Source organism: Anguilla anguilla, chromosome 7 (assembly GCF_013347855.1).
Source record: "Anguilla anguilla isolate fAngAng1 chromosome 7, fAngAng1.pri, whole genome shotgun sequence".
Taxonomy (NCBI): Eukaryota; Metazoa; Chordata; class Actinopteri; order Anguilliformes; family Anguillidae; genus Anguilla; species Anguilla anguilla.
In genome coordinates this window covers 36962594-37063872 of record NC_049207.1, presented here as the reverse complement: position 1 = coordinate 37063872, position 101279 = coordinate 36962594, and the positions used below count along the sequence as shown (strand labels likewise).

The 101279-nt window shown below is 38.9% G+C and overlaps 3 protein-coding genes across 8 annotated transcripts; 2 read left to right on the top strand and 1 right to left on the bottom strand.

The window, feature by feature from the left end:
- Positions 1 to 8505: 8505 nt before the first annotated feature.
- LOC118232478 (dentin sialophosphoprotein-like) lies at positions 8506 to 23572 on the bottom strand. Of its 5 annotated transcripts, XM_035427507.1 has the most exons (7): positions 21932 to 22416; positions 21273 to 21333; positions 18249 to 18314; positions 18050 to 18178; positions 17275 to 17455; positions 16025 to 16386; positions 8506 to 14188 (listed from the first exon to the last, which is right to left on the bottom strand). In XM_035427507.1, the coding sequence occupies exons 4-7, from the start codon at positions 18170 to 18172 to the stop codon at positions 11279 to 11281; spliced, it is 3576 nt and encodes a 1191-aa protein (XP_035283398.1). In that variant the 5' UTR covers positions 18173 to 18178; positions 18249 to 18314; positions 21273 to 21333; positions 21932 to 22416; the 3' UTR covers positions 8506 to 11278. The 5 variants fall into 5 exon arrangements, with proteins under 5 accessions (XP_035283398.1, XP_035283399.1, XP_035283397.1 ...); XM_035427508.1 differs by lacking the exons at positions 21273 to 21333; positions 21932 to 22416 and adding an exon at positions 23442 to 23460; XM_035427506.1 differs by lacking the exons at positions 18249 to 18314; positions 21273 to 21333; positions 21932 to 22416 and adding an exon at positions 23442 to 23572.
- Positions 23573 to 27777: 4205 nt separating this feature from the next.
- LOC118231113 (anionic trypsin-2-like) lies at positions 27778 to 38894 on the top strand. The gene is made up of 5 exons (XM_035424602.1): positions 27778 to 28000; positions 31693 to 31879; positions 35850 to 36118; positions 37352 to 37494; positions 37999 to 38894. The coding sequence occupies exons 1-5, from the start codon at positions 27937 to 27939 to the stop codon at positions 38158 to 38160; spliced, it is 825 nt and encodes a 274-aa protein (XP_035280493.1). The 5' UTR covers positions 27778 to 27936; the 3' UTR covers positions 38161 to 38894.
- Positions 38895 to 39156: 262 nt separating this feature from the next.
- Positions 39157 to 83661, top strand: LOC118231111 (osteoclast stimulatory transmembrane protein-like). Of its 2 annotated transcripts, none has more exons than XM_035424601.1 (4): positions 39157 to 39839; positions 75166 to 75222; positions 75735 to 76743; positions 82854 to 83661. In XM_035424601.1, exons 2-4 carry the CDS (start codon positions 75206 to 75208, stop codon positions 83166 to 83168), a joined length of 1341 nt encoding a protein of 446 aa, XP_035280492.1. In that variant the 5' UTR covers positions 39157 to 39839; positions 75166 to 75205; the 3' UTR covers positions 83169 to 83661. The 2 variants fall into 2 exon arrangements, with proteins under 2 accessions (XP_035280492.1, XP_035280491.1); XM_035424600.1 differs by having other exon boundaries at positions 75166 to 75231.
- Positions 83662 to 101279: the final 17618 nt, after the last annotated feature.

The window sequence follows — 101279 nt, the reverse complement described above, 5'->3', positions numbered from 1 at the left end:
GCTTTTGCAGTATAGACCAAACATTGTATAATTGAAACCCCAAAAATAAAAGGTCACTACAATGGTTTGATTTTTATCATTTATTTACAGATTAACTCCTGCTGAGGCAACCACCCTCTGAGGCGGAACCTGGCACCTTAATGCTTTGTAAAATAATGAAAATAATTATTAAAAAATATTATAAATTATAAAAATATGATTGTAATTTAAATCCTATATTATACAACTGTGAAGAAAACGCAATAACCAATTATTTTGCACAAACATGTCAGCACTCAAATGTGCGTAAGTGTGCTCTTCAGTGTGCGTAGATTCTGTTCTTACCTAAGAACAAATCCCAAATAAGAAAACATTGGTGAATGTCAAAATCTTCGTGAAAATTGCATAAGTGGGTTTTAAGAAGAAAATTCTTCTTAAGAATGGTTGGTGAATGATGCCCATTGTGTTGAAATGGTAAGATTAAGAAAACACTGGGTGAAATTACTTGAAAGAATTTAGGAAACATTGGCAGCATCGCTGTGGAATACAGCTTGTTTAATGTTTGTGAGCTAAAATAGCCAATATTGTTTCATGTAACCTGGCACAATTTTGATATCAAAACTTTTAATGGCAGGCCTAGATTTGAAGTAATGACTTATAGATAGTGGTTTGTCTGTGTTAGTAACTTGGCATTTTTATACGTGGAAAACGTACTCGGCTGCGGCTCTGGTTTTACAAAGGTAAATCATGATCATCAATGATGATGTCACAGAGGGGACAGGCCTCAAGAATGACATCACAGAGGAGTGGGTCTCCCTGCTGTCATAGCCCTGTACAATGCTGCTTGATATGGATTCTACAAGGCAGCACCGTAAAGAGGCTGAAAGCAAAGAGCAAGTAAATTGCTTTGTGGTGGGTTATATTCTGAGATGCTTTCTATAAAATAGTGGACAGGTTGTCCTGAGGCCTACATCTGCGCTGTGTTGTGTGGCACTGTACTCCACCTGGTAGGAACTGTCATTCTATGCTCAAACTCTTATAGAACCAGGTTGTTGGTGTCAGAGAACTTCTCTAGGTGGATAATGTGCCTTCTTGCTCACCCAGTTTTCAAAGTCAACAAGACAAAAAAAAAAAAAAAAAAATGTTAGTTCAACATGACATGAAGGCAAATGTGTTAAATGTATTACAAATAGGTCAATATTTTTGAAACAAACAAACAAACAAAAAAACAGGAACTCAATTCAGGACAGGATATGACAGAAGCTGTCTTGTAATTTTACCATTTAAAAAAAAAAAATCTTTTGAAGAGCCTAACGTTGAAAGCCTGTTACCAAAATGCTAATCATACAGGATGAATTAGCCAAACTGTTTAAACCAGGTATACATTATAGTGTGTCCCAGTTAATACGAAATATTTTAATTGTGTCATTCGTTTCAAATGTTATTAATTTTGCTAAGCCTACCTGCTGTTTCTTGCCGAGAAACTAGCCCCCCCCCCCCCCTTCCCCTTCGGTGGACATCAACAAAAAGGGGGGAAACACCTGAACAATACAACCCAATCTACTTGACAAACATTTTAGCGCTACTGGAACTTACCATAATAAATAGAATTTTTGTTCTAAACTCATCTTAAAACAGTAAACTACGTGTCTTTGTATTATTAGCTAACTACCTAAAAAATAAAAGGAATGACGCATTCGCAAACAATATAGCCTACGGCTCGTGTAAATTGACATGCTAACTCGTAAGCTAACGTTAGACTATGCCAAATATTCATAATTTAAATGCCCAACCCGCAAAATGACATTTGTTTACTGATTTTTGCTGTTATCTGCAACAACGAACTGTGTCTAATTATTTTGTGCAAAAATGGAAGACACAGACTGTAAAATCGGGCTGTGTGATTTAGCTCGGTCGTACTAGCCATCTCGTACAGCCTATGTTATGAACACAAACAGTAAAAGCTCGGTTTCTGTCATTGATGTTCCAAATGTCAATCTGAATGACAATATCGTGATTTTTATTATTACTATTATTATTTGCAAAAAAATAAACAATCTGTCTTCATCTGTTTAGAATCATGATTCATTTTCCAGGTCACGTAGCTCGGATTTAAATAGCAAGCTAGCGCATCTTGGTATGAACGGTTCGGCCGCGGCACTCCGTACTTGTCCCTCATCTCCCATCTCGGTGGCTTCATCATCGTAATGACCATCGTTAAACTCCATAGTGGAAAAAAATAACGCTAGATGTGAATCCAAGGCAAACAAATTTGTCTCCAACATCCTGTTCCTAAACGATTTGCTTTGACCAAAGCAAAGGCGTGTTTCTAAGCCTTTCTGTTTACAAGACTACCAAGATGGAACCTCATTTGCCACAGTTTGCGCAGTAAGCTTTCATTGAAGGCGATATGAACCAATCCCCTTTCAGGTTCTGGACGTTTTCTACACCAATGAACGCACTCCATTTACAGGAACACCTTTCATGACAAGATGGAAAAGTTAGCTAAAACGATGATAAAAGTGAATGCTGTTTCGTAAATCCATGGAAATAAGTGTCTGAAAGTTGGTCAGATAGCAGTGTTTCTGGGTATTTGCTTCTATGAATTTAGTTGGGTAGGTGTAGAATTAAGCGGTTGAGTGATTTTTAGAGCTGTATTTGGTGGTCACATCCGGCAAAATGACAGCATGAACAAATTGATTATTATTAAGTCCAGAAAGGAAACTTCCTTAGGAAATACTAAGCTCACATAGGACTATGCATGAAAAAGTAGCGTTTAATACAGGGATGCACTGCTCCCGCCCTGGAGGGCAGGTCTAAATACTGTTTTTTTGTTCCGACCTTTACCTTAGTTTTCGTTTTATGACATCACTGTAAACTACTCTGGCACTGTACTGTGATTGAGCAAATTAAATGATTAAAAGCAGAAGTTGGCACAAAATCCTGAAATGCATTGGGCCTTGTTGTGCACCCCTGGTACAGAACCCTGGTTTTCAAACTTGGTCCTCGTCCAAGTTTGCCTCGATCTTATTTTCTCAGTCATTCGAACCATTTAAAAAATTTTTTTTTTTTTTTTACCTCAGATACACACATTTCAGTGATCAAGTGACTATCATTTAGAACCCAGTTGATTTCACTGCCAGTTAATAATTAAATCAATTGAAATGTAACATCTTTCTAAAGCAATCAATATAGTACAGCGCAATGCAGAAAGTTTGTTGCCCTGACTGGCTGAAAGTCCTGGATGTGAATGTGGAATATTGATATTTCATGTCATACACTGCTATTTGTGACGAAAGGAGGAACAAGCATCCTTCAGTAGACTTAAGGAATAATTAAGGACAATTAACTGCTCATTGTTATTCAGCAGCTGAAATTATGAAAGTGATGAAAACCAATGGGTCCAAGGATCAAATTTGAAAATCTCTGGTTTAGAAGGTCAGTCAGGTGAAATTATTTTTCACAAAAATGACGCAGTATCATCTGTATTTTCATCATAATGAAAAGGTTTGGTCTGAACTTTGACTAACAGCTAAAAGGAAGTATTACTTAATATACTCAAAAAAAGGGAGTTTATGAATAAAAAGTCTTAACAATTGCATTTACTTCTCAAAGTCAGGTACTGTAAATGTGCTGGAAGGCTAGTTAAAGATTGCTTTAAAGTATTGCTATATAAAAATTAGATGGATTTTAACAGCCTGGGGATCCCACATCTCTCATTGCCCTTATCCATGATGGAATACATAGTATTTTATACATATTTTTCAGTTGGATATATGCAGAAACAGGTATACATACACCCATGGCCACTTTATTTGGTACATCTGCTCATTAATGGTAATGTGTCCAAACAGGGAATCATGTGGCCACAAGTCCCATTACTTTTTCTCTCCTAAAATGGGGGGACTATGGATAAAAAGATAATTCCTATATGGATCACCCAATATGAATGTAAATACCCTCCAATTAAAGTGGACAGTCTGCACTTTAACCTCACATTCATTGTTTTATTTCAAATCCAATGTGCTGGAGTACAGAGCGAAAACAACAGAAATGTGCCACTGTCTCTGCATTTACAGTAAAGGTATATAACCATGCAGACATGGTGTAGAGCTTTAGTGGTTGTTTTACCGAACATTAGAATGGGTCATGTAAGCGTGGTCTAAGTGACTTTGTCCATTGTATGATTGTTGGTGCCAGATTTGGTGGTTCCAATGTCTGAGAAACAGCTGACCTCCTTTCATTTTCAAGCACTACAGGCTCTAGAGTTACAGTTAATGGTGTGATAAAAAAAATCTAGTGAGCAGCAGTTCTTTGTAATGTGCCAGGTCACAAAGTTACACCTATCTAGTACCAGGTAGGACCCACTTTTGACTCCAGGACAGCCTGAATTATTCACAGCATGGGTTCAAAAAGGTGCACTGAGTACACTGACATCACTGTCATGTCCATGGAACCCGATTGAGATGATACATGCTTTGTGACATGATGCATTATCCTGCAGGAAGTATCTAGCTGAAAAAGGGTAGACTGTGGCCATAAAAGGGATGCACATTCTCAGCAACAACGTTCAGGTATCCTGTAGCATTCAAATGATGCTTAATTGGCATTGAGGGGCCTAATGTGCACACCATTATACCACCATCACCAAACTGAACCGTTGAATGGATGGATCCATGGATTCACCTGTTTACACCAAATTCTGACCTTACCATCTGCTTGTCACACCAAAACTTGTGACTTGTCAGACCATGCAGTGTTTTTTCAATCTTTAATCATCCACTTGGTGCTCATGTGCCCACTGTAGCCACATCTTCTTCCTGTTCTTAGTTTACAGGACTGGAACCGGGTGTGGTCTTCCGCTGCTGCAGTTAATCTGCTTCAAGATTTGACCATCAGAGATGCCCTTTGCACACCACTGTTGTAAACAGCTGTTATTTGAGAATTTGTGGCCTTTCTGTTGGCTTGAACGAGTCTGCCCATTCTCCTCGTTAAGGTGTTTCCGCAAAATATGTAATTTCTACATGGTGAAGCCAAAGTGTGTAAAAATGCCCTTAAATGAAGGCTGAGAATGTGCACATAACCACATGAGAATTGTTTGATTACAAATAAAAAATTATGCAGGAAAAGTTTCTCCCATCAGTGTCTTCTTGGCAAGAAACAATAGCAGGTAACAGTCTGGAATGACAGTCTGGAGGACTACATATCCCTGAGAGATGACATCAAACATCTTACAATTTATTAGGGAAAAACAGCAGACTAATGCATCCATCCCAGTTTTAGGACATAATACATTACATTACAATAATTTAGCAGACGTTGTTACCCAGAGCGACCTACATACACAACCTTAGTGTTAGTTTCAGGAACCCAAAAGTGTTATTTCACCAAGATGGCATAGAAGGCCCCTTTGTAATCAATACGTGTACAATTAACCACACAAACCAACAATTAGTACTGTAAACAAAGTAAATACTGCAATAAAGATAAATCTTTATACTGTTGTACCTATAACATTATACAAGATGAAAGGGGATAGCTAAAGAGGGGAGCCATTATGCAGTCTGAAGTGTTGGGTCTTCAGTATGCATTGGAAGATGGGCAGGGTTTCTGCTGTCCTGACCACAGTGGGAGGCTTATTCCATCACTGGGGACCAGAACAGATAAGAGCCATGACCTGCAAGTCAGAACAGCAGAGACCCTGGCCGTCTTCAAACGTAGACTGAAGACTCACCTCTTCAAGCTACATCTCACCTCATCACCCCCCACTACCCTCTAACATTTTTTTTTCTAAAAAAAAAAAAAAAAAAAAAAAAAAAAAAAAAAATAGGGTGTACAATTCACACTTATACCTAAGCAAAGTTATACCTATTGTAGCTCTCTTGCAGGAATGTTGTAAAGCGCTTGTCTCTGAGTTTTGTAATGCACTTGTTGTAAGTCGCTCTGGATAAGAGCGTCTGCTAAGAACCTATAATGTAATGTAATGTAAATGGAAGTGCAAGCATGCAGGAGAGGAGGCACCAGTTGCACAGAGGTTGCAGAACGAAGACGCCTGGCTGGTTTATGTATATGGTTGGATGAACTTTTGAATATATAACAGAGTAGTCCCTTTAGTGGCCCAATAAAAAACACTAAGTCTTTGAATTTGATGCAAGCTAATATAGATAGCAGTTGGAGGGAGATGAAAAGGGAAGTGACATGGCTGAGTCTGAGGAGGCTGCACAGCTGGCAAACAGCAGCATTGTGGTTAGGCTGCAGAGGTCTGATGGTAGAGGCAATGAGACCAGTAATGAGGGAGTTACAGTAGTCCAGGTGGGAAACTGATCAGTGCCTGGACTAAGAGCCTGGTAGATTAGGTGTTAAGCCTTCAGGGCAATGAGTACGTCACCCAACTCCAAAGTGAAAACTTGTGAAAACAGACATTTTTTAAATTTTTGTCCACCAGCAAGGAAACCACAGGGAGTCCATGAGAAGAGGAAGTGGCCCTGATGGTCCCTAGGAGAGTATCCTAACCCACCCCACCCCACCCCTCTTCACAGATGCTCCAGCCAAGAGAACTACAGCTTTGGATATCAGGTTACACATTGCAGCTACATGTTTGTCTGCCAGCAGAGCAAATACCCCAGGCCTTATTATGTTATCATTTTTACAAGCACAAACCCCCCACTCTCCCTCAAAATAGAGTGAAAATCATGCACTGCCTCTGCCCTACAGCATAAACAAGACCATTCGTGAGCAGGCTGTGTCTATTGCACACAGCCCTCCCACCACTGTCTGCGTATCAGCAGAGCAAGGAGGGGTGGGGCTACTTGTCCTTCACCAGGCTGTAGTCTCTGTCTGTGCATTGAATACACTGGCATTGGGAGATCTGACAGGAGTTTAGTAAATAAATATAAGAAGTCACACTGCCAGTGCTCTCCTTGACTTCAATGGCCTTCCAGGTCAGCCTGCCTGTATCTGTTTAAGGAGATGACAGCTGGGTTGTGTTGACACTAAATCTCCCCTTCACTCCTATATTGTTATTCCAGTCACAGTTTAATTGACATACAGGCATTAAAGCCCCGTCCCTTGTGCCTTTTTCCACTTCTACTTTACTGATATCATAGACATTACATTTCCATCCTGAGTTATGCCAGAGTGTGCTGATATGTACACTTAGTTTAGTATACACTGTCCCAGCAGTAGGACATTGACTATAGCAGGGGTGTGCAATTCCAGTCCTGGAGGGCTGGTGCGTATGCAGGTTTTTGTTTCTACCATTTACCCTGGCTAAGGGAGCTAATTGGTTATATACACTGGTTCACTCGTAGATTAGATCACAGTAAAGAGCTTCATACAGGGACATAGGAAAAATCTTTGTCTGTGATGCATGCAATTATCATGAAATATAGCTGAAATTTACGATGGTGTAGATATTAGGGCTAATTAAGTAATTAAGGCCAGGGGTTGGCATGAAAACCAGAAGCGGAAACAGCCCTTGCTGTCCCACCTCTGAACTATAGTGTCCCAGTGCCCTCTGGTGGCCCCCTCTGCACACTACGCTGTGTTCAGAGGCAAAGCATGCTATTGGGTATTAATATAAAGCTCTAGTTCTACTGAAAACATTCAGACAGATCTTAGCATGGTCTTAATACACTGAAATTAGTATTGCTACCTGTGATGCTTGTTAATCTGGGTATTATCTCCTCAGTCATGCTGTTAGGTTGCACTCTTTTGGTCTCACAGTATCGTTCACAAATGTCAGTTGTCATGATCATGAAATATATGTGAGACATTACATTACATTTATTTGGCAGACACTTTTATCCAAAGCGATGTACAACAAGTGCATACCGTGTTGTGTTCTTTAAATGTGTTCTTTTTCACAACATGTGTACCTCAGTTTTAGTTTATGGTCACTACATACAATGTATGAAAATCTGTGGTCCGATGGGCTGGAACATATAAAGGTATTATTTTTTTTAAATAGATATTTCTTACATGTATTATCCCAGACAAATTATGACCCTAACAGCCTTCCATTGACAAACATGTTACTGCCAACTAAATAATTTTATGCCTTCTACAGTCGGCCTTGTTGGGATCAACATATTATTGAGAAGAGTGATTTAACCCAAAAGTGCTGTGGGAAAAACCCCAGATGAACAAGTACTAAAAGTATTTTATCGACACACTGCATCAGTTAAATGGGCATAGCAGAATGGGGCACCTTTGTAGTGGAAGGCCATTGTATTTTGTAAGATATACAGTACTTTATTGTATTCTTAAATAAACAACGACATTTTTGTGGTGTAGTTAAATTTGGAAAACTGAACACTTCACAGGATCACAGCTTAATTTTATGTCAGTGAGCAGTTCCATGTATTTGCCTGCATATTGGCCTTAGTTGCTTGGAATTACACATTGGATGTGTTATGCCAAAGAAGATTTGTGCTGAATATCTCAAGGTTATAGGTCTGCAAAAGAAACTGATACAACACAGACACAAATGACACAAAAACAAGAATAGCATACAACAGTCGGAACTCATTCAGAACATGTGGATTTTATTTTTGATGTGTTTTGATCTCATCATTGAAGTTATTTCAGAAGCAAATTATTGATAGTACATTATAAAATAAGGAAGGTGGCAGGACTATGGACACAGAAAATAAATGCAGAGGAACTATCAGAAATTAAAGGTCAAGGTTGCCCAAGGGATGTAGGGACTGGTACAAAGACTCCTTGACAACATATGAAATGTCCCTCGTGTTTACACTAATGCCACAGCAACAGTGGATTATCCGTTCTGTTTGGTCATTAACCCTTCACACTGTGTATGTTGCTGTACCCCTATATATGATTATACATTCCATGAGACAGTTTGTAAGGAAAAATACTAAGTACTATACATTTTTAAAAATATGTACAAGTAGATATAGAATATATCTGTCTTTGCTTCTATACACTACGTTAAACTAATCCTAGAGGGGATTTTCTTAATTTGTCAGTCATTTTCATAAAAGATTTAATTAAAAGTACACAAACATGACAGAATTTCATTTCTCACTGATATATGCACACTACAATTTATTGATTTTTTAAATAAGTAAAACAAGTAACAAGATAAACCACTAGGCCAGTCTTAAACTACATTTACCCTGTAGATATTCTGTGTTACTATTGATTCTATTCATATTCCATTAGTTTAATACCATTTTCTTTTTACATAATCACAAATGATTTTAAGGTCTAACATGCAATAGTTTAAAAGTTTAATATGTACATATGATCACAAAAAACTGCTTAATAATTAATTGTGATATTTATCATCATCACAATCGATCACTGAGTAAATTATAAGTAACAATGTAATCAACAACTATAGCAGTATTGACCAAATGAACTGCCAATATGCTTTCCATGATTGCAATTACAGGAAGGTTTTTACAGCTACATTCAAAATTAATAAGTGGAAGACATTCTGATATTGCAGTGTTGGAATCCAATGTATTACTGGGCTTATTGAGACGTGATAAGCATTCAAAGTCTACATAATTCTGAAATTGCAAACCATAATAGTTTAAGCACATTCAGAGTTTTGTGCTTAAAGGGAGCTTGTGAGGAGAGCAGAATGCACACATGGAGAGGAGCATGAGCATGTGTGTCATTGAAGACTGAGATATGCACATTCAGACCGACTTGGAAAGTGCACTTTTCTCCGGGTCAATTTACTCACAAAGAGGTAAAAAATCTAGACTGGTACCATCAGGAAATGTTTTGTAACTACAAATGGGTTCAATCAAATGTTTGTATTTTATATAGAATGATTCATCAGTGATATCACAATTATATATGTATATATGTATAATCAAAATGAGACTATATTGTCATTGTTTGATTCCAGGTTCCAGGGTAATTCAAGGAAACAATCAATTTGCCTGCACAAAAGCCTTCTATGGGTAAAGCCAGAAATATACATTCTCATTACAATGGTCAAATAGAAACTAAATATGGGTGATAAGTACAGATATGTACATCATGGGGGACCACTTCCTGCTCAATAGACTAGTTTCTAATGGGCCAATTATAATTAACAATTTAGTTGTTTAGCAGATACTTTTAACTAATGCAACTTACAAAAGTGGACCACTCTGGAAGTGGACTCACTTTTACCCTGGAAGTTTTATTTTCTATTGTATTACTGTAAAGACTTTTAGTGTTTTCCAGTGTAAGCATTTCTTTTCTCACCTATTATGTTCTCCGACACTGTGTCATACGTATTTAAAAAACGTATGATTAAATAGCATGCACATTAGATGTTGGCAGAATTATGCAATAAACCCTACCCTTACTCAACTGCAATATATCCACATAAAAAGTAAATGGCTAGTTAATTCTGCAGTAAGCACAATATATGGTGTCAAAGAGGGAAAAGAGGTAATAGCCACAAAAGGGCTATTTGGTACTAGTTGGTGACATTAAAATTATTTATTAAAATGTGTATGTCATTATGAACTTATCTTAATATTAGTAATTTGAACATAAAAGTTTCAATAAAATGGCACGACTTGAATCTTTTTGTCTGAATTGTATGTAAAACCATTGTTGCCTATATGGAAAAAAACCACGGAGCTGTAATTTCACATGTTAGTTGATAGATTGCACCAATTGCATCTTTTCCTGTGTGCAAAGAGTGTTTAGATAAAACCAGATAAAAGTCATGCTAATCTCAAGCCAGGATTCACTTGAGTTAATGTCAATGGGACAGCTTCTTTTCAGTGAGTCTCCACCTCACGTGTGCATCAGTCGTGTCCCCACTGAAGTCACACAAGCCAGAATGTGTAGGGAATAACACACTTGAAATATCAGTTGACTGTGTGTATATCAAACCAGGATCAGGCCCCATGCAAAAAGTTTCTGTGACTGCATCCCAGGGGGTCCAGCTCCTATGGGGACTGGCTGAAGGGTGGGAATGCTAACTGTATTCAGAGGTATTCAGTTCAGCTCATGACTTGCAGGACTGCATCCCAGCAGGCTTTCCAACTCTACTTAAAACAGCTAAACCAGAGTACTGGGGAGGGAAACTAAGCCAAGCAATTAATTAGATCAGGGAGGAATTATGCCTGGCTGGAATCGCAGCCTGTACACTATGGCCCTCTAGGAGTTGCCCTATGCTAGGTGTTTTAGGCCATTTTGTGCACATGGCCTCACTTGAGTTTGAGTTTGGTCCCAGTCCTTCTTGAAGTTACTCTTTTAGCTGGTTCTGAAGTGCTTTATAGAGAATAGAGAATAAGCATGTGTTTAACAGCAGTTACCACTACTTCTTCAGTTGCCACAGCATGGCTGCGGCAACCACTCCAACCACAGCAGCAGGGACATAGTAGTTTCCCAGTGGGCTGCGTTGGTTTAGCTGACCCTGCTCTGGAAAAGCCTCTAGCTTCTTCTCTGTGATAACACCCACTGCTGTTTCACCAGACACAGTGTGATTCTGGGGAGCCAGATCTTCAGACATGCAGAGCTTCTTCTTGTCCACATCTTGCTCATCAGTGATGTCACAGCAGGGAGCACTGCAGTGGTTCTTTGTTGGCTTGTGGATGTGTGATTCCATATCAACGTAGGCAGCACTGTCTGGCTTTTTGTTCAGTGAGGCAGGAGAGGTCAAATTGATGGTCAAGTGAGTGGAGCTGCGGTGGTTCTCTACTGTCTCCTTGTTGGAGGTTGTGTCACCAGGGCTCTGGCTACCCATGTTGTTGGGGGATGCACTGTCTGCATTGGGGAAGAATGATTCTTCAGAACTCAATCCAATCTTAAGGTGGAAGGCGTCACAGTGGTTTTCCTCTGTCTCAAGGTGGAGTGGCTCTGTATTTCCAGAAATTCTACCTTCTACGTCTTTGGAGCTAAATGTCTCTGGGCTGTAGTTGGACAAAGCAGAGGTGGGTAAGCTGATCTCAAGGTGAGTAGAGTTATACGGATTATCCGTCAGCTCTTTGTGTGTTGACTCAGTTGCACTCTCCACATCGCTGGGAACAATGCTCTTTGGGATGTGGTTGGACAAGGAGGCAGGCAAATTAGCCTCAAGATGGTTGGAGTCCTGATTCCCTTCTGTATTATTTTCAGGCAGCTCTGTACAGCTGGGGACTACAATGCACACCTCATTAGGAACCCTACTGACTATGCCACCTGGTGTGTCACTGTCTCCCCCAGCAGGTCCCCCAATTTCTCCTTCTCCAGGGCCCCGAATGTTTCTCACTTCTGGTTCCCTACTTTCTCCTTCTCCAGGGATCACATTGTCACCTTCTCCAGGTCCCCCACTTTTTCCTTCACCTGGAATCATGCTGTCACTTGTTCCTGGGACTCCACTGTCTCTATTTGCAGATTCTCCATTGTCTTCCCCTTGAGGTCCACCACTGTCAGCTTCTCTAGTAGTGTAACTACCTCCATCCCCAGGGGCCCCATTATCTTTCTCTCCAGGGTCACCACTGTCTCCCTTCTTAGAGGACCCACTGTCTCCCTCCCCAGATGTCCCACTATCTCCATTTCCAGGGGCCCCACAGTCTGTACCTCCTGGTGGCCCACTACCTCCAGAGGCCCCACCGTCTTTGTCACCCGAGGCCCCGTTGTCCCTACCACCAGGGGCCCCATCATCTACATTACCTGAGGCCCCATTGTCCTCCTCACCAGGGGCCTCACTCTCTGTGTCACCATTGTCCTCATCACAAGAGGCTTCACTGTGTCCTTCAGCAGGGCCCCCACTCTCTGAATCAACCTGGTCCACACTGTCTCTCCCATCAGGGGCCCCGCTATCCCCCTCACCAGACACCCCATTATCTGCCTCACCAGGGAAAAAGCTCTCTGAGTTGTGGTTGGAGGAGGGGGCATCGGGTGAGCTGATCTCCTGTTGGGCTATGCCACAGTCATTCTCCTTCAACACATTTTGGGGTAGGTGGGGATCTGTGGGCTCCAGGGCTATGAAGGGAGCACTCTCTATGCTATCGGGGGCAGTATTCTCCATGATGTCTGCAGCTCTATTCTGTGTGTTGCTGGGTCCTACAATGTCATGGATCACACTCTCTGGATTGTGGCTGGATGTGGTGATGTCAGGGTGGGCAGAGTAACAATAATTTTTTTCAGCTCTGCTCTCTGGGTGTTCAAGGGAACTGCCCTCTAATTTATCACAAGGAACAGCTTCTGCGTTTTCACTTACTAAGCTCTCTGCATTAACAATGACAACTTTGTCCTTGTCAGAGACAACATTCTGTCGATTTTCAGGGGTAGTGCTGTCAGCGTCACCAATGCCATCTTCATTACTAGGGATAACAGTGTTCTTATTCTCAGGCTGAAAACTTTCTACAGCAGTTCCAGTTGCACTTTTCTCACCAGAAAATACACCCTCTACATCATGAGGGGTAACAATCTCTTTTTCACTGAAAGTTACACCTTTTGCATAGCCGGGGGCAACTCTCTCTGCATCAGAGAGGGCTTCACTTTCTACATCACCAGGGGCAACCCTCTCTGGATCACAGAGTGCTACATTCTTAAATTCCTCAGGGGCAACTCTTGCTGCATTAATCTCGCTGAAGGGTTCACTTTCTGCATCACCTTGGGCAACGTTCTGTGTGTCACCAGGGACCACCATCTCTGTGTCACTAAGCGTTACACCACTTGGCTGACTAAGGCCAACCTTTTCTGCATCACTGAGGACTATACTCTCTGCATCACCAGGGGCCACATTCTCCGCTTCACTGAGGACTAAGCTCTCTGCATCACCAGAAGCCCCCTTCTCTGTATCACTAAGGGCTATGCTGCTTTCCTCACCAGTGTCTACTTTCCTTGCATCACAGAGGGTTACGTTCTCTGCATCACCAGGAGAAACCTTCTTTGCATCACTGAGGGCTATATTCTCTGTATTGACACTTTCAGAAGTGTGGTGTGACAAGCTGGAGCTACACTCCAGGTTGACAGTGTCATCAGAGTATGCACCCTGATCTGGGATAGGTGGAAAGGTAGACGGGCTGTCGAAGGGCTGGTGCACCTGGACACTGTGGATGGAGGTCAGCAGCACTGGCTTGTTGGAGCACACTTCTTCACCTGCTGAGGCTCTTCCCACACAGGACGGAGAGATGAGGCCATCTGTGACATCTTGTTCAGTCAAAGAAGCCATGACTCCAGCTACTTCCTCAGTTGGACTCCCCAACACTGGACTTAAATGCAGACCTTGTGCCAAAACCTTTAAGAGTATAGATGCAAAGTTATGGATTAATGACAGTTCATTTTTGAATGCACTACTTGGTTGTACAGTACACTATTTTACAAGGGAACTTGTTTTTGACATTAATTCAGTATGTCCAATGATAATATGGTGAAAAATCATTTTAAACAAACATTTTAAACACTAAGTTTTGAGATATCTGTCTATATATGCACCACTGGGGCAACCACACCAACTCTGAAGAGCCAGTAAATTCCTAAAAAGCAACGTGCATTTAGAGCATGAAATGGGTAAATAATTCAAATGTTTTCCTTCAGGCACATACCCCTACTCTCTGAGGAAGAATAGGATTTAATATATGATTTCGATGAGGACATAAGTCCCCTAGGCCAGAGTGCATTGGTAGGAAAGTGTAAGAGTGTGAAAGACAATAAAAATTCACAGTGGCTTCAGATAGCACTGACACCTTCGTTTATGTGGAAAATCTGAAGTCATGGCAACACAAGAAGAGATGAGGGTGCTGCTATGATTGGCCCTGAGAGCAGCAGCTTCTTGGAGTCAGAAAACAAACCATATATCACCAGTCTTAAAATATTTGGGAAACTTTCTAACAAGTATATAACTTTTTGTAAGTAGTTATGTAACAATCTAACCAGTCACTAGCTAGCTTGATAGACGGTTATCTGTCCAGATCAGTGGCGTAGGAGGACTGTGAAAAAGGGGGTAGGCTGACTAGGTAGGTTTTTCAGGAATACATTTTCCACACGCACTACGCCCCGCTCTAGCACTCCTTGGAGCTATCCTATGACATTACTGCACTCCTAATTACAATACAGGCATCGTCTGAACTATTACAACTCCACCGCCTTATAAGTCCAAAAAATTAAAAAAACAGAATTATGAAAAGGTGTTTTTCTTTTTTAAATCAATATCACAGCAAGACTAAGTACATAACAAAGAGAGCACAGGCTTCACATAAAGCCAAACCAACAATGCAACACCCCTCCCTATAAAGTGTGCATATGCTTGTGACAGGCAGAACTCATTAGCCCTAATTAAGAGGAAATAACTGAATTCAAATTGTACGGCCGAGATGTACACAACAAAGTTGAGGGAAAAACAAGACCAGACCTTAAAATCCCATGCCAACAAGCATCCTACAATATAGCATTCCCTTGCACAGGCAGAAAATAATCAGCTATAAAATTTTAAAAGACCAACGATTTTTGGTAAACAAACTCAATTTTTTACACAGGACATCTCTCGTGACAAACAACTTGTTACAGTACAAGACAGCACCTTCAGTGACCACGTTATGGTAACATGTCAAGCATAAAAAATATATATGATTCTAGCTTAATATTCTAGCTTGTTGCAGAGAAGGTAACATAGGACAAACCAATTTGTAATATAATTTATACAGATACTACTAAAACAAAAATGTAATAAATCTACAGTTACTTTAAAGTTCATTTTTATTTCAAGGAATGGTCAACTGCTTTAATAATACAATCTTTAATGGCACATGCTAGCATCATGCATCGCATGTTTATAACCCTTCAGTAATACAGAAATAAAGAAAATTCAAAGATATTAAATTTAGGAGAAATTTTCCTTGAAACGATCATGCAGTATGAGACTACTGATGATTCGTTAAATTTTGCTTGATGATTTGCCTATGATTATTGTTATTACTGCATCCTTTCTTGCTTTCTTGCCATTCAAGATTTTTTGATCTAGAGTAATTTACATGTTTTGAAGTTTGGATTTATTTCTTTCATTCAGTTACTTTCCAAAACTACCCAACTGGACCACAAACATTATGATTTTTGAAAAGGAAAGGAATAAGCTTGCCTGACCAACACTTGACTTGGAGGTGTCAGCGGATTTATCAGAGGCACTTTGTAGTTTTGGATTGGCATCCTGAATTGGTTCCACTGCTGGCACCTGAGGGCTTGGAGAAGGTACTGCAGGTGAGGAGATGTGAGATGTTGGGGTCACAGCTCCAATGTCCTCAGTAGTATGGGTTTGCACAGAGGCAGCGGGTTCTGCGGGGCTCTGGGATGAGACTACATCACCAGGGGCAGCCTCAGGGGGAAGGGATAAGGCCACATCTACGGCCTCATCCATTTTAGGGGTTGAGACGGTGCTGAGGTCGAGCGGAGGCTGAAGGGTTCCACCAGACATAGGGGCCATGGGAGCAAGAGCACTGACATCTACAGGAGAAGAGGAGACTCACACTTGATATGCCAAATCATTCTCATTTATAAATAAGGGTTTTATATACATTACCTTGCTAATGTATTCAGACACCTGCCCAGTTTCACAATTTATTGCATCAGAGTTTGAAATAATTACAGTTTTAATAGGAATACATTTTTACTGATTTGCACAACTTACTTCACTCTGTCAAAGCCAAAATGTATATATGGTTATCAAAACCACACACGGTTGAATAGTGCACAAATAGTCTTTGTGCACTAAACAACTCAAGGATTGCTTTAGAAGTGAATAAAAAATCATTTGAATAGCCTTAATCTTGTCACATCTAAGGGTGAAGGTAGGTGTATTGTAACACACAGTCACTGCCTAGATCAGGCTCAAATGCCACCCTGTCCTGGTGTGGAAATGGCAAGAAACGGTTCAAATTTAAATTTAACGGTTCAAACGGTTCAAATTTGAAAAAAAAAAGCATTTACGTGTTGTTTTTTGGTCAGATTAGACTAAATTGGCAAGCCATATTTTGGGAGGAAGGCAGAATACATTGCAAGAAAACCAAAAGGAAACACTAGAACATTAACCAACCTAAAAGGCAAGCACAAAAAAGCAAAAAAGGCAAAAAAAATTACAGTTAATGGCTCAACAAACATATGAAAGAAAAAATAAATAAAAACAAAACACAAATTATATCATAAATGTCTCCCCGAACAGAACACAGCAGAGAGAGAGAGAGAGAGAGAGAGAGAGAGAGAGAGAGGGAGAATATTTCAATCATTAAAATTTCAGTGTTTGCGCTTGAAACTTGGACATAGCCTTGCTTGTGTTTTGCATCAATGAAATTACTCTGGAAGAGCCGGAGCACACTGCAGTAAACAGGGACTTACTGGGCTGGATTTTCAGAGACTTGTACTCTTCCTGGATTTGGCTGGCAAAGCCACTGTGCTCACATGTCTTTAGGGCAGAGATGAATTCCTCCAGCCAGTTATCCTTGTGTCTCAGGCTGCTGAGGAGCAGCTGCATGGCATTGTAGTTGCCTGTGCTTTCCCGCTTGGCCTCAATATTCTCCTTCAAGATACAGATATGCACCAATGGCACTGTGACACTGTTCATGTACAGAACTTAGAGAAGTTAAAATAAGAAGATCTGTTCAAATAAATTATTGTAAACTCAATCAAATTGAATAGTTAGTGCTGTGCACTTTACCCGTAATTTTTGTTTTTTAATTGCCCCCATAATTCTTCATGTTTTGAAATATCTTAGAAAAACTTGTAAATAATAAGTTACAGTACTACACACATTTTCATTAATTGATGCAAAGAAAAACGAAAGCAATAAAAGTGCCAAAACAAACCTTTAGGTGGCAGGTTTTAGATTTTCCAATTATTGTGTCATAGCCTTCAACAAGGAACTACATTCTGATCACTTGTTTAAAGTACAACATAGCTTGGATTGTAGAGAACAGACCAAATAGTGCTGAACAAGAAATAAACTGAAGCACATAATGGTGTGATTTGTTGAATTGATTATGAATATGCACGAAGGGGGCATGGTTGAAGAACATCCATAGCTAGTCTATCAACACTCAATCGCAGTGGTAATGCTGGAACTGACTATCTGACTGGTACCTGGAACATTGGTGGTCATTTGCAGAGTACCTACCCGGTCTGACTGCGTGAGGCTAGGAAGATGCGGCACAAGCTCTCTCACTTTGACTGTAGTCACAATCTTTGCCATATTGCGCCTCAGGTAGCCATTGAAAAATTTGTCTTCTGCGTCCTCCATTTCGAGCTGCACAAATGATATTGAATGTTACACATGAGCAAAAAATAGAGACACTAAATAAGAGTGCATAATCCACCTGTAAATGTGTCCAATCTATTCAGGCATGTTGTATTCAATGGTTTCTCCCCCAGACAGATAGGGCCTTATAGAAAAAAGGAAGCTTGGTATTTAGAAGTCCCCAAAGATGCATGTGTTTTCATAACCTGTAGGCTGAACAGAATACAGAGAAAGAGAGAGAGATATAAACCTAAAAATTATTTTAATGAACACTGGTCCACATGTAGTTTACTGACAAAACATGAACCAATACATGTTGGCTCATCATTTACCTCTATACTGAAGTTTCAAAAGAAATTACATCTATACTATACTTACATATACAGTAGATGAACTTCTTAAATATTGTTATTTATTTGTATAGCTTTAATGCATGCACACATACTATAGTTAGCATACTATAATTAGTATTCTTTTAGCTTATTTATTATTGAGTGCCACGTATGCACACGTTAACACTGGGCACCCACATTTCAGAAGATCTCACGTGGACAACCAACATAAACTCTCTGGTTAAGAAGGCACAACAGTGGCTTTACTTCCCAAGAACACTCAGGAAAGTCAACCTGCCACAACAGCTGCTAGTGTCCTTCTACCGCTGCTCCATTAAGAGTGTCCTGACACATGGGATCCTAGTGTGGTATGGCAACAGTTCTGCGGCTGACAAGAAGGCTCTGCAGAGAGTCATCAACACAGCACAGAAGATCACCAACACACATCTGCCTGCCCTGGAAGACATCTATAGCTCCCGTTGCCTGCGTGAAGGCATCCTGCATCTTAAAGGACCCATATCACCCCGCCCATCACTTGTTCGTCCTTCTGCCCTCAGGAAAGCGCTACAGGTCCGTCAAAGCGCGCACCACAAGATTAACGAACAGTTTCTACCCCAAAGCCATCACCACACTGAACTCTGCACTGAAAGTACGCCCCCCATAGACAATATTTATACTGTACAATACCAATATTTATTCATATTCATATTTATTTGTGCAATACTTATATTTATTCTGTGCAATACTGATATTTATTCTGTGCAGTCAGGTACTCTGTGCATAAGTAGGCATAATGGGTATGCGCGTGTGAATTTGTGTGCATGTGTGTCAGAGTGTGTGCACGTGAGTGCACGAGTGTGAGCTGTATGTAGAGTTTTTATTATTCCTTTTTTTATCTTCTATATTTGTATTACCTTGTTTTATCTTGTATATTTGAGCTCCGCTCAGGCAGTGCGCCTGAATTTTGTTGTACACACCAGTACAATGACAATAAAGAAATTCTATTCTAAGAATTCTATTATATAGGTTAATATAGAAGTTGCATATGTCCAAAACAAACTTGTGGCAGTTGTTTAAAAGATTTAAGCATTGTCCAATCAAAAAGTTGTGCTACAAGAGAACTTCTAAGGATAACAATAATGGAGCAAGGTTCAGGCCCACCAAATAAAACTCCCACCCGAACCATGTGAAATGAATTGTGGTAGTTGGCATTCAGCTGTGCTGTACAATCCCCAGTACTTCAATTTCTGTGAGATGGAAATCTCACCAAATACTGCAATCCTGGTGCAGCTCAGGGTTTATGTGACAAGAGTTTAGTGGCATAGCTCATGTTAATGACAGAACATGGCTAAAGCCTCATTGAAATTATCTACTGGTTTGAGATTAGAGAAATCAGAATACATGAAATGTAAAATAAAAAATGAATGCTAAACACTGAGTTGGCAGACACACCGCACAGTCAAAACAAATATAAAATGCATCAAAGCATTCCAAAAAGTTGTGAGAAACAGCTAAATATTCTGAAAAAAGCCATATTTCTTAGAACCAGCTAGAGGTTGACCCCAAGCAAGGCAGAGACAAGAAAATCTTTCCAAACATTGTTCAGATGCAAAATGATCATTTTCTACTCCAACCAACTGCATCAATGCAGGTGCCTTTCTTCATAAAGACCAGTTTACACCAAGCATCGCTAAGCACTGACAGAAGATACTGTTTCAAATTTGCCATGATTAAATTAAATCACAAAAGTTCAACCTTTTGACGGGATCAGAAACAGGGGTTAGCCAATCCCAGTTTAAATCACCCATGAACACAAACACCTTATCATTAAACTCAGCCAATAAATCAGGCAAGGACAAAACTGCACCTGTTGAAGCTGAAGGAGTGCTATAACAGCCTAACACAGTGAAATGAGAGTTATTAGTTTAATTAATTTTAACAGAAAGAAACAAACTGCTTTGGTATCTTTGTATATTTTATCATCATAGCATTAAATTTAGAATTTACATTTATAGCAACTCTCCCTCCTTTTTAGGTCTGACTGGCCTAAAGACATTATAACCATATACGGACCCAAACATTAATAAGACCCAATTTAGGAATGAGACGTCTCACATTCTTGTGCAGGAGACCAATACCATTTTTCCATTTCTTATCTTAAAATTAGCAGGTGTGGACAGAACACCAAAATCAGTAACAGGCCCAGGATTCGTCTTAATATTCTGAGAAACTAAAAGCCAAAGAACAATTAGAAGTCTAGACCATGTAAGCACCAGTCATATCATTAGAGACACTGGACTCAGACTGTGCAAGCAAAAGATTTCGGAGGCACAAGAGGAAGGGGGCAGTCAAACATGCAATGCACAAACCTTGTAAATTTGTTAGCTTCAGAAAGACAACATATTGTGCTTGATATATGCTAATGAGAAAATAAGCTGGAATTCATGTTTCATTTACCGATAGATTGCTACCATACACTAACCAGACATAGCATGAGCCACCAGAGAGGAGGTGAGCTAGAAGGAATCCAAGTCCGATAACCAAACTAAGTCACAGAGTCATGATTTAGCAGACTACAAAGTTAGAGGAGAAAAATGACCAGATTCATGCTAATCTGATCACAACAAAAAACAAAGAGCAAAAAACTCAGACAGCAGGTCTAACTAATTTGGCAGACAATGGACACTGAACCAAATTATGAATTTGGTACACACAAGCAAACAACAACTCCAAACAGAGAATCAACACAAGGAGAAAGCTTGAGAACTCACTGTGCAAAAATCCTGGCAGCACAGCAGCCAGCAAGCAAGCAGCAACCCACTCGCCAAGCACCTACAGGGAGAAGTTTCAGCTTGGGCAGCCAAATAAACTGGCGGGTACCCAGTTAATGGAAAATCATGCAGGCAGCTGCAGAGCAGTGGCGCCCTTGGGCCTAAAGAAGGCAAGGTGTCAACTTGGTAGATTGTCTAATGTCCTTCAACAGCAGGCACAAGTCATACAGCGCTCAGGAGACCAACAGGGTAGCCAAGTGATTTGCCGGACCTCAGTAGGTAGCGTAGTAAAACACAGACCAGAAATGAATTTACAGCAGGGGGGTTATACTTTAAATACTCAGACCCACAGACTACAAACATTCCTTGTGACCTTCTGGAATTGTAATTATTATATTACTGGGAGTCATTAAAACTTCAATGGATAGTCAAAAGATTGGGTGAGATTACTTGCTCATACTAACACTGAAATAAGTGGAAAAAGCCATAAGATAATGGAAATACTACTAGACATCCAACTAGTAACTTAGTAGATGTTGATGGAACATTTAAGTAGTAACAGGGATCTTGCCAGTAGCTGCATAAATATTAATGAGCTTGAGATTTCACAACAGAACATAACATTTATCAGCCTCCACAGCAAGAGAAACATACTTTACCACATTCGTGTACTTCCGTAATATAATCTCTTTACACATAATAATGTCCAGGGGATCAGTGCAGCCCTTATCTTGATGACCTTCAATGATGTGTTTCTCTCAAAGAGCAAAAAACTGCTCTTAAAACAGGTAGATAACTCTCCAGAAACTTTTAATAAAGGTCAGAATTCAATCAAGTCAGTCATCCAATTAAATGAGACCTCAGCTGGAACAGAACCAGCAAAGGCTAGAGAATTCCACAATCAGAAGACACTGCACTTTCACTTCTGTGGGAATAGCTGTCCTTATTGTCCCCCATCCCAACAGCACATGAGTGTTTGTGTTTGACTCTACAGCCCTTTTCCTCTACAGATGTTTTCACTCACTTTCAAGCAGCCTCTCCCACATCCAACAGAAGAACAACAGAGGCACAGAGGGGTTTTGTTTAGGTTAAAATGTCTCTCATTCTGAATCACTACAGCAGGCCTCATGCACCTAAATAGCACTCAAAAGGAACAAGCAGCTGCGCAACCAGTCTTGAGCAGTGCCAAGGAGCAAAGTTTAACAAGAGAACTCCTGTACTCAGTACTGTCAGCGTGATTCTAGTGAGCTGGTTCTTTTCCACTGTCAAGCACTTCTTCAGACATGTTCTTTAATATGAATGTGTACATGAAGGCAAAAAATTATAATTCAACTCTTTGCACAATACTGATAGGAATAGGTAGCTGAACAGAAGCACAAGTGGGCGTGGACATCCTGAAACAGGATCCCAGCTACAAAACAATGCGAGTTAATATGCTAACTGACCGTCCTCTACACCTGTAGGTCACTACAGCCTCAGAAAACCTGTCCTTCCGTGCTTGTTGACAGAGTATTTTGAATGGTTAAAGGACATTATCTTTACACATTTACATTGGTTTTACATAGCGCATCTCTCAATGATTAGGCCCATCTCTTAATAAAAAACAAACAAACAAACACACAAACAAAAACGCACACATTTAAAAACAATTGAGAAAGCTAATTAGTGAACTCAATTATTAAATTTGAAACTGGTTTCTGCACGTGGTAATGTGTAATTGAATACATAAGACGGTCTTCCTTTTTATGTACGCTTAAGAATTAAACTATTTCCTCAAAACGACACTTGTGTGAAATGTGGATAAACCCCAAAAATAACAATAGCGTCGTTTGTAACGGTCTAAATTACATGTTAAATTATGAGAGAAAATGAAAAATAACAAAAAAGTGGTTGAAAGAAAGTATCAACCAGTGCCAATCCGAGTTCAGTCAGAGATCCTTTTCGAAGGTCATGATCATGCTATAGTGAGTAAAACCTGAACTGCTTTAATTTATAGGGGACTACGAAACAAATGACAGAATTGTCAGACAAGAAACTCTGGCAATAGATAAATAGGAAAAACTTTGTGGATTCATTGAAAATACGTATTCATCTTGTTTTACAATTTCAATGTTTCCTATGCAATCTTAAAAAGCTTTAACGACATAAAATACGGTAGATGTCTCTCACCTTGTAAAACTAAGGACAAGCCAAGGGAATCCGTGCCCTCTTCTCGTCCAGCCCTCTTTACTTTCGCTTCGTCCGCTTTTCTTATAAGCTCAGCCCTCCCGTGCGCTACGTCCTGCTGGTCACGTTGCACCGACTGTGTACAGCAGGTAGGCTTACTGCAAGGACTAGTAATATAGTGTCATAACTGCACAATTGAAAGTCGTTTTCTGTCCAGTTCATACCGATGTAATTGTCTGCGACGGTTGTGGAAAGCAGGAAATTTAAACTCATCATGCAAATTTCTGGACGTTTAAAATTTCACTTGTAGCCTACATACAGTACAATGAGAATTTATATTCTTAAATCGTATATTTTGATCATTTGCTTATTGCCTTGCGTTACACACAGACGACTACTTTTATCTCCCATCATCATGGTCTTCTCCAGTAACATCATTAAAGTTAGGGAGACCGGATAGCAGAGAAGACATCCAAAGCGAAAAAATAGTATACTTTCAGTACACTTAAAAAAAAAATTTTTTTAGGACACGTGTTAATTTAGTAGTTAAGTGTACTAAATTGGGACACTTTTTGCAAACTTAAGGTACATTTATGTATACTAATTGAAAGGTGGTCGGGCCTATCGCAGCATGCATTGGGCAAGAGGCAGGAACAGATCCGGACAGGTCACCACTCCATTGCAGAGCACTCAGCTGGGATTGAAACCTGAAATTAAAGTGTACATTTTCCAAAAGGATACTAAAGTATTTGCATTTAATGTAAAGTACTTAAAATTAGTGAAATAAGGTATACTTTCACTAAGTGTACTATTACTATAATTTACCAGGAATAAAATAAAATGCACTTTTCATAAGTATCCTACAATACACTCTTAGGCAAGTGAAGTTAAAGTACACTTGCAGCAAAGTAGTATGCTATCCAGTGATAAAAAATAAAGTGTACTTTTTTTATAAGTACGCTAAAATATCACTAAGTATATGCAATTTAATATACATTTTTAAGTACACTAAAGTACAACTTAATTACATATATTTGGAAGTATACGTTTAAAAGTGAAGTTTAAGCATACTTTAAAGAATTGTTTAATACTCGGAGGCAATAGTGCTCCAACTGTAATATGAACAATAAACTTGGCTGATTTATTGTATACAACTACTAACCACACCCCCAATAAATAAATAAATAAATAAATAAATAAATAAATAAATAAACTTGCAACCTAAAACATTGCATGAAGTTAGGGAAGCATGGACTTATTTGGACATTGTGGGTTGCAATAATGCTATGTGTTTTTGGATAGACTATCAAGAAAAGAATGCTGTACCAGGACCAATTGTCTAGATCATACTTCCTCCCTTTTGATTTCTTGGTTGGTACTCTACTGCAGTGAAGTGAACAAGCAGAGTACTAATATTTTGCTGCTACAGTACAACCACTGTGGTTGTACAGTGTTGAATGTTGCACATATAGACTGCATGTTCTTTGTGTTAAAGGACTTTGGCAGTTTGAAAGATAAGGGGCTAGTTTTTACATAATGGAGCACTATCTGTGCAGAGCACAGATGCATGTCAGTGTTTGTGGGTAAACCCAAACACAGACTTCAGGGAGCTGATCCCACACAGATGAGCCACGGCCTCCCTCACTTTCTCTATGAACTTTGTGACACATTTAGCTAATAGATGGCAGTGTGTAAGCCTACGTCTGTGGAGTGAATGTGTTCCACGCTGTGGAATATTCCACATTTAAATAGGCTTCTGTTCAACCCCTGTTGTCAACTATCAAGGTGAAGTCATGCATTGAGAGAAATGAGTAAATGGAGAAGATGGAGAGGGATGAGATCCAACTTATTTTGGTCCTAAATTAGGGTGCCACCATGTTTGTTGATTTAATGGGAACATTTCAGGTTTGTACTGTAGCCAGTAGAAACACATTCACAACTTTACAATACAGCAACAGTGCCTTACAAGAATTCTCCGACCCGTGACCAATTATCAAATTTGCCTTGTCTGTGTGTGTGTGTGTGTGTTTGCATAATGCACCACCGTGCCACCCTTGCCTCTGGACAGTTAGTTGAGATAGGCTACTGCATAATTTCTCGTTCAGTTGGAATGAAGTTAGTGCTAATGCTGATAACCTCTGCTGATTAAGATTCAAATGTTGTCAAGTTAAGTCACAATGTGTTAGTATTTCATCTCTGAAGAGAGGGCAGGTTAATTCAGCTGAGGCAAGGGCATAGTTTACGGGGGATAACGGCATGGGGGGAGGGGGTGGGTACAATCGCCGAATATTACAAAACAGGCCAAATAATGGACCTATAGCATGATGGTGAGGAAAAATAGCAAAACTGACCATACGCATTGACAAACCCAATGCAGGGATTGCAAAATTTAATGTACGGATCACAAAAACGAGAGTACGGGCCTCCATGCTGAGATATTTCTTTCACCTATGGGTGCCTTGGGGGGCTCTGTAGTTATCTGACGCAATCGTTATAAAAAATGAATAACAGTTAAGTGTTGAATTGTATGGAATGCATAAATGTGTGAGTATGTGAACAGTTATTTTTTGTTTAAAACGTTTCTGTGAAAGAACCCCAGTTCGCTGAACTTTAAGGGAATGTGGTCATACACCAACCTGACATTTAATCAAAGAAGTATACAGAGTTTAACTGCATGTCTTTGGCCTATTGTAGGCCTATTTGTTTCACAGGTAGGTATACCTTTATTGTAGGCTGATATTTAGGTATTTGTATCATTTAACAATATCATTTAGCTATATTTAATTTTTGTGGAGCAAAACTATCTTAGCCTGTATTTTGTTGGGATGTCACCCAACCTGTATGAGCAGAATTCTCACCTGCAATAATTTATAATCCATTTATCTCACAACCCCGCCTTAAACCACAGTGAATAGAACTACCTCTGTATGATACTGCGGTCACGTCATCTGCACGTTGAAAAAGATCGGTCAAACTACACTTTAAATTTTTGTGTGCGTCTACATTGCTCTTTACGACAATCCATTTCTGACGCAAATGTTGAGCAGGGAAAGTTTCAGCTCACACTTTCAATTGTCCAAACTGGCCATTCAATTCAATACATGCTCTTATAAATTCCGTAAAATAAATATAGCTGCAAGCAGCGATGAGGGGGCCAAGCAGTCCAGCAGGGCAGACTCGCCATGGCAACTTGATCATGTTAAAAGTGTGGCTGTCAGCACTGACAGCAAGTTTTATGTCAGAGTGCTATTGTCAGATGAGTCCAAAATTGAACATTTTGGCCATACATACCATCGACATGTTTGGCGACAAAAGAGGAATGCATACAGGAGAAGCACCTCATACCTACAGTCAAATATGGAGGTGGGTCATTGATATTTTGGAGATGTTTTGCTGGCAGTGGTCCCGGGGCACTATTTTAGATCAATGGCACAATGAAGTACCAGGAAATTCTGGCAGAAAATGTGGCTGTCTCTGCTAAGAAGCTAGGACTTGGTCATAGGTAGATTGTCCAGCAGGACAATGACTCCAAGCATACATCAAAATCTAAACAAAAATGCTTAAGTGAAATCAACATCCATGTTTTCCAATGGCAATCTCAGTCTCCAGACTTAATTCCATCAAAAACCTGTGGTCTGAACTGAAGAGGGGGGGTCCATAAGCACAAACCCAAAGATATCAATGATACTGAAAAGTTCTGCATGGAGCAATGGTCAAAAATCCCTCAAAATGTGTTCTCTAAACTTATCACAAATTATAGAAAAAGACTCATGGCTGTCATCTTTGCCAGGGGTGTTTTCACAAAGCATTAAACCAGGGGCACCAATAATTGTGGAACCTGTTTTTTGGGGAAATATTTTTTTAAATTAAAAAATGAAAGACTTTGGTTGATTGCAATGAATCATTAATCAAGCACACTAGTTTACACATGTTGGAAAATAAATCTTATGTCAATAACTGTATTATTTTTTAGTTTAGCAATTTTTTAGCATTTTTGTGCATATTTATCAATAATTCTGGAGCCCACTGTATGTAAATTATTGTGATTAAGACTTGGCTTTATGGTGAATTTTCCAAATCCCATAATTCCAAAGCCCTGCGGTAAAAACAAGCACAAACGTCATTACATGGATACTTGGGAAGCTGATATTCAAGAATCTAGTGGAGTTTCCGAATATAATTTGATGTAATTATTTTATGGAATTTGACGACGAACTTCATATATGAAATTGAATGACCATTTAGGAGGATTGAACGTGCGAGTGGGAACTCTCCCCAAGGTGCATGCGTCACAAACAGTTTACCGTAAGGAGCAATGTAGACACGCACAGAAAAATGAAAGCCCAGGTAGTTTGACCGAGCTTCGGTCAAAGTGCAGATAGCGTGACCGCAGTTGTCCGATAAACCTTGCACAGGAGTGAGAGGTTAAAACAGGAAAGAAGTCGGACTTTGCAGATCACACGGATAGGCTACTTACAGGTACAGCAATTCCAACAAGATGCTCATGGGAAACAAAATACTTTTAGGAAATCTTACGATTCTTCTCTTCCTTGGGTCTCTTGGTAGGTTGGCTAATTTAATTAAATAGCATTAAATGAATGAAATGCTATGTTAAAATTAATGTTGCACTCAGAACGCTTTTTCTTTGTTGGAATGCTGGAACGCTGCTGTATTTTGCTGTGTGTAACTGTGAGACTGTTCCCTCGGTGTTTGAATAAATTAGCTAGAAGGTAGGTCTGCTGAGATCGTAGTTTTTGGATAATTTTGACAACTTTTTAGCCTTGTATTTCTCCTGTTATGTTAGCGTGCTGCAAGGTGTAGAACCTAACTAATTTGCTTTGCTAGTTTGCCATACTCTGTGGGTGATCTAACGTTAACTAACAAGTTGGAAACTTTCGTTGATCCTAGCTGGATAGCTAGGAAAAGGGAATACTCCCCTCATCCCCATTCCCAGCCCTGCTGGATAAAGCCAACTAGTGTTGGCACCATACTGTTACATTTTAGATCAATGCTCATGAAGGAAAAGATTAGAAGCAACTATTGGGACGAGGTGGGTGTGTGTATCTGTGCTTACACAATCTAAATACAGTAATGTAAAAAGTTTGGTGACCTGCAAAATTCGCTATCCCAAATTCTAATAGGCTGAATGAAGCAGATTCATGCAGACACCTCTGCATGAGACAGTGCAAGGGAAAGTACAACAGGTGAACAGGGGAAAGAATGCATTTGCTCCAATCAAAATGACATTTTATATTTTGCAGACACAAATGCAAACAGTTTTTGTATTATGACTTTCATTTATTTTTTAAGAGCATATGCAAATGATCTCATGAATAATTAAAATGACCACAATTTGCATATTAGTTAAGTTTTTTTCCCCTCCCGTGTTCATTTTACAGCTTCATTGCATTGAATAATGCTTTAGCTGTTAATTTACAGAGGGCGGTTTATTAATTTATTCATGTTCATATTCATTTGAACTGGTAATTTATTCAGGATCTATTAAGTCTTAAGTTTCTGCATAAAATACCACATAAAATATAAATTACAAAATATATCAACAAAAAGCTTAGGTAAATTACCAACTGTTTTGATTAAGTAGCACCAGGTAAGATTTGGTAGCTACATCAATAAGTTCAGTTGGAAAAATCCTTTTTCATACAGGAAATATCTAATTTTGTTAAATTGCCATTACAGCTAACTTTGTGCCAGGTATAAATGAAACTACAGGTATATAAACATCAGAATTAACTATTTTAAGTAGTTTCTGATCATTGTTTCAGATATTCTACGAAACTACAGTAGTTGTAGAAGCTAAATATCATAATATCCATAATATCTAAAAATTAACCTGTCCATTCAAAATCACCCTTTTTATCTGTGGTATGAGTCTGCTGGCAGCCAAATGTGTGAGCCCAGTTACTAACTCACTACTAGCTGTTCCGCAGTGGCGAATTCCGACTGCAGATATGACCCAATTGATATGACTTCAGTTCTTTTGGTTTAAGTTTTGTTGATGAGTAGTTCTTTGTTTTTACATTTGAGGCCAAAAGTTTACATACACGTAGGCAAAGAAATTCAAATTAAATTTTTCACAACTCCACACATTTCATGTTACCATACATTTCCTGTGTTAAGTCAATTAGGGTATCAACTTTATTTCCATAAGAGGTCATTTCAAAATAATAGCTAAGAGACAGATTTATTTCAGCTTTTATTTACTATATCAGATTTTAGGGGGATCTAAATTTACATACACTTTGTTAGTATTTGGTGGCATTGCCTTTTAATTGCTTAACTTGAATCAAACGCTTGGGGTATCAGTCAATCAATCAATTTTATTTGTATAGTGCTTTTGACAAAGGAGCTTTGCCACAAAGCAGCTTTACAGAGAACCACCCCCCAAAGAGTAAGCCTAGGGCAACAGTGGCAAGGAAAAACTCCCTGACTGATAACAGGAAGAGACCTCGAGCAGAACCGGACTCAGAGGCGGAACCCATCTGCCGTGGGCAGGCACCAGTAGCCTTCCACAAGCTTCTCACAATACTTTGCCAGAATTTTTGCCCATTCTTCCTGACAGAAATGGTGTATCTCAGTCAAGTTTGTGGGCCTCCTTGCTAGGACATGTTTTTTCAGTTCAGTCCACAGATTTTCTATGGGATTAAGGTCAGGGCTTTGTGATGGCCCCTCCGATACTTTCACTTTGTTGTCTTTAAGCCATTTTGTTACAACTTTGGAGGTATGCTTAGGATCATTTTCTTGCTGGAAGACCCAGTTACGACCAAGTTTTAACTTTCTAGCTGATGTCTTGAGGTGTTGCTTCATTATTTCTGAATAATCCTCCTTCCTCATGATGCCATCTATTGAAGTGCACCAGTCCCGTTACCAGCAGAAAACTCCCATAAAATGATGCTGCCACCCCCATGCTTCACTGTTGGGATGGTGTTCTTCAAATTAAATGCCTCACCCTTTTTCTTCCATACATAGCGCTGATCATTATGGCCAAACAGTTCAATTTTTGTTTCATATGACCAGAGAACACTCCTCCAAAAGGCTAGGTCTTCGCCTTGGTGATCACCGGGAAACTTAATTCTGGCTTTTTTATGCCAGTCTTGGAGTAGGGGCACCTTTCAGGCCATGGCGATGTAGGATCCTCTTAATGATGAATGTAGATACTTTGGTACCTGATGCCTCCAACTCCTTCACTAGTTCCTTTGTTGTTGTCTTGGGGTTCAGTTGAACCTTTGAGACCAAAGTTTGTTTCAAAATTGTTCAAAACTGTTTGTACAGATGCTCGTGGTACCTTCAGTTGTATGGAAATTGTTCCTAAGGAGGTACCGGAATTGTGGAGTTCCAAAATATTTTTTTCTGAGGTCTTGGGTGAGTTGCTTGGATTTTCCCATGGTATCAAGGGCAAAAATGCAGTGGCTCTAAAGGTAGGCCCTTAAATAAAGCTGCAGGTGTCAATTAACTCCTAATTATGACAATTGGCCAAACAGAAGCTTTAAAAAAAGTCATTACATCAATTTCTGGAATCTTCCAAACTGTTTAAAGAGACAGTCAACTTGGTGTATGTACATTTTTGACCCACTGGAATTCTGATATGGTGAATTAAAGCTGAAATAAATCTGTCTCTAATCGATTGTTTTAAAATTACCTCTGATGTGAACAAAGTAGATGCCCTAATCGACTTGCAAAAAGAAATGTATGGTAACATGAAATGTGTGGAGTTGTGAAAAACTAAGTTTAAATATCTTTAGCCAGGTGTTGTGGTGGAAATTTAATCTGTATCCACTATAGGTGAGAAGAGTCAAGAGACTAACGCGCAATGTTCAGTTCAAGCTTTAATGTTTGCAAACAAAAGCATACATGGGAACTCTTACCCAATGTCCTGAGTCACAGCTCAGGGACTTCCCTTTTTAATAGGGGGTTGGGTCTTGAAAAGCTGTGTGTGCATCAAAGATAAAATCTTGTGGTTAGTGTGTCCACCCAACCCTGCGTGCAAGCTATGTTTTGGACATGGTCTTCTTCCCCAACCAGTAATTTCTCATTAACATATACACAAGCATAATTTTTCTATCACAGTGTATGTTAACTTTTGGCCTCAACTGTAATTGACTAAAAAGGCTCTTTGAAATCAGAAAAATATTAAAATATTGTTTCCCTTAGTTCAGTATACATGATTTTCTCTCTCTCTTATACTCTCTCTTTCTTTCTTTTTTTCTTTCTCTCTGTGTTCCTTTCTCTCTGGCAGTCTCCACTCCACTGAAAATCCATAAGAGGATAGTAGATGGTAGACAGTGTCGGGCAAATGAAGCTCTCTACCACGTGGGCCTCTGCCGAGCACCATGTAATCAGAAACATGATGTGTTTTGTGGCGGGTCCCTCATCAACCGAAAGTGGGTTTTGTCTGCAGCTCACTGTGATGACCCACAGAAAAGGTGAGGCCAGGAAACAAAGCCTTTTCCTGATATTTATGCTCATGAGCAGACTTCATCTTATCCAAAGGTTAATATTAAGAAGTATTTCACTCAGAAAAGAAACACTGGGTGAAGAAACTATAAATATAAACAACATTCAATCACATTCTAGACAATTATGTGCTTCCCCAAAAGTTTGTGTTTCGTGTTTCAGCAAGACAGTGGCCATTGGGCACACAGCGAGGTCTATATAGAAATGGTTTTGTCAAGAACAGTGAGGAAGAACTTGACTAGCCTGTACAGAGCCCTGACCTCAACTCCATCCAACACCTTTGGGATCTATTGGAAAGCCAACTGTGAGCCAGGCCTAATTGCCTATTCAGTGCCCGACCTCACCAATGCTCTTCTGGCTGAATGGAAGCAAATCCCTGCAGCAATGCTCCAACATCTAGTATAAAGCATTCCCAGAAGAGTGGAGGTTGTTATAGCAGCAAGGGGTGGACCAACTCCATATTAATGCCCATTATTTTGGATGAGATGTTGGATGTCAGGTGTCCACGTCTTTTTGGCTATACAGTGTGTATTTATTGTGTGCTATAAATTTAGAAATTTGGGTGTCCACGTCTTTTTGGCTATACAGTGTGTATTTATTGTGTGCTTTAAATTTAGAAATGAAATCATAGCAGTTAGCCTTTGTGCTGTATAGTAGTTCTCACAACTGATACCATTGGAGAAATGTTTCTTGACTGTTGTCGACATGGGGCGACATAGCTCAGGAGGTAAGACCGATTGTCTGGCAGTCGGAGGGTTGCCGGTTCAAACCCCGCCCTGGGCATGTCGAAGTGTCCTTGAGCAAGACACCTAACACCTAACCCCTAACCCCTAACTGCTCTGGCGAATGAGAGGCATCAATTGTAAAGCGCTTTGGATAAAAGTGCTATATAAATGCAGTCCATTTACCATTTACCATTTGTCAAAACCATTTGTGATAAAACTGTCCTTTATCAGCCCCATCCTAAAAAAGTGATGTGAGGCTCCAGACAATTGTTGCTATTGGGATGGCAGGTGTGCCATCCTGCTAAGTTACAACTTGGTGGGGCGGCATGCCCCATACCTATACAGCACTGAGAGTTTGGAATTTTTCAGGGTTTCCTACAGAAATGACCACAGACTCTCAGCCTTTTAGAACATAAACTTCTGCTCCTGCTGACTTCATGTAAACATGAAGAATTGGCAAATTTCACACGTACAGCCAATGAAGCCCCAAACTTGGGTTATTTTGAGTTTGTTCTCCTTTTTTTCTGCCGAATAAATCATCACAAATGCTCTAGTCCCACAATCAATAATTCTCCCAGTTGGAGATTTAGCAGAATCTGCCAATAACAATCTGATTAAAGAAGCCAAATACAGAACCGTCCCACTTTTGATGAACATAGTAAAACTGGGACAATGCTTTGGAGATCTACATGTATTTTAGTCTTTATCATTCTAACTCTATGCCACGTTAGAGAAAAAATGGCTCCTATACCCATAGTACAGTCAAGGAAAGGCAAGGAGAGAAAGAAATACTTTGTTTGTGTGAGCTGAGAAGGGAGGTCACGGGGGAATCATGGAAGGATGTTTAGGCAGGAAAGCATGATAAATACAAAACCTATGAGAAGGTGAAGGAAAGAGAACAAGTTAAGAAGAGCAGAATATGAATAAAATAATTGGATTGAGGAAACAATAACATTTTGCTCAATGTAGATGAGCAAAAGGAGCTAGTCAAGTTTGGAGCAGAAACCTACACTGAGATTCCTAGCAAGGGCATGGAATATCCTCAAGTCAACACTACAGGGGCATGTCAAGTGTGCGGTGTAGGGTTCCCTCCATACGGCAAGCAGGAATTCCTGTCTTCCCAGAGAATCAGAGAAAGCTGTCCCAAATCCTCTACCTGCTCTCGTGAAGAGAATTCCTGTTTCCAAAAAGTCACGTTCAATTCCTTACCTTTGATTTTTCTAAGGCTAATGGCATCACAGGATTTTCTGAGACTAAGAAAAAAGCCCAATTCTACTGGTTCAAAGGCTTCCTGAAAAGAAACCCCACCCTGAAGATCAGCTGAACACCAGGGCAGCTGAGAGGAACTTGGAGGCAGCAGGGAAGTGGTTTAAAGAGTACAAGGCCCTCGTTGAAGAACTTGCACAAACAGGATATAAATAGTCCTTGCAACCAGTTCTGATGAACATGGGTCAGGCCCTTCTGAACTTTCCACCTCTACTGCACATACAACCTACCACTCCTCTTCAACTGCAGACACCTCCTCCAACTATAGCACTGCATACACCTCCTCTACTGCAGGCCCATCAAGACTCACCTCCTGTAAATAAAATTATCAACGTACTTAATTCTACTTATTTATTAGCTTATCTTAACAGGGCTGCACTGATTAGAGTCATTAGAGTCAAAAGAGGATTTGGATTGGGGGCCTCAATTACATTAGATGGGTAGTCTGTTTGCTCGACAAGGAGTCTCATACAGTGTATTGCCTTCCTGGTACCCAGTTAGGAGATCTCCTGGAGAGTGCCGACAAGCTCCTGGTCAGAGCACGGAGGAATACAGTGGTCATAGTTCATGTTGGGGCCAGTGACATAGGTAAGGGTATGTTTTAGGTTCCGCAGGACAAATCTGTGGAATTAGTGGAAAAGATTAGGAGTGGAACCTCCATGGTAGCATTCTCTGGAATTCTACCTGTATAATGTGGAGGCAGAGGGATGCAATGCTTTATTTGGAGGTTTAACACATGGCTACTGACCTGGTGTAGGAATGAGGGGTACATGTTTACAAATGGCACTTATGAGATCATAGAACCTGGAAACACAATTCCCTGACACAGCTACAGCCAACAGGACGTTGCCAGAAGAAATAAGAGCATAACATTTGCGAAGCAGACTCTCCTCCACCAAACAGGAAGTGCGTGTCAGGCATGAACAACTGAGCAAGAGAAAGGAGACCATTCTGATCCAGGAAACTACAGGCCTGTCAGTTAAACTTGCATCACATGTAAAATACTGGAATACATCTGTGAAACCCAGTGGAGGTAGTGTTATGGATTGAGCATGTATTTCTGCCACTGGATCTCACTTGTCTTTACTGATAGTGTGACTGCTGATGGGAGCTGCTGAATGAATTCTGGAGTGTACAGAAACATCTGCTGCATCCAGCATCTGGGGATATATATGGGTTGACTACTTCAGGCAGTTATTGAATGCAGAGGATTTTCAACAAAGTACTGAGTATAACTGCTTTATTGAAGTTTATGGTAATTTGTCCAAGTACTATTGGTCATCCAAAATGTAACATGAAAAATGATGAAAATTTGATAACAACTTCTTTATTAAACAAAATAAATGAAAACAAGTGAAAGTGAACATAAATGAAATGTAATATTTTGTCCCCGTTTCAAAGCTGAACAGCTGCTACTAGCTTTTTGCTTTACAGTTTTAAAACTTTGTTTTCTAAACTTTTTGCCAATGCATAACATGAAAGCACTGTACTGTAAGTCACACTGGATACAAGTTATTTTCTCAGAAAATGAACCAGAGATTGTTATAATTCAAACTGTTTATGCAAATAGACAATGTTGACTATTACACCATGTGCCAACAAGTGCAGTCAAAAAATGTGTAACTAAACGTTTACAAAAAACTACCTGGTGTAGGTAGACAAGATGTTTATATCAACTTTTTATTTATAGTGCATAATGTGTGAAAATAAAACCGGGGGAACCTGTTTTACATAATTATTCATGAACAGTTGCATTTTCCTACAGTTCATTTGCACATACTTTTGAACTGAAATACATGTGGAATAATGTGAATAACAGCAAAGTTGAAAAGTGATAACTGTTGAGAGAACGGTTTAAGGCAGATGAAAACATATTCTTACACTGCTTAACAATACTGAAATTGTGTGTGTGTGTGTGTGTGTGTGTGTGTGTGTGCGCGCGTGTCAGCGATTTGAGCGTGGTCATCGGCACACAGGACCTGTCGAACACAGCATCCTGGAAAGTCATCAAGGGCAAGACCATCAAGCACGATAAATATGACAGGAAAACTCTTGACAGCGACATCATGTTGGTGGAGCTGGAAGAATCCATCACCCCCAGCAACACCATTGAAATCATTGGCCTGCCAACAGGATGTGATGTCAACAACGAGCCTCCAACGATGCTGCAGTGTCTCCTGGCCGGCTGGGGGGTGTATGGGTGGACTGTTCCAAAAGGTCAGTGGTCAGTAACTGATAAAAACACACCACAAAACGCTGGAATGGTTTGGATTAAAATGTAGATTTATAAAATCATCACACACAGTCATGTTTTCACAATGTTTTTGTTAAATCAACTCTTCTGAGTTTATATGAGTCACTCAGTGGATTTACATGATGCTTGAAAAAGTCGATTTATTGTATTAGTCTGGCTAAAACTGGACTTTTAAAATCATGTAAACTTTGTAGTCCGACTGAAATCGTACTAATTAAAATTTTTCAAAGTCGGGCTAACATACCTAGATAATGCGGTTGGGAGTCGATTTACTATGGCATGTATACGCTTCAATAGGCCAAAAATTGGGCTAGGCATTCTGCACATGTTCCGTAATTTACATAGTAACTACTGTGGTCAAGTGGAATCAGAAAATGTATAACTTTAAAAGATTTAATTTAATCTTCTACTGGGACTTTTGCCCTTTATTGAGGGTGTGACAGAAAATTTTGGTGCCGCTGACTATAATCGAATGTTTTTCACATTTACCGTTCGATTGAACAAGTAGCCTACCATTCAAAGTACATTTTTATGGGTTAGTGCTGTCTGATTGTGCTAGCTACTTCACATTAACCTTGTACGGCAATCAATAAAGGCTAAGTGGTAACAATAATAATTAACAGTACCACTTAATTATTGTCACGTCTATCACCACTGTAATGAACTAAAAAAAGGTGACAAACAACCTTTTCTGTGAGAAATGCATAGTCGAGCTCACACGCATACACTGCTGGCGACATAAAGCTCCGTTGTGCCCTCCCTAGTATCATGGTGAAACAAAACACATTTCTGGACGGACAAGGAGACCAACTCCATGCTATCGCTAACTAAAGGAGTTAAATATCCTAAAATACATGGATGGAAGAAAAACGCGGAATGGCGAACTATTCAAAAAAGTTGCGACAAAATTGGAGGAAGCAGGATTTATAAGAAGCCTTCGTCAGACACACCTCCGGTCAATAAATCGATTCTTTCTGAGTCATGTATATTGGGACAACGACAATAATCTCATCTTTGGACAAATCGAGCTATTAACATAGATCTATTTCAAATAAAATGTATTTTGAACAATAATTGTAGCCTATAATATGTTATAATTGCTAGCCACTGTAATGAGGGAAAAATGGTCTTGATCGGTCTGTCCTGCATTGCTGTGACATTGAAAAGCACACCAATATTCCTTCCAATTCATCTAGGAAAAACCCCTGGCACTCCACTCTTCCCTGACCACCTGGACTGTCTGGACACCCACAGAGCTGAGTGCCCTATGGAGGACACCATCCTCCCTGTCACCCCCAACAAATTCTGTGCTGGGGGCGATGGAGACTCCTTCAACTGTGTAATATAACCAGTAGACATATACAGGGCTGTAGCAGTTGTCAAAGATCTGTGCTGACGGGGGCCGTCTGGGTAGTGTATAAGCACTCGCCTGCCACCACAGAAACCCGGGTTCAATCCCCGGCAGCGGTACTTCCGGCTTGGTCAGACATTCCTACGAACACAATTGGCAGTGTTCGCGGGTGGGAAGCCAGTGAGGTTATGAGTCCTGATCGTTGCATTAGCGACTCCTACTGGTTGGTCGGGGTGCCTGTTCAGCGGGGAGAGGATCTGGGGGAGATAGTGTGAACCTCTGTGCGCGTTACGCTCTCCCAGAGAAAAAAAAGATCTGTGCTGATACACTTTGATGGAGAGCAGGCTGATGTTAGCGTTTCAGCTGCATTTCCTGTCTTTTGCGGCTTTCTGCAAATGTAAACATTTCACTTAAAACATAGTTTTTTGTGATTAATATTCTAACAATTGAACACAATAGCTATGGCTTAATATTTATCCCTCTCCTTTGTAGGGTGACTTTGGTGGAGGTTTGGAATGTGTCCACGATGGGAGGAAGGAACTTTACGGAGTGGCATCAAGTTTCCGAGCCCCACCCACCTCTCAGCCAGCCAAATTCACCAAAGTCTGCCAGTTTGTTGACTGGATAAAAGGCCATGTTGCAGAATTGAAGTGACCTGGGGAGTAATGGGAGATCTCCTCTGAAGAAGCCCAGTCCTCCTCCATACACTGCTCTCATCCCTCTCAATTTAGCACAGCAGGGACTGTGGTTTTAACTGTGCAACCTGCGCTCATAGTGTGTGATCTATTTTTAAAATGTTTATTTATTTCACCCTTTTCAGAGAATACACCCTTTCAGGAATAGGTTCACAAATTGTACTGCAGATGCTCATACAAATGCCTTAGGCACACTTCATATCAAAGACCCCTGAAAGTGTCCTTTTAACAGTTATAGAAGTTATTTTTGAGTGTTTTCTATTAGAGGTATGCAATATTCATCCCATTCCATCATTCTAAAATCTTTAAAAAATGAACATCCAAATACTATTTGAGTCAAAAAGGCAATTATCCAATACAAAATTATTAATTATATGCATCCCTAATGTAGTTTTACCCAATAGTCTCTGGAGGAACTGCTTATCAATTTCTTAGATTCCAAGAGATTCTCCTATGCTTGTTGGTGTTGTTGGGAAGAACCAACTTTTTTTTGTTGGCAAACCCACTTTATTTGCACTCTTCAAATTGCAGGATTTGCATGTAACGTTTTGAAATACAAGCATTGAAATGTGGAAGGCTAAACCATGTAGCTAAATGAGTTATCAGTTTTGAAACCTCAGTCAAAATTTGTATAGGTCCATTTTGTTGAATCCAAATAGTTTAAGTAGCCTAAAAAATAAAGTCAAATACAAAGAAAATTAGCCAGACCTGTATAGTGAGGTTTGGTCCGATTTATTCAGAACAACTGAGTTCAACAACCAATCAAAATTCTACACGTCTGTAGAGCCCAACTTTGTGAAAGAACATAGACACGACAATTGTATGGAAATAAAGGATATATGTTTATTGCCTACGATAATGAATATGTGAATAAGCCAATTGAAAACAATAATTTGTATAATATGAGGAATAATATTTTTGAGTCTTAATCAGAGGAAATTAAACTGAATTTGCTTATGACACTCTTGTATGCACATTTCTCCTGTGGACTGCATCCCAGTTAGCTCCCTTCAATCAGCCTCATCTGTTGATGCCTTGATTATCTTCCCTGGCTATGCTCTGCAACATCACCGCTATTGCTGCTGTGGTATTTTTAGGGGAACTTGTCTGCTGCCACACAGACCAACAAACGCAACAGCAAAACTAAAAGACAGTGCCAGGGTGATATTTAGCTTTTTTTTTTTTTTTTTGCTTCATTTGCAGAAATGAACATAAATTGAGTGACACGCCTACTCACCTGTTACTGTACTTTTTATCCTCCGAACATCATGAAGTCCTGAGGAATACCTGCTTTGCATAAATTGTGAGTTTATATCTGCTGCCACACAGAACAAGTTCTGTCTAAAAATTGCCTGGTTATTGAAAAGGGGAAACCAAGTAATGTTTTCTACACCTTATATGGTTTGCCATAAAACATGACCAATCAATGGACAGTATTCGAAACTTCAGGAAACAATGAGATCATTTCTAAATGTCTCATGAATTATACATTACACTCTCCTACATAAGAGTGTTTACAGGAAGTTTTTTCCTCCCCTCCTTCTGACTGGAGACATTTTCATATTAACGTGCAACTGACAAAGACCAAAAAGTAGTAGCATTGTTCCTGCTCTGGAATTTCTCAGTATAACTTTGAAGGTAAGCATTGATTCAATTCTTATTACCTGGCAACAATAATGAGTATATGCATGTACATGATTATGAACATGATTATGATTGCTCTTGAAAGTGGAACAGAGGCTGTGAGTTATTGTTAGTGGGCCATTGACAAGGTGTACACCGTTTGAACACTGTAATACAGGGTTTTTGTTTCATCATTGGTTTGGCTCAAGTTTTAATCTGCCCAAAAATATTGATTCTGTTTTTTCCCCCATTTCTCTTAAATGCTCCCAGTGTTATTCTTTGTCCTACACCTTCAGCAGCCACACCTGTATCAGAGCAGAGAGTAATTGCTTGGTGCATCTTGTGTCCATGCCATAGACCCAAGTGTCAAGAACATTCTTAAGCATGCATCAGCAGGTCACACTTCCTCAACCATAAAAGAAGAGATATTTTGATGGGGAATACAACCCTTCTCCAGGCATGATACTTTATTTAGATTCCACATAAAAGACAGAATGAGAAATTGCTGTTCATTGGTTCATTGAACAAAAGCAAAGGCATTTGTTTTTCTGGAAACTTACTTTACTTAATAGCATGTATTTCTGTTTCTTGATCTAGCATGGATTTGGACTACATTACATTACATATATTTGGCAGACGCTTTTATACAAAGCAACGTACAATATGCGCATACCGAAGGTCATTGGAACAACTACAAAACACAGGTCCAATAAGGTACAATATTCATTATGTAACAGTTTTTCATATTCATGAACACATTAAGTCAATTTCACACAGTAAGAATGGGCTAGGTCAGAGAGTAATGTTAAGTCAAACTAGGAGGCATGACAACCAGCTTCAACATCAAGATAACGATACAAGTGCAACCAAGTGAATACACTCAACTATGTTCTCTAACTAACAAACAGCTGAAAAAAATTAAGAAAATGATATGCTTATGTAAACACCGTGAGTAGAAGTCAACAACAACACTAATGAATGCACACTGAAACACGAGTGACTAACAGCACTTAAATACCTACAGGTGAAACTACACCAAATTAGCAAAACAATAGGCCGCAATTTAAATCACAATTTGCCTGAGAGGGGTTTCAAAAACAAAGACTGTGAAAAAAGGGGAAATTAAGAGGAATGAGAAAAACAGTAAAATTCATTCCACAAAATGGTCTGTGTATTCTGGTCCTTTGGTCTTCCATTTCAATCTCAGTACCTGCTCAAAATTATGTGGCCATATGATTATCTAAATCTTTACTCAAACTGCATTTATGGGAAATTTGCCATGCACTTATAGGGAACACATCCACAATTGGTGTAACACATCCACAATTAGTCTCAGTGTTTCACTTCAATCTTTAACTTCCTTTAATCTTTTAGCTGGAATAAAATACGTTTGAACAAGTGATGTTTTGATTCAGGGCTTCTTATCAAAGGAGTTCTGTTGTTTGTGTTTGCATGCTTATTCCAACCACACTTTCGTGCTTGTTCTTAACAAAACAGAAGTAGGCAGTGCGGGCATGAGGGCTAGGGTACAACACAAGTTTTTTGTGTAAATATTAATCAGGGGAAGATAATACGGGTGTGTGCTCTAGTTTGCTGTTAAAACCCTCAGAGGACAAAAGTCACACAATGAAAGAAGATTTCACAAATGGCAAACGACAGCGATCCAGTTTACCAATTGGTAGACCACACAAATCCTGAAGTTCCGTGCACAGGGAGAAAAGTGTCTAATTGCGGGAAATTGAAACATATTTCTCATACATGGCTTCAGCTCAGAATGGCTGTCTGGAAAGTGCCCGAACCTGCACAGCAGGTATGTTATCACATGCCATCAACATTACCCATATGATACAACACACAAGCCCCATTCACTCTCAAACTGCAATTTACAGCCACCATATCAAAGGGTAGAATGCAAATTAGGCAGTATTTCACTTCAAAAGGCTATATGACTAAGGTGGGTGGTTACTTCATAAGGTCAGAACTTCTCACCTGACAGGAGGCTTTGCCCAAGGGACTACAGTGTGATGTCATGTCACATTTTTGCTTCTGCGGCACTCAGAATTATTAGTCACTTAAAAAAAAAATATATACATTTTTGTTAAACTGTTGATGTCAATCTGTAAATATTAGCAGTTCACCAATAGGTGGCAGCCTTCCCCTACAATTTTAAAAATGAATGTTTGAAAAAGTGTCATTGTTATCAATGAGATACAGGAAGCTAAAGTTCACAGCTGCTGGTACCACAGGACACAAATATAAACAAAAAATATCATTTTGACACACTATATATCACTGGAAACTGGATAACTAAATATAATTATGATTAAATACAAGTATAATTATATTTAAACTGGTTTTAAAAACTACATTCATGGTGTTAATGCTTTTTTATCCTAATCCTTGCTTGAGTTACATGTTGCATTAGTAGCTGTCTGAATTTATTTATTCACTGTTTTGTTCTTAAAACGAATAGAATATAAACCAGAGTTCAGAGACAGTCTGATGAGGTGCCTAAGGACAATGCGTGGCCCAAGTGTTAAAAGAGCAGCAGGTATCTTGCCAAGTGAAACAGCATTTTGACATTTGAACTTATTTCCTGTCTCTATTCTTCTTTGTTCTGTAAATGTCACAGCCTGCTGCTTCCAAATGGGAGTAACATAGGGCTCTGTGAGTCCACCAGACACCAGACTGTGAGAAGAAAGAGATTTTATAAAATGTAAAATGTACATCCATATAAATCGAAGTGGATGTGTTTTGGTGACAAACAGGTGTACTGACAACAGTGTTAGCCAATTAGCTAAAGATAGGGGTAGTGCAGCGGCTACAGTACAACACATTCCAGAAGAAGAATGTCTATTGAGTCTGTTACTGTTTCATATGAGAACTTGGCATATACCAGCCGCTAACCAAACAGATAAGCACTTATGACTCTACACCATATTAAGACATGAGAGGGGGCAAAATGCACCACTGTGTCCCATAAACAACAGGTAAAACAGATGGAGAGTGTGTTTTGCTGTTTTAACTAATATGTTGTTAAATGCATGCAGCCCCACTAAGCATAACCTTTTTATAGAGAACATATACAACTGCCTCTGGATTTTAGTTAGTTTTAGACTTATATATAACTTTCCTTGTATAATATTACTAATAGAAATCATACTATAGATCTGGGGACAGATTCTTAGGGGTGCTAATCTAGGATCACTTTTGCCAACTGCCGGTACCTTGTTACCAATTGCATGATCCTAGATCAACAATCCTCTGACAGTATTTTTACTAAAAGCCCAGCTTTTAAAAGCACTAGGAATTTTAACTGCTGTGTTTTTATATAGATACATTCCTATGGTCATACAGATGATATTGTCTTTTTCTTAAAGATGACAATCTAAAGACTAGATGTCCACCAGCTAGCTTGTTGGCTAAACTGCCCTACTAGCTTGTGGGATTCTGTACTTTCATGTGTAATATGCCCACGGTGTGAAAGAACAGAAATATAGATGTGCTATTGCTAAAACAATTTAAACAATGCTAGTGGCCTAGTGGCTTAAATTAATTAATTATAATACACTGTGTTAAAACTGCATGAACCCTTTGATTCCCCTGCTGTTGTCATGCTTGGGTAAGCATGTTTTGTTCTTCTGCCACAGTTTCATATACAATTGTACCATCTGTGAATAAACCATTTTTGGTTTCAGAGACTGTTCAAACTAATTTTACACATGATAAATTAAAATGCTAATGATAATTTCACCTTTTTACATTGAAAATATACAGAAACGTAGAAAATAACAAAGAAATAAAATATAGATTTTTAAAATCATTCTATTGTCAGTCATTGGTTACTTGCAATATTCATATTCATACTGTTGATTATTTGCAATATTCATTTTCATACTGCATATAGATTATTTTCCCTTAGTATTATCTTCTTATGTAAATTATGTAAATTTAATACAGACACTACATAATTTAGGGGATTTGTGTTATTTTATTGATAAAAATTTAAAATTAATATTGAAAAGAGATTGAATTAAGAAATTGGTTTTGAGAGAGGAGTGAACTGAAGGAACACTTATGGACAGAATTTACTTGAGCAAATTAGTACTAAAAGATTTAATGGGAAATGACATGAATTTATCCTGCCAAGTGTCTGAATTTATCTGAAGAAGGGACTGATGCCAGCCCTGAGATGAATAGTAATTAAACTGTCAGTTTTAAAAGAGGGTCAGCTAGTTTGGTGGCATAGACTTGCCATGTAAAGCCCAGTAGAAGCATCAGCTGTGTGTGACAGGGTGGAAAATGACCTGGCCCAGAGTTTACCCACCCTTACCACTCCAGCACTGCTCCAGATGCAAATGCATGGTAATATTTCATAGTAAGTCACAGGTACTGTAGCTTTAAAATGCATGAAAGAAAAATATCAAATGCAGACAATTGGGTGTTTTTTATTTATTCAGATAAAGGACATACAGTATGTACAGGACTATGCTAAAGTAGAAACTAATAAATATGAGGTATGAACTTATGCTGTATGTTAAACCTGTTACAGATAAGACCTGAATGAATATAAGGGACTCTTATGCTACTTCGGTGAACTATCACGGTGTGTATAAAAGAAACAATCTGAAAAAATTCTTCCTTCACTTGAAATGGAGAAGAGTGCTATTGAGGTTTAAAACCAACTATTGCTGAAACACATTGGTTTTAAATAATAACTTCTGTCTTCCTCTCTACTTAAAATTGTAACAGTCATTTTCATGTCACTGCTCTTTTAAGACCAGCATATTAAAGATAATTAGGTACCTAACAGACTGGTTCTTATAATAATACAGTCAGAGAAAAACTGTCTGAGCTGTGAGGATGTGACAATGTGCGTTGTCTCATATCGGTAACACGTGGAATTCAATTGCACAAACGTGTTGTATGACATCAGCAGTGGCCTGAGACCCCGCTACAATAGTCAAGTCAAGTCAAGTCATTCAGATTTATATAGTACTTTTTCTGACCGAGTCAGCACAAAGTGCTTAACATACATTGACATGTACAGGTAGAGAAATACCCATGTGTACATATGAGTATAGAAAAAGAAAAAACAATGTATTGTGGTTTAAAATAAGTCATTTGGAAACATACATCTGGCTAAAGCTTAATAAAAGAGAGATAGAGATAAAAAAAGGATAAAAATAAAGATAAATAAGTGAAAACAGGAGTCACTCCACCCCCTAACTGTTAAAAATAAGAGTTTTAAGTTTAGATTTAAAACTGGCAACGGTCTCCGTGGTCCGAAAGTCGATTGGGAGTTTGTTCCAAAGTAGTGGAGCTCTGCAGGAGAAGGCTCTACCACCTGCAGTCTATTCCATATGGTCAATATGGTCTATTCCAATAAATGGTCTATCCCAATCTAATTTGGAAGGGCCAACTGCCTGCAATCGCTGCCACATTCATGCATGAACCCTAATGCTGGTTCAGGAGTTTACACAACTGCAGTTCTTCTCTGAAACACGCAATGTTGTGAGTGTGCTTCTTTTCACACCACAGACTACAGCTAGGCTTGCATAGAGTAGAGTTGTAAGAAGACCTTTCATATACAGCTTTAACATGCAGTCCACGGATGCTAGATAGTGATGAAAAACAAACCTCTATCCGCCTGAACCCTTCCATACCCTGGGCAATACAACTGGCAATTACTCATCATTCCGTGAGGCTACTGACATGGTCCAGATTCAATCTGCGACTATCAGGCTCATCTATGCACCACAGCATTGTGCCTTAACGAATTGAGCCACCCAGCAGCTCATGAATAATTATCTTGACTGTTGTGAACATCCTTTCTTTACCTTCTTTTGGCCAGTAGAGGTCCAAGACAAAACATTACAAAGCGTGGCTGGAATTTTTTTCCTTAAAGATAAGACTTGGATATCTGTCTTTAGAAAATTTGTTCACCACATGTATGGGTTGGGGGCCCCATTTTCTCATCATATTGCTACATTTTTCAATGCATACTGCCAAGTATCATTTTAAGCTATGTATTATTGCACAAACCACACACTCAACATTTAAGACTTACATCAAATAAAAGACAATAAAAAACTGTAGGCTTCTAAGAACACTTTGAATACCTGAGGTAATTTATAAGCCACTGCTGTAAACCTATTTGAAGTTGGAATCAGTGTCCAGAAAGAAAGGATTAATATGAAGACTCCTTAAGAATTTTGTCATGTGGTTTAATTAATCAAACTTTCATCTAAGCACATTGTGTTCTGCATTTCTCCCCTTTGAAACCTCATATTAATACAGTGATGGCATTTAAATTGTGAGAGGACTTCAGCCTTGCTGGATAAAAAAGTAAGTAGAGAAAATGTTGTGCATTCACTGTGAAATCTGCTTATCAGAAAGGCAAAATTGAAAAGAATTATCTTTTATCTGGGTTTGAACTCATTGTTGGAAGCCTCTCACCATCTCCTGCAACATAAGGGTTTGGGAGACAGAAATGGAGGATGGGGTGTCTAAACTGTTATCATTTATCTATTATAATGCATTGCCGTTTTGATCTGCATTGCCTTTTTGTAGCTAGCTCATGCTTGTTATTTTTGAGCTTTGATGACGACACCCAAGCTCGAATCAATCGTGCTTCCTCCTCTTATGGCAGACTGTGCTCTCGCATCTTCGAGAGCAGCAACCTAAAGCTGTCCACAGAGGTAGCAGTTTACCAAGCAGTCTGTGTCTCCGCCTTATTGTACGGTGCCGATGCATGGACCCCCTATCGACGCCACATACGCCAGCTGGAATAATTTAACATCAAGTGCCTCATGCGCATCCTAGAAGTCACCTGGCAGGATTGCATATGTCATACGTCCATCCTCCAACGTACCCAGACAACCAGTGTGGAAGCAACTTTGCTGCAGCGCCAACCCCGCTGGGTTGGGCACGTCATTAGGATGCCTGAACATCGTCTCCCAAGACAGACCCTATATGGTCAGCTCCTGGGAGCCAGCAGGAAACCTGGAGGCCAAAAACGGAGGTACAAGGACCATCTTAGAGAGTCACTTAAGAAGTGTGAAATAAAGCCAGGGGCCCTTGAAGCAACCGCCATGGACCGCCGAGCCTGGACCGCATCCGTGAACTCTGTAATCGGTCTCCTTGAATCAAAATGTACGTCCCAGAGAGAAGCGCAATGACAGCGCAGACATCACCATGCGCAACAACCCCAAGCATCGCCAGACCCTGCCACAACGTGCCCCAGCTGTGGCAGGACATGTGGGTCAAGGATTGGGCTTCACAGCCACCTCCAATGGCTCCGGCGTCAGCAGTGGTAGCCACAACACTCCACTAACCACCCCCCAAGGAAGTGACGTTATCTTCGGCAACGATGGACAGCCGCAAGCAAGCAATTTTTGAGCTTTGCTAAATACGGGATTTGGAGCACTGTTGAAAAATGAGGAAAATTCATGAATTATTTACTTAAACTCCATCACTTACTTACATTTTAAAAACACTTGCCCTCATCTTTTGGTGAGCTGATATGGTAGTCAGACTAGGAATGTCAGGCTAACTACAGTGCAAATAAGCAAACATTACCTAATAAAAGTTGTCACACATGAACTTGGTAGATCCCTGGTGCAAATTCCAGCTAAAACTTGCTGGGGTTTTCAACAGGCTTAAGCTGTGTTTTCACCAATTATATTTGGTCATAGCTGGTCTGTGACTGGTTAAAACTGGTCTCTAGCTGGACAAAGCTGACTACACTGGTAGAGTAAGCTGGTGGTCAAACTGGTGGACTAGCTGACTATATAGGCTGATCAGCTGCTGAACAGCTAAAAGTGTCGAAACACAGTTTAGACCAGCTTGACCAGAGGGGTGTACTACAAAGTGAGATTACGGGGTTAGTGATTTAACTTAATCTTGAACCCTGGGTATCACGAAGCTGACACAAAGATGACACTTTAAATCGGGGTATATCGCCATGGGAACTTACGCTGCATGGCTAACCTGGTCCAGGGCAGGGTTTAGGCTATCGAACTGAAACATGTAAAAGCACTGCCCCTTGACCAATCAACTTAGAAAAGGGCATCTCCTTTCCGGCAGGGTCCCACAGGGGCTCGGGGTGTTTTTGCAGGGCGGAGATTATTTAGAGACCAAATTAATCCCCTGGTTTTCTCCATGGACACACTATATGGACGATATAGATTGTTCAAAGAGAACAGACGAAGTAGGCCTACAGTGCATATGCAAGCTTTTTTAACCCTGCACATCCATATCTATGTCCCGTAATTATGGGACAATAAGACCCATATTTCATGAGTTTATTCTGTATCAATTGAGCTCTAGAATGAGAAGTTGTCACATTAGAAATAAACTGATAGGACAATGAGCCTAGTGAGAGTGTAGATTTATTTGATAGTAGTGATATGGTAAATAAGACATCTGATGAAAAATCACATTTTCAATGTACAGAAGTGCCAAATTACTCAATTTAGGAAACATTTGGTAGCATTGCTTTGGTATGCAGCTTGTTTAACTTGTGTAAGGTGAGATAGCCAATATTGTTTCTTGTAACTTGGCGTAATTTTGATATCAATACTTTTAATAACAGACCTAGATTTTGCCAGTTTGATTTAAGGACTTATAGACAGTGCTTTGTATGTGTGAGTATTTTGGCATTTTTGCACATTGAAAACGACTTCAGAAAGGATTTTTATTGATGAAATGAAGTGTGATTCAAATTATAGCTAACCTCACTTGTCATCATCCTGGTTGTTCAATTCCTATCAGTCAAAGTTTTGCTGCAAGGAGGGTCTTCTGAACTGAATAGTATGCCATAGACAGCAAGGTCTTGTCTACTGTGTGGAATAGGCCTAAAGCATTTTAGTTTTACGAATAGATGCTTTTTTAATTATGGTGAAAAAGGAGACATGAGCCTGGTCGAGTCCGCAACTGCAGTGGAAATTTGAAGCTTCAGGGCCACTAGGTTTAAAACTAAGACATACATAATAAAACCGAAATGTAAAATTTGAGTACATATTTCATTACAAGTTGCATCCCATAGCCTATAAATATGAGTAAAGCCACACGTATCTTAGGTTTCTTGTACAAATGACAATAAATATTAGTTCATGCTGATGACAAAAAAAAAGACTCAATGATGCCTTTCCCCCCAATGACTACATGCCGAGGGCAACGGATAATTTTAAAAATCGTATTGAAGCAAACAACCATTATTTTCTGCAAGAATACTTGCTGAACATTTTAGCAGAGAAGTTTCTTGGCTTCAGTGAATGTGAGACCAGCATGTTCATTGAGCAGTTTAATGAACTCCCGAGGAAGCCCAGACAGTTCTTCCATGTCTGAGGACATTTAAAGATACTTTTACCCATGCTCTTTATAACTGTGCTTTTTTACTGCACTTTTTTGTAATGACTTTGTCTGTACACTGTAAAATATATAAATAAAAAAATAAATTAAAAAAATTCCTATTTTCCATTTGTCTTGTTAAAATTATGGGATTGAAAACTCAACAAGCTATTAATTTTTTTTAATTAACCTAGAAAAGGAGGTACCCCATTATGTATATATCTCTTCAAGCAATAGATGGCCTAATGTAACAATATTCATCAGCTTTTGATGACAGATTGTTGGATTTATGTCTCTGATTACTCATTTGTGAATCAAAAGGAACCCGTGTTGTTAACATTAGAAAGGCCGTCTTTTCATTACTTCCTGGTACCGTCCAACATTACCGCATAGATTTCTGCTCCCAAAGCAACCTAATTTCATAAATAGACCATATGATGCAAAACTATTTTCTTGAGATAAAGTACACAACTGAATAAAGTCCAACAAATGCATTTCAAATTTATAGTGTTTTTGGTATATAGGCCCAGGGAAAAATGTATCCCTACTACTGGCACACTGAGAAAAGTGCTAAAATACAACAGGTCAACACACTAAAGGAAAAGGAATGGTTAAAAGAAATACAAAGTTCAGTATTTTTAAGTAATTTATTCAGTAATAATGAGCAGGGACCGCATACAAATCACCTACATTTCAGCAGATGTCATGTAGTCTAATCAGTTCATTCAAAGTCTCCATTTCAGTTAAAAACTGAAAATATGTCAGAGGTTTTATCCCCACAGAGTACTAAACCCATAATTTCTATAACTACAATTGCCACAAGTATTCATCCCCACCCTAGAGTCTTTATCAGATTTATCACAGGACTGTAATGAATGAATTTTGTGTGATTATATGTGCAAGACAATTCAAGCAATTCACATCAAAGCGTCAGTTATTCAGAAGCTCAAATGTATGCCAGAGGAGAGAGCGAGACATTCACACCAAAACCTGATGCCTCTGGGGTTTTTGTCGAGAAAAATGGCACAAACTGCCTGTATTTCTTTACTGATTTGAAAAAGAAAACCCAAATGTCAGTAGTAATTACCCGTTTCAATTATGTTCATAACTGAATCGAGTTGGATAAATTATGCTCGATTTTTACTACCATTAGCTTACTGTAAATTACTATATTAAAACTTCCATTTAGCCTATTATTGTCAGACAATGTAGTGACCTGTGAACAAGATTATGTTATGCTGTTTTACAGCATTGCAAAAGGATACATTTATCTCACTGACAAAGGCAATTTCATTTGGAACAATCTTATATGAAAAAAATGAAAGGTTTAATTAATTTGGCCATAGCTTATTTATGCATGTAAAACTAATACAAAAAAAAAGAAAGAAAAAAGAAAAAACTAATAGCAAAAGCAAATATTATCTGTATAGTATGATCTGTATAGTAGGCTATTTGACTTAGCATAGGTTAGGTCAGACTAATGTCCACTGTGTGAACTGGACTTTATGTGTTCTTGGCTATGAGTAACTGTACAAAATGAGTATTGTGCCTTATCGGACCTGTGTTTTGTAGTTGTTCCAATGACCCTTGGTATGCCATTTCGTACGTCGCTTTGGATTAAACCATTTGCCAAATAAATGTAATGTAATGTAATCAATCTGGTGTGAGCTTACAATAAATGCATGTGACGAGATGGCTGTTTCTTTTCCATTAATCATTTGATAGCAAACTGAATTGCGCATAGGCCTAAACAATTCTCAAACGGCGACTTTAGCAATACTAAATTAGAGTCAATCGAGACGTTAACTGTCAGATATAGTTTTGAGTGCTGACATTTGCTACCTGGTGGTTGTTGTGTGAACAACAAGTTGTTCTTGTGGAAAAACAAAAAAATATGCAAATTTGCCTCTGCCGGGAACATCTCCATGGGCGGCAGCACCAAATGAAACCCTAAACCACTGTATGTTCTGTAGTTTTGTAATTATCTTTATAAAATAAATTGTGTCCTTCCATTCATCAATAATACAATAAAAAAATTGGCTGGTAAATTAATGTTAGCTTGCTAACTTGAAAATTATGAGTCAGCTTGTTAGTCCATAATGCAATAGTAACATGAGCAAAGATAACTAAGAACCATGACATGAAGCAGCTACTTAGCTAACTATAAATACAATCCTCTCTCATTGTTATTGCAGTTGGATTTGGGAAATTGCCCTGGGTTACCTGCCTTTGTTCTTGTAGGGAGGCCTTTTGAATATATCATTCCAAATGTTTTGAGCTTACAATGGACTTCAACTGAAATAAACCTGTTTATTTTCATTATGAAGATTAGTTGGGCAAAAATATTATTCACTGCCTTCTGGACTGTTAATATTGTCTTGCACTGCATCATAATTGTAATTGCTCTCACAAAGTTACCAGTCTTGGTGTATTGAGGGGGCACTGGGTTTGTATGCTAGACAGCAGCTGAAAAATTTACTGGCACCAATTAGCTTTTCATTATATATAATATCCTTACATTTATGTAGCACTTTTCCAAATGCTCAAAGTGCTTAACAGTGAAGGGGAACTCACCACACCCACCACCAATGTGTAGCACCCACCTGGGTTATGCACAGCAGCCATTTTGCACCAGAAAGCTCACCACACATTAGCGAAAGTGGAGAGGGAGAGAACATTTATTTAGCCAATTAAATCTGGGGATGGTTTTAGTGGCAAGTTTGCGAGAGCCAGATCTGGGATTTGGCCAGATCTGGGGAACCCCCTACTCTTAGCGATAAGTGTCATGGGATCTTTAATGACCACAGAGAGTCAGGACCTCGGTTTAACGTCTCATCCGAAAGACGGCATCTCCTACAGCACAGTGTCCCCGTCACTGCACTGGGGCATTGGGGTTTATTTGACCAGATGGAAGATTGCCCCCTGTTGGCCCACCAACACCACTTCCAGTAGCAACTCAGTATTCCCTGGTGGTCTCCCATCCAAGTACTAACCAAGCCCACACCTGCTTAGCTTCAGCCATTCAGCAGGAGCAGAGTGCATGGAGGTACGGCTGCTGGCTTTTCAGCTTGCATGGCCATTATTCCCAGGGCGTGCAGTAACTGGCGCCGTGGGCTATGTATGGCAAATTGTGGTCACTCACTCACTCACCAATGGACGACCTGAGAGGGACGTTTAGTAGGATGCATGCGCAGGTGGTGCTTCGTTTAGTAGGAATAGGCAATTTCATTTGGAAAATAAACGGCAAAACTCCCAGTAGAACATTGAATTAAATCTTTTAATGTTATATATTTTCTTAAACGTTATCGATTCCGCTTGGCCACAGTGACTGAAAATACGCAATCTGACCGTATAGTTTCTATGTATATTCTGTCAAAAGGATTCAGCCTTGTTGTTTGCTACCTAAACTTCACAGCACAGTGACAGCACAGTGACTGAAAATATGCAATCTGACCGTATAGTTTCTATGTACATTCCATCAAAAGGATTCAGCCTTGCTTCAGTTGTTTGCTACCTAAACTTCACAGCACAGTCATTGCCGTTATCATGCTTGTAGCATGAAGTGTCTCTTTTCAAAATCCATTTCAACCATCCACAAATGACCTGGGACTTTGAAGTTATAAGGCAGTATCAAGTCTCCAGTGAAAATATTGCCCTGGCTATATCAGTTATAATTCAAGTTCAGCTGTGAGTCTAGACGGTTTCATGCTTGTTTCTAGAGCAGGGCCCAGGATTTGGTAGAAGGGCAGGTAGATGATTTTGACAGTGGTCGTTATGACATGGAAGTGTCATTCCCATGACACAATACCTGTCATAAAGTGTCATGTCAATTCATCACTATGACAGTGTTGCTCTGACATAATCTGCAGCTTGTGTTATCACACAACTAATATTGCAATCCAATCTGCAGGCTCACTATGGCAGGGGTGTCACAACACTGATTTACAAATTACTATGTCAATAATCTAGTTGAATGCTATGTCATGATAGCTTTATTAACTGCACTCACATTTACTCTGACATTTAGAGACATCTCTAAAAACCATGTCATAGGTGTTATTTTATCCCATTCTAAAAGATAGTTTGATTACACAGTGCATGTATTATAAATGTATGTCCACAAGCTTACAGCACATTGTTCTCTAATACAAAAAGGAATAGCTAAAGTCTGTTCATAAATGCATCTCATGTGTCACTTGATACATTTATGCCTGTTTTGTGCATTTATTTAAAATGTAATTACAATGTAATCTATTGTATTCTTGGGTTTTGTATTATAACCCGTGTGTTTATTGAAGAACTGCTCACACTGCCGCTCTTGACTCAGAGCCTCCATCTGAATAATATTATAATTCAGTCAGGCAGTAGTGCTGCTATTGACCTGCGCTGCCTGGCCAAAAAAAAAAAGTCGCACTCTAATATTTCCTTGGACCGCCTTTAACTTTGATTACGGCACGCATTCATCGTGGCATTGTTTCAACAACCTTATGCAACATCACAACGTTTATTTCCGTCCAGAATTGCATTATCTTGTATTGACGACACTGAAGTCTTCTCCAGCACATCCCAAAGACTTTCAATGGGGCTAAGGTGAGGACTCTGTGGTGGCCAATTCATGTATGAAAATGATTCCTCATGTTCCCAGAACCTCTCTTTCACAGTTTGAGTCCGATGAATCTTGGCATTGTCGTCCTGGAATATGCCCGTGCTGTCAGGGAAGAAAAAGTCCATTTATGGGATAACCTGGTCATTCAGTACATTCAGGTACGCAGCTGACTTCATTTTATTGCCACATAATGTTGCTGAGCCTAGATCTGACAATTGAAGCAACCCCAGATCATAACACTGCCCCCAGAGGCTCGTACAGTGGGCATTGTCCAAAAAAATCCAAACAGCAACTTTTTTTTTGGCCAGGCAGTGTGTCTTGGTTGTAAGTCCTCAGGATGAAGCTGTTTCCACTAACCTGCCAGTCATACCTGAGCATTTATACTCAACATGCATTAGCTGTAGGTCAGCTAAGCCTCAGGCAGGGTAGTAGCATTAATAATTGCTCTGTTGTTATAGCCAAAATGTGTCTGCTGGCCTACCTTAGCTGTAAATTGCTATGCCTGCGGGATGCGGGAGGGATTAGGTGGTGGGGGGGGAGGGGGATACAGAGTGGGCTGGAAAGAACGGTAGAAAAAGGACTGAGAAGAGGGAAGAGAGAAAGAAACATCCACCACAGCTGAAATATTAAAGTTCATTTTAGCAGCATTTGCATTATACCAGTCAGAGATGTACATATTTATTGCTGAACAGTTATAGAGGTAACTGATAAGGCGATACATACATGGCTGACCATGTGCAGTTATTTCCATACCCTTCACAAAGCCTTATAAATCATATGATCTTTTTTCCTGACCTTTGACTAATATAAGACTAAATTTAATAAAGGGATCTGATTTCCACAACTTACACCAGCACAACTATATCACTGCTGTCTGTGAACAGTTACAGTTAAGCATCGGTCTAAACATAGCATTGTTTTTACTGTCTATGGGCCCTACATTACAAATCAGTACTTATTATCCATACCAGGGTACATATGATTCAGTCAGTTTGTCTTTATCTTAAAGAACTTTTTTTATTTTTAGACCCTAAAATATCTGCGTTGCATATTTAAGTATGTTATTGCTATGGCCTGAAATAATAAAAAAATAATCAAGAAATAATGCAAATAATCAAGAAAGCAACTTACTGGGCTGTCAACATGAATTTCAATGCATTATACTCCAGGTTCCCTGTAGGCTTTCCAAGTTCAGTAATTGTTTGGCAATCAGCCCAGAAACATGACTAATTATACCATTAGGGACTAATTATTAGGTGTTCATCAGAGCAAAACAAAAAAGGACTTTGGCATGGATAGCAGCATGATTTTAAAGTGTATTTAATGGAGGCACTTGTTAGTGCAAATGTCCTTTCAAAAAAAGTGTATTGCAATAAGACCCTGTTTACACTTGGTTTTAAAATGCGTTTCGGTTATCCGAACACAAGTGGACAGCCGAGACACATCGCCGTTCACACCCGTGTCTATCATGCGTCTCCAAGGTGTTCAGCTGACCACTTGTGTTCAGATTTTGTTACTGCCTACGTCACTTTCGCTAGAAGGTCAAAGGGCCCCGCACACAGTTATTGTCAGTCTGTCGCCAGACAAGCACCAGATTTGTTTCGCACGGGCTAGCTAAGAAAACAAAAATGTTTCAAGAACTAATATACATGGGCATCTGGTTTCACTTGCACTCCAAACACGTACATCAGTGCTCCTCTCCATTTTTTTGAGCGTTGGCGCGCTGTCACCAAAACAACCACAACGTCCTGCATTGATGACGTATTTTCCTGTTATGTCCTTGTCGGGGATGCATCAGGACGCATTAGCGTTTACACTACAAAAGATATGTGGTCAAATGCGTCCCAGACAACCTCGACAAGTGGTTTGAGTTATCGGATCACAATGCATCTTGGTGGTCCTTTACACTAGTATTTAGCGCTGTCCACTTGTGATCCGATCACCGAAGACGCATTTTAAAACCAAGTGTAAACAGGGTCTAAATGACATGTTTAGATGTGAAAAAGATCTGAGAGACTATTGCATTGGAAGACCTCCTGAGCTTTGCTAAACCAGATGGGCACCATGGTGTATTGCTGCAGAGTACCATTCAAAATATTCGGCCCTGGTTCATTAAGAGAGCTTAAGACTCAGCTGGAAGACTCAGCTGGAAGACCTGCAAGAAACTTTAGCTGTAAATAATACACATTAAACATTGGCATAACAGGCTCACAGCATGTTTTTTTGTATGTATTACTTTTTTTTAAACAAAATAACAGAAAAACTGACCAAATATTACACCCAGATCGATTGAAATACCAACAATGCCAACATTGATCCATGAGTGTGAGGGTGGGGAAGTGGTAACGACCACACGCAACTACAGTGAATTCAAAAAGGGTTTCTGAAAGTTTACCCACCGAAGTGGAATAACCACTAGGTCTCAGAAAGAGACTTAAGGAGGGGGATAAAAAAAAGAAGACTCAACTCCTAAGGGAGAATATCCCAACACAAAGTAAATGTCTCGGCAGGAGAATGAAACTAAGGCGTAAGGAGTGAGTGAACTTTAGGAAGACTGCAGTGCAGTCTGAAGAAAAGCAAAAGAAAAGGGTGCCTTGTAAATGAGGAAGGCAAAAGGCGTTTATGGAAAATAAAGAATTAAAGCTAGATGACTAGTAGGACAGGTGTCTTACTACTAGTCAAAACAAAAGCTAAATTCAAAAATCCTATACCTTTTTCTTACCACAGTTTCTCTAAGAGAGAGCTTTTCTCTGTACCGGCTTTCGTGCACGTAAGTAGACACTAAAGTGAAGAACAGATATCAGGTGAGCGTATATAAGCTCTCTCAATCAGGTGCAAACAATCGGTTGTAATCAAAAGCAATCACGGGGCACCCTCAGGCGGTCCAGAATATTACCACACTCAGTTAACTGAAACAGCACTCAGTTTCCTCAACAGGGATACTGAGTAGCCGATTAGCACGGAACGGCGTCGATTAGCATAGCCCACGAGGGCGCACAGCGAACGGAATAAGGAACCATGACAATGAGAGAATGGACAGTCAACCAGCTAAAGTGGGCAACATTTAACTACAGAGTTTACAGTGTTTTATTTGCTTAAATGTATGACATTTACAGGTACACCTGTTTATTTAACTTGCAGTACATGCCCCTGCTGTGAACAGCTTGCCTTATTTTTTATGCCATATAATATTAACACAAGTGGAGAGTGCTGATTTTAAATAAATATTTACTACTTTTTGGTGTTTTTAGTGGACATTTTTATTTATGAAACTGAATACAACATATGATAACAGTCAACAAACAGAAATGTTGCTCTGTCACTCTTCTGAAGTGCCTGATTGAATAGCAATTGAATGATTAACTGAGATGATTGCCGCAATTTATTGTATGACTGAACGACTAGAACTAGAGGCTCTATGGACCGCTTGGTGGTGGAGGATTAAAATACATGCAATTATTTAATCCAGATTATTCCAGATCGATCTTTTTCCGTGACCTGGTTCTGCTGTTACTCTCTGGTTTGTTGGGGAAATACCCACTGAAGTGGGCCCTGACACTAAATTTTAAAAAAGGTTATTCTGTACTCGTTTAAAAGAGCTTCAATCCCAGAAAACCAGATTATTATTATTATTTATATTCATATTGTTTTTCTCTAGACAAGCCCACCCTTAACAACTTGTTTTAAATTAATACCCCAGGCTTTTAGTGAATTAGATTGGTTTCAAAAAGATTGTTCCAAAAAGCATTCCAATCAGAAATGTGCTCCTAAAATGTGTCATGCAGTCCATGACGCAAAAAAAAAAAATGAATATTCATTCCACTAACTCGGCGAGACTACGTTACATGGGAGGAAAATCCAACATCAATTATGTTTGCATATGTAAAAACACTACTACTGCAGAAATCCCACTTATTCAAATCCAAAACTGAATTTGAATCCAAAATGCCCTAAAAATATCTTCCTCTCAACCATGGTCCTGAAGCTCTCCACACTAATGACTCAAAATAAACCATTTTCAGATCAGCGCTGCTTCATACCTACCAATTAGTGTCAATCAAATTGTGAATGAAATCTAAACCACATATGTATAATTCCGGAACAATGGGACCATATTCCAAAATGAACTGAAAAGGCATTTAACAGGCCAGTTAATACACATCAGTTCCTTTTCACTGTCAGAGATATACAGTTAAATGCAAAAGTATTTCGGCAATGACACAATTTTTTGTTTAGGCTCTGTACTCCAGCACACTGGATCTCAAACATGACAATTCAATGAGGTTAAATTGCCTGTCAACTTTATGTTGTGGGTGTTTACATTCATACGGAATGATCCATGTAGGAATTAGAGCCCTTGTTATACATAGCTCCCCCCACCCTGCCCTTCCCATTTTAGGGGAGCAAAAGTAATTGGCCATTTGGCTGCTCAGCTGTGTCTTGGCCAGCTCTGTATTTTTCCATTATTAGTTCATGCATAAGAAAGCTAAGAAAAGGTTGATTCTACAAGTGGAATTTGCATTTGCAACCTGTTTTTTTTTGTCTCTGATGACCAAATAAGTGTCAATCAGGCTGAAAAATCTGAATAAATTGATAAGAGACAGCCAAAACATTGGGTTTGTCAAAATCACATTGTTAGGAAGCAAGAAGGCACTGGTAAGATCAGCAATAGCAAACAATCTAGTAGACCACAGAAGACTACTGTAATGGAAGACTGAAGAATACTTACAGTTGTGAAGAAAAATCCCTTTTCAACTGTCGAACAAATCAAGGACACCCTCCAGGATGTAGGCAGAGATGTGCCTACATCCTGGAAAAAAGTACATAAAAAACTATAACGTTCTGGAACAAAGTCTTATGGAGAGATGAGACAAGTATTAACCTGTACCAAAGTGATGCAAAGAGGACATTGTGGAGAAAGAATGGAAGTGTTCATGATCCCTAACACAGCCCCCCCCTCCCCCTCATCTGTGAAACATAGTGGAGGTAGTGTTATGGCTTGGGCATGTGTGGGTGCAACTGAAACTGGCTGACTTGTCTTTATTGATGGTGTGATGGCTGATGGCATCAGCAGGATTATTTCTGAAGTGTGTACACTGGGCCAAAAAGTGTAATGTTTTTGACTGACCAGTCATCTGTCCTGAATTCAACTGAACATGTGTTACAGTTTCTGAAGGCAAAATGCAGAAACAAATAGCAGAGCATCACCAGGGAAGATACCCAGTGTCATGTGATGTCCAGACCTGAGTCAAATAGAGATACTAATAAAATTTTAATTTAAAATATTTTTATATTTTCAAATAAACAGAGGAAGACAAATTTGTTTTATTTGAGGTATTTATAAATAATTGGTAAATCAAACAAATACTTTCATTTGGAATAATTGAAATAATTCAAATGATTGTTTCAAATACTATTTTAAAGTAATTAATCCATAATTGAAATATCAATTTGTTCTGTATAATTACTTTGAATACTTCAAATATTTGATGAAATAAGAGGGTGTCTCCAAATTCACCGTTAACTCTAATATACACTTGGCTAGTTTCAGACCGATGCAGTTGTCATTTTCCCATCCAGTGCCCACATTATTTAAATAGCAAATTAATTTGCACCCATGTGGGCCGGTTGCACTTAAAATGAGATGTGATCAGGCACATTGTTGGCATATTGCTATTTTGATGCAGCAGGGGCAGCTTGGCAGGTAATTCTGCTATTTTGATACATTTTGATACATAGGCGGGTACACAACACATACAGTATAAACCCTCCTATCCATTACATTACAGGCATTTAGCAGACGCTCTTATCCAGAGCGACTTACACAACTTTTTTACATAGCATTTTACATTGTATCTATTTATACAGCTGGATATATACTGAAGCAATTTCGGTTAAGTACCTTGCTCAAGGGTACAACGGCAGTGTCCTACCCGGGAATCGAACCTACGACCTTTCGGTTACAAGTCCAGTTCCTTACCCACTGTGCTACACTCCGTCCATTACACACAGGGATGCACACAAAAAATATCAACATTACAATGTGAATGATTATTATTGTGTATATTACAATATATACACAAATAAAACATATGACAGGTATAATGGTTAGTCATAATATCAATCTGAATTAGATAAGCGCAGTAATGACAAATAAAATTAGGTAATTATTTGATAAATCATGGCAATATACATCAGTATTTAAACAGATTTGTGAGTTTGAGAGTGTCTGTTAAGTGATCATGCAGATTATTAAACAAGAGTTTGTACCACATAATTACAAGACCATGGATGTTTAACAAAACATCACGTTGAACTTTGTAGTCGTTAAATATTGGACAAAGAATTGGAAGACGATGTAGGGAAGGGTCCATCGGCCAAGGACCACATACCTGTTCTGGAACAAAGAGGAACATTGGCTTAAATAGCTCTTATCCCGACAAACATCTGTCTTCTCCTGGCAGATGAACTGGAGACAAATGCCTGCTGTTTCTATGCACTCCCTATTGCTGTGAAATTAAGTGCTGTGCTACTTTTTTATTTTTTACAAGTGGGTCGTTCCAGCATCCCCTAATTTGAATTGGAGGCATATTCCAATTTGCCGTAAATCCAGTTTATACATGCCGTTATCTCAAGCCTAGTCATGCTAATTAATAAATGAAATTGCCCACAGCACCTGGTGTTGCACAGTGCTACATGTAAGGTTACACATTATTCATAAATTATCCTAACCGGAGTCACTATATGGTGAGCAGAGGGGAAAGCAAACAAACCAGAAGGGCTAGACGAGAATCAAAAGTAGAAACAAAATAAGGTCAAACATCTAAAGTCAAGAAAGTAATTATAATCCACAAGTACACAGCACAAATTTGAAGAGCTAATCTTCACTGGTGAATGGCAAATGACTACTTTTAAAACCAAGTAAAGACGGAAACAGCCAATCAGATGATGAACCAGATGAACAAGGCACATGCAGCAGAGACTAATGTAAACACAAAACTCCACTTGCACCATGTGCTTTAGACCATGCGATAAGAGCACTGAAATAGAGACCTCCATGTGTATTAACCAATTTGTATTAATTATCGAACACTACTAAAATCTGCAACTTTGTGGGCTCCACCCAGGGTCACTGGAGGGAATGGCATGCCTGGTAATTGAGCGCACCTGAGATTAATCTGGAAATTATTGCAGCTGCTTAAAGGGCCTGTGTAAGTGCACCACTGTGGAGTGTTTGGAGCGGTGTTGGAATGCCATATTTTGTGACCTGTATTTGTCTGCATTAATCTTGCATAGCACAAAATGTGCAAAATCATGATACAACAATAAGATGCTAAGAGTCTAATGAAGAGGCTAATGACTGCAATGATCCTGTGGATGTAACTAAGATGGTTAACCTGACTGTTCAATGCCCCTAACGATATACCTAAGATGGTAAACATTTATAAAAGACCATACCATGGGTACTACTGTAACAGATCCACAGTAAATAAATAAAAAACACTTTCCAAATGTGTAAATAAATTCCCTTCTTCAATTAATTATGCAAAGCTTCCAGCTCTTCTAGGAGAATGGCTAACAGCCAGCACCAGTGGCGGTCCTTTAATGCGGGGCGCTGGGGCGCCGCCCCCCTAAATGCAAAATAATTATTAAATAAAAATAGTTTACTCGTACAATGCACCTGGTAGCCTGTCACTGCCTCTCAGCATTCATTAAAAATTGGTTGCAAAATCAAATTGTGTTTAGTTAATTTATGTGTGAATACATACACTTCCTGGGTGAAGGGCACCGGCCAAATGAGTGTGTATGTAAGTCCTTCAACTTTTGGCAAGCAGGTGACCTGAGGCTGCTCTCTAAATGGTTGCTTCAGATTTTCCACGGGGCGCAGCTCCAGACACTCCTACTTTTATTGGCAGCGAATTGCTATTGTTTTTAAGTTTTTTGATCTAATGTGATTGGACGATTCTCATATCTTTCATGTTCACACCCACCATTAATATAACTACGGATGCGCGACTGTCACTCCTGCTCCTTAGCTAGCTGACTGGTACTTTCCGGAGATGGCAACTTCAAGTGGAACCGCGGAAATAAAAGAAAATTTGGTTATTTCCTTACAAAAATGATCTTTCACAATGCGTTCACTGGAAGAAAAAAGGAGGATAAAGGAGCCTGGATCAGACCGACTCGATATACAAATTCAGCAGCAGGCAAGTGATGGAGGATGAGCCTACACCCGGGGCTTCTCCCGCTCTTGTCATGACAAATGGAGTTGGCTAGCTGGATGTGGTGTAAGTAATGCCTTTGATTGCTTTCCCTGTTTGCTATTTCAAAGTGTCGGCACCGAAACGTCGTGGACAACAACAAGGGTACAAGAGCTATAACATCTTTCTGAAAAATGCAAACGGCACAAAAGTAGCCACAGCCATCTAGACAATAGTATGAGACTAAACTTTTTTGACAGGCTTAGCATTGCTGAACAGCTAGATGAAGGCTACAGGATTGGCATTAGAAGGCACGACCAATAGGTGACAAAATCGACACATCCTATCCAGAATAACAGACTGTGTGAAATTTTGTAAAGCCTTTGAGTTGGCTTTGCGTGGCCATGATGAGAGTGAGAGCTACGATAATCCTGGGATATTCCATGGGTTGGTGAATTTTGTTGCCTCCTTTTAACTTCAGCATTCACATATTCACATTTTGTCCAGCAGATGGCAGCAGAAGGCTCTAGAAATGACCTTGGAGTTAGCTAATATTTTCCTACTCTTTTTATGACTTCATAGAATGTAACAGTGGCAGTAAAAATGACTTTAGTAGTTCCATATTTAGAAATTGAGCAGTTGTCTGTTGGTAACTTTAGATGATGTTGGAGAAATTGGAATTTTTTCATCTCTACATATTATTTTTTTTTATTAAGGAGGGCAAAATATATGCAAGCAGTGCTACTGGCCAGTGTTTAGGCAACATTACAGTGTGTTGTGTTGTTTTTAGATTTATTTATTATTATTATTTTTTTATTTTTTTGCTGTCCTGCTTCAGTTTGTTTGTCCCGCCCAAAACTGTGCCCCCCAAAAAAATGTTATCACCAGCCCCCACTGGCCAGCACCAACCTGAAGTACAATCAATAACTACCTATACTGGCTAATAAAAACAGAGGGAAACATGCATCAGATATATGATCAGTTCTACAAAATACATGTGTATAGCTTTACTGTCATGATCACAATGCTACTTCTACCTAGGGGGTTGTCAATATTTACACAATGGGTTTCAGGAAAATAAAGCATATATTGGCATATTGATTTTAAAATTGAGTTGAAAGAGAGCAAGACATAATATCTGCTCTGCTCAAGATCCCTGAATTGTCACATATCTACCCATTGTTTTAAATTTATAATGATAGATTGTTTAGTTTCTGAAAATGTTTTTGAGGAGAATCCAGTTGCTTTAAGAACAATGCATGTACTGTATGACTAAGTATGACTTATCAATATCATGTGTAAATTACATACTTGCCATCTCAAAATTTGTGCAACCAAATGCTTTCAATTAAAAATTTGTGCGACGTTTATATATTTTAAAAAGATATATTTACCACTGCAAACAGGTTGATTGCACACGGCTGCTTATGGTGCGTTGTTCCGAGATACTGTCTACTGCAGAAACCCGTCATGAAAGTCTAATGCAAATAAGCTCATTATCTGTGTTTCACAGGCTGAATCTATTATTGGCTCTCAACATGACTCCGGCAATGCAGAAGGCGGTGGTTTGTGATTTATGATACTTCAGAAAAAAACACATTTCCCCATTTTGCCTATTGAAAAACAAGGTTGGCTGTCAATCAAAACAATCCCACTGATTAGAAGTAGCTCACTGAGCACATGGCAAGTAGGGCATGTAATCAAAGGGCTTTGAAATGAAAGACTGTATTGAATGACCTATACAGGATCAATGTGAGCCAAAAGCATGGATTCTGCAGTTTTAAGAGTATATACTTGTCTTTAAGTACTTGTACAATAAATGTAAGTGCATACGATTGACACATTTTAATAATTAGGCAATTAGGCTATAATGTCTTAACTTTATATTTCACTAATATTGATATTGTTCAAAAAAGAAAGAAAGCTCCAGTAGTCATTCTGGATAAAATCCAAATAGATAACTATCCACTCCAAGATGAGTAGGGCATGCAACTAGATTAAATCCAATCCCCTTCCCCCATCAAAAAAAAATAAAATAAATAAAATAATTTATTGTACATATGCTGGGAGGTGTGCACATTTTAGTCATGAAGAATAGCATAAAACAGCACCCTTATTTGAAGCTACAATGCTGGTTTTGTGTTGTTAGGATTAGGGTCTTACACATCACACACACACACGTACACATGCACGCACGCACACACACACATGCACAAACACAACATAGTTTATTTTCAGGCATGTGTTGTAGCATCAGTAGGCAGCAAAATGCTGCAACATGTTAGGGCCAGGGATGGTTGTGGCCCTAAATGACTGCGTAAAAGATTTATGCCAGTGGTTGAGCACAGTCACTCAATCCTATTCTGAGAGAAAACAGTGAACTCTTGACTGAGGAAGAGAGGTTGAGGAGTTTGTGAGAGAAATATGGTATTCTGGCAGCGACAAAAGAAGTGGTTTGTTTTTTTAGCTGTTTATTTTTTGGGGCACAGACTAACATTGTGCAGCATTTTTGGGTTGCAAAACAAAAGGGTGAATTCAAGGTTTTATTTCACCCTGGTTTCCTCTTTTTGGCATACACATTTAGCTTTTTTGAATATGTGTTGCTGGACCTCAGTTCGTTATCAAACCATGCGCAAATCAGAAAAACAGAAGACAGTTTTTATTTTTAGAGCCACTTTCAAGTGCGGTGAACACATCTGTGAATTTTTGTAATCTAAATTGAAACCAAAAAAAGGCAAACTCCAGGAAATAAAAATAATAAAGTAGACTAGGCTGGCAGGGAAAGGAGAAACATAATTTATCCCAAATATGGGGTCATAAGCGTGGCCCTGTGTGAAGTCGGCAGCACAAGGCCTTCATCATGAAGCACTAAATACACACGCAACACGCACGCATGTCTTTTTCTCTCTGGTGAAGCATTGTAACAAATGTGCTCATGGCGTTACTAGTATTTAGTAGTATTTAGATTAGCTAACAACCATGTTTATTAGGATTTATAAATCAGTCATACCTCACACTAAATAAGCACATTTTTGGCATTTAGCATTTTTTATCACACTGTAACTGTCCTTATCTCACTTCACTTATCTCACAGTTACTTGCTACAGCTTGCATCAAGTTTAAAATGTAGGAAGTAGGGCAGTTTATGGAACATCACCCCAATACCTCCAGTCAATCTTTAAACCCTACATTCTGGTCAGATCTCTCTGATCCGTACCCTCAGGACAACTGACTATCCCCTCCCTGCTTGGTCACATCTCCTGACACTAAACCATATGTTGTGTTAATTGATGGTTGTGGCCCTAAAAGACTGCATAGAAGACTGGCTGTAACAAAGACCAGGACAAACTGGTCAGAAAGTTCAACTTGATGTGCCAGCACAGATGCCTAACATTTGTTGTTTATATGATGTAAAAAATAGTCAAATATATAATGGCAAATATTTAAAAAAGTAAACTTAGCCTATGGGATAATACCATATAGCTACTGTTGGCAAGCATACACGCACACACACACATACGCACACGTGTGTGGCTTGGATTTTGCACACAATCAGAAACCAGCTTTGTATGGGCTATTGACTTGATCTTTTATGTAGGTCTAAAAATGTTTTGTTGGGGTTCATTTTAAAGTATCTGTTGACTTCCATAAAACATAAAATTTAAACCTACAGCCTCCCACCACTTTTCAAAAACCTAAAAACCCTTCAACAGAATGTTTCATCCCTCTCTACTTCAGTACCCCCCACCCCACAAAAAAACAATCATATGGTCCCTGTATTTTTACCTGAGACATTAGCACTACAATAGCACTTAATCACACCCATTTTAATCACTGAACAGCTCATCACTGGGGTAAGTGCAGTTTAAGCAGATCATCGTGGATATAAAATCATTTTTTGCATGTACATTTACATATACATTTTGTTTTTAATATATTTTGTTTTACATATGCATGATATCCATAATCCTCAGCAGTTTTTATAACTTCAGCCTCCCACCCTCCACCCCCTTCTAATTTCATATTCACGGTGAGTATTTGATCAATATAGATAAAGATGCATACAATCTTGGTGCTTCTATACAAGGATTACCTACAGTATACATGACAACACAAACCTGCTAGTTTAGGATGTGAATTGAAACCCAGGGAGGGATAAATTACTTGCTATCAGAGAGAAGATGGCAAGTTAAATTGAATTCTACGATGTGCTTTTGCATACACGCTAATACAGGTGCACCTCATGGGTTTGTCCTTTCACTCGTCTTCTGTGCATTATACACTAATCTAGAGCTCAACAAGAATAGCACCACTTCATTGAATATGCAGACGATACTGTTAGGAACCCGTTAGCCATCCATGGATGATTTCACAAGAGAAGTCTCATTTTATTGACAGCTGTGAACAGTCATGTGGAAAAAAATTCTAACACATTGTTTTTCTTTTTTGAACAAAGAATGTGCATATTCTCTCCACTTCCATTAAAGGTGTAAACACAGAGAGGTCGGCCAAATACAAGTACTGTACCTTGATGAAGTTACTTTAGAGCAGCCCAATGTCAAAATTAAAAAAAAATGTGGCAACGTCGTTACTTTTTAAGGCAACGAAACTCCCAGCTAAACCTAAAATCGGCTAATAATTACTTGGCTTGTGATAGTGAGATCAGAGTCACATATTGAGGAAAATATTGGAAGTGTTAGCTGTTACTGTCCATATGTCCACTGTTTTGTATACTGGATGAAATGTGTTCTAGAACAATCTCCTTAAAACACTACTTTTTATTATACTGTGAATTGTTTAATTGCAATATCCATACAGTTATTGAATGTACTATATTTGTTTTGAATATAAAATATATGCATTTTTGATATTCCACACTAATCTGAATATTATACAGTATTTATAGACAGTATGTCACGTGTAAAGGCACTTATTTTAGAAAATACAGTGAACTCCAAAATGTTTGGGACAGAGATATCTTCCTTGGTTTAGCTCTGCACTCCACAATTTTAGCTTTGTAATCAAATTACAATTCATGTGTTGTTAAAGTGGCTATTCTCAGCTTTTATTAAAGGGTACGAACAAAAACTTTTGTTTCACCATGTAGAAATTACAGCACTTTCTATACATAGTCCACCCATTTCAGGGCACCATCATGTTTGAGGCAAGTGGCTTCATAGGTGTTTCTGATTGGTCAGGTATGTTAAATTGCTTCTTTAATCCAGATATAAGAGAGCTGCTTATCGTAGAGGACCACAATAGAAATTTGTTTTTAACTTTATTGTGATATCCTTGACAATGCAAGACTTTGTCTTTATCAACTTGTTAAATAAAACTAACTAACTAGCTTTCAGTATCAAGTCTTGATTTTAATCTTTTGATGCCTAGAATCAAGCCCATTTGAGCCTGTTATTGCCATTTGTGAATATTGTGTTAATGAAAGTCAAGGAAGCCATTAGGAGGCTGAAAAATAAGAAAAAACAGGGAAAAGCCTAAGAGACATAGGCAAAAAATTTGGCTTACCAAAATCAACTGTTTGGAACACCATTAAACAGAAAGACAGCACTAGAGAGCTCAGTTATCAAAAACAGGACAGAAGTGGCTAATGAAGAAAAAACCCCAAACAGCTGTCCAACATGTCAGAAACACTCTTCAGGAGGCAGGTGTGGATCTGTCAGTGACTACTGTCCACAAAACACTTCATGAACAGAAATACAAAGAAATACACTGCAAAATGAAAACCACTACTACCACTGCAAAACAGGAAGTCCAGGTCACCGTTTGCTAAGAAGCACCTAAAAGAGCCCGCAGAGTTCTGGAAAAAGGTCTTGGGATAAATGAGATAGATTCACTTGTATTAGAGTGATGGCAAGAGCAAGTATGGAGGCCAATAGGTACTGTCCAAGATCCAAAGCACTCCCCCCTCCCTCATTACTGAAACATGTTATGATTTGGGCATTTAACACAGATACTGGCTCACTTGTCTTCATTGACGGCTCCAGCTTTAATATCAGAAATAGCCAATACACTGTACAGAGCGCAACTCTAAATATGAATTATTCACAGTGAGAGAACGTTTGAATCTTAAGCAATCTGCCCAATTGTGAGAGCATGTTGTTTGACCTACACGGTTATAGCAATAGTGAAAGATCTGTTTTGATACACTTTGATGGAGAACAGGCTGATGTTTGTGTTAGGGCTGATGAATTTAATTCTGTCTTTTTGGCAAATGTAACAGGTAGGACCTTAGAACCTGGGAGATATCGGGACTGGGAATGGACAGAATGACGGTTCCTATAAGGTTACGCGAGAATTTCGTTCTGACACGGCAGCTTGCGTTTGTATGGAAGTGCTTGAATCCAGCGTGGGAATGAAACAGTGCTTTTGGCTACTTGTGTGCGTGTGAATTGGCTTACGTGCAGGGGACTTGCCTATTTAATACGGCTGTTGCATCTGGTTCTGAGCGATATAGCTAATATACGCCCAACAAGAATTTGCGAAGCTGGCTATTTGCGGCATGAGGCCCCAGCCGGAGGGGGGGGTGGGGGGTGGGGGGGGGAAGCACATTAGTGAATCAAGTCATTGGAAGCGCACCAATACTCTGTTGTAGGAGTGCTTCTTAAATACTGTTGAAGTTGTCGACGTTTATAACCAAGGACCCAGCCTAGTTCTGTCAGTGGCCACTGTTTTTCTCCCTGTCATATTGTGTATAGAATTAGATTTAGTCCCTTGCACCTTGGTTGTATGGGTATGGGGAATTGTAGTTTCTTTTATTTTTTATATTCTCGCTTAAAATGGTGTAGTTTGGATGGGCAACGTGCAATCCACAGCTATTGTAGGTTTTTTTTTTAGTGAATGGGCAACGTGCATTTAACAGACATATTAGGCATTCTAGTAAATGGGCGAAGTGCAGTCAACAGGCAGGGTAGGCGTTTTAGTGAATGGGCAACGTGCATTGAATAGACATAGGTATTCTAGTGAACGGGCTAAGTGCAATATTATTTTCTGGGTATCCTCTAAGATAAGAGTAATATCCCTAATAGTGCTGGCGAGACATTAAATCTTCGGCAAGTGCAATAGTTCTCTTCGAGAACCAATTATTTAATATTTGATTGCATGCAATACTCACGGAAGGACTGATTGTAGTGAACCACCTGACATACTCTATGGTAAACCCTCATTTTGAATATAATTTTGATGGCGTGACCATTCTTAACCCTGGGTGCGGTGAAATATCTTTTGTATTGATGATTTTGAGACATTTTGTGTGATTATCTTACAAATTCTCTATTGAACTATTGCACTGTAAGCTGGATGAGATTTATGGTACTCTGTACGTTGTTACATATCAGGATTAACTTTCAGAGTGTGTACCGTTATTTGTCCGAAGTACTGTATGTCCTAGCCACATTTGCCTTGCCGGGCGTGTGCCCGCCCATGGCCATTGATAATTTGTGTATGATGTTTTAAAGGTTCTCGTGAATGATCTAATAAAGAGAGTATATATATTCCCTTGTATCAGCTTCCATCTCGTCTCCTGCATTATCCCTGTGTGGGGCATTTTTCACCCAATAACCTTTCTAGGGTCTCCCACCCTTATAATTGGGAGTGGCGTAGTCAAAATCTTTAGTTGTATGGGAGTGTCTCCACCTCCCGGAGGCCACACAAAAATTTAACTTAAAACATAGTTTTTAGTTTATTGCTCTACACAACATTTCCAAACGTATGTGGACACCTGAACATCACACCTATATGTACTTGTTGAACATCTCATTCCAAAACCATGGGCATTATTATGCTGGATCCCTCTTTGTCGCTATAACAACTTCCACTTTTCTGGGACAGCTTTCCAGTAGATTCTGGAACATGGCTGCAAGGATTCACTTCCATTCAACCACAAGAACATTTGTGAGGTTGAGCGCTGATGTTGGCATTAAGGCCAGGCTTGCAATTCGCATTCCAATTCATCCCAAAGGTGTTTGATGGGGTAAAGATTAAGGCTCTGTGCAGTCAGTCAAATTCTTCCCCATCAAACTCAGCAAACCATTTCTTTATGGAACTTGTTTTGTGCACGGGGGCATTGTCATGTGGAAACAGGAAAGGGGCCTCCCCAAACTACAGTTGGCACTATGCATTCTGCCAAACTCGTATTCCTCCATCAGACTTCCAGATAGTAAATCGTGATTAATCTACCCGGAGAACATGTTTACACTGCTCCAGAGTAGTGATGGGAAGTTTGATTCATTAATCATAATCATTGATTCAAATTAATCAGAACAGTACATTTGAGTCAGAACATCAAAATGAATCGAGTTTTTGAGTCGTTTGTGTCATTTTTGTATTCGTCACCTTTAATAAAACACACTAGTGTTTGCGCACCATTTAGCCTGCATTTAAAAATAAAAGGTGCACAAGTTAGATGACGCAACTTGTACATTTAGCGATCTCATACACACACTCTACTAGCATCATTGACATCCTAGCATTCTTATACATCCACTGTACTGATGCAATATCACTTTTGTGCACATTTAGATGTCGTCACTCACCTGAAATCACAAGACATACAGTACATTGTGGTTAGCCAACTGTAACCTGGCGCGCTCTGTCTGCTACTGTCTTCACACCGTCAGTTCATAAAAAAAAATAAAAAAAACAGAGTAACGATAACAGAGTCTTTTATTGCTACCACAAGAGGGAATGCGATAAGAAAATTTTCGGTTACGCTGTCCTATAAAACGCTATTCCTAAAGCAAAATTAGACGTGTTATACATCGTTAGAAATACTCTCACATACTGAATAAATGAATTGTCAATCAAGCCAGACTGTACTAAAAAGGGCGACAATGCCGGCATTACGCACAGCTATTTTGGAAGGTTCCCAGGCATCACAAATGCGCATATATTTCACAAACGGATTGTCCAAGACAATATATGACCACTCAGTCTCAAAAGGGACATCTCTATGCGTAAAAGCAAGGGTAAGGTTGTTTATTTATTCAATATTTAGTCCCAGATATTGACTGTAGAATGACGTGGTATCATTTTTTAAAACTTTGTCTTGTTTATTTTGTTATTCAGTGAGCAGCGTTTTCACTGCTGTATTGGCATATCTTAGGGCTATTGTCGGGTTTATCTTGTTGCTATGATGGAATACGATTTTTGAGTGGTGAAAGAATATTTTTTATTAATGCCCAGATAGACAATATTGTCCATTATGTCATGGGTGGGGGGTGTAGTTGCAGATGAGACTGCAGGGAGGGGGTGCGTGTTAAATGAACGACCAGAGCGACAATAGTGGCGCTTCGAAACTCCGTATTCGGCATAGTTGTCATGTATCCCCTGCTAATGAAACTGAAACAAAGCGTTTCTGTTCTTACCTCTTACTTTGGTTGCAGTAGCACTGAATGTCTGAGTTTAGTAATCTCGGCATGCCGGCGAGCCGACCACTAGGGGCTTCCGGTTCAAGCCCCGCCCATTCCAAGTACAGATACGGATACAGATAATTTAGTTGGTTGAACAGATAAAGATGCCAATACAGATAATGGTGTACTCGCTCATCCCTAGTAATAAAACTTTGAAGGAGAGCTCACACCAGGACACTCCAGGTTTGTATACAGAGATAAAACACACAGCATAGCTTTTAACTGCCAAAAGGAAATTCCTTTTATGACTACTGAGGGAACAATTGAGAGAAACAGACATAATCCCTAGCTCAGGTCAAACAGAGAGCAGGCCACTTAATCACTATGTGATATTGCCTGAAGTATGAGGGAGTTTGCCAGATCAAATTAGATTGTCCGTCTCTCAAAGGCGATAAATGAAACTAGATATTCGAGAACAACCAATAGTATATACAAGGTTCCATTTTTATTGACAACACATAATACTCACCAGCTAGCAGAAAATAAAACATCAGCAATTATTGTTTCATTAGATGTTGGCCATTTGCAGCATGTGTATCACTGATTTCTTGTTTTGACAGAAATTGTGGGTAATAGCTCATTTTATGATCATTATAATAATGATGTCATTGTCAATCTTACGATATAATTGTAATACAGTGCCATGAAAAAATATTTTCCCACTTCCTGATTTCCTCTGTTATTACTCAGTTGTCATTGTTAATGTTATCAGTTCCAAAGAGTATTGCATTGCCATTTTCAAATGTCACCATCCAGCAGTGCAGGATTTGAGAGTACAAATTATTGAGCACATACAGAGGATTAATCCAACTGGCTTGTACATTTTGGGCAAATATACTCTGTAAGACTCACTTTATACAAACCATTCAGATAGAAATAATTCATTTAAATATAGATGTGGCTAGTGTTTTTTGTGCTGCACTGAATCACGTACAATATCCTTTTCAAAAGAAAATACACTTCGATTAAATCTCCCCCTACAGATGTCACTTGGTGCACTAATTTGGAAACTGAACCAAGATCCCAGAGTGTGATTTCAGTTATCTGTGAGACACTGTTAACCACTGTGGTTTTAACAAATAAACTTTGTCAGACCCACTTTATAGAAATCATGTAAACATTCTGATATTTGACATTAAATATTGAGCAGGAAGTCCCACTCACCTTATATGAATAAAAAGAAGCTTTGGAGGGGCTCATGAATTATGCATTGTAGATTGCTATTTGAGTGGGTTTCTACGCTCACATGAGTGAGAAGGTTCTTAATAGCACTACAGGTTCATCAATTTTCACCTGATCATTGAAACGCTAATTTAATCAGTGACCTGTTCACCGCTGGGGTAAGAGCTGTTTTACATAATCCTCATGATTTGTTTAACCCCTTAGCCCACATGCCAAATCTGGCCAATCCTTTCCCATTTAGGGGGTACCCTATTTAAAGCTTTATTGCTCCAGATGTGAACACCACAGAGATTGAAAATGGCTTAAATGAAGCAAGACATTTATACCATTTACAATACTAGATTAGTTCATATTCATAATTTTGGAAGAAATAAAGTGCCACAAATGCAATTTTCTAGGCAAAAAATCAAAAATGAATTTGCTCTTTTTTTAGTTTGCAATGAAATACCGATTGTATATTGTATATATATAGCAAGTTAAACTATACATGTCCTGGATCAAAAACTTCACAAATTCATAAAATCTAAGGGTGGATATGTAGACCTACTGAGATCTATGAAGCATCTAAGCAAGTGTACCCAGCATCTCCAAATCTATCCAAAATGTCTAAATTATGCATTGCTGTAAATCATAACATATTTACGTATTTCACTACAAATCAACTGTTTTGATTCAAGAAACTCACTGTTGACTCAAATGACTCATCATTTTCAAGTGGGAATTACAAGCTTTCCGTCAGTACAGTGATCTAAAATAGCTGGGATCCAGAAACATATCCAAAATCTCTCTAAAAATGAATGAAATGCTTTCTGTCCATTATAAAGCATATAAAAGAGCCCCTTATGAATATTGTCACACAATGTGGTACAGTACCTAAATGTGTATTTCTATACTGTGTTTTCTTGTATGGGGATGGGACGACATGAAAACAATTTTCAACCAACCACCACATTTTTGCAATGTTCCAACACTCACGTCATCACAGTTGCTTGCGTCACAAAAACTACTAAAGTACCAACAAACGCTTACATTACAGTGTGAAATATCCTAATTATAAAATACCACTAACCTATTTAAAGAAACTCAATTTCAAAAATAACGTATATAACTGGAATATTTTTAGCAGTAATACCTACATACCAATGATGAAATCTTATCTGTGTTCAGTAGATAGAGACTACGCGTAAAACCAATCGTACGTTTGTATATGTATTCAATATTTAGTCACATATATTGACCACTAGGGGCTTTGCGCTAAGAGGTTAACACGCTGATTTTGTCTATAGATTAATGAGAATTATTTATTATATTGAATTGTGTCCTTTGTGTTGTAGTATGAATTGCTTGATTGAAATACCTTGACTGATATTGACAACTCGGTGTATACACAGTTAAACACAAATGTATTGGGACAGTTTTTTTCCCCAGATGGGGACAATTTTTATTTTTGCACTCCAGGTCATTGGATTTGAAAGCCAGGCCATTTAATATTTTTGATAGTTAGCAATTCTACAACTGCCAATAAAAAGCAAGAAATTTGGAAATATCTCACCAAGGGCAAAATGAGCAAGTGCTTTCAACAAAACATTTATATTCACTAGCATTAAATGCCTTATAGAAATGAAGGAATAGTATGAGTGCATCCGAGTATTAAATGCATAATCCATGAGGTCTAAAACCAGGTGAACATTACAACCAATATGTCTTCATTAATAATTTGATTGAATCCCCTTTTCAGTCTATTCACATACACTAGAGCCAGGATATATATTTAATATTTAAATATTTAAAAGGATTATAGGTCACCAATTAGCTAATAATAGAGGGTTTTCTTAAGGAAATTATGCACTATTTAATAGATACGCTCATTTCTCCTCTATCCATTCTTTAAACATATTAAATAAGGGCAAAGAAATAATGTCCCAAAATTGTATGTAGAATTCAACATATAGACCATCATTACATTACATTACATTATAGGCATTTAGCAGACGCTCTTATCCAGAGTGACGTACAACAAGTGCATAGGTTTCATGATGTAGAGGCGCAAAAGAAACACTAGAGTGAAGTAACCCATCAGCACCTGGGCTTTTCCTTTTTTCGTACTACAAATGGTCTCAGAAATGTTATGTTGCTCACCACAGGACTTTTAAAAGCATTCTTTAAACATCTTTATGGTGTCAAGAAAAAGTTTTGTCATAAATCATAAAGATTAATTTACTGGCAATGTAATTGATTTTTATGGCAGAAATTGATTATACTAAAATGTGGCATGTGCAAAAAAATTTGGCAACCTGTCAAGTCAGTATTTGGTAACACCTCCTTTTGCAGAAATCACAGCTTCCAAATGTTTCATGTGGCCAGCTAAACATCTTTCTGTTCGTAAATATTCTATTCTTTGGTCTTCTTGCATGCACTGCATGTTTGAGATCTCCCCACAGGTAACACATAGAGTATGTGTAATATTATTGAACACATTGATGTTTGATTAGAGGATGGTGTCCTAGAAAACAAACTATTTTTAATTGGATGCTGATTATGATGTCATTATGAACACTGTCTATTTATTGCAGGTTCCTGTTGTGGATCACTATAGGATCAAAGTGTGGAAGGATGGCCCAATCCTTAAGGTTTCTTATGTATGTTGTACTATACATTGGGAAGTACTGACACTAATTCACGTTCTTTTATTTTTACCACAGAATAAGCAGGGTGAGATTTTAGAAGTTTTCCATGAGAAATTATTCCAGCACGTAGGTTACTGTACTACACTACTATACAGTGGGCTTACTGAAATTGCTTGACATTTTTATTCAAATAATGTTGTTAGTTACTGTGCATGCTGTTAGTGTTTATGCTACAAAGCGCTACATTAAAATGTTGTACATATTATTTCAGATTTTTAATTCCATCTTCTTCTTAATAAATGGGTTTTTTGTTGGTTTGTTAACCAACATATAAATAAATAGTTCCACCTGCTCTGCTGGAGCATGGACCAGAATATATTGAGCTTAAACCCTACTAGCCACCCCTGTGTGACACAGATACCTTAATACCTACTTGTTGGTATCTTGCCTTGTAGTCAATAACTCATCCCTCCTAATCCCTCCTTCCTAACTGGTGCAATTTCTGTATCTTGCAGGTCGTCCTTTCTAAGAAAGACAAAGGTGGCTTTGCATTTCACGTGGGATGTGTACTGCAAACTGACACCTTGCAACTTCAAAGAGATGGTTGGTCTCTTCTTCCTCTGCATTGCAATTGCAGTGTCCACTGCAGGTCTGCTGTACACATGGATGTCCTTCACACTGAAGTATGATCCTTACTCATCCCTCATTGTAGCAGTGGTATGGGGCTCCATCCAGGTCCTGGTACTCTACCTTGTCCACCCATTTCGCTGTGCATGCACTATCATTATACCATCACTGGGCACTAAGCAAGGTCGCAAGATACTTCTTTCAGTTGCACTTACAATGTCAGTGACCAGCTCCATACCAAACATGGCGAGTAACGTTTCGTCCGTAGTCCACATGATCCAATGCTCCAGCAAGGTGACTGTTCAGAATATTGTGAACTCCACATCCATGATGACCTCTACCCTGTCAGACATGAAGGGCTTTTTCCAAACCATTCCAGATCTCAAACAAACCTCATCCATATTAGACCTCCAAGAAAGAGCTAATATTACTGAATTACAGAACAAGCTGAGGAATGCTTCCACAGAGTTCAACACAAAGATCTCCTCTATTCAGAAAGTTATGAATGTCTTCTCAATTGTGGCACAAACAGTTATAGCTGTGGTGTTTGTCTTCCATTTGCTAGGAGGGTCAGTGGTATATGTGCTTAGGTATGTGACAGAACCAAAATATGATAACATCTATCTGACACACAGGCTGATGGAACTATTAAAGGCTGAAGGGGTGACCAGCATCCCAATACATTACAAGAGGAAGTTTGTAAAAAGTACTGGGTGGAAGATGACGAGACGGGAGATTGAGAGAGGCCTGTTTTCTTTCATAAAGATAATTTTGTACGGACTGATATCTGCAGTGATTATCGGCCTGGACCATTTTGTCTTCTTTGTTCTGACAAATCTATTGGAATGGGCGCACAAGGTTCCGGAGATACACACTTCCATCACAGTTAAAATAAAGGTAAGTATTTCTCTACAATTAACTAGTGTATTGCCATAACATGATATAAGAAATATATACAGGGGATAATTGCTATATGTTGACTCAATACTATTGTTTCACACTTATATCATGAAGTTTTTCGTTTTTGGTTTACGTCAAAATAGTCCCTTACTTTTCTTAGTTCCAAACACAAAGTCTATGTGCTTCTGCTTTGTTACATAATAAGGTACTTTGTTATATCACTTACCATTGCTATATGACTGACAAATATGAATCATGGTCTCTGTTTTAACAAAATTAGCACATACTGTAGGAATTTGGTCGTGTGTAAAATAAAACTTGTAGTTCCTGAGTTTAGGTCAATAACAATTTATTAACAGAACAAATTAGTCTTCTTTACAACATGAAACATAGTAGGGAAAAGCAAGGCAGGTCAATTATAATGCAGTGTTGTTCAAGAAACAGCTTTATACCCCTTTCCCAGTTGTACCAGTGAGGTAAAAAAAAAAAATGTACCGGTAATTTGGCAGGTAACCAAATCGTCACTGTTACCTCTGTATGCATGTGTAGCATGGGTCACCTTAGTTTACATTAAGTAAAACACCAGAGCCAAGTTTATACAAAAAATGAACAGATTTCTTAACACTACACTCCTTGGCAAAAAAAGAAGAAAAAAAAGCATTGTTTCTCCTGAATATTTTTTCCACTGAGTTCAACAGGAAAATTAATCAAGAGAAACAATGCTTGTAGTATCTACTGCATATCTGGCAGCAGCACGATGGTTTGAGGCTCATTTGATACCTTGGACCCTTGATGACTATTTAGCCAACAAATGTGTTCCCTACTGTATCAGCATAATTTACAGCTGAATCTAGTCCCACCCCCCCAATTCCCATAGAGATCCATTCAAATGCAAAGAGTTTTTGTATCGCTTGTAGGACAACCTGAAAATACGATATCCAGATTCTGATGATAGGTCACAGACATCAGGAAGTCATGGAATGCAAATGATATGCAACCAAATACAAAACATGACTCTTTTATTTGACATTATGTTAATTTGTCTACTGTATAAGTGAATTCTAGCTTCTAGCTTTTCCCCAAACAGTTCACTGCAGCAAAATTAAACGAGCAAATAGTGTCACAGGAGGTCTCAGGAGTGCATTTGTTTAATTTTTGCTAATTTTCTGACAAATGATTTGTTGTTAAGAGCATTAAAAGCTTAATTTTTTGCCATTTTGTGTTTGGCCCATTTTTTTTTTTTTTGCCCAAGAGTGTAGATTGGAGGAATGTTTAAGGTCACAAGATATATCAAAGCTGGATGCAACAGTTGTTCTTTGTTAACAAAACAAAACACAGCAAACCAAGGTTCAACACACGGTGATTCTCAGGCATTCACACAAGTTAAATGATTATGTGGATATGAATAAAAAAAACGTGACAAGGCCCACTGTGGACATACACGCATACTCACACACACCCACACAAGAGAGAGAGAAAAAACATCAATTCCAGCACAATATATAGATATATATAACATTTGACCATCAACACTTCTCATTCAACCACTTTAAAATATAAATAATAAAGATACTATAATTTATTACATTCCATGGATACAATACCTATTTAAATAAAACAGAGCAATATAGATCACCTGCTTGTATGGCTCAATGAGCCTACCAAACACCTGTTCTTCTGTCCTGCAATAGCCTTCACCGCTAAGCTTCTGTGCCAAATACAATGCGGTTGTCATACAATATTGTTTTCGCACAACATTAAAAGTCCCTTGAGTACGAAAACCCTGTATTGTTAAAACTTGAGCCTTTGTCATTGACATTTCATCAAACATAGCTTTAATTATTGCTTGCAATAATGATCTAGCGTACAAAGTGATTTCCAAGCCAGCCACACGCCATGAGACACCTGCCAGGAGTGAACAAGGGCCACCCACTTGGGGTTTCCTTCTCTTATTTGCAGGGGTAACCTGCATGTTTCTGAAACACGCACTTCTTAAAGGGGCAGACTCACTTTGCTACACATGTCTGCTCTCCTAGATTTTGATAGTCTTTGACACCCCCTTCCTTACTTCCACATCTCTGGCTGTTCTATCCAAAATCAACACTCATCCATACTGAGGCTGACTACATTAACCAAACGGTTATCATCACCTGCACCGCCAGCAGAGTACCGAAGAGGGGGCATTTTAACTACCGAAAGGGACGATGACGTAACAAAGTATTCCCAGCTAGAAAAACATATGCAGCCCAATTGTGGCCCAGAATCTGCGTATTGGAACGTTTTGTCGGGCCGGAAACAAACATGTTGCTACTACAACCAACTAAAACTATTTGTGAGCTACTTACAGATGGCAAAGTATTAAATAATCTTAAAGGAGTACCATGGTGATTTTCACACTTTCTCGGTTTTATGTGCTATTTGCACAAGAGGCATTGAAGAAACACAATGAGTAAAGTATTAAATATGTCCGTTCTGTATTTTTGGAGAAATATGCGTTTTTAATTTATCGTCCTATTTTCAACCGGTTGAGAAAGTTGTCAACTTGGTGCGTCACGAACACAGTAACCACTCCCCTTTCCACGCCCCGTAAACCCATGGATAACTCGAGACCCATAGTTTGCGCCGCTGGCTTACAGGCAAGTTAATGCAAATATTTGTCTAACGTTAGGTTCACTTAAATTAGAGTGCCTTTTAAGGACTATTAGATTATTTCTGGTTATATTCATTTAGCTAGCTAGCTAACGTTAGCTAGCTAGGTAGTTTGCTTTCATAAGGCAATGTTATTGATAACGTTAGCTAGCTAGTTTGCTTTAATGAGGACGTTATAGTTGTGCTTTTATCTTAACTTGGCTAGCTAGATAGCAAACATTATAATTGGATATAAGTCAACGTCCTTACCTTAGCTATCTATCAATACTTGATATACTACTAAGCTAGCTAGCTTGTGAAAAGTCTCCCAAAGAAAGCGCGTATCATGGGGGTAGCTATGGTAACGGGGCACGGTCTGTCAATCATAGCTAATTGACAGTTCTCATTACCACGCCCAGACGGTTCGGGTGAACTTTTATAGTGGGAAATTTAGGCTTAGAAAAATACGTTTTAAAGTACATTGAAATGACTGAATAATTATGCACATTTGTTTTGTTGTTGCCTAAAGACAACTGGGAAGTGTCACGTTCAACCACCATGTTACTCCTTTAATATGAAAATATATTACTACATAAAATAAAAAGCAAAATACATCTTCAAACACTCGGCTCATCGATAGGCTATGTAGCCTGTCTTTTAATGGCTGGAGTAGCCACCACCAGCCACCACAAATATTAATGATACAATGAGTATAAATAAGTCTTAGGTACGCCAATTCAGCAGTTTTACCGTGATTACAGACGAGTTACAATGACACCGCCACCAAGTAATTAATTGTGCCTGCTTTAGCCTACTAATATAATGCTCATTGCGACCCGTTGATTAACAGATGCATAATAATACGCTAGGTTAGAATACTGGTTACACAAACAATAACAATACAAATAATGAAATAACCAACTAACTACGACCAATTATCTAGCCCTCAAAAGCAAAAAAAATATTTTTACTCAATCTTCATAATCGTCTGTAGTTCTTCTCCTTGCGCGGGAAAATCGTGAGTTGTTCAACGTAATGCAATGTAGCGTATGGGAGCAAGCTTAACCAGACAACCAATCAAAAAGTGGCTTTGCGTAACAGACTGCCCTTAACTCAAATATTGCTATTGTAATATTATCACTAGAAAGCCGACGCACTTGGGTGTTGTGATTTTTTAAAAATTTATTTAAAATATAATTAAAAAATAAAATTAATTAAATTCCTTTTTCACATAATTTCGCATCTCCAGCAAGTCTATCCTACTTTAAGTCAACATCCAAACATGCTGAGGCAGATTAAAGAACCGAAATTCCTTACACATGGTCTAAAGGGCATGGTGCAAGTGCATTTAGGGCGAGTCCAAATACACTTCTGCTTAACAGTGGATTATTTCAACACAAAGTAAGGCACAATGTACAATTGGGCGGATGTTAGTCGAATTAATTAATAATTGGTGTGACTTTGGCTGTTACATGTGATGAACCAGAGTGTCGTTTCCAATTCCCTCTAAAGCCACCTGCACTTGCACCCTGGCAGGTTACTAATATAATGGTGGATTTAGCATGATTTACGAAGAAAGGACAGATTTACCTCTGTTGAAAAAGACCAGCTTGTGTACAAGTTTAAAGAGCTCAAGCAGTGAATATATGGCTACAGCAGGGTTCCACCAATGCTTTTTGCAATCTGACAGAAAGTATGGCGTGGGGTAGACCTAAAATTCTTAATAGCTTTAAAAGTTAGCTCAAAGTAAGGCAATTCAATACAATGGCATGTTGTATGATACAAACAGTCTTTCATTGATTACATTTATGTTTTTTGTGGCGTACCTATATCGGAGAAAATATTTCACAATACTGTTATTCTCCGGTTCCCGTCTAATGTCTGTTTGATCCAAACATCTGTATCCATTGATGTCACATGTCACCACGTTGCCTAAAGTTAAAGCTGAGTTAAATGAATGTATGAAGATCCAGTCTGAGTTGGACAAATCCAATCAATTGTATAATCAATAGTCTAGACAAGAGGCTAACAACTCTAATCGGTTTAACACTCACTTTAGCCTGGTAAGCAATCCCAGCAAGCTAGTATGCTATATCGAAACTATGCAAACTGTTAGTCACTAAACAACTTCAGGTGAAATCAGCAGGGTTTTAATTGATGAAAGTATTGAAACCTGGTCACTGTCGTTTAAAAAATGTCAAAATATTGTACAAATAGTGAAATTTGAATTAATCTTTGTTTTTGCGGGTTTTTTTGTAATGTTCCATCTGACTTATCCCGACTTCTGCTTTCAGCAAACGTTCTCCTACACCACATGTCCTTTTTATTACTATGCTTGTTTTCATTGAGTTCTTGATTGAATGGCAATTCATGCACTGTTGTAGGCAAGATATACATTATCAGCCGTGCTTTTAATGGATAGCCATTGTTCCCTAACAGCCACCCCTCCAAGAATGAAGGAATGGCATAGCTGGCCAATATAAAGTCATGGCTTGATCCAGGATAAATCGCAAATACATGTGTAACCTCACATGGAGCAATCGCAGATCACCTGGATGTTGGAGACCTGCTTTACCCATTCTTGGCTGGCAGGTGTTGGGGGAATTTAACATATTAATTGGCATGTTAGACTAGGCTTGAGGTAATAGCATGTATGGCCAAACTTACGGAAGACTGGGATATCCCTCCAATTGAATTTAGGGAATGGATGGAACGACCCACTTGCAAAAAAAAATTAGCATAGCCCTGACTTTCACAGCAATGGGGAATGTATACAGGGACAGCAAGAATTTGTCTTAAGCTCATCTGCCAGGAAATGACAGATTTCTGTTACCGCCTGTCAGTATAAGTACAATTTATGGAGGCATTCCCCATTGCTATAAGACAAGTATGTGGTACTTGGCCAATAAAACCTCTGCCTCCATTGTCTCCCAGTTCTTTGTCCAATCAGGTAGGCTACTCCATGTGGCTGTGCGAATTGAGAATATATGAGTAAATATTTAACAACTGAGAACTTCAACAAGTGATGTGCAAATTACGTGTTCTTGTAATGATATGGCACAAAGGTCATTTAAGAAGAGTTCAGATGTTTGATCTGCATGGTCTTTAGAGAGTTTTCACTGGGTCTATAGGTACGTAGACACCCTGAACCTCACATACCCGTTAAATGTTGATGTGTATTGCCGTGATTGGTCAAACAATGGGCCAATCTTATTAGTCTTTCTTGCAATTATGTAATTGAGATCAATATTCAGACTAACCAGTATGATGTATTTTTTATTAGTGTGTATTATGCATATTTGGGTACACCCCTGTGTGTAATGGATAGGAGGATGATTGTGCATTAAGCACCTGCCTATGTAGACATATTAATAGAAAGAAAGTTCTGAAGGGCACACATAGCAATAATACATTATGTATTTAAAGAGTCCACGAACTTCAGAACACAATAATTTTCTGTTACTTTTGTATTTTTGTAGGTATATCTTGATGGAATTTTCGGAAATGCGGCCTCTTTCTTCGGCAAACGTCCTAAAACAATGGACAAAACATATTCTTATGCATTCCCGGTTCTGCCATCTAACTGTGAGCCAAATCTCCACCCACCGGAGTCCTCCTTGCAGGTGACAATTGGAGCACTGTACATTGTGGCTTTCATCATGCTCCTGGGAGAGGTGTATGCCCGGCGGATCCGCAGGAAAATCAGTGCCTCCTTCTACAGAGACCGTGAAGAAGTGCGGGTCCAGTACCTTCTGGCAAAGATGGTAGCGAACAGAGAGGGGTGTGAAAACTGACCTTGCTCTTCTGACAAGGTTATGAGCCCAATTTTTCTAGCAATGTTCAGAAGTCTCTCATGCCAAAGCTCAGCAGTTTTTATAATGGCACACAGTGCTTTGCTGCCATATCTGTTTCCCGATCCTCTTCGAAAAATCAGTTATATTTGAAATACAAAATGTAAATAATATATGTCGGGCTATTGATGATTTTATTTAAAGTATGCATATGCTGGTATGAGATATTATACAACACCACTGTCGCCTCACAGCAAGGTCTTAGGTTCAAATCCTGGCCTGAGCCTTTTTGGGGGTGGTTTTGACTTGCCTGAAATCTCCTTCAATACAGTATTCCACATTCTCCATTTCATCAGAGAACATAAAATTTACAGTCTAGCCTCCGGCTTTTAGCATAATGAAGGGATTCCAGTTCATCACCTGAATTACATTGCATTACAGGAATTTAGACGCTCTTATCCAGAGCACAACTTTTATGCACCCATTTATACAGCTGGATATACACTCACCGGCCACTTTATTAGGTATGCCTTGCTAGTACCGGGTTGGTCTTCTGCTGCTGTAGCCCATCTGCTTCGAGGTTCGAGATGTTGTGCATTCAGAGATGCTCTTCTGCATACCTCAGTTGTAACGAGTGGTTATTTGAGTTACTGTTGCCTTTCTATCAGCTCGAACCAGTCTGGCCATTCTCCTCTGATTTCTGCCATCAACAAGGCATTTTCGCCCAGAGAACTGCCGCTTACTGGATACTTTCTCTTTATCGGGCCATTCTCTGTAAACCCTAACGATGGTTGTGCGTGAAAATCCCAGTAGCAGTTTCTGAAATACTCAGCCCGTCTGGCACCAACAACCATGCCACGTTCAAAGTCACTTAAATCACGTCTTCCCCATTCTGTTGCTTGGTTTGAACTTCAGCAGATCGTCTTGACCATGTCTACATGCCTAAATGCATTGAGTTGCTGCCACACGATTGGCTGATTAGATATTTGCGTTAACGGGTGAAGTTTGCAGTTGAACAGTTGTACCTAATAAAGTGGCCGGTGAGTGTATACCTAAGCAGTGTTAAGTTAAGTACCATGCTCAAGGGTACAAACAACAGCAGTGTTCTACTCAGAAATCGAACCTGTGATCTTTATGTTACAAGACCAGTTCCTTACCCATTATATTACACTGGCACATATATTGATTGATGCAGTTATACGTTTCAAATTCGGTGTTTTGAGATTCGGAGACTCTCCGCCCTTCTTTTTTCTCCTCCTTTCCTGTCTTAGTTATGTAAGTCACCAGATATAATAATGAACCCTGTTAAATAATTCATACCCTGGCTAAGGGTGCCTTTTGTTACTTAATTTCACATCTTACTCAATTAATTTCCTCTTGGTTTTGTGTGTAATCTGTTATTCATGGCATCGGTTTTTGTTATCATTATTATTCCTGGCTTATTTAATTGACCAGCTGTTATTATGGTAGGTCGTGGATGCTAGATTTCATGTATTTTTATTATTTCTGGTTAACTTTAATGATTAAAATTACTGCATTTCATTTTCTTGTTCATAAATATTGTATATTAATAAAAGGCTGGTAATATTCTTTCTCTTTAACATTGAATGTTTGATCAACCGACGAAAGCCCGTGTTGATATACAAAATTAACGATCATTTAATTTATGATCGTTAATTCCAATGATGATTCTAATGATGATTATGAAATTGTATCACATTAATTATAGTCTAATTATGAGGGGGGTTTAGCACACAATAACACTGTTCAGTATTCAGAGTGCTGAACATCGTACAAGGGTACTTATCTGTGTTCAGAAAAATAAACATTTTATTTAATCCTCACATCCCTGACATATATTTGAAAAAATGTCTTAACTCCAGAGAATTCTCCAAATATTAAAAACCTATAATTTCTAGACTTAAAAAACAATTTTTTTTTTACTGACAGGAAAAATTTCAAAACAAAAGAGCAGGGAACACAGCAAATATTAACCAATGTCATGACAGTGCTTTCCACCCCAATGCTGCTGATCAAACTGACACATTGCAAAATAGCAAGCATTGAGAAATTAATTTTAAGGCCTATTAAAACTTTATTTTTCTCAAAGCAGTTTAGGGCAGTTTGCTCAACAGTTCAGTTGAAGTGCCTCACCTCTGATACGGATTCAGCTGATTTACGCTTTTTAAAAGTGCTTTATTAAATTTTCAGGCACATTACATTTCAGAAAATCTCACAAAAACATTAAAGAAAACAAAACATTACAAAATCCACATCACCATTAAAATATTTACAAATTCAAGAGTCAATGGGTTTATTTATGTTACACACAGAGTCCATAGTTTGTTGTCTTCTTAAATCCATTATTATTTATTTAATTACTACATCACTACTAATAATAGTTTGATTAACCTGTACCCTACACTGCCATTCCACTCTTACTGTAATATAGTGAATATTATCAACAGTATTTTATTAAACTTTCATTGTTCATTTTCTCTATTGTGGGAAGTTTGCTAAGCCAATTACTATTTATGTTACAATTTACCTGCATATCTTGGTTTACAGACACCGGTTGTACAAGCGTCAACATTTACAGGCAAGCCATATGTCTATTTATTGTTTTCCAGTTTAATAAAACTGAAACAATAAAGCAACAAATAAAATGGGTCAATTTGGGAGGGGTCGTCTGTGTCTCTAAGACTGTTTGTAGACAATACAGATTATAAGGTGCAACCAGTAGTAAGTCTGGGGCTGAGAGATACAGTATCTGTCCGCAGCAGTAAGCCTTATTTTGCTTATTAGTCTGAAAAATGCTAATATATTGTTTGCTGTTCTGAAGTGTCAAAGGAAATTGTTGCAGCTCGGTTGTATGTCTATTTTCTATCATAAAGAATGTTATAGGAAGTAGGTGTAATAGGTGGCATGTCATGTTATGGGTGAAATCATTTAAATTTAGGCTTAAATTTATGATGCAAACATCACTATAAATGCCAGTACCCCATCCCCACAGATTATACCTATGACCAGCCAAGAACAGGAAGGTTGCAAAGGGAAGTACAACTGAGGACAAATATAAAAAGTGACAGTTACTCTGTTTTTACCCCTCATGTTATATTTGCCCCTTGTAGGATACATATTAAGTTTAATTTAACTGAATTTGTGCCAATTTGTTTTTCAGTATGTTTTTCATTAGAGACCTTCATTCCATATTGCTACATGATGATCCCCAGATTTCTTTCTCTGTTTTATATGTGCTTATAATTATATCATTTGTTTACAGATTGAACTAGCTTCACATTCATAAATCTATAAGACAGTTCTGTACAACATATTAAAAAACGAACACAAAACCATCAAATGCACATAAGCAAACACACACAAGCATTTACATGAAAACACACACACACACACACACACACACAGTGAGTACACACATTTTCAGGTCTTTTTGCTTCAGCATTTTACTGGTTGTATTTCCTTCAGTTTCATAATTTTTGGATCCCCTGGGGAATAGCATGTTTACAGTACTTTGTCAACTAAGGCTATCTGTTTATAACATACCCTTTGACAGACTGTCATTCAGAGATCAGAGGGATGCTGCAGTATTGATTGAAAGGTGTGTGTGTGTGTGTGTGTTTGTGTCTGTCGGTGGGGGGGTCAAGGTGTCTGAATTGTATTTTTGTGTCTGTTTATCTGTCGGGAAGCAAGAGGATAGCTCTGCCTTTTAAAGTATCTTCTTGTCAGTTCACACAGGGGATTATGTTTCAGAATTGTTGGGGCTTTGTGTTCATTTTGACAAATTGACACATCCAGGGCCCCACTACATAGCATTTCTGCATTTAACATGCCACTATCATATCAAATGTGTGAGCAGGGAGACATGTTTAGACAATGCCCTTCAAATATTATTTGCTTAATCCGATTATGCTTGTTATTATGATTTGGATTCAGGGTTCAATTATTTCAGTATGACGGCCTGTTCAGACTTTTCCTACGGGCAAATTGGTAGACTCAGAATGAAGGGCAAATGAAAGTCGTTCTGAATTTTGTTGTTTTGAGTCGCTGCCAAGATATCATTACTTATCTCAAACAGGAGTTAATCAACAGTGCTAACAGACAGTCAGGCACATGCAAAATTACAATGCACTAGCTTCTTGATGGGCCCTTCTTGATTTAATGAAGTTAAGTCTATTTTTATGTTTCTTCAACAAAAAAAAAAACTAAAACAAAGGATCACAAGGAACTAACAAAAAATGACCATTCAGCAAAAACAATCAAAACAAACTAGGAGAAAGAAAAGCGAAAATGTTTTTGAAAGGTACCACAGACCCATCAGGAGTAACTAAAGCCTTATTCAGACAGGATACATTCTCAAGACAAAGCCTGTAAAGTAACTGTAATCACAGGACATATGTAATGTAAATGACCAATTCAGACGGGATAAAGTTTCTCTGCAATCACACTCTATAAATCTCAGAGGTGGGCATTTACACATTGTCTTCACACCAACTATGTTCCATGAGTCATACATAGCTTCTGTAGCTGTGCCTCAATACTAGAAAAAAAAAACAGGAGAAAGGACTGGGAAAACTCATTTCCCATAGGAAATAACAGAATATTTACCATTTAGGGTTGGGTACCTGAAACCACTATGGCTCCCGTTCTCATGGTTCCCATACAACTGGAACCTAGCGGGCTGAAACACCAGCTTTCGATGCCTGATTTTGGTGCCAAACACCATCGCTAGCTAACATTACACTCAGTCTGTCGCTCATGGTACTTGCAGTCAGTGACAGCAGGTACCATTAGCAAGCTAACTACCATTGAACTCGGTCAAAATGCCAAAAGCAAAACTGTATAAATTATAAGTATAAAATATTTTTTAAACAAATAAAACAATTAAAGTATTCGACTTCTTTATCTTTGCAAAAAAATAAAACATTTTCTAATGTTTTAATGCTCTTAATTTTAAAGGTGTCAGTTCCGGCACCGTTTTGTCTCTTAAAAGTGTCATTTTAGCATTTGCATTTTCTAAATCTTAACAATACCCATCCCTCTTACCAATATCAGTTTGCATTGGAGTTTCTACAGGGCATTTAACAGCAGGTGAAAGATGCTGCAGTCTTTTCTAGCACAGAAACCCTCAGTCTAAAAGTTGCTGACATGGCAGATTCTGATGGGACAATAATAACCGAGATATCCAGTAGTAATTACATTACCACACCTCCTACCGTAAAACTTTCCATCTGAATAAGACTTAAGACTAAAATACAGAAAATGATAAAATGTTAAAATAAACGAGAATAAAATAGAAAGGCTAAGATAAGGGGGTCTATTTTCCAGCTGGCAAGTGACAAGCTGTTGCACTGGCCAAGTGTAATTTTTTGTCATGGATTTTGACATGCACTAGCCCGATTGGTAACTTGACCCGGTCTATGGTGTAATTTGCTGCTGAGCAATTGCAGAGCGACGGAGAGGGGACCGTTATTTACAGTAGACAGTGCTGTGCGGTTCATGATAGGTTATTGGGAATGCCAATCTTGAAACACAATTCTGTGTACCCATGTGGACTGTACTAAAGGCTGTGCCATTGATTCCAGAAAATAGAGCCCAAAGACTAAAGTAAAAATTGGGGAAAAGGTCTTTGGAAGTGTTTGGAAGTGATGATTTAAGTATTTAAAAAGCAAGGCTGTCATAGCTCTGTATTATCTCCCACCATGAGACTAAATGACTGAACACAGCCATTTGAATAAATCTGTAGATATAAAAAATTCTGCTCAATTTTCTGAGGTAGCCTAATGAAAAATAATTATTTCACAAAACCATCAGTAAACGACTATTTCAGATGTAAAAATGTCTCAGGATATGTGATTGTATTTGGAACTGTCATTTACTGTAAAAGAGCATAAAAATGTGTACAGTTGATTTTGTCAGCATATCACAATATCATCTTTTGATATATCAGTATGTCAATCTCCCTTTTTCTAACTTTGATCTATCTAAGATCTATTGATCTGGCTATCTACTGCTTTATGTTCATTTTTATATCAGCCTGTTTTTAAAGTCTATTTTTGTCGAATAAATGTTTCTTATCAACCTTTCATGTCTGTTCTTTTAGTTGATCAGCCCTTTGTTATGCTACTGTGTTAACTACTGAGATGCTAACTTTATCATCACACTATTGTCATATCAAAAATCAAGACACATTGCACTGAAGTGGCAATATTTTTGGGGGAAAGAGCAGTGGTTCTCAGTGGCTGTGCCTACTGGGTCTGCAGACCTCTAACCCAATGCTAGTCTTTTCATTCATCTTTCACTTTTGAAGCTATTAGCTGATAAAATGTGAAAAAGGCTAATTCCTGAAGATAAACTTGGTATTCTTGAAGTGATTTTGCTACTAAACATATCTATGCAATGTACATATTAGTGTCAACATTACAGATTTAAATGTTAATAAAATATGACTTGCAATGTTAGATAATGGAGCCTAATTTTTAGTTATCTTATGCTCAGGTCGGTTTCTTCTACACTTGCCATATATTGAGAGTTGCACAGACCAGAGTGTATAAGCGTGGGAGTGTCCAACTATGCACAGTGAAGCACAACCAGCTTTAACAAAGCTGATTGTTAAATATTTGGAAATTCAACAAAACACATTCCCTGGGTTAGATTTTCATATTATTTATTAACTTGGGTATGAATAATTTGTCAGCATTGATGATGTGGTGTCGACTGTTATAATTGCGTTTCTTACACCAATAGAGTAGATGTGGTGAAAGCCTGCTGGGTGTTTTTCAGGGCTGATTGGGTAATAGCGCATGCTGTGCCACTGCGGGCAAATGCTTTCTTCCCCACCTGGATCAGTGCTGTATATGCATTTTGCTTTCAGTTACCTTCACAAGCAAGATTCAAATGGTTTATTCATGCAGTTTTCATGATAGAAAGCTATCCAGATTTAAATTGTGCTGCTGTACACAATGAAAATATGGCAAGCTTATTTTTCATTTAATGGATTTCAGCACTAACGTACCACATTAACATTTTGTCTTTAACACTTTACATTGCTGGTTGATTGTATGACATTGCAGGCAGAAAACAACTGAACATCACTTTGTCTCAAAGAAAAACCTCTTCTTCCCAAAGCTATATATCCGTTTAATAACATTAGTCCTCCCTGATACCAACAAGTAATCATTTTGAATGATCAGATTTTACTCAGAATAGCTCAATATTGAACATGCAGTTTACTTAAAATGTGGTGATGAATACAAATGAGGTGGTAGGCAGAAATGTATGCAAATGAGGAAAGCCTCTTGAAGTCTCTGCTATCGACCAATAGGGGGCCAATGAATCTGCAAGCATCTCCACTTACAACCTCATTTGCATGCCTCACCTCTTAAAAACTCATCACCACCTACAGTTCATGTTTGCAGACCTATTTTGTGCTGTGCTCAGCCTTGGGAATGATGATCAGACATTTGCACAAGCTTGGCTATAATAGTAAAAAAAAAAAAGCACAACTGCAATTTCAGTATCAGGATATCAAAATTAGGATGCCAACCATCTGTTCACCAAGTCTTCACATAATCTACTTTGGATATCATGGCTTTTAACCCTGATAGTATTTCACTGTTATTTAGAAGGCAAGTTCCATAGGGAGCATGCTCCCTCTTATTCAAGGGAGCCCTGTAATACATGCAGCAATCAAACATTTAATTCATAGGTAAGTTAGTAAGTTTTTTTTCATCACTTCATCTGCATGCAGTTTACACAACAGTTTATCATCAGCACAAATGTGTAATTTATAGTTCTTTATTGAGGAACCCATATTAATATACACGGGGATAAGTACCAGACCTAATATTGAACTCTGCAGAACTCATTTAGTAATTCCAAGAAACTGTGACTGGATATTGTCAGCAACTATACACAATGAGATCTGCCCATGAGGTAATTTTGGAACCAATCAAAGGCAGTTTGATCGAGGGCAAAAGATGAAAAGCTAGGCAGCACCAAGGAATGGTCTAACCTTTCAAAGGCTTTGGGGGAAATCAATGAACAGTGCAGTACAATGTTTTTTTTTTTTCATCTGAAGCCAGCTGAGCATTGATTACCTCCTTGTCTGTAACTCTTTAAAGGGTAATTACACCCTATATCACTTTGTTTTAAAGCTGAAAACATGTTTGTCTGCCTACTATATAATGACACATTTTAATGCGTACCATCTCTGAAATATCAGTTTATTAAAAAAGAAATGGTCAAAAACATCTTGGTGCTGCCCTCAAACATTTGTAAAATGCTTTCTGCATTCCACTATGGCCTTGCCCCAATTGTGATATGAATACCTTTGAGGTCATCATGTAGATGTCAATCAAGATATCCTGTCAGAAAATTGATGCCACCCACAAATCTGTCTGTTTACTTTTTGATATTATGGAACACTGCCGGCACCTGATTGGCTAGACTGATTTCTGCCCAATGCTTTTCAAACCGGAGAAACATGTTCATAAACTGTCTCATATTCCACCTAAATGGTCCGCTAAATATGTTTAAGGCGGGAAATACTCCATGTAATGGCTGAATCTTGATTCATATTTGATCTGCAGTGCCTTGTTTGACAATTTTATTTGGGTTTCATGAGCCTACTGTACAAATTATTTCCATATAGAATACTTTATGCAAATGAGATGGACTCGCCTACTCCACCCACCTCAGGACACATTTTTCAGAATTGTGTAGTTGGCGGGGCCAGGCTGAAACAGTGAGAGCAATTACTCTTTAAAAGAGAACTGGGGATCCCAACTATCAGACAAGTTGCTGCATGAATCTAGCTGATTACTCATAAGGTCAACACCCTGCCCGCATGGAATCAATTGGATTTGTGAATTTGTCACATAAGTGGCCCTCTGAAACAAAATAGCAATTGTTCCCCCATAATAGGGCCAGAATGTTACATGATTTGTTGGGGCAGAGAGGGAGAGGAGTTATGTTTCAGAGATTTAACCATTTTCCAGAATGTATTACCATTATTACCATTATCAGACAGAGAACTTGTTAAATATCTTTAGCTTTCTGGATCATTTTTGATCATTTTCTGTTGTCTGAAAGATGGCCAGTTGATGTTTGCATGTTCTTTTAATGATATTTCAGATGCAAATCATGAGTTAAGTATAAAAAAGATAATTCTTCAAAGATGTGCATCAGAGATATAAAAAAACAACAACCAAAAAGACAATAAGGGCACTTTATTAACTGTAAATTGACCCATAGGTTTATGAAAGCTTTAATATGCATTCTTTGCATTCCCTCCCTCCGGAGATGATGTATGGCAATGCTGAGATGAACGGAGAACAGCTACTTTATGTAGGGACAGCCCTTGGTGCTGTGACATTCCTGTAGCAATGGCACCTGTGAACTAACCAACCAACCATTCAGACCAGATACCTGTGAACAAACCAACAGACATTTATCCTCATTTGTCAAAAGGGTAAACATAGCTTTCTGCAACTGTTTAAAAAAGAAAGGATGGTATATTTTTTAAACAAAACAAGGATATTGACATTAAGTATTCATTCCCCTGACCCTGTTTGTCAATATTAGGGAACAAAAAAAGATTAGGGAACACAGTTTAAAAAAAAAAAAAGAAAAAAAGGAATAAATAGCTTGACAGAAGACCAGGTTTAGCTAGTAGTTCAGTTACCACATAAAACCTAAAACCTGCGCATCAAACTACAGTATCTGACTGCTTATCAGTTACAACTGAGTGAATAGTGAAACATTTTTGTGGACTAATATTGCAGTGTACAATGTAAAAACAGGCCTCATTTATTCCACATCTAAATCACATCTAAGCCACTAACCTTCCCATTAAATCCTCCTTTGTCTTCTTTTGCGGGTCTTAGAAATGCAAATAATATTGTCTGTCACTCATCATTTGGGCTGTTTTGGTATTTCTCTTTCCTGCTTCCTTTTTAATTAATGGGCCGTGTGTGATGGAAATTCTGGGTGCGACAAACGGGGGATTGGGAGCAGAATTTCAAATGGCCAGACCGACCTGTAGCAATTTCACAGTTGGGGCCGCCTCGCTGGTCGCACGTTCTGTATCCAACCCACGTGATGGCTCTCCAGCCAGGACGATGAAGAGCAGTGATCATCTTCGCTGGACTGTTCTCTCTCTGTCATTATGATTGAAAGCAGAGGTAATGACTGGCTAATGCTTTGAGTGAGTCTGATTAATAGGTTTGACAGGGAGGTCTGAAATTCACTGCTGATAGGGGCTGCAGTTTTAATTGGCTAAATCGGGTTCCACCAGGGCAATTGATACGGACATTTTGAGCACTGAAATGAATACAGAAATGAGGGGCTGGCAGTGCATTGCTTATTCTCACCATCTCACCAACAGGCTGAAAGAAATAAAAGTTGTTTTCAGTTATACATATATGTGCACATTTTTGATTTCTCACCTTAGAACCCTCAAAACAGGAACACAATAAGTGATGTATTGCGTGGGTATTTCATATATATGCTCAGAAATAAACACTGTACAGGTTGGCGAAGGAATACAACTGCAGTTGATGACAGAGGAATCCTAAGAGCTGGGAAGAAAAATCCTAAAACAGCAGTCAGTGACATCACCAGGAGTCTCCAGAGGGCAGAGGTGAAAATATCACAAGCCACTGTATGTAGAAGACTTTGTGAGCAAAACTACAGAGGCTACACTGACTGATGCAAACCTCCCATCAGCAGCAAAAATTGACAGGCCAGAGTACAATTCACCTATTTGCATTTGACATCAAAATATGAATATGAGATAATAGTGCAGGCAATCAGCTTTGATTGAATGGTATTTCCATGTGTATATGTTTTACCATTTTACAGAAAAAGGTTTTTTTTTCTTTGAGTCCCCTCATTTTCAGCAGTACAAAATGAACAGGTGAACTTAAGGGAATCAAAGAAATGAAGTCTATTATTTGGTTGTGTAGCCCTTAAATCCAATAACTGCATCAAGTCAATGACCTACTGACACCACCCAGTGTTTGGTATCTTCTTTGAAAATTCAGGCCTTCAGAAAATGCAGCCACTTTCAGTTATTCTGGGAGTTTCTGTCTTCAGTCTCCTCTTCAGCAAGAGAAATTCACACTTGATTAGATTTAATTCAGGTGAATGACTGTTTTAGCCAGGCCAAAAACTTTCCATGTTTTCCCATTGATGAATGTTTTGGTTGCATAGGCAGTGTGTTTGCGGTCATTGTCTTGCTGCAGGATGAAGTGCCGGCTGATGAGGTTGGAGGAATTTCTTTGTATGTAGCCAGACAGAATCTGCACACTTTGGAATTCATCCTCCTGCTACTGCCTTCCTCCTTTACATCATCAACAAAGACAAGTGAGTCTGTTCCAGCAGCAGTCATACATGCCCATGCCATGACACTGCTTTGTCACAAAAATGTAAACAAGCCAGTGATTCTTCACAGTAAGAAGAAATTTTTTCGACGTTACACTTGCCGCAATTGACTGTCAGTGTTGAAACCTGGGCCGATGAGGGGTCCTGGGTGCTGAGAGCTGTTTTGCTGAAGGGCTGTGTGTGGGAATGACGTCGTTGCGCTGACTGGAGCTGTTAACCTCGCTGGTTAAAGGGCACACATTCCTTTCAAAAGGAAGCTTGGTCTAGTAGTGCCCAGGCAGGAGAAAAGAAATACAGTCTCTCCAAGCTGTTATGCTGCATTGTTATGAGCACCTACGTTTTGCCAGGAGCTGTAAGTGTATAATTCTAGCTAGAGCCGGAGGGGGGAGGGAGGGGGAATAAAAAGTAAATTGTTTATTTGGAAAGTGAGAGTATTATTAATGGTCAAGTATGTGAAAATAACTTGGATGACTCGAAAACTCCAAAGTCCGATTCATTTTGATGTACATTACATTACATTTGGCAGACACTTTCATCAAAAGCAACATAAGTGCTGCAAGTGCATACCGAAGGTCATTGGAACAACTGAAAAACACAGGTCCGATAAGGTACAATATTCATTATTTAACAGTTAATCATAGCCATGAACACATTAAGTCCATTTCACACAGTAAGCATAGGCTAGGTCAGAGAGTATTGTTAAGTCAAACTAGGAGGCAAGACAACAAGCTACAACATCAAGATAACAATACAAGTGCAGTATAAGTTCTATATGAATGTACATGTGTCAAATGAAATTGCTACAGGCACATAGAAGGATAAGAGTGATCCTATATTGGGAGTGCCCTGCAGAGTAGTGATCGTTAGTCCAGGTACAGACGTGTCTTCAGACTACGGTAAAAGGTGGGCAATGATTGAGTGGTTCGTTGAGGAACAGGGAGTTTGTTCCACCACTGGGGAGCTAGGGTGGCGGAGCTCCGTGGTAGGGATGAGCAAGAACCAGTCACCCGGATGGTAGGGAGTGCAAGTCGCCCTGCTGGAGCAGAGTGGAATGGTCAAGCTGGTATTGGGATTGAATCATGTCCTGTAGGTAGGCAGGGGCTGTCCTGTTGGCTGCACTGTAGGTGAGGGTCAGGACTGTGAACCTGATCCTGGTGGTGACCGGTAGCTAATGGAGTGACCTCAGCAGGGGAGTGATGTGAGAGAACTTAGGAAGGTTGAAGACAAGTCATGCAGCAGCATTCTGAATCATCTGTAGAGGCTGTAATCAAGATGGGAGGTCACTATAGCCTGGACTAGTATCTGGGTGGAGTACGTGGTCAGGTATGGTCAAATCCTCCTGATGCTGTATAGGAAGAAACTGCAGGACCGTGATGTTGCCTTGATGTGCTTTGCATTAATGGCTTGTAGACGATGCTTTGTATGTGTGAGTAACTTCAAATTTTTGTAAATTAAAAATTGTGTTTTTCTTCAAATAGTAACTATACAGAATGCAAAGATCACAAAATGAGTGTCATTTGGCCCCAAATCATGTATGAAAGTTACGTCAACCAAAATCTTTTAGAATGAAAAGTCCTGTGTGGGCATAATTGTGCACGCTCACTCTTGACACATCCACAAATAAAGCATAGTGATGTAATGATGATGTGCACCAGGTCATCATCATGATGGAATTCCTTCATGGATAAAATCTATTTATTCTTAATTCTGAATAGAAAACGCTCTTTTGACACAGGCAAGGGAGGGGGTGACATTTCACAACTATAAGCCAATATAAAATTATTATATATTTAAAGTAATAATCTCAAAGATTTTCATTAAAATAAATGTCTTTTAAGTCACTATCTTTCGCTGCATTGGGTAACACAATGGTGATTGAGCCTATTTTTATCTTAATTTATACTATTATTATTATCATAATTCATGATTAAAAAACTTGGTGTCTGTGGTGACATTCCTGGGAAAAAATCACAAGTGGCGCACAGTTAGTGACATCACCCATCAGTGGTTGGTCCGCCAGAGAGGGTAGGCGGAACTAACACAACAGGCTCGCTCTTCAACTCACTTGTGTGTGAGCGGCGTACTGTTTTTTCCGGTGTCTGCATGTGTTACAATAACAGAGAAAGGGGGGGTGAGGGAGTTATGGAACCCTAAAAAGTTTTTGTGTAACATGAGAGATCATATTATTTGTTGATGTAGATTTCGTATTACATTTAATGACGATGTAACTTTACTAAATTACATAGCTATTTGCACAGCTAAGGCTAGCTACCGGACCATGTCAAGAAAGACAACATTAGTTTAGACAACGTTGCGCACAGTATCCATCTCTCATATCAGGTAATGTTGCGTTAGCTAGCTAGCTAATGTAATTAACACAATCTAATGTCGGCTAACAATTAGAAAAAAACGCTAGCTAATGCTACCGACCGGTACCGACCTCGCAAACCGTCTCTTGAATGCAATGCTACCTTGTTGCAACGTTGCAGTGTAGCTAACTTAAGGCCAGTTCAGATCAATGATTCGCAACGAGACTGGGTGCAACTTGCAAAATTCCAAGGCGTCTGATTGTAAACGTTCTAAAACTGCACTTGGCGATTTGACAAGGACGGTCTTTTAAAACCTCAGGGCAGGCAACGGCTCTGCTACTAGCCGTTTCGCCTCGTTGCAAATCATTGATCTGAACTGGTCTTAACGTTACCGTTATTTACATTGCCATCGAGTTCATCAATATATTATAATGATTGGAATAAAGCCGGGGTATGTGGAGCAGAGCCGGGTCTGATTTCTGAAGACGTCATGCAGGAGAAAACTAAATAAAAGAATACGGCAGTATGGATTAGCATTGTTATTATTTTATTAACGCTTCCTCATATGTTCCTTCAGCCTTTATGCCCTTTTTGATGAAATCTCCTTTGTTTTTGTTTTATTCTTCTTGTTCTGATTGCTAATTTAACACCCAGCTCAGCTTTATTCTCGAACAGTTTAGCTAGCAAAACCAGAAACACCAGGGGTAACATTTTGCAAGGCAGTTGTTTCAAAAATACCACACAACAATCATTCACGAAAAAGACTGCTTATTGTGCACAAGATACATAATTGCACGAGCCACAGCGAATCCCGCAAATTCTTCTCTGCAGTGTAAAGATGTTCATACCGGGCAAAAGGTGAATAAAGAACGTTTGCAGAAATTGATCATCACTAATTCTACCCCTGGTTAGCTATGGCATTTTAACCCGGCTCGGCAGTGTAAAGACATCTTGAGTTAGCCTAATGTTAGACAAGGAATGAGTATGTACATAACGTTACTTTTATAACAACCGTTTTTTATTCGGTAAATAGTAAGTGTTATAGTTGGCGTGCCAACTGACTGACGTCACACAGGCGACACTGGTTGGATCCGGTTGGATCTATGGGAAGTGAGGTCCAAAAACACACCTGCAATTACCGCTTCTCGCCATTGGCACCGCCATAGAGAACGAAACTGAAATCTTTGAGATTGTCACTTTAAGAAGTTGTGTGTTTAAAAAAAAAAAAAAACAGGGCAGTACTCTGTAACAGTGTGGTTTCTCTATTGTAACACTGAACCAGAACAGCGATCTCTGCTTGCCAAAGACATATCACATTCAAGTAGACATTATAACAATATAGAGCTCAATTAATCATTTTAAAATGAAGGAGTATAGGGTAATATCCATTCCCACAAATTAGCTGTGTACATATTTCCATGAAATGATGAAGGCTGAAAAAATATGCCCACATGTGATTTTCTTCTGTTGAAGATGTATCACTAGTATGCATTTCTAACCATTATTTTGCATAGATGACTTGTTTTTAAGCTATGAGTAACACATTTTAGTTGCTCTCGTAATCTTACAAAAAAAAAAAAAAGATTCTTAGCCCTAGTTTTCCCAGACATACGACGCCTCGGTAAAAGGTGGCCATTTGTGCATGATCATTGATCATTTATTTCTAAATAACTATTTGGTATCTGGTGCTCTACCTTCAGTTTTAGTTTCACAGATAGGTAAGGAATATGTATATTAAAAATGAATGGATTCTGCCCATTGTAATGTTTGGTTGAGCAACAACTAAACACTTATCATGTACTATATATTGAGTTGCAGCCACATATTATATATTGAGTTGCAGCCACATTTTGAAGGAGCAGGCTATTTACATTAATGAGCTATTGTACCTAATAAATAGCCCACTGTATATACAGTTAAATGCAAACACAGTTTTGCTGTTTTAGCTCTGTACTCCAGCACACTGGATTTAAAATAAAACATTGAACATGTGGTTTAAGTGCAGACTGTCTGCTTAATTTGTGGGTATATATTTCCATCTCAGGTGATCCGTGCAGAAACTCCAGCCCTTTTTGTACATAGTCCCCTCATTATTTTCCCAGTATGTACCTCACTTTTGAAATCTTTAATGAAGGTACTGTGGCTACCAAAAGTGTGTCACTCTGGAAACTCCCATTCACGACGAACTGCTCAATTAGCTATAGTCTTTCTGGGGCTCTTCAGGGAAAATGTCATACTGCATGTCAGTTTTAAAATGAGAAAAAATTGAACATTTGATTGTGTTGGTCAAAGGCTTGAATTAACTCACAGCACTTAATCTTTTTCTCCTTTCTTCCATACGCCCCCTTGGATGGCAGTTAATCCCAAGAAGCTGGAGGGAAAATGCACTGGGATCTTTGACCTTTCAACAGACAAATCTCATTAACACAACTAGCTCAGAGGGATGTAATTCTACTTTGAAAAACTCCCGAGAGCCTCAGTGGCCTCTGAAACAAATACTGGTAGATGACAGGTGAGCAGAAATCAGGCGGCTCCATGCTGGAGTGAGGCTTCAGGGAACAACGAAAAACTCGACACAAAAAAGTGATTATCCACGAGCCACAACCAAAATCCACTCAGGGACTATGCTGTTAATGAGCAAAGCTGACTGAACTTTTGGTTAGCATACAAATTTCTATTTTCATAACATGCTGTTTCCTGTTTTTTACATTCACTTTGGTAGGTCATATTGTAGGTCAAATATCAGAAGTTGTTGTGGAACCGGGTGGTGAGGCACTGGCTGCTGGTCAAGAGACACACAAAAAAAATTGTGTTCTGGTTCAGCCATGTAGACCAGTGCTTCTCAAACTCAGTCCTGAGAAACCCTGTGTATGCTGGTTTCTTGTTACAGACGACCATTCTCAGTTAAGGTTGTTAAACACATGTGTTGAAGTTCTTTCATAATCTTTTCTTCAAACTAACCGTAACCATGTTTCTTCAGACAATGATGTTTGGGTGTTACAAGCTACAGCAGCTGCTCAGTAGTTCGAGCAGCTCAGCCATGTGGAAAGAAAACCATTGGATGACTTCATGTGATGCAAAATATGGTTGTATGATTAATAGGTGTAAGGCAAATACCATGTTTGGCTGTTGTAATAAATTATTAATGCATCAAATGGCAGCTGAATTATTAAACTTGTTGATTGTGACATTTGACATGTCTTTACATTTTGATCAACATTCTCTGACTGAATTAACTCAAAATAGCCTCTACTGGGCAATAAACACAACATAAATTGTCAACAGCACATTTCAAGAGGAAATTATAATTATTAAAGTATATGTGTAATTAAACTACCATATGGAACACTTTCTTGACCATAGGTATTGTCTGTTACAAAATAAAAATCTGAACCAAAATACACATAACAAGAAGAAAGAAGTTTTAAACAGGGACCCAGGGTAACATCCAGATTTGGATCTTTGAAAAACGGCTGGGGAAAGCCCTGGACATTCAAGGCCACCAGTTAATAAGTTCTGATGACAAATGACAGCTGGACTTCACAGCTGGGAACAGCTTCTGTTTATCTAGCAGGCCTCAAGGGCATCTGTCCGACAGGACCAGGTGGTGAAAAGGAAAGGATCAGCAGATTACCATGGTAGCAGTCAAACAAAGCTAGAAGCTTCGAACTGGAGACATTTCTCAGGAACAGAGAGGGCAGACTGATTCCCCTCTCCATATAGATTTCTTGTCTTGACACACACACACACAAACAAACACATGAAGTGAGTAGATTGTAGTAACCACCATTTATTGTACCAAAGTGGGCTCTCTCGCTCTGGCTCCCTTCTCTATATCTGCCCCTCATGTGACAAAACATGCAAGTCTCCCATCAGTCTACACAGCCACATGTAATGCCGTGAATGAAACACAATTATTTGTGGGAGCAGTTTTAGCATCAACATTAATGCACACCCATAAACAAGATTGGGCCCCATGATATGGAACGGAATCCAAATCGTGCCAGTGCTGACTGTCACCACCAGCATCAGGGTGGCACATAATTGGCCATAGCCTTACCGTGGGAGGTAGGGATTCTAGTTGGCTGGATGTCCGCACCAGAGCAGCAACCTCCTTTGGTTATCTGGGTCACACAAGTCTGCCAGCATAAGCTGCACATGAGGTGTCCTTCTCCAACTCAACGACCGCCAATGACAACCTTAACTGGTGGACTGTGGTGTGAAAAGAGGTGCATGAGATGAAAACAAATATATGAAAGTTGTCAACATATTGAACATCTTGCCAGGACCTATAGTTCAGAGACACTTAAGGTATTTAAGTCCAGGCTTAATGCAGTGCAGTGCTAGATACTTTCTTGTCTGTCAGTAAATGACAAGCCTTGATGAGGTAAGCAGGCTGTTC

Excerpts from the sequence above, each read along its gene's own strand:
- LOC118232478 (XM_035427506.1), bottom strand. The coding sequence starts at position 18,172 with ATGGAGGACGCAGAAGACAAATTTTTCAATGGCTACCTGAGGCGCAAT. Across the intron at positions 17,456-18,049 it reads GCCTCACGCAGTCAGACCGG|GAGAATATTGAGGCCAAGCG; the intron begins GTAGGTACTCTG and ends TGTATCTTGAAG. Across the intron at positions 16,387-17,274 it reads GTCTCTGAAAATCCAGCCCA|ATGTCAGTGCTCTTGCTCCC; the intron begins GTAAGTCCCTGT and ends CTTCTCCTGTAG.
- LOC118231113 (XM_035424602.1), top strand. The coding sequence starts at position 27,937 with ATGCTCATGGGAAACAAAATACTTTTAGGAAATCTTACGATTCTTCTC. Across the intron at positions 36,119-37,351 it reads TGGGTGGACTGTTCCAAAAG|GAAAAACCCCTGGCACTCCA; the intron begins GTCAGTGGTCAG and ends CAATTCATCTAG. Across the intron at positions 37,495-37,998 it reads ATGGAGACTCCTTCAACTGT|GGTGACTTTGGTGGAGGTTT; the intron begins GTAATATAACCA and ends TCTCCTTTGTAG.
- LOC118231111 (XM_035424600.1), top strand. The coding sequence starts at position 75,206 with ATGGCCCAATCCTTAAGGTTTCTTAT. Across the intron at positions 75,232-75,734 it reads CAATCCTTAAGGTTTCTTAT|GTCGTCCTTTCTAAGAAAGA; the intron begins GTATGTTGTACT and ends TGTATCTTGCAG. Across the intron at positions 76,744-82,853 it reads CCATCACAGTTAAAATAAAG|GTATATCTTGATGGAATTTT; the intron begins GTAAGTATTTCT and ends GTATTTTTGTAG.